This window comes from Anabrus simplex, chromosome X (genome assembly GCF_040414725.1).
Source record: "Anabrus simplex isolate iqAnaSimp1 chromosome X, ASM4041472v1, whole genome shotgun sequence".
In the NCBI taxonomy this organism is placed as follows: domain Eukaryota; kingdom Metazoa; phylum Arthropoda; class Insecta; order Orthoptera; family Tettigoniidae; genus Anabrus; species Anabrus simplex.
Window position 1 is genome coordinate 46830955 of NC_090279.1, and position 144179 is coordinate 46975133.

Sequence of the window (144179 nt, forward strand, 5' to 3'; positions counted from 1 at the left end):
CATCCCCCTCTGTACGTCACATTAAGACCAAAAGCATAAATCAGTTAATGTCCCAATCAATGAATGAATCAATCAATGAATCAATCAAACCACAGCAATTAGAGCTGTTGGTTGTTTAAATAGAAAAAAGATTGTGGAAATATATGAAACAAATTATTTCAATCACTAAATCATCTTCCTATAAGTGAACATTTGCCAAAATTTGTCCCCTTGAATTCAAACTTATCTTCATGTTGCGACCTTTCCTAGACTTAAAGAACATGATTTAAATGTATTCATCAACTAATGTCATTCCAAGCCATCTCTCCAATGACATCTCAGAATATACTGCTTAATCAAAAACTTGTCTCCTTTCTCCAAGTCTCCCCAGCTGAAATTTTGCAACATCTCTGTAACACAACTCTTTTGTTAGAAATCACCCGCAAGAAATGGAGCTATTTCTGTGGATCATTTCCTGTTCTCTACTCAAGTAATACTGGTGATGGTCTCACACTCTCATTGTGGCTTTGCTGGAGATTTGTATGCCCTCTCCTTTACAACCCCTAAAAAACCTCATAATCATATTAAGAGATCTGTAAAATTTATTTTCAATATGTTTAAATGATTACCATAATGAAGCTATATCCTTATTATGAATAGCTAGGTACTTACAGAGATCCCCATGAAGAAATTTCACCCATCAATACAATAATAAAACCGGAGAGGACTCTTTCTATTTGTGAAACAAAGAAACTGACTTCTCACCACGTTTACAAGTACAGCATTGCCCGATGTCCATCTTACAATATTGTCAAGGTCTTTTTCAGTTACTCATAAACCTGAAACTTATTTATTACAAAGAGCCTCATCACTTATTTCAGTTCATTATTCATATTGTTTATATATATCAGAGAATAAAGATCTCATAATACTACCCTGTGAGACCCAATCCCATAATTGTTACAGGATCAAATAAAGCTTCACCTACTCTTATGCTCTGAGTTCTATTTTGTAGAAATACACCAGACGTGGCCAAATGTTAATGGTAAAAGGTATATTTCTACCTTTATATAAACTATCGACCTTTATAGCCTAATCCTTGAACTTGTTTGGAGCCATAGTTTCCACTTGGGATATCCTGGTCCACACTATTGTATTTTTTCATACAGTGGCTACAGTGAGAACCACAATGTAATTTCATTATTCACATGGTTTTGTGTCATTTTTGTTAGTGAGCATGTTCTGTTGTTTATTTTTATTATCTACATATTGTTGCTGTTTGGAAGTAAATAATGTGACCTATTGTTAAGACTGTGCATTCTGTAAATTACATGTATTATTGATACTATTCAGGAGTTCAGTTGTATTTCTTAAGAGTGGTTCTAGAGAACTGTCAAATTTTGAGGTTATGGGAAGACGAAGAGACCTTTCGCCAAGAAAGGCACTGTCAGAGAGCTACTTCTTGAGAAACGTCATTCACAACAAGAAATAGATTCTAGATTGCAAATACCACAGCACTCTGCAAGTAGAATTTTAAAATGTGAAGATAACGGGAAGACAAAATGTGGTGATGATGATGATGATGATTGTTGTTTTAACGGGCCTAACAACGAAGGTCATCGGCCCAAGACAAAATGTCAACAACGTGTTGGAAACTGTGGGCAAAAGAAGAAACCAACCCCAAGGAGGAAGCAAAACTGATTAATTTGTCAGTAAACAACCACAAGGTTACTAGTTTGGATTTACGTGAGAAATTAGAAGAGTATGGGTCATTTGTATTAGCCAGGACTCTGAGGCGAGAGCTGTTTAATGCTGGAATGAAAGCAAGATTACCTCAAGGCAAAGCGAAGTTTACTCCTGCTATGGCTGCAAAGAGTTTCCAGTGTGCCAAGAATCTCCAGAATTGGTCATCTGATGAATGGAAACAGGCAAGTCCATGACAATTACTGTAATTCCTAAATTATCATTCATTATTCCATTATAACCCAACCTAAGTGATGTAACCGTACAGCACACTAAATGTATGAAATTCTTCTTTTAAACCTTACAGCTTATTGCATTTAATGCTAGGCTTATTTGTTTTATTTATTTCAAGTTCGCTTTAGTGACGAATTGGTATTTCCTTTTAAACATAGGAATTTCATTTTGTCCGTATTGAACTGAGAAAGGATGTTAGGAAAAACTTCAACGGTCCACCTTTTCAATACAAAAATGTTATATTTATTTATAACATGTATTTGTACTTGGAACTAGTTTCGACGCTGTGTTTGCGTCATCATCAGCCAAAATGTGGGAAATAGGCAAGATGTAGGCATTTATATTACACAAGGCGTTACATTAAACAATACACATCTTATAAGGAGATAAAAACAGGGACGAATATAGAAACAAATGAATCGTTGAGAAAACAAAAGTTATACATATTAAAAATAACCTTAACCACATATCTTGCAGTGCGAAAGTGTTCTTCTTGAATGATTCCTGAATATAAAAAAAAAGGAATACACGCGCACACATTTCTGGAGAGCCAGCAGGCAGGACAAAGTAAAGTGAAACATTAAGAGTTCTTCTGAGAAGAGTTCCTCATTTTTTCTATGTTCCGACTAACTAATGAAGTCTCCCTTGAGTTCCTGATAAATGTACATAACAGGAAATTCACCTTCACTCTCAACAATAGCTCTAAAGACCAACGGTAAAATTTTTATTTTAAATATTGTGCAGAGACGTGAAAGCATGATTTTGAACATGATATAACTCCTTCATATAACCCAGTTTTTTAATACAAGGTGTTGCATTAAATAATACACATCTTACGAGGAGATGAAAAAGGGACGAATGTAGAAACACATGCATCGTTGAGAAGGCAAGTTATACATATTAAAAATAAGCTTAACCACATAACTTGCAGTGCGAAAATATTTGCCTTGAATGATTCCTGAATACAAAACGCGCGCGCACACACTTCTAAAGAGGGAAAAGTAAGGTGAAACCTTAAGAGTTCTTCTGAGAAGAGATCATGATTCTTTCTATGATCTGACTAACTAATGAAGTCTCCCTTGAGTTCCTGATAAACATACATAACAGGAAATTAAACAATACATATCTTACAAGGAGATGAAAACAGGGAAAGTTATACATATTAAAAATAACCTTAACCACACATCTTGTAGTGCGAAAATATTCGTCTTGAATGATTCATGAATACAAAACACACGCGCATACATTTCTGAAGAGCCAGCAGGCAGGAAAAAGTAATGTGAAACCTTAAGAGTTCTTCTGAGAAGAGTTCATCATTTTTTTATGTTCCGACTAACTAATGAAGTCTCCCTTGAGTTCTTGATAAACATGCACAACAGGATATCCTCCTTCACTTTCAACAATAGCTATAAAGACCACGGTAAATTTCATTTTTAAATATTGTGCAGAGACGTGAAAGCATGATCTTGAATATAATATAACTCCTTCATTTAACCCAATTTTTTACACAAGGTGTTACATGAAACAATACACATCTTACGAGGAGATAAAAGCAGGGACGAATGTAGAACCAAATGCATCGTTGAGAAAGCCAAAATTATACATATTAAAAATAAGTTTAACCACACAACTTGCAGTGCGAAAATATTTGCCTTGCATGATTCCTGAATACAAGACGCACGCGCACATATTTCTAAAGAGCCAGCAGGTAGGAAAAAGTAAGGTGAAAACTTTAAGAGTTATTCTGAGAAGAGTTCATCATTCTTTCTATGTTCCGACTAATTAATGAAGTCTCCCTTGAGTTCCTGATAAACATACACAACAGGAAATTCTCCTTAACTCTCAACAATAGCTATAAAAGACCAACGGTAAATTGTATTTTAAATACTGTGCAGAGATGTGGAAGCATGATCTTGAACATGATATAACTTCTTCATTTAACCACCTTTGAAAGTTTCTCTCTATATTACGTAGCTTCATTAACACACCATTCTGTAGATGCACAATATAATCTTGTAATCTTCACAGGTCCGGTATTCAGCTCGACAAGAATATAAAATAGGTATTAAGGAATCTTTGTTGAGAGTGTGGAGGTTGACTGTGCCAGTATTTGTGGTCTATTGTTGCAGCGTTTCGTGTAGGGTGGGGGCAGGTTTCTATGATGTTTATTGCGGGACATGAGGCGGTAAAGCTATGGCGCGAGATGAACAGGAAGAGAGCGTGTTGGATAGTTTAGGTCTGGGCAGCGGCCGTTGTTGGATTAGGAGGGGAGAGGGGCGGAGCTGTAGGGGAGGAGGAGTGGAATGGGGGGAAGGATGGAGTGTGATGTGGTGAAAGTGTGTGGCGTGACAAAGTATTATGCATAATCTGAAAGACAGATCTGTTTTTCGGGATATTCATGTTTTTGAAAAAATCAATGAGAAAATCGAATAGGATCGTTGGTTTCTCTGAGATATCATTTAAGATTAGGTTGGGATTGAAATATTGGTCTAAATGAATATAGAGGTTTTCAGTGACGTCTAGGAAAGAACCTTTGTTTAGAATATCTAATACCTCAAGATCTTGATTTATTTCGGTAAAGTTGTGCTTAAATTCTTTTATATGTAGGCCGACCGCGGAAAAACGGTTGTGTTTTATGGCATTGACATGTTCTGCATATCTGATTTTAAAGCTGCGTCCTGTTTGCCCTAGGTAAGAACTTTTGCAGTCTTGGCAAGAAAACCTATATACACCTGATTTAGAAAAAGGACTACTTTTATTTATTGATGAAGAGTTGTGTAGGATCTCTGTGCTTCTGTTGTTAGTACGAAGGGCTATTTTAACGTTGTGTTTTTAAAAAATGTTAGTGACGTTGTAAATTTCTTTATTGAAGGTAAATGTGGAAAACGTGGCAGTGCTAGTATTGTCTTTTATTAGGGTGGTTTTTGGGCGGTGTCTGAATTTATTGATTATTCTTTCAATAAAGGATTCATTATATCCATTGAATTTTGCTATAGAGCGAATGAAGTTCAATTCTTTATTTAAGTTTTTTCTTGACATCGGAATTTTGAATGTTCGGTCTACTAAGCTATTATATGTAGCCGCTTTGTGTGTTTGGGGGTGTAGTGAGTCATTTCTTATAGTAGTGGCTGTTTGAGTGGGCTTTCTATAGATGCTATATGTGAACGAAGAGGGGTGCCTGTTGATTGTTAGGTCTAGGAAGTTGATGGAGTTGTTTGTCTCTGATTCTAAGGTAAATTTAATGTCATGATCAATATTATTAAGGTTTTTGAGGGTGGATGGCGCGTCTATGGAGCGTTCATCTAGGATTATAAATGTGTCTTCTACGTACATAGCCCAGAATTGGATATTAGCAAATTTGATGTTATTGTCAATGGCGGTGTGTTCTAGGAAATCAAGGTAGATCTCTGCTAAAATTCCTGAGGCTGGTGAACCCATAGCCAAACCATCTTGTTTGTAAATGATCTTATCGAATGTGAAGTAGTTATTGTTAATTAGTAATCTTAATATGGTCATAAAGTCTTGAACTTCTAGTTTACTTAGTTGATTGTTAGCAAGTAAGTTCTTTTCGATGATCGGGAATAATGAGTTGGTGTTTATACTGGGATACATATTGACTATATGAAAGGAGTGCATTGAATGATATGGTTGAAGCTTGAAACTGTTTAGTATGTTCACTAATTCTACAGTGTTCCTGATGGATTTATTTGATGAGAATTTATAATGTTTATTAAGAAATTGTTGGATAAATTGAGATAATTTATATAAGGGGCTTGGTCTGTAGTTTATTATGGGTCGAATAGGGACACCGGTTTTGTGGATTTTGGGTAGTGCTTTAGCTGTTGGTAGGCCTGGGTTCATAGTAATTAACTTTTGTTTTTCTTGTTCAGTGAGGAGAAAAGATGTGCTCTTTAGAATTTGTTTCAATTGCCTTTGAATTGATTGTGTTGGGTCCTTCTTGACTATTGAAAAAGAGTCATTATCTAAGAAAGTTTTGGTTTTTTGAATGTAATCTGTTTTATACATAATGACTGTTGTGTTGCCTTTGTAATGATGAGGTGGTTGTCTTTGACTTTCTTTTTAAGATTGAGAATTTGTTTTCTTTCAGTAAGGGAGTCTTTGTTGATTTTGGTGATAGGGGTCGCAGTGTGATTTTTTGAGAAAAAACTTTTGTTTAATTGTTTTTTTACATCCATTCTGAGTTCGTCTTGTAGTTCATATGGCATTTTGCTGATAGCAACTTCTGATTCAACTACGAGTTTAGAGGCTGTAAGGGCCGAGTTGAAACAGGGCCAGTTGTGCTTTGGACCTTTCGAAAGAATTCTTATATCGTCCTCATCTAAGTTGGTGGTGGAAAGATTAATTACTGGTGGGTGGAATTGTTGTAGAGTGTCATTAGCGAGGTTAGGTTTGCTGTTAGGTTTTGAGGGGAGTTGCTGTGTTTTTTCTTATTTTTAAGTGCTACAAGTTTTTTCTCTAGTGTTATCTGTTTTTTGGACAAAATATTGAACAATTTGATTTGGACTTCGTCTTGAAAAAGATTCCACTGAGCATTTGAGAGTAAGGTGGCTGCCTCTAAGTGAGTTTCATATAAGCGATGATTTAAAAACGACTTTTTCTTATAGAGAAATTTTAGTTCATTTTCTAACCAAAGTTTGTTTGTCCTAACCTGAACATCTTGTTGATGGGGAGGAACAAAACGTTGTTTCGTGACGCTTTTTAGAAAATTAGGGATTAAATTCTGTGTAATGCACTGTTTGATAAATGCTATATCCTTGCCTATTTTCCCAATTTTGATTTTTAAGCCCAAGTAATGATAGGCTAACGACTTTGCCTGGTTGGCTGCTTCATTTAAACATAGGAATTTCATTTTGTCCGTATTGAACTGAGAAAGGATGTTAGGAAAAACTTAAACGGTCCACCTTTTCAATATAAAAATGTTATATTTATTTATAACATGTATTTGCACTTGGAACTAGTTTCGACGCTGGGTTTGCGTCATCATCAGCCAAAATGTGGGAAATAGGCAAGATGTAGGCATTTATATTACACAAGGCGTTACATTAAACAATACACATCTTATAAGGAGATAAAAACAGGGACGAATATAGAAACAAATGAATCGTTGAGAAAACAAAAGTTATACATATTAAAAATAACCTTAACCACATATCTTGCAGTGCGAAAGTGTTCTTCTTGAATGATTCCTGAATATAAAAAAAGGAACACACGCGCACACATTTCTGGAGAGCCAGCAGGCAGGACAAAGTAAAGTGAAACATTAAGAGTTCTTCTGAGAAGAGTTCCTCATTTTTTCTATGTTCCGACTAACTAATGAAGTCTCCCTTGAGTTCCTGATAAATGTACATAACAGGAAATTCACCTTCACTCTCAACAATAGCTCTAAAGACCAACGGTAAAATTTTTATTTTAAATATTGTGCAGAGACCCAGTTTTTTTAATACAAGGTGTTGCATTAAATAATACACATCTTACGAGGAGATGAAAACAGGGACGAATGTAGAAACACATGCATCGTTGAGAAGGCAAGTTATACATATTAAAAATAAGCTTAACCACATAACTTGCAGTGCGATAATATTTGCCTTGAAAGATTCCTGAATACATCACACTCCATCCTTCCCCCCATTCCACTCCTCCTCCCCTACCGCTCCGCCCCTCTCCCCTCCTAATCCAACAACGGCCGCTGCCCAGACCTAAACTATCCAACACTCTCTGTTTCTGTTCATCTCGCGCCATAGCTTTACCGCAATAAACATCATAGAAACCTGCCCCCACCCTACACGAAACGCTGCAACAATAGACCACAAATACTGGCACAGTCAACCTCCACACTCTCAACAAAGATTCCTTAATACCTATTTTATATTCTTTTCGAGCTGAATACCGGACCTGTGAAGATTACAAGATTATATTGTGCATCTACAGAATGGTGTGTTAATGAAGCTACGTAATATAGAGAGAAACTTTCAAAGGTGGTTAAATGAAGAAGTTATATCATGTTCAAGATCATGCTTCCACATCTCTGCACAGTATTTAAAATACAATTTACCGTTGGTCTTTTATAGCTATTGTTGAGAGTTAAGGAGAATTTCCTGTTGTGTATGTTTATCAGGAACTCAAGGGAGACTTCATTAATTAGTCGGAACATAGAAAGAATGATGAACTCTTCTCAGAAGAACTCTTAAAGTTTTCACCTTACTTTTTCCTACCTGCTGGCTCTTTAGAAATATGTGCGCGTGCGTCTTGTATTCAGGAATCATTCAAGGCAAATATTTTCGCACTGCAAGTTGTATGGTTAAACTTATTTTTAATATGTATAATTTTGGCTTTCTCAACGATGCATTTGGTTCTACATTCGTCCCTGCTTTTATCTCCTCGTAAGATGTGTATTGTTTCATGTAACACCTTGTGTAAAAAATTGGGTTAAATGAAGGAGTTATATTATATTCAAGATCATGCTTTCACGTCTCTGCACAATATTTAAAAATGAAATTTACCGTGGTCTTTATAGCTATTGTTGAAAGTGACGGAGGATTTCCTGTTGTGCATGTTTATCAAGAACTCAAGGGAGACTTCATTAGTTAGTCGGAACATATAAAAATGATGAACTCTTCTCAGAAGAACTCTTAAGGTTTCACATTACTTTTTCCTGCCTGCTGGCTCTTCAGAAATGTATGCGCGTGTGTTTTGTATTCATGAATCATTCAAGACGAATATTTTCGCACTACAAGATGTGAGGTTAAGGTTATTTTTAATATGTATAACTTTCCCTGTTTTCATCTCCTTGTAAGATATGTATTGTTTAATTTCCTGTTATGTATGTTTATCAGGAACACAAGGGAGACTTCATTAGTTAGTCAGATCATAGAAAGAATCATGATCTCTTCTCAGAAGAACTCTTAAGGTTTCACCTTACTTTTCCCTCTTTAGAAGTGTGTGCGCACGCGTTTTGTATTCAGGAATAATTCAAGGCAAATATTTTCGCACTGCAAGTTATGTGGTTAAGCTTATTTTTAATATGTATAACTTGCCTTCTCAACGATGCATGTGTTTCTACATTCGTCCCTGTTTTCATCTCCTCGTAAGATGTGTATTATTTAATGCAACACCTTGTATTAAAAAACTGGGTTATATGAAGGAGTTATATCATGTTCAAAATCATGCTTTCACGTCTCTGCACAATATTTAAAATAAAAATTTTACCGTTGGTCTTTAGAGCTATTGTTGAGAGTGAAGGTGAATTTCCTGTTATGTATATTTATCGGGAACTCAAGGGAGACTTCATTAGTTAGTCGGAACATAGAAAAAATGAGGAACTCTTCTCAGAAGAACTCTTAATGTTTCACTTTACTTTGTCCTGCCTGCTGGCTCTCCAGAAATGTGTGCGCGTGTGTTCCTTTTTTATATTCAGGAATCATTCAAGAAGAACACTTTCGCACTGCAAGATATGTGGTTAAGGTTATTTTTAATATGTATAACTTTTGTTTTCTCAACGATTCATTTGTTTCTATATTCGTCCCTGTTTTTATCTCCTTATAAGATGTGTATTGTTTAATGTAACGCCTTGTGTAATATAAATGCCTACATCTTGCCTATTTCCCACATTTTGGCTGATGATGACGCAAACACAGCGTCGAAACTAGTTCCAAGTGCAAATACATGTTATAAATAAATATAACATTTTTGTATTGAAAAGGTGGACCGTTTAAGTTTTTCCTAACATCCTTGGTATTTCCTGTCAAAGAAGAGGCAAGTCAATATGTCAGAAGATAAGGAGAAGCATTCCATGCAGATTGAGTGAGGCATCCATCTTCAGTGATGGTCTGGAGTATGTTTTCTTGGTATGGCCGTGGACAATTATATATTGTAGAAGGAACTATCAGACGTGAACAGTATAGTATTGAGAACCTGTTTGGTAGCTCAGGTGCAAGAGTAGTTTGGCCAAAGTGAATTTATTTTTATGCCACAATGCCTAGAAACAGTCACGACATGAACCCCATAGAATATCCTTAGCCGATAGCACAGAAAAGTCCAAAGAAAAATAACGACAAAAATTGGCTTGATTAAGAAGCTCGGTCAGATGTGGTGTCATGATGACGATTTAAAGAGCCAGTGCAAAATACTGTTTGAGGGTATGCCCAGTCTAATCAAGTCACTCATGAAAACTAAGGGGGTGCATACCAAGTACTAATGTCATGAACTTAAAAATTGGTAACATCTCATGTGTTCAATTCTCAAATTTTTAATGTTTAATAATTTGGCCATATCTTTATAGTCACCCATTTAGCCATTGTTTTATCTATCCCAAACGCACTAATTTTTTGTCAGTAGTTTCCCGAGATCTACCCTAAGAAAATCCTTAGATATGTCAATCGTGATACATTTGACTTCCTGAATCTAATATATCTGCTATATCCTGCTGGAATCCACAAGATGAGCTTCAGTGGAATAATATTTCCTAAACCTGAACTACCTTCAATAGAGCCAGTTGGTAATTTCTTAAATATGTATAAGAAAATCAGAAAGAATGCATTCCAAGAGCTTGCATGCAACACAAGTCAAGACGACTATTGTGTAATTACTAGCTTTAAGCTTAGCACATTTCCTCTATACACAGAGTGTTACTACACTAAGTATTCATTCATCTGGTATAGCTGTTTCATACATACTCTAATCAATATCTCAAAGAACTCACTTTCATATATGCCCAGAAATTTTTTACCCATCTCAGCAGCATTTCTAGTTTAAAATTTTTGTATATTAGCTTCAATGTTCCTTATAGTGGATATTGTAAAGTAATTTCAAAGGATTAGGTGAAATTGTCAACTGCGTCAGGTACTGCATAAGGACATGATCATACCATTGGTGACATATCCTATGCATCACGAGTGATGGCTGCAATGCCCATTGACTAATGAAGTATACACATTCCCATGTTGTGTAATTGCTACTTCATACCTTTCTTAATCTGTCAACATTCATCACCGTACACAGCAACAAGCCGTAGTAACACGGCTGAAAGTAATTCCAGTATCAAGGAAGACAATGTACACTGCCGGCTGGTGCTCTCAGTGCTTTTCAATTAGCATTCTGGCAGTGAAAATTGCATGAGTTGTTCCAACACCCTTAATGAAGATGCATTGGATAGCAATAATGCCGGCGATTTCACCCAGTCAATAATGAAGGCTAATCTAAAAGATCTTCTCATGTACAATTGGGTGCAATTTGGATGGTAATTTGCACATTCTGCTGAATCGTCATTTTGCTCAAAAATAGGCACAAGGATGTTTACAGTCCAATGACTGGGAACAGAGCCAGAGTCAACTCTGGCACTGAATAAGCTTGTCAGCCAGTTGATAATGAGTTCTTTAAACTGCCTCATCTTCCAGAAGTTTGCTGGATGGTCATCCAGTCCTGGCGCTTTTTGGTCCTTCATACTCCTAATGGCACTCTCCACTTCCTTTGATGTGATGCATAGGATGGGACTTACCATCAGGAATAGGGTGATGTGGTAATTCAATGCAGGAAATATCTACAAATGTTGTTGCCAATGATTGAGGATTTATTGTTTGTCCTCTAATCACTGGTCATCTTTGTCTCTAATGCAGACAGTGTGCTCAATACTTGTGACAATTTTCGTCAGATGGAAAACAGTTCTCTTCTTCTTCCCTTGAGCTCTGTGGTGTACAGAATTTATCAGGACTACACCGACAAAAATTCAAGGATGCTCTCCGTATTATGTTAAGAATAATGGTTCAATCAGACTGGCGGGAAAAATTATATTTTTTGAGAAAATGAGGTTAAATTGTTACTTCCTGGTGCGCGATTGAAATTGAAGAGCTGCTGCCGCCTTTCAGGGAAGACAGGGTTAGGGAGGTGTTGTGGAGTGTATAAGCAGACAGAGATAATGCTTCCTCATACAACTTCGAAAGGATTATCTCTAACAGGCAATATCCACAGTCCATTTATCTAATAGCTGTAACTGCACACACAGTTAAAGAACACACTGTATTTAAGACACACATGTTAGTCAAGGAAAGCATCAGATTGTTTCTCCTCTCGTCTGTTTGTCGCAGTAATATTCTATATTAATTAACGTGCTCGAAGATTGTGTATTCCTTCCCTCATAATATTGTAAACTCAATGAAATACTGAATGAAGGAATCAAAACTCCGAGTGATTTGATTACAGTGTACGTTCAATATGGCCCCCTCCTACTTTGGTGTATACTTCACTATGGCGTAGTAGTGAGTGACTTTAGACAATGTCCAAGATGTGTAGATTGTGGCGAACGGTTTGGAAAGCGGCCTGTATTCTTGTTACAAGATGTCTTCTCTTTCTATAGGGTTCACATAGTAGTCAATTCGTGTAGAACAAACTGTACAGTGCCCACCGGAGTGTGGAAGCGACTATGCGAAAAGAACGAGAAACTTGTGCATTCGCATCGAGAATTACCTATTTCTCCAAATTTCACTTCCCCTGCCTTCTCTTTACTGACGCACAGCGGCTGACTCTCTGACATAGCAAATAGAGCAAGTTCATCAATCTGAACTGCATGACCGGAAGTAACAAGGTCACTTTAATGTCCTCAAAAGGAAACATTTCCCCGAGAATCTGACTGCACCATCATTCTCAACATTCCACGAAGAGCATCCCTGATTTCTCTGTCAGTATAGTTCTGATACACCTTGTACACAGGTCATTACAGTGAGTGCGTCTCGATTGAGCAACAGATTTCTTAGCCACAGGTTCCTCAAAGACAATTCTTTCCCTGTATTCTGGAGTCTTTTGTGAAAGCCAATTTATATACAGTATGCCTTCATCTTATCCTACAACTCTTCGTGGACTGCAATCATCCATAGGAACGTTAGATATTCAATACAATAGGAACTAGGTTATATCGTACCCAAGTTTACTGTGACGGTTGCAGTGAAAGATCTGTAGAATGTGTCTACATGTTGTCAAATGCATTAAGATCAACAAGAGGAAAATTTATGTTGTTGCTAGGGTCTCCTTCTAGTCTTTAAGCTTCCACCACTTGATATTCTCGGGGGCATAGAGGTCCTTAAATCCGCTATGCCTACCTTATGCAGAGGTGGGATACAGTCAGATGATATGACATTCACATTCTTTCTTCGTCGTAGATCACGGTGCTGAACAACGATCAGGTCAATTTGCTTGCTGCAGTCACCCCACAAGAGAAACCTCAAATATGAGTTCCATCATCATATCAGATAACAAAGGTATTACCAACATGGCAGCTATAAAAATTCTTAGTGACCATGATGCGCATTAAGGTCATCACAGAGAAGTGGAAACTCATCTTCAGGATACGCTGCAACATTACCTCGCAGCTCCTGCCAATGCTCTTCATTATCCAGGTCATCACAGCCAGATTGTGACATAGAAAACACGAGTTCGAGAGGATGCACTGTCGAGTGTAATTTACATAAGGCTGTCGGAATAGCGCTGAACCTCAGCAACTCAATCTTGCACGCTTGCGCACACAATGAAATCAACACCATTCCTGCTGGATGTAACCTACCAGATAAGTTCACAGACATCTTTGATGTCATGAGATTTCTGGCCTTGCCAAAGCGAGCAACTTAAAATCTAATTACATAGCTACACTTCAATTCTAAACCGGACTTACATTATCCAAATTGCAACAGGTTAACAGGAACAATAGAATGAAAAGATTAAGTAATAATAAAGCAAGAATGATATTTACTAATAAAATAACTATTCTACAATAATTCTAAGCCACATTTAGATGTATCCTAACTACAATAGTTTAACTGAAGCAACAAATATTCCTAAAGTATGAATCTATGGAACTTATGAGAATGTAAATATTAATTGACTATGTGCATAAAATTTAGTTTCCCTGATTTATCAAAGAGACAAAAAGGCGAAAAGTTTGAATGTAATTATCAGTCAAAGAACAGTGGCCAGATATAATCATAAATTTAAGCCTTATTAATGAAAGTTAATTGAACATAACCTACGGCATATTGTTTATTTGATGGTTTCTACCTTTCTCTTTCACACCGACACAGATAGGTCATATGGCGATGGTGAGCTAAAAATGGCTAGGAATGAGAAGGAAGCAATTGTGGCCTTAATTAAGGTACATTCGCACCATTTGTTTGCTGTGAAAATGTGAAACATGCACTTCAGGGCTGTCGACAGTGGGTTCGAGCCCAGCATCTTATAAATGCAGGCCTAGAGCTACATGGCCAGTTATTCAGTACAACAAAGAAGCAATTGCTTGAATTCCTTCTCGTCCAATAATTATTGTGAGAGTATGTTAATATGTAATTTCAAACAATACGTTAAAAAGTAAGTTTTTATTTTAGAAATTCAGCTTTCACAGTTCCCCAGATTTACATGCACATTTGGACATAAGTTTTCATATACATGTCCAAAATTTTATGATACAAGAGTAAAGTAGAATCCCAAAATTCTATGCAGAGCATGCTTTCTTCCCTTTGAAGTCAAGATGGGCTGCCTACGTATGCTCTTCGGATCTAGGTGGCCCTTACTTCTTCGCAGCTTCTCTGTATGCCCTTCACCAAGAATCCCTTTAAGAGACTTATCAAGCTTATCGGCATTGTAATTACGACAGACAATGCTTCCAAATTTATGCTTATATTCCTGCAACACATTCCGAAGTAACCCCACGATAGAACCTTACACAGAAGAACAGCCAAAGACATGATTCTTGAGGTGATCAAGCTAATGCAAGTTGAACCTAACAGCACTTCAGTTAGAGTAAAACAATTCACTTCAACTAACGTTTCTTGACAATGTGAACATTTGGTAGCACACGATACAACTAGCAAAGTCTCTCACTGAGGGACAAAGAAAAAGAGACAACAATCAAGAAAAAGGTTTATCACAATAGTTCTATGAACTTTGACAGTCCTACATCAACACAGATCTATTCATATTAAGAAACAAAGTACACATTTATGTGAAGATAAACCAACGTCCAGAATTATCGCATGGAATATTTGGAAGAGAAGTGTACGAAGATACTAGTAAATTGCAGGGTATATGCTCTAAACGGGAATCATAGATCAAAGGTATTTGGGCATAGAGAAATACTCACGGGTCAATTTATCTCCAAAAGTGAGGAGACAGGGTTGGATCAAACACATTTCAATGACACATGGGTGAAATATCAATTAAGAAATAGTAAATGTAATGATTATCATTATTTTACTGTAAAACCAATTATAGTATTAACATTAACAGCTAAAAGATACCTGGGCATCTCAGAGAAGTTAACTGTTAACAATATAGAATGACAATGCATAAGCACTGTACAAGTCTATAGATAGTTTCACCTTAAAGTTCTCACAACACTTTATACTGAAAATGCAGTTTTCACACCACAGACAGGATTTCTACAAACCAATTTTACTAATTCAACAAAGCATTAATATATCAAAATAATACATTTTTAAGACTTCTGTATAATTTATACAGCAGTATATACTGTGGAAAGAAATCTTTCATCTACAACACACTGTACCCGAAAATGGCATAATTGGAGTTAAAACTGAGACTGCCGCAAAAGCTTAATTTAATTCGGTCAGTGGGTCATTTATAACAGCTCTGGTGAAGGCCAGGATCTGATTACCTTGGAGAAATTCGCCTTTAAGCTCATAGCTGCATGGTTGTGTGGCGACCCATCCCTATTTTCTTATTGGTCAGGAGGTTAGCATGCGACAGATATGAAACAGTTAAAATTTTCAAGGCCAACACCAACCGGCAAGTTTTCAGAATTCTTCACAAGACCAGTTTTGAACCATGATACTTTAAGATGACGTGAAGAAATGTATGATTGGTTTCCAACTAATCACACCTTCTAGACAGAGGGCTGATAAAGGCAGTGTGTAATCGACGCTCAACTTATTCAGATTTTGCTCTACTGCTTTCATACTACTCTACTTTAGAGCACAACTTCACTTCGCTTTCCCACTACAATTCTACAAGATATTCTATGCCAAACGCCGTTTATTAGCCGTGATATCTTACAAAGGGAACACATTATTTCGTCTTCTGCACGACATAACCACTACAATATTAATTCCAGAACACGTGTGGTGTGCAAATTATCTGAATCCACAAGTTACGTGTCAACTGACATTTAAATAGGCATCGTTGGAACACATATTAATGTGCCATTTTAGTTTCAGTATGTGTCAGTATGTGTGTATGCGTTTGAATGTATGTGTGAGGAAGCCCACTGTTACAAGAAGCCTGCAAGACAAGGAACAAGGGGAATCATCATGCTGCTTGTAAGAGGAATCTCTACTTTGATCATGGTGCACCTTGCAAAGGATATTCCTTCCAGAATGTGCCACTAAAAGGGGAGATCCCACCATACCCTAAAGGGTGCCAAAGGGACCAATCGTGAGACGTTGCCAGCCAGGACTTAATCAACTTCCATCATAAAAGGTTGAGAACCTTTTTTAAATATTAATTTCCTTTTCAGAAGGACTTCATTCTTGAAATAACATTTTCTATTATTTTGTGTTGTTACAGATTCTTATCACTTCTCATCTACTTATTGGTGTTGGTGAACTTTGTGAATGATTGAAATACACTCATGTCCATAAAATCCAGAGCACCTAGAAAGACTAGGAATAGGAAGTTCATATTCACAGGATATGTGCATTAGTATGTTCTGAAGAAAGATTTAGCATTTGAAACATGTCGATCCTCAGGTTCAAGGTCCAATATCAATATCCCTGCGCACAACCACGGACTAGTAAATTGTGCTTGCGGCTCTCGTTGTCGCTATAAACCAAAGGTAATGGATCAGTGTGACTTGAGCAGAGGTGCATGATGCCTCGCAGACGTATGCAAGAAAAGTATTGTCAAATTAGTCACTTTGAATGAAGGCGAATTATGGGCATGGGAGAACGTGATACATCTATCAGGGAAATTGCAGCTCGTGTGTGAAGACGTGTGTCAGCAGTGCAGCGGATGTGTACAGAACATTCATAGAAGGTCGTAGATAACTACAAGGTGGGTCCGTTCACACCAACCAGACCAATCCCGAGAAGATCGACACCTCATCCGGATGGCATTGCAGCACAGATTGGCATCCTCCTCGGCTATGGTGCAACAGTGGTACAGTGTAACACATCGTACACTATCAGGAGTGAAAATCCATCCCTGTTGATTACGATCTGGGTTACCGACGCGTAATCCAGTTCTCCACCTACCTTTGAATAATGTGAATAAACATGCTAGACTGTAATGATGTATGGAACGTCACTGGGAACAGGAATGGCAGCAGACAGTTTTTTCGGATGAATCCAGGTTCTGTTCGTTTATAAATGATGGCCGCATTATCGTTCACCGCAGACAGGGGGGAGGCATCACACTGACTGCACTCACACAAGACATACAGAGCCAACTCAAGGCTTTATGGTGTGGGGTGCTATAGGGTACAAACATGAATCACAGCTGGTGCATGTCCAGGTCTCTGTTAAAAGTTTGACCTATGTGAACGATATCCTGCGACCCGTAGCCATACCCTTTCTGCACGACACCCCAGATGGCATATTTCAACATGACAATGCGCGACCACATGTTGCTGCACGAACACGTGCCTTCTTGTTGTCACAGGATGTCAGGCTGTTGCTCTGGCCCACCTGATCATCGGACTTGTCGCTAATCGAAAATGTGTGGAATATGGTGAAAGGGCGGGTGCGGCGCTGCCAACCACCAAAGATGAACTGTGGGACCAGGTGATGACTATACCCCAGGATGCCATTTGCGCCTTGTATGCGTTGATGCCCTCACACGTGGAACAAGTTATCAGTGCCCCTTGAGGACAAAGTGCCTACTAAGCAACAGGGCACATGCCATACCTGGGTGACTGAAATGCTAATAATTTCTGCAGAAGATACTAATGAACATGTCATGTGAATATGAATTTCCTATTTCTAGTCTTTAAAGGTGTTCTGTTTTATGAACATGAGTGCACTTCTATCAATTGAAATGTGTTGATAATATAAGTCTTCAATTATTTGAATGCCACTAACAGTGTAGTGCACTAACAATCAAGTGTTAAAAATTACAGACCAATTTGTTTAACTTAGAACCTAAAAGACTAACTGGGATGGATACGATGCATTCCTTTTTGAATTTTTTATATAATGACACCACATCTTGCATCATTTTATCAATGAAGTATCAACTGTCACCCAAATGTTATTCATGTACATTAGGAACTAAACTTATGATATAAAAGTAAGTTATGTTAAAAGTAATGAACGTGGATTTAATGACCGAGTGTTAATAATAGGCTTTAATGCCACAGGATGCTCTATTTAAGAAGGCAGATAGTGTTCAATGGAAATAGTCTAGCCTTGTTAAGTGATAGAATGGGATGATAGCTCATATTTATGAACACTGAGGAAGTAGCAACGAATATTGCATTATGGAGAGTATATTACTGAGCACATGAGGCGATCAGCTTAGTTTAAGGTAATAATCACCCTCATGTTTAAATTTGTTCCCACATGCCGCTGTCTAATATATGGTCACTTAATTACATGTTGCCAGTGCCAATAGATCCCGATTATATTAGAGATCTATGAAAGAAGGCTAAGAGTAACTTTAAAGCTTCCAATGAAAAAGTCAGAGAGGAATATGATCGTGGACAGAGGCCTACCAATTTAAAAGTTGGAGAACAGGTTATGGTAAAAAAAATTGTACTTGTGGCTAGCTTGCTCCCAGACTTCGTGGGCCATGTATTGTTTTGGATTTCTTAACCCGCTGTCACCTTATTGGTCAGCAACCCAGCCAATGAGAGGATATTTAGGGTTCACCTTTCTCAGGTGAAACCAGTAAAAAATTCCTTATTTTAGTACATAGGCCACTAAATCTTGGCAGAAAGCAAAGGTTATATTCCTTACAGTAATGATCTTAAATCATAAAATTAATTAGGTAACTTATTTTGAAATATGGAGGCCTTCTGCCCCGATCATAAGAAATTCATATCATGTATTGTAATTAGATTTATACAACCTTCCCCTCCGATAGGCGTTTCTGTTTGTCCATGGCCTAGTGGCCATAACCTAGCCCCAGTCTCCAAACCCCGGTAAACAGACACACACTCATCCGCTACGCCGCCCGCCTCATAAAAACCTGCAAAATAATAAAGACGCTCAATCTCCAACAAACAATCTCTGTCATCGAACAAAGTACTGCTTCAGTGCCCTCTAAGCCAATGGCAGCCATATTGCAACATCTGGCGAGCGATGCCGGTGTAGGGTAAGGGACCACTCCACTCTGGTCCAGTCTCCTTCTGAACAGTACGCCGAAGCTCCATCCTTTCCGGCAAGGAATGAGGTGCGATAACTCAACAACCTACCCATCTTGGAGCAGCATTACTATATCTTGTCTGTGGTGGGCACCGCCAAGGCTAACCCTCTCAAGGTAGTGGGAGAGGCATGTCTGAGGTTACATAGGGGGTCCCGGGGGACACCACCCGGGTATAGGCAGTGTCAGTCGCTATTGACATCAAACTTGAACTAGGCATCACGAACTTTGAAAACTTCAGGAAGACTTCAAGACTCGTTTTCAAATTTTTTTTCTAAATTGAACATTCAGCAAGAAGTTTTCCATCCGTGAAATTCCAACATAATTTTTTTTTGCAAATTTCTACAGTGTCACCCAGGGAAGGAATATTGGGGGAGGGCGTCTGTACCGGGAGGTACACTTCAACCCTATGCATTTAAATGAAGTGCCTTGAAGAATGCTATCTATCACATTAAAAATTGAAACAACTAGTGCAGGAAGTTGGCATGTTGGTCAACAGATCTTACTACTAAAGTGTTAGAGTAATGTGTTATTTTTAGATTTCCTAAACTGACTGGATTTCACTTGGTTTTTTTTTGTGTATCACAGTTGGCAAAAGCTATTTCAAGAAGTTTGGACTTCTCCCCATAGATGTCTCTATTAAAAAACTGATGTTATGAACTCTGGTGTAAAGGGGAACAACAAGAAATTTAAAGAAATGTTGTGTTTATAGGTTTTCTGAACTGAACGGATCTCCTTTGTTTTTGATACTTCCAGGTTTTCAACACTTCTTACTCATCCCGCCAGCTTTGGACTCTGGCCAATAAAAATGTTGTGTATTTATTTTTCTACCAATCATAGGCTTCTTTTAACTTTTCGATTGTCCAATAAAAATGAGGGGGTGTGTCTGGTCTTAGCCCAGAGTCATCTCGAACCTTCCTCTCGGGAATAAAAGCTGACGATTTTTGGAGTTAACTTGTCTTACTGATCGTCATGCTATTGAGTGTGTGTGCTAAGAGAGGGGAAGGGGGCCTCATCCATTGGCAGGCAGAACATCAGATAAGGTAACGGCCACCAATTTTCTATCCCAGTAGTTATCTCCGCAAGCTGACTCGAGGGGAAGGTTCCAATCTACAACTATGTAACAGTCCATTTCCTAAAATGTAAACTTCTCTTTCTTCCCATGTAAAAGTTCAAGTAAATCAAGTGTACCTAACTGAAATTTGGGAATAGAGAGTGTGATACCCTCTCGAGTTCCCTATCAACTTGTTTTGAGGTGACTATGTTTTTGTAACCATATTCTATCTGTAGCCTTGTAACTTAAATGTCCTCCATCTAGTCACCTCAGTAGTGTGGGACAAGCCTCTGCATCGTCGGGCCACTAGCCCAAGTAGGGTTTTAATCTTTGATTTCAGGGAGCGCATGTTTCTGCCTCCATAATTTTGATTTTTGGGCCAGTAATTGAAAATATTATTTTTCACAAAGGCCCGGCAGAAAGGGTACTCGATACCCCTGTGTAAACTTAAAAATCAATTGATAAGGTCTTGTTAATTGTAGGTTGTGCCTAGAGAGGCAATGGTTTGCTGAAGTCCAATAATACTAGAATTGTCCGTTTTTGCTCATCAATAACCTGTCTTATATCGTCGGTCACGCTTAGTAAGGTAGTACACGTACTATGATTTCGTCAAAAACCTGACTGGTGTGGGTCTAGTATGTCATGGTCATTGAGATAGTTCGCAATTTGATTATACACAATGTGTTTGAGTCCCCTGGCTATTATAGACAGTATATTAATAGGTTTGTAGTCACTGTTTAGTCTAGAATATTTTGTTTTTGGGAAGAGCTGTACCAGGGCCATTTTCCAGACATTTGGAAATACAATGTTTTGAAAGGAGAGTTGTATATGAATGTCAATACTGGAATAATAGCATCGATAATTTTCTTTAGCTTTATAATGTATATATTTTCCACCCCTATGGATTTGGTTTTAATTCGCAAGACAGCCACTTTCACTTGCCTACGGGTGGCGTGTTGTAAATTGCCCGCAAAAGATTTTCTTTTGCTTCTTCGTTTAACTGAACATGAGATACGAAGCGATTATTCAATTCATCAAGAGAAATCTCCAAATCGTCTACCTTGTCCAGTTTATTTAGTCCAAATTTTTGGATTGACTTCCATAAGGTAATAGGTCTTATGTCAGGTTTTATAAGGTCATGGGCATACCGTAGTCGAGCGTTTCTTACTGTCAGAGTCATTTTATTATGTATTCGTTCGCAATAGATAAAGGTTTCCTCTGTCGGGTAAAGTTTGTATTTCCTATGAGCTGCATCCTGCTTAGCCATCATTGCTCTAATATCATCATTTAGCTACGGGGAGAGTCTTCTACAGATGCGTGATGTTCGTAGAGGGGCGTGTTTGTCAAAAAATTGTAGTATCATGTTATTGAAAGTGGTGACCATGTCGCCAATGATGGTTTCATGAGTTGACTTCTGCCACGGGATCGAAAATGGGTCTCCCAATAATTTTTCATTGTCAATACGGCTATAGTCTCTGTAAGTTACGTACTTAGGTTTATGTATGGGACATTGCAGTGCATAACACATAAAGATAATGTCATGGGCTGACAGTCCAGGAGGAGATGTCTGGCCGTAATGTAATACTCTGTCAGGGTTGTTCGTTACTATTAGGTCCAGTAGTGTGTGTGAAGTTTTAGTGTGGTGAGTGGGAGAAAGCGGGAGGATCCATCAGTTATTCCAACACAGAAAGGAGCCACACTCATACACGTCTCAAGTGTTCTAAGTTGAATGCAGATACCTCAGAACAATTCATGTGAAATACACAAAAGGTGCCTGTAGCCCCAACATACCAATTCCATAAAACTAGCATAGACTATTCTGGCCCAATTCTAATAAAACATCGTGTGAAATCGAACAAGACCAGAATGCCTAGCTACCAAGACTGTCTACATGGACATGATACCTGATCTCACCACAACATTTCTCTAAGCACTTTATCGACTTATTTCTCATAGAGGTCAACCCCTGAACATTTACAGCAATAACTGCACAAACTTCTTCAGAGCAGCTACAAAAATCAAGGCCTTATGGCAAAACAACCCCCAGAAAACCAACTTTTCATACAACTGCAGGCATGGGAATGACGTGACATTTCATCCCTTCTACAGCACCACACTTTGGTGGAATCTGGGAAGCAGCTATCAAGAGTCTGATATAATACCTCAGATGAGTGACGGATTCTTATCGCTTCACCAACAAAGAATGAACCATTCTTACAACACATCCTCTCACGAAAGCTAAATGATAACCCTTTTGACACTTCTTAAGTAACTACATCCCATTTCCTTATAGGAGAGCCTATTACTACACACTCGGATTATGATTATACTTCCTCTCTCATTACAACCTTGTCCACAAGGCTATATTTTCAGTAGCTAACTCAGAACTCGTGGAAGAGGTGGTGACACGAATATCTCAATAAATGGGCAATGAAATACCCCATAGCAACATAGTCATACTGAAAGAAGATGGCATGTATACTATGAAGTGGACGATGACAGTGATCAAATACGTATCCTGGTAATGACAAATTCATTCATGTAACGAATGTTTAGGTGAGTAACAGTGAACTTACAAGACCTATTCACAAACACTATCCCTTACGAAGTATGGAAGAGAAAGGCAAGATAACTCTTGAATGGCTTATTTCTTCCATTGAATGTATAAGTAATATTATATGTCACAATGGACAAGTAACACCACAAACCATATTAGGAAGTATAAGAATATTTTTTTACTTGCCACGAGACGGCTACAATGTGTGTTGTATATAAGCGAATACTGACAGTAAACAAGCATATTACCTGCAACTTGCATTACAAATTACTGTATTATCTAGAAATCAATAAGTAATATAATCAATAAGATAACAAAGGTGAATCATTTGGAAACAATTAATAAAATATCCTGTAACAGTAACAAGAAGACAAATGTAATAGCTACTTTGTGTTCGAAACTATTTACAAATTCAAAAGTAAAAGTAGGAATGATACCAGCTCCCAAGTGATATAAAGTACAGGTCTTTGGAATAATCCTAACAGCTGCACAAATCAAAATGCAAAATTGTGGAACAACTTGAAGGAAAAGTAAAAATTAGGTAAGTCAACAGTCAACCTCATAATAAAATATAGTTACGGTAGGACAATCAATCATGTACACTGAAATGAAGGATCAAACCCTGGTATCTGTCGAGCAATTTTCTAACCATTTCCATTACCTGACGATGGATTATGAAATTATGTACATTACCTCTAGAGAGTTTTCCTGCGATGACCCTGGCTCCGTTAACTCTAATTTAACTTCTTCTTTCACAGCTATCACTTCTGATACATGTTCAAAATTTTCCTGTGGAAAATAAGATATATTAGGTATGTTCATGACACACATATACAAATACAGTCACAAACAAATGAGCACGTTAATTTATTCATTTCTAGTATTACAGTTACTTTCAGAATTTCACTAATGTTTAAGGAAGATTTCTACCAGTAGAGGATTGTTATAACCAAAGGCTGTACTGAGAATGGTGTTACTATTCTTGCTCACTCCTTATGTCAGAGAAAGAATGAGACTGAGAACAAAACACAAAATGCGAAACATTTTCTAGCCATATCAGAAGATATACTGCCAGGGATGGAATTGGGGCCATCTCACACAGAATTTGGAAGGAAGCAGCCATAGGCATGAGCACTAAATTGTATGAACTGTTTTCATATGTACAATCATATCAATCAAATCTTAAAAGATGTTTGAACCAATTAGAAGTGTTACAACTGTTTAAAATAATTATTTTGTTCTCAGCATAGAGTTTGTTTACAGACAGATTAAAATAACTTAAAATAATGGAATCAAATTCTCTACTCTGGTTTTGCTCAGATCACAGGGGCTACATAAAGCATTAAGACAGTTCTGTTTCAGACAGCATATTTCAATGCTTCCAAGTGTAAAATAAAAAACACAAACATGAAAGAAGCAGGCTTATCACAGTCATATAGCAGCAAAAGATGTGATGTAGCCCAAAGTCAAAGCAACTAGCAATGAAATATTTTACTGCTGCAAGCATGTTATGTAGCATTCTGTGAAGAACTGTGGGGATGAGGACACTGTCAGTGGAGAGTCAGCAGTGTTGGAGTGTACATCTGCAGTTTCAGAAGATCTTTTAAGATTTATTACGATACATTTAAATTTCTCACTTGGATTCATAAAACATTGTCAGCACTAAAAGGGGGGGGAGGGGGGGGGACTGTGATCAAAAGCTTATGTTCTTATATAAGTTAACTTACTAATAAAAGTAAATTAAAGTAACAAGTTATAGAATATACCAACTTAAACCATTCAATACAGAACAGTAGCTGAACTACGAAATGGATGAAAAGGATGCACAAAAAGGACAGAGAAATTATGACAAAGAGGAAAGAAAAAAAACTATTTAAGGTGCCCTAAGTCCTAAAGGTGTCAGAGCCCACTAAGAAGGGGCATATTAAAGAAATTATTCTCAGTAATCATGCATTCTAGCGCCCTTGGACATGGTTCTCTATATAACATACAATCTGACCTGAATTTGAGGAATAAAATGAGCTTATCACTATTCTGCCTTTCTAAATGAATTCAATCTGAGCAAAATACTTATTTGAGAGAACATAATTTCAGTTTTTGAGCTATTTTATCCCTTGTATGCCATAGGCAAATCTGCTCTCTCCTTAACACACATATCTTTTAGCACATTGTGGATGTGAGGGAAACACAGAATAATCACACTTGTGTTGACATTTTGTTTAGAAGACTGGTGTATCCAGTCTAAAAAACACTAACAATAGGTTTGTGATTTAACTTCTTCTCTACTAATTATGGTAGGAGTAACAATATTTAACATGTGGTGCTAATGGTGGTGCAGTAGTGTTGGAGGATATTAGTTTAAAAAAAGTACAATGGGCCAACAGTCCTCTATTATAATCAGAGGGGAAACTAGAAGAGGTGCAACCCCTAAACGAAAGTCATTTTGATACTGAAAATAAAAATCCTACCACAAGCGTAAGTTCCTAAGAGTTGGCAGCTTCGTGTAGCGCTTTGTGGTGTATTCCCAGACAAAGAAACAAAACAGATTTGCACTACGCATAGATGATCATTCAGCAATTGGTGACTCCTAGTGTTAATATTGAGGAAGCACACAGAAAATTAAGCCCCTGCCAAACTTATTCAGCTATTAAGGGTTAATTTCTGACCTGTATGAAGTTATCTGGAATGAGATTTACAAGTGATGCAGTCATTGTTCCTTCAAGCCAGGCTGGTTCCTCTTTGATCTTTACTTCCAGGTCCATTTCAAACTGCAACTGAGTAGTTAGAAGTTACTGGGATCGTTGATTTCTTCCAATGACCTTACACTGAAACATAACCCAGAAAAATATATTACCTTATTGATGTCATTGCTACTTATGTTGTTTGTCAACAGACTAAGCAACAATCTTGTAATTTTACATGACACCTCAAGTTTTCTATGACTGATACTTTGATCAAAGCTAAAGATTTCCAGTTTTACATGACTTCTAAAACAGTGATCACTTCCATAGTAAATATAAGTTAACATGTGTGTCAATATCAACATCATAGTCAAAGGACTCCTAGTTTTACATGACACCTTATATCTTATTAATAGCTACATAACATACAGTTTTATATGGAACTGAAACCGCAACAAGATGACCTTTCCTGTTAAAAATTCAATGTACATCGCTTGTGATTGAAATGCACAAAACTTCTTGAAAATTCAGTGACAATGCCATCTGCATATCACTCTGATCACCTGGGTCCATATCTTGGATTCTTTCTACCATTTTTATACTTTACTATTAGCTTCAAAGCTAACTGAACAAGTTCACAGTTCTTTGAGATTTTCTCTATCAAAATTTTCCTACCCAGGATCAAATACTCACAAACCATTCTCCTCTCATCAAGCTGATTCACTATCTCTTCATTTGAGGCACATTCTATCAATCTGATCTTCAAGGACTTCTGATAACACAGCCTTTAAAAGGCTTCAACTCTGTTTTTCTCGGCACCAGTTTTTGTCTATGATTCACTTCCACACAGTGTCTTACTCCATACTCAGTGTAAACATAATTTTTTAAATTTTCAATCTGTTGAACGTAAAGAATATGATGGAGAACAGATAGGAATTTAGGCTGGATTCAGTGATGATATTTATTGATATTGAGAAGGCATATGTTCGTGTTCCATGGTAAGTGGTCTCGCCTGCATTGATAAAGAAGAAGGCAGGGAGAGGTGAAGAACCAATTAAAAAGCCACGAACGAAAAGTGAGTAAGTAGTATGAATACTACGATAGAACTAACAAAATGGTTCAGAGTAGAAGTAGGACTTCAAAGAGGATGTGTTTTATCTTCTCCAATCTTCATTACAGTCATATACAAAAGTATACAACAAGAAATGGGAACCAAGGAGGCAAAGGCCTTACTCTTTGCAGATGACACAGTAATATGTGGAGAAGACGAAATGGAAGCACAAGAACAGGATACTGTATGGAATCAGGAGATAGAGAAATATGGAATGAAAATAAGTGTGGAAAAGTGTTGATAGTAGTGGTGACGAGGGGTAATAGAAAAGGAAGTGGGAATATTGAAGTAAATGGAAGACCATTAGAAGTTGTGGAAAGCTTCAAGTATTTGGAGAGAATAATTGCAGAAGTTGGGAAAATAAATTAAGAACTTGGAAAGAGAATTGAACAAGCCAATGAGTTATACTAATGTGCGAGATGTAAAGTCGGTAAATGGGACATCCCAATGGAATGCTAGGAAATTTTGCATCCAATATACTACACACCAATTTTGACATATGCATCACGCACATCGAAAACAACAAGAAAACATGATGAAAGCAGAATGCAAGAGGCCAATAAAAAAATTTCTTACAAAAAAAATTAATAGGGAGGGCATGAAGGGATCAAGTATGAAACATAGAAATCACGGAGATAATTGGATTCCCCACACTGAAAGGCTAGATAGAGATCTGTAAGCTGAAGTGGTATGGACACATGATGAGAATGGAAGAGAATAGAGTTACAAAGTAAGTATTTACAGTGAAAATCATAGGAGAAAGACACACTGGGGATTGCCCAGAAAGGGGTGAATGGATACAGTAAAGAGAGTACAGAGAAGGGTGGAGTAAAAGTAGAAAAAAATATTTGAGGACGGAAGGGTGGAGAGAGAAAAACTGAAGAAGTTTTTGATTCACATTTCAATGGAAATGGAAATGGAAATGGAAAATGAAGAAATGTTGAAATGAAGACTAAAATTTATACAATACTGCTATCAGCTCATTTCATCGAACAATGCCACCGACCTTTACTTAAGTGTCGTTTCTTTATTTTTCTGTGCATGTCATGTCGAATGACACAACCAAGTGGTATTTACCAGAGCGCCACTTGAAGGGAGTTCCATAACAAACAATTGGTTGAAATGTTAAGCAGTTTTTATTGTTTTGCAGGTGGTACAAATATTGTCTATTTTGAATACCTCGAGTAGTGCCTCAGAGAATTCATTTCACACAATAGCAGTGTTTGTAAGTCACTTTGTGATATTTTACTGTAAATGTAAACATACTGCACTAACAATGAATATTACAATTTCTCGTACAGGTAATACAAGCTTCGTTCCTGTGGCTAATTGTGTTGATTCTTATACATTGCCAGGGAACAGATTTCTATATAAACACATATCTACTCAGGAAACTATGCTCAATTGTATTTTGTGTGTTTCAATGTAGGGGACAATACTGAAGTATGCCATGTTTAATTGTTCTGGCCATCACAGGTTATTCTATTAATATGTTATTGGTTTAACTTTCAAGCATGCACCTTTTACAGTTACCACAGCCAGAATTTATTCCTGAAGATTGTTCTTCCATTTCTGCTAGCAGTTTAATGTTGCACTAACAACTCCAAGGGAAAGGGATAAGGTTAGGTACACAGGAGCACTATTTAAGGTTAATAAATGATAAAATGGGGAAACCACGGAAACGTTTCTCAGGGCTGCAGATCCTAGGATTCGACCCCATGCAAACTCACTGCCACTCACTCCTGAAAATCTTTTACACGCCAATATATCAGAGAGACAGCCCACTGTTACCTAAATCATCACAAATAAATAACGGAAATAGCTGCTGTGGGGCATTGATGTGATACAGAAGAATCTCCATAACAACACTGATAGAAAAAGGTACAGATATCCTAAATGGAAACCTCTCAAGAATTTGAACCCTACTACCATATGTTGCATCACACAGTGAAAACAACAACTCAACATTCACAGCGTCACTATAAAATTGCACACAGAGGTAAATAATAGAGCAGAACAATAATTAAAATTACACACATGTTGCAATTTCTTTCTGAAACTACCATCCGATTTTCTTCATCTGCGTTGCTCTTCAGAAAAAAATCCTCATTCCACTAAAGTCAGATATACGATATATTGCTACTACATACAACTTGCAGGCACTTGCAACGCAATGGCTGGGAGTTTTCTATAAAGCAAGCTAGTTATATGAGTATTCATTTTAATGCTTAATTAAAAAGAAATTTTAAGGTAATTAATAACATTAAATATTAAAAATATGTAGAATGCTGAATCTGGGAAAGATTAGTATGAACTTCTAATATTCTCTGTTGAGATCTATACATTTAGCAAAAGTAAATTATTGAACTTTACCGACAATATGTTAGAGGTTGTGGACGCAGTGTAAAAAGATCACAACTCCACAATGAAGAAAATCCGTAACTCACTTAACGGAATAAGCTGTGGAATTGGGTAATACTTGCCTTATATAACAACATATCAGCTACTTCGACACAAAACCAGACATTTGAAGTTTAATCACTTAAAATTACCTCTTGAAGAACAAATTTGATTTGTAACAGTCAGTAGAACAGGCTGAATTTAGGAAAGGCTGTATTACTATAGTAGTGACAACTACACAGCATGCGACATTTCTTCTTCTACTTGAAATGTGAATGGGCTTGTTATATCACCCAGTTCCAATACTTGTAATAAATCACACTGTAACACTCATGTATACCAAAATACACAATTGTGGGGAGAGTTGTAGTTGAACTTATCCCTAATGTCTACAATTGTAGAATGCGACTCTTACTGAAAAGAGCACTGGCAGCCCTGGGTGCAATGTCCCGCTATGTCTGGCTCAAAGAGGATGTTTAAGAGAGAAGGAACCTCTCCGGGTGAAAGAAAGAATACGAAACCAGTTCCGTAAGTCTTAACGTATGTGGACAGCCATGGAAGGAGGGATCAACTCACTGAACTTTACGATCGAATTTTTCGTACACTAACGGAAAAAAAAATCGTTAGGTTTCTTATACATATATACATGCATTATCATTACAGTTCGTAATGCCTTTCAGCGTTCAGCCTGCAAGCCTCTGTGAGTTTACCAAAACGGCACGTCGGACAATCCTCTATTTGCAACTAGTGCCGTGGCCTCATTTAGCTCTATACCTCTTATCTTTAAATCGTTAGAAACTGAATCAAACCATTGCCATCTTGGTCTCCCTCTACTTCCCTTACCCTCCATAATAGAGACTAATATTCTCCTAGGCAACCTATCCTCCTCCATTCGTTGCACATGTCCCCACCACCGAAGACGGTTTGCGCGTACAGCTTCATCCATCGAGTTCATTCATAACTTAGCTATCATCAGCTTGTTCCGAGTACACTCCTGCCATTGTTCCCACCTGTTAAAAGCAATAATTCTCGCTACTTTCATGTCCGTTACTTCTAACTTATGAATTATATATCCTGAGTCCACCCAGCTTTCGTTCCCGCAAAGCATAGATGGTCTGGAAACACACCGATGTAAATACAGTTTCGTCCTGGAGCTTACTTCCTCCTTACAGAACATTGTTGATCGCAACTGCCAGCTCACTGCATTGGCTTTACTACACCTTGATTCAATATCACTTACTATATTACCATCCTGGGGGAACGCACAACAAAAGTACCGTAACATGCGGCTACTTGGGACACTTTTTTGATTTAAACACTTGCCATTTTCATAAGAATGTTATTTGTGTTAAAGTAACTTTTTGAAAATGCGGGTTTACAGTTATACTTCCTAAACGTGAGATAGTATCATTTCTACAGTTATACAGAAATGGAGAAATTTGAATTTAATGGGTGTCCCAAGTTACACCCCAAGTTGGGGTTTCTTGGGACACTGATTTAAAACACATGATATTCTCAAGTTAGCCTATTGTAGGATGAGTAACTAGGGACACTTCAAATATATAAATAGATCATATAAGTGAAAAATTAATAGCATCATTTATTTATAATGATATATTTGACCATAATTGAACATATTTGACACTATACACAGACCCTACCATAAACTTAGTTTTTAATTTCAAAGGGGAATGTAAATTTGCCCCTCCTCACATTGACTGGCTGCACACTAGTTAAAATGACATTTACATCAATTTCCATAATATCATCAACAATTGGAAAAATATACACATTTCCGAAAGATTTTGAACTTTTCCTTAGAAATTTCACTGTCACTTTATCGTTATCAACATCTAATTGTGTGATCTGTCCGTAATATTGTTTCATCACATCTTTCTTTGTGTTCTCGTTAAACATCAAGTTCACAAGCACAAATTCACCGACAGAAAGTTTATTTATGTTCACTCCTAAGTTTTCTGGTACCGGTACGGATGTTCCCTCATCATAGTCACTTAGGTCAAGATCAGAGGCTGAGTTGTGGACAGAATAAGAGTCTGTATCATCACTAGAGGTCTCATCAAATTTCCTTTTACGCCTATTTCTTTTTCTTTGTTGCAGCATTGGTGCATCACCTTCTGGTATTTCTGGAGCATTAGGGCTCACTGAAAGATATTCTAACAGTATTCCTCTTCCTGGTGGAACATGTAACATTTTCCTTTTCAACTTCTTCAAAGGCTCCGTTTCTCTTTTCCTGGATTCCTCCAAATAAGTTTAAAACGTAAGGGCCCATTCACTGCTAGAATTATCAGCAGATGTAGATGTTGATGGTCCCTGATCAATAGATCGTGTCCTTTTGTGGGGAAGCCTTTTCAGCACTTGTTCTCTGTCAACAGGGGCAATTCCTGATGCTTTAAATCCACTTTGGATGTCTTTGCATATTGCGTCAGTTCCCATTTCTTCTATCGTTTGCCTCAGGAGACGTGTAAATTGGTCTTTGGGAACAGTTCCTCTGTTCTTGTTTTTCCACTGTGTTAGCACTTGACGCCATTTGACTTTTAATGGTCGGAAAAAAGCGACATCCAAAGGTTGAGTGAGTCCAGTGCTGTTGGGGGGCAGAAGAACAAACTTAATGTTGTTGCTCTTACACTCGTTTATAATCCAAGGTGATATGTGACTTGCCAGGTTATCACCAATCATCACTTTGACATCATTTTTGTCAAATCTTCGAAAATATGGCAAGGCAATTGTTCTGAACCAATCTTCAAATATTTCGATAGTAAACCATCCACTTTTTGATCGATTGTACACTGTTCCCATAATACCTCCCTCTGTCCATGTGTTGTATAGGTGCTCAGCCTTATACGTAATATAGGGAGGCAGTAAAGTGCCATCAGCGGCAGCAGTAAACATGACGGAGGTACTTGATTTGGTTGAATCAATAATTCTCTCAGGATGACGGCTACCTCTTCTAACAACAATTCTGTGTTTTCCAGGGTCATCTGTCATGTTAGTTTCATCATAGTTGATTATTTGTTTGGGCGGTACACCATCTAACGTCACACTCAATTCATCAAAGTACTGATTAATAATGATATCATCTACACTGGCTCGACTCCTCTTTATATTTTGGCACATTTTGTTTGAGAGTTCCTTCTTGTATCTTCCTAGGAAAGAACGCACAAAATCCACACCAGGTAAATTGTCTTTAAACCTTTTCTCACTTTCACCCAACCTATCAAGGTATGATTTGACAATAAGTCGAATATCATACACTGTTAGTGGAAATCCCCAGTCACCGGCCAAGATCAAACATTGCACCAGCTCTTCTTGGTCTTCCACTGAAAGTACGTATGGCCTCCCAACTTTTCCCATACTTTTCCCATTAAGTTTCCTATTCAAGGTGGACTTCGATACCCCAAATTCTTCAGCTGTTTTACGGAGAGATGACCCTTTCTTCACAGCGTCAACTGCTTTTTCTAGCTGGTTTACAGAATAGTCCTTATATGTACGTGCGCCACACACTCGTTTATAATCACGTACCATATTTGAAGCTGAAAGAAGAAGAAACAAAATTAAACATTCTGATACTTACATAACGTGAAGTTTAAATAATGTGAAACTTAGATAATGCGCAGTTTAGATAGTATGCTAGCTGTCCCAAGTTACCCCAACTTCTACACTGTCGGAAAATTTTGTTCTCTACTAAATTACAGTTGGCAATATGATCTTTTCACTGTTACAGGCTATTTAGAACAGTATGAGGTTATGCATGAAGGCGCGAAAACTTATTCAGCCTTAATAGATTCTTGTGTGGAGACAAAGTTATTTCATACATATATTTTTAGATAAATATGTAAAAAAATTAAAACGTGTATTGCAAACTTACCTTCAAGTCAAAGAAGATATGAATTTTCTCACAGTAACAGTCACTTATTGCACACACATCCGTATACTTACAAGAAGGCGAACTAAAACAGTGTTGCCAATAAGGAGAACTAAAACATGAGATGCTGTAATGTCCCAAGTTACCCCTTAAAATTAAAATTATCTACCTGTTCCATGTTTGTATCACCAATCTGACATTCAACTCTGTTGACTTTCATACCTACCGACATCAATTTAGTCTTGGAGAGGCTAATTGTCATTCCATACTCATTAAACATTAAACCTATTTTCAAGTTCCAAGATACTAGACTGCAGGCTTTCGGCACAATCTGCCATTAAGACGAAGTCGTCAGCAGGGGCCAGACTGCTTACTAAATTTCCAACCGCCTGAATGACTCCTTGCCAATGTATACCTATCCTTCAGCAGATAATCCACTTAAACTACGAAGAGCAAATGTGAAAGATTACAGCCTTGTCTAACCCCTGAACCAAGAATTCGTTCTACCATCAATTCTCACTGGAGCTCAATTGTCATCATGAATGCGTTTGATTGATTTTAATAGTCTACCCTTAATTCCATCCCCCTTCCCCTCTTCACAGTATGGTGAACATCCTATCCCTCGGTACCCTGTCATATGCTTTCTCTAGATCTACGAAACTAAAACACAGCTCTCTATTCACATCGTAACATTTTACATTTACCTGGTGCGTACTGAAAATTGGATCTTGACAGCCCCTCCGTGCTCTGTAACAACACTGGTTTTCATGCAACTTCCTCTCAACTACTGATTGCACCCTCCCTTCCGACATGCCGGTGAATACTTTGCTTTATGTAGTAAACACACAGGGAACGGATGTATATGCACTAATAATTATTGAAATATGTATATTGTACCAGGAAAGCCTAGGTCCTGGTCCATATTAATTGAAAGAAACGTTATTCCAGCATAAAAAGATCCGACCGACGTACGAACATCTATGTAAAGAATGTTCCAGTATGTGCCAGACCCTACGAGAGCACTAGGCGGAGTCAAGTGACGTCACCTATCGCTTGAAGCTCACCTCCCCTAGAGATATTTCTCGAAATAATTTTTCTTTTACCAGCTTTTTAACGCCTTAACCAATTTCAACGGGACAAACGCTGAATTATAGCGGACGTCATAAAAGTTAATCCCTGTGAATTTCGAATTAATTCATCCCATGGTTGTTGAGTTATAATAATTTAAAGTTTCAACGAAATTACGTAATCACGGTCACATGGCCGAGAGAGATGCTACCCCTCCCAGCGCTGGTATCTATATATGCCAAGGCCAGCCAGCCAGCAAGCCAGTACAAGGACGAGTAGACAGCTGTGTGAGTGAGACAGAGGAGAGACCGGCCCGCGTACAGTATGTTCGCGCAGTCACGGTGAAAGTACTTTCCGTCGTATTTCCGGAACGCGAAGTTATATCGCCGACAGAATTATAAAAGACGTCGCACTATATTTAGTATATCGCGTCGCGACTACAGTCTAATCCTAAAGACATTTAAGAATATAATACGAGTGAACTTATTGAAGTGCAAACATTAACTATTTAACGTTTACAGAATATGTCATTACGTGTAGACTTATGATATTGAACTTCTACAGAAACTAATGTGTAGAATCACCAGAACTCATTTCTTTTCGAGTATCGAACTGTATTCCTTTATTCATGCCACGTCAGTATACGACTTACAGTAATTTGAGCGAAAATTAAGAACTTTTCTGAGGTAATATAACATTATAATAACAAGATAAGCAGAAAATAATTCTTAGTGACTTAATGACTGTGTTCAAAGACTGTGATTATCGACTTGCCTTTTCAAGTGTGAACTGTGCATTTATGAACGTTTCAGTAACGACTGTAAATAGTATTTCATACAGGAAGGACTGTGATTCTTTATTTAACTTCAATTACGCCATAAATAGTGTTCAACAGTCAATGACAGTGTCAGTGATAACTGCTCGCACTAAGTGAATTTTCCGTGTGCGAAAAATCACCCTAACGAGCTGCAATTCTACATGATCCAGTTCCAGCCGTCATCACCTCATCGGGAACGTCAATATGGTGTGTCAAGGGAACATCGTCGATCCTGATTCTCCACGGAACATTCCAGATGTCCATCCTTCGACATTTTGTAGCAACATTTCTTGCCATAAGTGAGTAGTAACAAACTGACAAAAAAAATTGTTTTCATTAATTTGTGAACAGTGGAAACTTCAGTGCCGCGTGTGAACAAATATTTCAGAGTTCTCATAATTTCTCAGAAGTGATTAATTTAATTTCAAATTTCAGTTTCATATCTCGTAGAAAGACTTTAGGCTTTTCAAGTGTGCTATATATCAAGGTTGACGAACTGAGAACTGAAAACTGTTAACCAAAATTTAATTTCTCATATCAACTTACAATTATAAGTGTGTGCTTAGGTTTAGAAAGACTTTAGGTGGAAATTCAATACCTCATATTCTCGCATATGAAAGACTTTGAAATCAGTAATATTTATGCCATTTTCATGAACAGAATTCAGGAAGATTACTTTCAAACTTTTAATTTCAATGCCAGATTTGAATCAATAATCATATCGCAGGGTGAAGAATTAATAAATTGTTTTAAAACAATTTTTTTAACCATCTATTATTCGCTCTGCGAGACTATCCTACTCTGTATCGGCTCCAAAACCAAGTTCCACTCCCTGAGGTCCTACTCATGCCCTTTGCCCACAACTTTTCCTGGTACAATATATATATATGGTTGTTAGTTTTATTGAAATATGGAATTATATATGGACACAAAATTACACATATAAAACTAATTTCTATTTAATATCAAATTTCAAAGAAGCTAAACAAAGTAGATCTACATGCAACATTATGTTACACTTCTCATTTTAATACAATCTCTTATTCTCTGTTACCAAAACAATGGATTACAAAATGTTCTTTTAAGTGCTGGAAAGTGTATCTTCTCCTATTATCTCTAAGGACAGATTTATATTGACTGAAACTACATTCAACATCGGAAGAGGTAACGGGGGCATAATTCAACTTCACGATATATGCTGGGGTCAAATCCAATGTTAATCTTACACTTAAATCTCTACACAGCATTGCAGCAGTCTTTGTCATTTCTTCATATCCAGGATTCATTGAAAGTACAGTGGCCACCTTCATGTTTGCTACATCTGTAACTTTACCTGCACCACAATTTAGTTGTTCCACAGATTTATACACAATTTCACAACTTTCAGAAAGAGAGAGATGCAAGTTTGGTGCCTTTTGCAGTGTTTTTGTGATGCATGAAAAATTATGCTGAATGTAACGTAAGTCATTTATCACAAATGTGTCGCAGACAACTGTTTTCGTGGCTTCAATTATTGAGGCTGCATCTTCAGAGTCCATGGCAAGCAGAACATTTTTAATACAGTCTATATATTCAACAAAATATTCAACCGCTTGCAGCCACGTAACCCACCTAGTTAGAATCGGCTTTGGCGGCAATGGAATCTCTAGGTATATTTCATTCAAAAGATGAACTCTTCTGTGGGCTTTGAGAAAAACTTTTCTCACTGAGGAAATCAATAAATCCACTTTGGGGTGCCTTTTACCACTTCTGCCACATGATGCAAGGCATGTGCTACACATGTTAAATGAGTCATCTTAGGATATACGGTACCGTACAACACATAGGCCACTCAGCCACTGCCCATGGTTCACGAACTAGGACGTGACTACAGTAACCCACACCATGAACCATCGATGATAGATTTACTTCATTTTTTAATTTTAGTTTTAATGTTATTATTATATTTGTAATTTCTAAAATTTAGAGTATTCTGTTTCAGGTTTCCTTGATTTTGTTTTTGTGGCAAATTATTTTGTCTAGAAAATAGCTCATCCTTTCAAGTTAACAGTTAAATTAATTGATAATGGTATGTATTGACATGTCGCACCATAGATATGTACACAATTTCAACTGTTACTGTGAATGTCTCTAATCAACCTAGGAAATGCAGACACTGGACTCAACACTAATATCGTGACCGTTTGGACATTTTCCTTTTCACTCCAAGTTGCTGGGGGCTAGGACTGGACTTAGCTATGTATTTTTACAAGCTACACCTTCGCCTACTGACCCAAGGCTTATTACAGGTGACATACCCCCACAGTATTCTTTCCTAGATGGTATTATGTGTACTAAATTTTGCTGAAATAGATCCTGTGATTTAGAAAGTGATGTGAAGCAACTCCCTCCTCACACACACATAAAAAAAAACCTTTCACCTGTTATTAATATTAAAACTTCAATTTCCAATAACAGAGGTCACACTATGTGCTGTCGTGTACAACACAGCAGTTATTATTGTAATTTGTTGCAAGATATTCGGACTTCGTGAGCATTAAGTTCTGAAAATAGCCTTGAATATCACCTTTTATTTTCCCTCTTCCAATAATATCGCAATAATATAAATAGACTACCAGCGACAAAGGGGTGAAAAGCGAATAGGCTGCTACAGATAATGTAACTGCTTTGGTCCGAAATTGAGCTCAAACCATATGTAACTGACTGGTGTGACAATGAGAAACAGAATCATCTCCAGGGCTCACAATAGCTATCTCCGAATGCTGCAATTTAACATGAATTTCTTCATCGTATTACTGGACCTGGACTCATTCTTCCATTGGTGCCAACAGCGAGGCTTGAACCTACCATTTGCTGAATGCAACAGAGGTAAACTAATGACAGAATTATTACTCATGGGAATAATGAGCAACATTAATGCAAAAGTTGGACATGGAAAATACAAAGATCTACTAGGTACTTCCGAATGTCAAGGTGACCTCTTCATAAGAATTTTGTGTTGCCTATCAACTCGTAGTAACAATTATATTCTTCATGTTGCATTATCTTGAAATGCATATGTGCAGAGAGTTGTAGATCGCCGGTTGAGAGAATTCTTGACATTCAACGACAATCAGCGGGGATTCACTGCCTCACCCGGGACGATAACTAATACTTCATTGCTACGGTCGGTTCTGACGAAGGCAAATAACGAGAAATCTGATGCAACTACAGTTTTCATCGACAACCAAAAGTCCTTTGATAACATAGGCCATGACCACCTGAGAAGAGCGCTAGAAAATTCTGCCGCTCCATCTAAACTTGTCGAGCCCTTCAAGAGGGCAATACAACCCAAAGTGTAGCCAACTACTCGAGAACTAAGAGCACAAAACTGAGGAGAGGTGTCTGTCACCTATGCTTTGTAATATTGCAACGGACCATATTCTGAACGAATTCTCAGGGGAACCAATAACTAGGGAATGTGACTTTCCACTTGTAGAAAGTCTGAAGCCTCTCACAGTACTAGGATTTGCCGATGACATTGTTATTGTCGGTAAAGACAAAGCTTCTGCACAAGATCTGACTGAAACAGCAAGGAGAAGATTCGGAGATATAGGCCTGAACATCAATGTGTCTAAATCAGTGTCTATCAGCATATCTAAAGGTCAGCTTACTGATGGCCTAATGTCTGTCTTCGGTTGAGATATAAAAGCGATACCGCACGGTGAGTCCTTCAGGTATCTTGGAGTGAACTTTCAGAACGGAATTATCTTTGACTCACACAGAACGACGCAGGACCTACGTCTCAAATCGGAGTCACTCTCATCTTCTCCTCTCCTTCAGGCAGACCAAACGTTCACCGTCATAAATTCTTCCATGTGCCCAACATTGATTTATCCACTTCAGGCAGTTGCGCTGAAATGTATTCCTCTGAAATTTGTGGAAGACAGTGACGAAGTGATAAAATGCACGCTGAAAGAAATCCTCCAACTTCCTGCCGACACACCTGACAGTATTACATACACACACCGGAAGTTCAAAGGTCTAGGACTTTTCCGATCACAGTGGGAAGCTGTTCTGGAACAGATTAGCACACTTGTTATCCTAAAAATAAATTGCAACCCTTATATTTTTCGAAGTAGGCATCTCTCTGAGGAGAGTAACAAATGCCTACAAAACCTGCACATTTTAACCTGCGTCAGCTTTTTAAATTCTAAAAATAGTATTTTGGATTCCAAGAAAATAAGACAATTGCTGAGAGGTCAGGAATTCCAAAAATTATGTCAGCTTCCTGAAAAGGGTGACTTATTTGACTTATTTCCTTTTACTCTTTTGCAGAGCATAGGGCTTCGACAAAGCAGCGCCAGCGTATCCTATTTTGAGCCAGGGTCTTGAGTTCTCCAAAGGTCTTTCCTTCTTGTTTTGCTTCCTCCATCACACTGAGTCTCCATGACTTCCTGGGTCTACCTCTCTTCTGTTGTCCTTGGGGGTTCCAAAACAGAGCCTTTCTCTCCACTGCATCCTGCTGCTTCCGCAGTGTGTGGCCGATCCATTTCCACTTCCTCCGCTTTATTTGTATGCCAATGGGCTCTTCTCCTGTTTGTTTCCAAAGATCTTCGTTTGAAATTACTTTCGGCCAGAAAATACGTTTAATTCTCCTTAAGCACATGTTTATGAATACCTGTAATTTATGCATAATATCTGAGGTAACTTTCCAGGTTTCACAACCATATAACGGTACTGTTTTTACATTTGTTCTGAAAATGCGAAGTTTGGTTTTCGTTCATATTTCTCTTGCCCTCCATATCGGATAGAGTTGTATGAATGCCGCATTTGCTTTGTGGATTCACATTTTTACATCAGCAGCTGCTTCTCCATCCTGCGTAACCACACTGCCAAGATATGTAAACTCTTCGACTTCTTTAATGTCTTCATCACTGACTCTAAATTTCTGTTTGCTCTTCACGTTGATATTCATTGCTTCTGTTTTCTGGGCATTTATCCTGAGACCCACTGCTCCCGCCTCTCTCTCCAGATCCTGTATTTTTCCCTCCATATCAGTATGTTTTTGAGTCAGTAGGCATAAGTCATCGGCATACTCCAAAGCCTCCAATCTGTCACCCAATACCCATCGGATGCCTCTTTGCCTTCCCTCCGTAACTTTCCTCATGACGTCATCCAGAACAAGCAGAAAGATATCTGGAAATAGGACACACCCCTGTCGCACACCAGAATTTATGGAGAAAGGCTCCGAAAGCTTCCCTTCATGGATTACTTTACATGTGAAGTCGTTGTAAGTCTCTTTAAAGATGTTGCTGATTTTAGTTGGTACGCCGTACTTCTGTAGCGTTCTCCACATGGTGTTCCTTTTCATTGAATCAAAAGCCTTCTTGAAGTCCACAAACAGAAGATATAGGCCAGAATTGTATTCATTAAACTCTTCAATAATAATTCGTAGAGTGTTTATTTGGTCTATGCATGAGCGGTTATTCCTGAAACCTGCTTGTTCATTGCGCAGTTGGTTTTCTATCCTTGCTTTTATCGTGTTCAGGATCACCCGTGTGATCACTTTACTGGGAATTGAGCGCAAGGTGATACCTCTCCAGTTGTGACAGTTGGTCACGTCACCTTTCTTCGGTAATTTCACAAGGAGTCCTTCTCTCCATTCCTTTGGCATTCTTTCCTTATTCCAAATTTTTGTGAACAGTGGATGCAACAGATCGGCTTTCATATCGGGGTGCACAGAAGCTCAGTTGCTACATTATCCACTCCTGGGGCCTTCCCACTCTTTATTTGGCTGATCGCTTCTTTTATCTTATTTCTTGAGGGTTGTTCAATGTTGATACCATCCGTTTCACAATCTTCATTCTCCTCTACCATTTGTCTATCTTCCTCTACATTTTCTCTGTTCAACACCTCCATGAAGTGTTCTCGCCATCTATTCAACTTCGCTTCATCACTAGTGAGCATATCTCCTTGTTTGTTCTTGATGGGTCTACTTTGTTTAAATTTCCTCTTGGCAAGTTTCCTTGTGATGTCATACAAGCCTTTCATATTTCTATCTCTTGCTGCAGTCTCCGCTAATTCAGCAAGGTCTGATACCCATTTTTCCAGGTCTGCTTTCCCACTCTTCTTAACTTCCGGCATGGTATGCCGCTTGGAGTTCAACCTTCTGGGTTCGTGTCCTGCAATTATTCAACTTTAGTTTCAGCTCCCTACGTTGTTCAATACATTCCCAAATATTTGATGTCTTCAAATCTTTCTTCCTGGTGTTCTTGAAGCCAAGTACCTCCTCTGCTGTGTCTGTCAAAGTGGTTTTAACTTTCTTCCAGTCTTCATCAACATCATCTTCATCTAACTGTAGTGTTGTAAACCTGTTACTGAAGACAAACTTGAACTGTTCCTTACTTCTATCATCCTCTAGCTTTCCAACATCAAACCTTTTTGTTTGTTGCTCAAATCACCTCTTTGCAGTTGCAATCTTAATACGGATGCTGGCAGTCACTATATGGTGGTCGCTGCCTATATCTGCACCTCTTCGATTTCTGACATCCAAAATAGACCTTCTCCAGCTTCTGATAATTACCAGGTGATCAATCTGGTTTTAAGTTCGCTGGTCTAGTGAAATCCACGTCACTTTATGGCATTCTTTATGAGGGAATAGGGTTCCACCGATAACAGGTTAATTGCTCGCGCAAAAGTCTACCAAAAGTTCTCCATTCTCATTCCTAGTGCCAAGTCCATGTCGCCCCATTACTTGTTGAAGAACCAGATTTTCAGAACCCACTTTGGGATTGAAGTCTCCCATAACAATCACAGTATCCCTTTTGTTTATTGCCTTAATAGTACTCTGTAGTTCTGAATAAAACTTAGCCTTATCATCTGCTTCCGCTTTTTCTGTAGGTGCGTAGCATTGGAGACAATCGAAACACATCTGATCTTCCCCTTGAATCTTGCAGTGATAATCCTTGATGATATGGGCTTCCAATCCATCAGACTGTTCTTTGATCTCTTGTTTATAAGAAATCCTACTCCTTCCTGATGTGGGTCGTCTCCATATGGCTTACCAGAGTAGAGGAATGTTTGTCCCTTCAAAGTTCTTAACTCTCCAAATGTATTCCACCTTACTTCACTAACTCCTAAGATATCCAGTCTGTACATCTCAGTCTCAGACACGAACCCGGGGTAATCCCCTCTGTGCCGTATGGCTTGTGTCGAGTTTCGCTTAATTAGAAGTGTTGACAGCTATGACACAGCTCTGGCCTCTGATCGTTCGCTCAGTTAGCCGGCAACTACAGAACTTTTAAGGTGTGTATTGTAGGTATGTGAATTATTTTGTGCTGTGCAATATTCAAATGCCAAAACCAAAGTAGTTAACTACAAGGCGTTTAAAACAGTTCATGTCAGAGTTCGGTGAAAACATATTCTCGACTGATGGAACTGCGTCTTTCTGTAAAGTGTGCAAGATTAAAGTCACTGGAGATAAAAGGTTTACCGTGCAACAACATTTTGGCGCAAAAAACATTTCTGAGGTCTTGAAAATGTGAACAAAAGGAAAATGTCCCAATTACTGGTAAAAGTAACTGCTTCGACATCAAGTCATCTTCCTTTCAGAAATAATTATGTACGTGTTTGTTAGTGGAAATATTCCTCTATAAAATCTGTGCAATCCTAAATTAAGTGATTTCCTTGATTGCCACACTGGTCATACTATTCCAAACGAATCAACCTTGTGTAAAAACTACCTATCAAAATGTTACAAAGACACATTAAACCGAATACATGAATGTGTGAAGGGGAGAAAAATTGCGTATCATTTGACGGCACTACAGATGCAGAGGGACGTTATGTATGTAATGTAGTGATAGGCACCCTAGAAACTAATAGCCCCGGGCAAACTTTTCTCCTGACCTCAGAGGTTTTGAAACCAGTTAACCACAGTCAGATATGCAAACTGTTTGATAAATCCACATGTTTTATGTGAATAAATAATGTTATTTGCTTTTTCGTCCCACTAACTACTTTTACGGTTCTCTGAGATGCCGAGGTGCCGGAATTCCGCAGGAGTTATTTAACGTACCAGTAAATCTACTAACATGAGGCTGACATATTTGAGCACCTTCAAATCCCACCGGACTGAGCCAGGATCGAACCTGCCAAGTTGAGGTCAGAAGACCAGCGCCTCAACCATCTGAGCCACTCAGCCTAGCAGAATACAACATGAGAACGTGCTACTCTTCCTAACATATGCATTGCCTTACAATGTAAAGGAAGCAAAATCTATCAAATGACTTTACAGTAAGGTTGTGCATGTTACTTGTCTGGCTCATGCATTTCATCGAATTGTGGACGAGGTCAGATTAAAATTTCCAGAAGAAGATAGACTCGTTTCCACAGTAAAGTTTTTTTGTCAAAGCATCATCCCGAACTAAGCACCTATTTCAAAGACAATGCCATGATGTAGCTTAGCCCCCAGCATCAGTTTTAACATGCTGGGGGTACCTGATTGAGTGTTTTCATTGTACTTCTGCGGCAGTTTTCAGATAGTAAGAGAAGCAGCGGCTTTGATAAGTCAGGTGGTAAGGCAATTGGGAGTGCACAGGACCTGTTTTCTGATTCCAAATAGAAGGTAAATTGGCTTGCATAAATTCAATTGTTTCATTTTTTCCAGAAACTGCAACTTGCCTAGAAGAAAGTAGCATGGTATTGACAAGTTAATAAATTTAGTCAGGAATGCTGAAGATTGTATTGAAAATGTTCAAGGTGAAATTGGAGATACAATGAAACAGAAAATAAAATATGAATTGGATAAAAATACAGGGCATAAGACAGTGTGTTTAATAGCCAGTATTCTGTCAGGTGAAGAATTCAGAATTGACCTATCTGAAGAGGATTTTACCACCAGTGAAGTAATGTTTTCAAATATGCTTCTGTTACATCAGTGGAAGTAGAGAGAAGTTTCCCAGTATCAGCCAACAAGCGCCGTTCCTTCACTTTGATCACTTGAAGATGACTATGGTGGTGTATTACAATCCTAACTAAGGTACGTTTAGTTTAGGTATTATATTTTTCACATTATTATAGGCTAGTAGAAATGAAAATGACCTAGTGATAAATGTTAATTTATTGATTCATAACTTAGTACTAAAACACTGTTTCTACTCAAAATCTTTGTTTTACAATACACATATTCTAAAAACATATTCATTATTTGTCTAAGACGAGTATTATGACATTGATCATTTTTTAGGTATTTTTTAAAACTTGAGGTCAGTTTAAGAGCATTTTAGGGGCATTTTATAGGTCATTTTTCAATAATTTTTAGGTCATCAACATCCGGGCCCTAAGGATGAGTAATAGCATTAGTTTTGAATGTTGTTAAGGTACCTTCTGATTGGATGAAAACAGTAACTGTACCTATCTATAAGCGGGGCAAGAGGAAGGATTGCAACAACTGTATTTCATTGATCTGCATACCAGGCTAACCCGACTCCTTCGCTGAAAGGTCAACGTTGACGCCTTCAGATCAGAGGGTCCCACGTTCGATTCCCGGCCAGGTCAGGGATTTTAATCGAGTCTGATTACTTATTCTGGCTCGGAGACTGGGTGTCTGTGCTTGTCCCAACACTCTCCTCTTCATATACAGACAACACACCACACTACCAACCAGCACAGAATCACACAATAGTGATTAAATCCCTCCATATAGGGTTGGCGTTAGGAAGGGCATCCGATCGTAAAAGAGGGCAAATCCCCATGTGCAACACAGTTCGCACCCTACAGGTGTGGGAAATGTGATACAAGAAGAAGTACGGTATACCAGGCTAAATGTTCACTAGCATTTTGGAAAGGAGGGTACGATCAATGGATGAAATGCAGTGTGTTTTCAGACCACGAAGGGGCTGTTAGAAAGGGCGAATGAGGTAAAAGATGTTCGCCATACTGAGGGATTATGGGATTAAGGGTGGATTATTAAAAGCAATAAAAATTATATTTATGATGACATTTGGGTTACAGTGAGAACCGACAGCAGGGTGAATTCTTCGCTCAAGGTACTTACAGGGGTTAGAAAAGGCTGTGAGTTTTCACCTTTGTTGGTCGTAGTTTACATGGATCTTCTACAGAAAGCTATGAAGTGGCAAGTAGGGATTCAGTTAGGTGGAAATGTGCTATGGCATATGCTGATGACTTGGTCTTATGGCAGTCTGTGCTGAAAGCCTGCAATCGAATATCTTGGAATTAGAACATAGGTTCAGCAAGTATGATATGAAGATTATCATTTTCAAGACTAAAGTGATGTTAGTAGGGAAGAAACCTGAGAGAATTGAATGCCAGATTGGAAATACAAAACTGGAAGAGGTAGTTCATTTGAAGTATTTAGGTTGTGCAGTATGGTGAGATTGAATGAAGGTGCAGCAAAACTAAGATTAAGTTATGAGTAGGTTCCCACCTTCCATTACTTATCAATTTCTGTATAATAGTTAATAAAATAATTAAAATAATTAATAAAACTATTGGAAGGTGGGAACCTACTCATAACTTAACCTTAGTTGTGTTGAGCCAATACGGGATACATATGAGATTTATAAGGTGCAGAAAAGCTACTGCAGTGAGTTTGCAGTTGCGATCAACAGTATTCTGTAAGAAAGAAGAAACTATCTTTAAATTGTTCTGTTTTTAGGCCAACTTTGCTGTACAGGAGTGAAAACTTGGTGGACTCAGGATATCTTATTCATAAGTTAGAAGTAACAGACATGAAACTAGTGAGAATGATTGCTGGTACAAACAGGTAGGAACAATGATAGAAGGTACTCAGAATGATGAGATAAAAGTTAAGTTAGGAACGGATTTGATTGATGAAGTTGAACACATAAACTGGCTTCGGTGGTGGGGTTATGTGAGGCGAATGGGGGGGGGATAGATTACCTAGGAGACTAATGGACTCGATCGTGGAGGGTAGGAGAGGTAGAGGGAGACCAACATGATGATGGTTAGACTAATTATCTAATAATTTAAATGTACATGATATGGAAGTAAAGAAGGCCACCGAATTTGTTACAAATAGAGGACTGTAGAGGCATTTAGTAAATTCACAGAGGCTTGAAGACTGAACACTGAACTGTATAACATTATATAATGGAGATACTTATGATGATGAAGGTATATATATTCATCAAATAACTACCATAAATGCCTCAGATCAATATGGTTATCTATAATCCAAGTCTCTCCTGCATTTGTCTGAATAACTGTGATATTAACAAGATTATGCTTTTCTTGTTTTGTGAGAGAGATATGGCCCTTAGTTGATACCAAATAGAATATCATTTTTGTTTCTTTAGGTCTGGTTCTGTATATGTGAATGATACTGTTAAACCTTTCATTTTTATAATGTAGGTATTTTATTAATTTAAAAGGGGTATAATACAGGGACTTTCTTATGGCTTGTTCCGTGTGTCAGGGGAACGCACGGAAGGCGATAGCGCGCCCGAGTGACTCATTTGCCGAGAGATACATTGCTTCATGACCGGCTAAGATGATCCAATGCAGTACGGTAGCGATAACCGTTGCTTCACAGCAATAGTTCAGTTTAACATCTGCGGTATTGGTAGCCTGTTCAATGAGTTCGCTTTAAAATAGCGTAGTTTCTGTAGGAATACTAATTGTGTGTTTAACGAGTGATGTATACAGTAGAACAGCGTGTATTCATTGTGTTGTGCTTTGCGAAGCATTCTTCTTATACAGAATGCCGCTTTCGATTCATTCGCAAATTTCCTGGCTTGCTCCCTCCTCATAGTAATACGGTACGTAAATTAGTAAAGAAGTTCCGCACCACCGGGTCCATTCTAAACAAGAAATTGCGCAGGAGACGAACCGTTTTAACAGAGGAAAATCTTGACGAAATAGGAGCTCTCTTGGAAAGAACTCCAGCAAAATCCCTGTCGCGTCTCGCCGTACAAGCTAATGTGCCATTATCTTCTGCCCACAAAGCAACAAAACCGTACAAACCCACCCCTGCCCAATATTTAAGAGGACCAGAGAGTTTCGCTAGGGTTCGGTATTGTAACTGGTTGCTTCAGTCAGTTCACGATGGGCACGTTGACCCAGAACTTTTATTTTATAGTGATGAAGCATGGCTACATTTAAGTGGCAATGTAAATAGTCAAAACATTCGCTACTGGTGTGCAGAAAATCCCCACCAGCTGCATGTCCGTCCTCTTCATGATGTGAAAATAGAAGTTTGGTGCGCAATAAGTCCTCGCAGAATTATAGGGCCTATATTTTTTTTCCGCGAAACAATAAATGCTGATCGATATATAGACCTCATTCTCAGACCACTCTTTCAAGAGCTAACGCAAGATGAAAGGAGTAATGGTTACTTTATGCAAGATAATGCCTTTGCTGGCAGGACCTAGTGTTTACAGTGGACTATGTCTTCTGGTATGGGCTAGAGCAATTTTGTTACTTTCATTCATCTGTCTCTGTCTTATCCTTGGCTTTGACAATATGAAAGTGACTGAGGTATGAGCGATGCTAGTAATGCCATTCCGTGTGCAGCCAGCCCCTGCTATGAATGCTGTGAAAACGTTGCTCATAGGGTCGGTTGGTGCATGCATTTCAGTGGGCTTGGCAGACTGATATGCAATAGCAACTTCTGGCTCGGTGAGGAAAGCAACGGGAAACTACCTCACTCCACATTTCCCTAGTACGCCTCTTCAGTGATGCCTAGGCCATCTATGACAGCTGATGGCAGAGCTGTTGAGGATCCAACCAGCCTTAGGGCTGAAGACTGAACATACATACAATGCGACGGCACACGCTGCTAATCGGTCTATGGAGGTAATGCGGGAAGTTTTCGAAGATCGTGTGGTTAATTATCCCCCTAGATCTCATGATTTAAATCCCTATGATTATTACCTGTGGGGGATGCTGAAGGGAAAAGTATATGTGAACAACTCTCACACACCGGGAGAGTTGGTCGTGCGCTTAGGGGCGCGCAGCTGTGAGCTTGCATCCGGGAGATAGTGGGTTCAAACCCCACTGTCAGCAGCCCTGAAGATGGTTTTCCGTGGTTTCCCATTTTTGCAGCAGGCAAATGCTGGAGCTGTACCTTATTCAATGCCACGTCCGTTTCCTTCCCACTCCTAGGCCTTTCCTATCCCATCGTCGCCATAAGACCTATCTTCGTCGGTACGACCTAAAACAAATAGGAAAAACTCTCACACAAGAGAAGAACTACAAGAGAACTTACACAAGTTATTTCGAACATCACACTGGCTGAGATTCGCCGAGTGTCTGCAAACCTATTTACGAGGTATCAGGCGTGTTTGACAGCTGAGGGCCAACATTTTCAACATCCAATTTTCAACAAGTTTTAGACTAATAGTTTCACTAGAAATGGATTTATATAAGTGTGAATTGCCGTGAGTAGTGGGGAGGAAAAGCGTGCATTATACCGGCTAGCGACCGAGTGTCATTGCGCCAGCCGTGCTCTGAGTGGTGCTGCGGAACCAGGTCTTTCGTTGTTACCAGCTGCCTTGTTTGATTGAATTCATTTCCCATTTTATTCAATAATGGTATGTTGTGTGGCCTCCGGAGAGGCCTAGTGCAGGTCTTTGATTTGACGTTACTAGGCGACCAGCGCTTCGTGATGAGTATGAAATGATGATGAAGATGGCCCCGTGCCTGGGGAATGGTTAAAATTCCCGACTGTGCCGGTAATCGAACCCGGGACCCCTGTGACCAAAGGCCAGTACGCTAACCATTTAGCCATGGAGTCGGAGAGGTCTGAAATAAGATGTACTTAGTCCTGTAAAACAAAGAATGTGTTTGGATATGAGGATGGTTCCCTATACCGTACATATACCAAGACTGCTTCCTACCCAAAACTAGCTCTCGGTAATTGCAAAGAATAAAACAGTTCAAGCATCATATTATCTTATTTGGCTTCACAGGTACTAAGAGTAATTTTAAATAAGTAGATAGTGACAATGTTGAACGTTAAGAATTGCTGCCAGTGTGATTCAAAGAAAATTACTGCTTTTATACACTGACTGACAGAGCAAATGCAACACCAAGGAGGAGTGGTTCGATAGGGATGAAAGTTGGGGAAAAAACAGAGACGGCACGGACGAATAATTCATGTTTATTTCAAACCGTTATGCAGGTTACACAATGCGCACGGCATCGACTCAGTAGGATGTAGGACCACCGCGAGCGGCGATGCACGCAGAAACACGTCGAGGTACAGAGTCAATAAGAGTGCGGATGGTGTCCTGAGGGATGGTTCTCCATTCTCTGTCAACCATTTGCCACAGTTGGTCGTCCGTACGAGGCTGGGGCAGAGTTTGCAAACGGCGTCCAATGAGATCCCACACGTGTTCGATTGGTGAGAGATCCGGAGAGTACGCTGGCCACGGAAGCATCTGCACACCTCGTAGAGCCTGTTGGGAGATGCGAGCAGTGTGTGGGCGGGCATTACCCTGCTGAATAGCTGCCTCCGTGGATCAGCGGTAGAGTGTCGGCCTCCGGATCCCAAGATAGCGGGTTCAAACCCGGCAGAGGTAGTCGGATTTTTAAGGGCGGAAAAAAGTCCATTCGACACTCCATGTCGTACAATGTCGGCATGTAAAAGATCTCTGGTGACACATTTGGTGTTTACCCGACAAAATTCATTAAATCTCAGCCATAGACGCCCAAGAGAGTTTCGGTTTACTCGGTCTGCCATCTAGTGGGGGCCTAGAGTAATACGGAACGTCGAAATTGACGAGCAGACAGCCAGATGGCGTCAAATTGAAATGTCTGCACACGGTAGCTGAGGCCATACGATTATTATTATTATTATTATTATTATTATTATTATTATTATTATTATTATTATTATTATCCTGCTGAAACAGAGCATTGGGCAGCCCCTGAAGGTACGGGAGTGCCACCGGCCGCAGCACATGCTGCACGTAGCGGTGGGCATTTAACGTGCCTTGAATACGCACTAGAGGTGACGTGGAATCATACGCAATAGCGTCCCAAACCATGATGCCGCGTTGTCTAGCGGTAGGGCGCTCCACAGTTACGGCCGGATTTGACCTTTCTCCACGCCGACGCCACACGCGTCTGCGGTGACTATCACTGACAGAACAGAAGCGTGACTCATCGGAGAACACGACGTTCCGCCATTCCCTCATCCAAGTCGCTCTAGCCCGGCACCGTGCCAGGCGTGCACGTCTATGCTGTGGAGTCAATGGTAGTCTTCTGAGCGGACGCCGGGAGTGCAGGCCTCCTTCAACCAATCGACGGGAAATTGTTCTGGTCGATATTGGAACAGCCAGGGTGTCTTGCACATGCTGAAGAATGGCGGTTGACGTGGCGTGCGGGGCTGCCACCGCTTGGCGGGGGATGCGCCGATCCTCGCGTGCTGACATCACTCGGGCTGCGCCTGGACCCCTCGCACGTGCCACATGTCCCTGCGCCAACCATCTTCGCCACAGGCGCTGCACCGTGGACACATCCCTATGGTTATCGGCTGCGATTTGACGAAGCGACCAACCTGCCCTTCTCAGCCCGATCACCATGCCCCTCGTAAAGTCGTCTGTCTGCTGGAAATGCCTCCGTTGACGGCGGCCTGGCATTCTTAGCTATACACGTGTCCTGTGGCACACGACAACACGTTCTACAATGACTGTCGGCTGAGAAATAACGGTACAAAGTGGGCCATTCGCCAACGCCGTGTCCCATTTATAGTTCGCTACGTGCGCAGCACAGCGGCGCATTTCACATCATAAGCATACCTCAGTGACGTCAGTCTACCCTGCAATTGGCATAAAGTTCTGACCACTCCTTCTTGGTGTTGCATTTGCTCTGTCAGTCAGTTTGTAATCGTATGTGTAATGTTATATGCGCCCGCAAATTTTTTCATACCTCTAATACATGCCTTTTATTCTACAGTTGTTCATTGAGAATGACATAAATGAAATATTACATGGACTGTCTGAGGATGAAGGGGATTCGGAAGCCGAGGCTAATGATGGTGCAGCAGAAGAGCTGGAAGTGCCCGATATATCTGCTACGTCCAGTGCCACAACACCTGCCCCTTCCTTTGAACTTTCAGATGAAGAGAGAAATTTTGATTCCGCAAATCTCGAGCAACTTCCTGTGGAAGATGCCGTATGTGTGGGTGAATCAGTGGCCGGGAATCTATAGCATTCTGATGATGAAGCTTGTTTAAAGGGGCCTAATATCTAGGTCATCGGCCCCCAATGGTACGAAATGAGACGAAATAATATGACAAATTAAAAGCCCCAAAACAGCCACTGATCACAATTCAAAACGTGAGGACGATGAATGAATGGACGGATATTAATTTTGGTGACCGATTCGATCAACCGAAGGAAAGTTATCAAGGCACAGGTTGTTTTACTTCCTATCTGATTTAGCCAACACTCTGGAAACTAAATCACAAGCAAGCTCATCAACTTGGTTTTCGCATTCGCATAGCTCGACAGTTGATTGATGGGTACTCATCCCGTAAACGTAGAGGGCCTCAGCAGATCCAAAGAAGTAAATGAGGAATAGTAGGAGTTCCAGATGAAGTTCGATTGCAGTATGTAGGGAAACCTATGCCACAGGAAATCAGCTCAAAACGACGATGCCGACACTGCAGCACAAGTTGCTTGAAAAGCGCAAGAAGGTCATCTGCTCTTCTTGTCAAGTTCCATTGTATGGTACCCCATGTTTCGGACAGTGAGTGTATTTTATTTATGCTCCTACATTATTGCTTTCCCATACTATGCAAATATGTTTGTAGAATGTGGAATACTGGGCGTTCCAGATGAAGTTCGATTGCATTTTCATGCTTTTATTTTGCAAGTCAGGCGAAAGATGCCATACAAGTAACACGCGTGAGTTTAAGCTCGTGGAATTTAATTGTTTTGGCAGGTGTAAACAATTGCGACAGTGCCGTAATTTGCCACAGTGCATCTATTTGTATCGTGGAATAAAGTACTATCAACAATTATTTTGTTCTTTGTTCGAGTGCCGTGCAATTAGTGTAATAGTGAAATGGCGCCAGGAACGAAGAAGAATCAACAGCAGGCCGAGTGCAGGAGTGCCAACCCAACAGAAGACACCGTGAGGAAAATAATAGAAGAGGCACTTCAATGAAAGGTATTCGTGGAATTAATTGTGAGTACCATAGTGGACAAAATTACGGAGTGTGTGTTAGAGAGACTAGGGGAATCTGTGCAGTTCAATATAAATGCATGTGAGGACCTAAAGCATCAGATTGCCAAGAGAGACAAAGAACTCGCAGAACTAAAAGCGGAAGTGAAATAAAATTATGTTAATTTGGAACAATATCAGCGTAGAAATAACCTCCGCATATTTGGCATTCCGGAGGATTCAAATGAGGACACGGACAATTTAGTATTAAATGTTGCACGTGACATTGGCGCCGGCATAAAATTGACTGATATTGACAGGAGCCACAGAGTCGGGCTTAAGATTGGTAATAAACCCCGGCCTATTATCGTGAAGATGACAAGTTATCGCACCAGGAAGGAGGTATTCGCAAATAAAAGGCATTTGAAAGGATCTCGTATCACGATACGGGAGGACCTTACATCAGCCAGACTGACGGTTCTGAAGGCGGCTATCTTCAAGTTCGGCGTCAGAAATGTCTGGACCAGTGATGAAGTTATCCTGTTTAAGACCCCTGACGGCAGCATGCACCGCGCTACGCAGATGAGTGATATTCCATAAGCTTACTCATATCTAACCTGTGTTCACTTACAAACCCATAAGTTAGTAACCCTTTGTATTGAGTTTTGTGTCCTCTTCTAGGACACATCTCCCTCCCGCTATCTCTTCTCTCTCTCTCTCTCTCTCTCTCTCTCTCTCTCTCTCTCTCTCTCTCTCTCTCTCTCTCTCTCTCACTCTCACCCTTCCCTTCACTGTTATTTCATCCCACTCTGTTTGGCTGAACGGCTGTCGTGTACCTGCGTGACCTTCACTAGCTCGTTAATATGGTACCCTACTGGACACTGACATTGTCCCAACCCTCTGTACAAACTCCGTAGTTACAGTAACTTCCTTCTTAGTAATAACTAACAGCTGACTATCACCTTTTCCTGTAAATAGTCAGAATAGGTTTAGAAGATGATTATGTAACATACCAACCTCTTTCAGAGACGAGAAGGGGCATCAAAGATTGCACGAGTAGATTGCAGAAGCATGCGGAAGGGAATAGTATATTATAAATTTTTCATAATAATATTAGAAGGATAAGGAAAAATAAGAACATTTTAGACGTTGTTTTGAAAGCTTATGATCATAGGTTTGATGTCATAATTTTTACAGAAAGTTGGTCACTGAGTAATGTAAATATACGTAACCATGCCTTGTATAAATCTTATTACAATGAGGGTTCAGTTAACAAATGTGATGGTGTTGTATTAATGGTAAAAAATGGTTTGGAGACGAAATGGAAATTATTGAGTATGATGACTTTAACTTTCTCAGAGTAGTAATTAACTATGACAACAAGAAAGTAGCTATTACAGGAGTATATCGGTCACATGAATATCACAAACAGCGGCTTCTCAGTGCGTTAGATCATTATATCCAATATAGATGCCATGTTGAAAGCGAACTGATAATAGGGGACACAAATATAGAACTTTTAAATGAACACGACTGTGACGAATATCTCAACATGTTACAAGAAAGTATCTGGTACAAGTAAATCCTGTATTGATCATGCTTCGATTAAAAGTAGGTTGAGAAATGACGACATTCTATCATCTCTCAAAGTAAAATTTCAGATCATTATCCTATAATAGTAAGTCTCAACATTCAAAATGCCTCGATCCCTAATAATATACCAAATTTTCGACGTAACTGTTTTAAATTAGATAATTCTGAGCTTAAAAATCATTTAAGTAAAATAAATTGGGGAGACATTTTAAACAGCAGTGATTTAGATATCAAACTTGATAAATTCGTGAATACGATTAAAAGCTGCATGAGCCTGTCCACTGTTGAATTGAAATCAAAGGAAGTTAAAAGAACAGAATGGATTTCTTACGGTTTGGTGAAATCTATTCACACAAGAGACCGACTTTATCAACAATATTAAAAAAATAAGGATAACTTGGAAATTAAAGAACAGTACAGGAAATATAGGAACAAACTAAATGATCTAATTTTGAAAACGAAAACTGAGTACTATAGGAATCTGATCAATCGCAATTCAAATAACCGGGGTAAGGTCTGGGGCATAGTCAATGAAATAACACAAAGGTCAGTTAGAAAAGAAGAGATTAAGGAAATCAGATATAAAGGAGAAATCTGTAAAGATGACATAAATGTTTCTAATAAATTTAACAATTATTTCGTTAACGAAACCACTGAGAAAGAAAAGCATCACAGACTGATTTCCGACTCCACGTTAAATATCGCTCGCAACCCTCATACTTGCTTCCTTGCACCGGTAACATAATAGTTTCTGAAGAGATGTTTCAGTGAAGTACATGAAAACAAAGTTGTAGGAATAGACAATATTTCGGCTCAAATTATTAAAGAAAATATAGAGTCATTAAAGGAACCGTTGCTGAATAATATCAATGATTCCTTCACCTTAGGTTACTTTCCAAAGCTGCTTAAAACAACAATAGTAAAACCTCTTCACAAGTCTGGAAATATTTATGACATTAGAAATTACAGACCTATTTCGATAACTACAACAATATCAAAAATATTCGAGAAATGCTTAAGGAACAATATTTACCAATTTTTAGAAAAACACCAAATACTTTCGTCCAGACAGTTTGGATTCATTAAAAATCTCGGAACGACTGATGCTATAAACGCCTTAACCAAAAGAATATATGAAAATCTTAATTCTTCTCTGCTCTCCACAGGGATATTTCTCGACCTTGAAAAGGCATTCGATAGTGTCTCACACCGCTTGCTCCTCCAGAAATTGGAAACATACGGCTTTAGTGGCAATGTGCTGGATTTTCTTGAGAGTTACTTGACAGATCGAGTACAGTATGTCAAAATTAATCAACATTGAAGATGAAGAGAGAAGCGGAGGGGTACAGGCAGGAGCGATTGAAGAAAGCCATATTTATATATGGTGTTGAGGAAGGTGTGAGAGAGGGCAAGATTGACCTGATATCCATGGTGGTAGAAGTTATACGGGATACAATGAAGATAAACTTCAGTAATGTAGACATAGACGATGTAGAGAGAGTTGGAAAAACTAAAGGATGGGGGCCAATTAGGGTTAAAGTTTTCTCAACCCTAATGGCAGAAATTGTGTTAGGTAACAGTAATAATTTACAGGGACGGAAAGTAGGGGTGAAAAGAGACATGGGAAAGGAAGGAAGTGAAAATATGAAGATCTTGAGCAGACACCTATGGAGAGCGAGAAATCAGGGGCTAAAGGCCCGAATAAGAGGTCAGAGGTTGGTGGTGACAAACGGACGATGGGTTAGGGAGCATTCAGTAGCGAAGCTAAAGAAGATGGACGAGTGCGTTATTTCCGAGTAAGGAGAGTTGGCAAGGCAAGATGGAAGGAAGAAAGAAGTAACAAAGTGGAGGGGAGACGTGGAAGGAGAAGAGATCATCTCAGAAGAGAACGGACAGTGTAGTGTGGTTTCAGAAGATCAAAATAGTGAAGGGGTGAGTGAGGGTGAGCAGCAAAAATCGGTGAGAGCAGAGTACAGTTGTGTAGTGAGCAAGAAAGGACACGAGAAGACTGATCAACAGGAAGGTAAAACAATTATGAGTAAAGGAAGAAGTAGGAGTTTAAAAGACCTCTGGGGAAAAGTACGTAAAGGGATGGAGGATACGGAGGACATGGAACGGAATAGGTTAGTTAAAACAGGAGGAATGGAGACAAGGGATGATAGGTCGATAACTACATGGAACAAGAATAGAGGGGGAGACTTAGAAGGTAGGGAGGGAAAGTTATAACTATATTGAAAAATACTGAGGGACTAACGAACAAATTAGGAAATAAGAAAGTTCGGGAAGTAATAGAAAGTTTCGATGTTGTGGCACTTGGAGACGTGGCTGGAAACAGGGAGGGAGATCTCATGGAAGGGGTTTGTGATAAAATATAAATATAGAAGAAAAGAGAGGAATAAGGGACGCGCTCCAGGAGGGATAATAGTTTTAATTAGGGAAGAAATTAATGAAATGGTAGAGGATATAGAGACAGATATGAAAGAAACTATATGGTTGAGATTGAATATGGGAGGGGTTGAGGGAAGGAGGAAGAAAATAAATCTAGCGTTCGTTTATTGCCATCCTAGTAGTTCAGCATATGCAAATAAGTATTTTTTGAAGAATTATTGGTGGATATTAGCAGGATAAGAGGAAAGTTTGCAGGAGAAGAGGATATGTTGTTATTCGGAGATTGGAACACGAGAATAGGGGAACAGAGCCCAGCATATAGTAGGGAGGATGGAATGTGTATGTTGAAAAGTAGAAGGAGTGAAGATAAAATTATAAACAGTTATGGGGAGAAGCTCCTAGAGATGTGCGCTGTAGGGAATTTGTATATTCTGAATGGATGGATGGAGGGTAACAGTACGGGGAAATTGACATATGTTACTGAGAAAGGAGGTAGTGTGATAGATATGGTTTTAAGCTCGGAAGGAGTGATGGAGGATATTGTAAGAATGGAAATAGGAGACTGGATTTAATCACACCACTTCCCAGTGTGGGTTATGATGAAGAGGGGAGAAGAGAAGTGTTTAAGGAAGGAAGCTGAGACGAAGGATAAACAAGGGAGTGGATATATTAAGTATAAATGGTCAGAGAAAGTTGGCCGGGATTAGAATAGGCTAGTAAAAGAGGAAGTACAACTTCTGAAATATGTGTGGGAAGGCGCGTTAGAGGAGAATAATATTGATAAAGCCTTAGAATTGCTGCTACATCCAATAAATATGATAGCGTAGAAGGTAGAATGTAGAAATAAGAAAGAGGGTGAAGTATGGCTTAATAGAGAGTGTGAAGGAGGACGGAGGAGGGTGCTGAGGGCGTTAGGAGAGTACAGAAAGAAAGGTGGGGGTGCAGAAAGGGAGATTTTCTGCAAATTGAGTAAGGAGTATAAAAAGAAAATTTGTGAGGTAAAAAAGGCGTGGTCGGAGAAAAAAATTGAAGCCATAAATAAGGACTGTAAGACTAACAACATTGAGAAAGTGTGGGAAAAGATTAATAGAATAATTAAGGGTGGAAGGAATATAGAGAGAACGAGCATTGAGGAAGTTCAATGGGTGAGGTACTTTGGTGAATTACTAGGGGAAAAGGGGGAAGAAAGATGGAGGGGGACGGGGTGAGAAGTAATCTGGAGGAATAGGAGAGTGGCAATTTATGAACTGGACAAGGAAATTACAAGGAAAGAAATTTTGACAGTGATTTGCAGAGTTAGGGGAAAGTCGGCTGGGGATGTAATGGGTTAAATAATAAGTTTTTGAAAGAAATTAGCAAAAATGAGACAATGATAGAGGGTATAGTTAAACTATTCAATAACATCTACGAGGGAGGAAAGTACCCGAAGGAATGGGGAAAAGGAATTGTATGTCCAATATATAAGGGTAAGGGTTGTAGGAACAGTCTGAACAATTATAGAGGAATATCTCTGTTAGACTCCTTTAGTAAAATATACACTGGGGTGTTGGCGAACAGGTTAAGCGAGTGGGCTGAAGAAAATGAAATATTGACAGATTTCCAAGGGGGATTTAGAAAAAAGAAAAGGACCGTGGATAATATAATCATAGTAAAGACTGTTTTAGAAAAGTATAAGAGCCTGGCTAGAAGTACGGTTTATGTGGCAGCAATAGATTTTGAAAAAGCGTTTGATAAGATGAATAGAGAGGCTCTATTAGAGAAATTAGGCAGGCTGGGGATTTCGGAAAAGATGTTGAGGGCAGTGGAGGTAATATATAGGTTTGTCAGGTTTTGTGTAAAATTGGGGGACGGGAGACTGAGTAGACCCTTAAAGTCCGAGGTGGGTTTAAAGCAAGTATGCAAGTTATCGCCAATATTGTTTATTTTATTTATTAACGATATTGTGGAGGGGCACGGGGCAAACAATTGGGCAGTGCCGGTAATTAATGGCCTGGAGGTACCGGGACTGATATTTGCTGATGATGTGATATTGATGACTCTAACTTCAGGAGGGATGCAGAGAGCGTTAAATGCAGTGTCGCTGTTTGCGAGGAAATGGGGCTTGAGAATTAATGGCAATAAATCTAAAATAGTAGTAGCCCAGGTAAACAAAGGAAGAAAGATGGAAGGGAAATGGGTACTTCAAGGACAAAGGTTGGAACAAGTAAGGAAGTTGTAATATTTAGGAGTTATTATTAACAGTAAAGGAACATGGCACGATCAGATTAGAAGGGTGAAAAACAGAAGATTAGCAGCTCTAGCCTCAGTTAGAAACTTGCTAGCTAAATACCCGGATATTAGTTATAAAGCCTTGAGGCGAGTGTTAAGATCGGTTATTTTCGCGAGGGTTTTGTATGGCGCAGAAGTTTGGGGGTTGTATGAGGAAAGAGGGGAATTAAGAAGTATTATTAGTAGTTTTGGTAAGATAGTAATGGGTATGCCAAGGTGCACGGCAAATGCAGGGGAGGAATTAATGTGTGGGTAGGATTTGGAATCGGAGGGTGTGAAAAGAATAATTAGATACTGGATGAATTTTAAAAGACTGGAAGGTGGGAGGGTTTGACAGGCAGCGTATGAACAGCAACGTAAGAGCATGTATAAGGGCGGATAGCTAGAAAAATTAAGGGATATTTGGAGATGATAGGATTAGGGAATCTGTGGGGGGGGGGGAGGTTTGGACGAAGACATAAGTTAGGAGGATGAGGATGCTTGAGAGGAGGATTAGAGACATTCATAGGCAGAAATTATTGGGGAAAAGTAGACTGAGAAACTCGCTGAGTGTTTTTATTAAAATAGAGGAGGTAGCAGGGATAAATATTAGATACGTTGAGAGGTCAAAAAGGTATGGGATGATGTGGTGGTTTATGGGATTACATAGGAATAAAGGATGGCTACATGGGAGGGACAAGACAGTGTGTACACTTTGCGGGGCAGTGAATGACGATTTTCACTTATTAAGTGACTGTGAAGAATTGAGTAGGATAAGAAATAGATTACTGAGTGCCGAACATCGGAAACTACTGGGAAGAGGGGATGAACAATCTATTTTAAGATGGATTATTAAACAGTGGGAAAGCGGGGGCGAGTTGAACAAGTATTTATGTGCGGTAAAAAGTCTTGTGAGAACAGAATGAAAGAGAGAGAGCTAGAGGGAGGACGAGGGGGTATATGTTTGGAATATTGATATATGTCTGTGGGAAGAGTGTTTAATAATAGAATGTTAGGGAATGGATGGAGATAGTTTGATAAAATTTAATGGAAAGGGGAGTATTGGTGTTGAGTACATAGTTAAGTGGGTGGAGTTGGGTAAGTGATATGAGATTTCATAAAGGTAGGGATTTTTTGTTTGTGTTATGGCTGGATGGAATGTAATTGCTGACTGTCGCTGTTCTGGTATTGATCGGGAGTAGGTCAGGAGCAATGAATGTGACGTAAGTTGCTGAGCGCATAAGGACACGTAATGAGTTTTCGGGAACCATGAGTCGGTGACTGCTAAAGCTAATTGTTTTGACTTTTGTTATTGTTTATTCCTATTATTGTTATTATGATTATTATTCTATTTTTATTTAAATATCATTATTGTTATTAATAATAATATTATTTCTTTTTATTATTATTATTATTATTATGATTATTATTATTATTATTACATTAATACTATATATATTAATATTATTTTCAATAGACTTATTGCTTTGTGAACATGTATTGGGGCTGGAAGCCTGTTTGTTCATAAATAAATACAGAATACAGAATTAATCAACATCTAAGCACACCGATGAAGATAATAAAGGGTGTCCCACAAGGCACAGTATTAGGTCCACTATTGTTTATTATATTTATTAATGATCTGGAGAAAACAATAGAAAATGCCGAACATACGCACATCGTATCATATGCAGATGTTACAGTCATTTATGTAGAGGGTGATAGCTGGAATCTCGTAAGACAGAGAGCAACTCGAACACTGCTTAAAGTTAAAGCATGGTTGGATAATAATGAATTATTTTTAAACATTAGAAATAAATAAATAATATGAATATTTCAGTAATAGATACACGGAACGATTTTAAGGAATTAACTGTACACAACATCAACTGTAAATTTATTTTTAACTGCTACAAAATTTATAAAGTAAGTAATGTTAAGTATTTTGGATTATTAATTGATTCGAACATGAAATGGAAAAGTCATATCACCAATTTAAGAAAGAAAATCAGAATAACTGTATGTATATTTCACAATTTAAAATACATATCCAGTATGGAATTGTTTAGAGAGGTTTATTACGCATTAGTTTAGTCTATTCTTAGCTACGGAATATTAGCATACAAAAATGTAATCAATAAAATACAGGTTGTTCACAACCTTATATTACGAATAATGTACCAGAAAGGAAGATTATGCCCAAGTAGTCAATTATGTGCTGAAGCAGATATATTTAATGTAAAACAGCTCTATGCCCTTGAAATATACAAAAATTATTAAGGAAAACAAAAATATAATTGAGAACATTAAATATGAATATTCAACACGCAGTAAGATGTACCACCATTGTAACTTATACAAACCCAAACTTAGCATAACAAAGCGCAATTTCTTATACTTCATTCCAAAATTCTTTAATGTCCTGTCCGGTTCTTTACAAACTACTTCATTAAGTCAGAAAATAAGTCTGAAGTGTCTTAAATCCTTTGTGAGGGATAATAAAACTGTTATTGAAGAAATGTAAATGAGAATATCACGTCACCAAATTCAATTTCTATTCGATGCTCCGCCATGAGCTGTTGATCATATCCATCATTTACTCATACCTCGTACTTCAGGCATCATTTAAAATATATTTCTCTCCATGTAATTAATATTCTAAATTACCACACACAAGGTTTCACCTTACGTGGTATTTTACTGATATCTACTCGACTCTGTTGAGGTTGGTGAGATTTTGTTATAATAATAATAATAAAAATAATAATAATAATAATAATAATAATAATAATAATAATCATAATAATAATTTATTTAATGTGTGCAACAGATAGTCATAAGTACAATTTATTTTAAGTATTAATATGTTAATAATAATCCTACTCTTTCTGTAATATATGTGGTTTAGTTACAAGATTAATTTTTTCAAGTAACAATGTTATTAGAAGAGTTATGTATATAAGAAACAGAGTTCTGTAAATATGTAAACAACATAATGAGTGAATAAATACTACTACTACTACTACTACACAGTTCTGTCGCAGAGATCTTACTGTTTCAGTGTCGCCGTATTGCAACTGAAGTGGGGTACGGGCCCTCTCCACTCCCGTGAAGGCTCCTTGTGAACGGCGCGCCAGAGTCCATCTCCCGGCAAAGGCTGAAGTGCGATGACACTGCCGCCAACTCATCTGGGGACTGCACATATACTCCTAACATCACCACGACTACCCCTCTCATAGTAGCGGGAGAGGTGTATCTGAGGGTGCTTGAGGGGTCCGGGCGACCTCAACTGGGTATCGGCAGCGGCGGCAGGTCTAGCCTCAAAACTGTCAACATGTTGTTAATATTCTACAACAACAAGGACACTCTAAAACTGAAGTTAAACAAGTTTCAAACTATCTACTTAAAAACAAAAAGACTTAGAAATTTTCTTCAAATGGAAATAATTTTTTCAAAATTATCCTGAGTCACCCAAAGGAAGAACTCTTGGGGGGGTGTGTAGAGGTCTGTACCGGGAGGTACACCTCAACGGCGAGTATTCAAAACTAGCGCCTAAATGAACTCCTCTATTGGAAAACAGTGAAACTGAAACTACACCAACTTAGAACTTTACTCGGAAGATGTCACTAGTAAAATAAGAATTTTGTTATTGTGCAGTTTCCTTACCTGTGTGAATTTCTACTTGTTTGGTTTGCCATTCATCAAGAAGTTTGGACATTCTCCCATAGATGACACTACCCATAAAACTACGATCATGCACACTGGTGTGAAGTGAAAGAACTTTTGATTAAAAGAAGTTATGTATTCATAAGTTTTTTCATGATTGATGGTCATTTAGTTTTGGGTTGGCAATATTTACCTTTTCTTTCCGCCAGTTTTTAGTCCAACCAATCACTAATTTCTGTAATTAATTTTCTACCAATCACAATGTTCTTCTTCGATTTTGAGTGTAACTTTTAAATTGACCAATAAATTGAGAGGGTGTGGCAGGGTTCATTCGTGAAAGATCTCGAACCTTCCCTGAGGGTTTATAAACTGTGGCTTTGCACGTCTCTTGGCCAATTGATTGTCATCTTACTAAGAGTGTGCGTCAAAGCAGGAGGCGGGAGGCCTCTTTCATCAGGCAGCAGTACATCTACCAGGTAATGGCCACATAACATCCTTCTTTCTTGCTAGCTCCGCAGTTCAACCCGAGGGAAAGTTCCGAATCATTAACAATGTAACCTTCTTTTCTGAAATGTAACTTTCTGCCAGCTAATGTAAAAACTTCATAAAATCTTCGACTGTAAATCGGGGATAGAGAGTGATGTACCCTCTCGAGCTCCCCTTCAGCCTGGTTTGAGGTGACTACGTTTTGTAACTGTTTTTCTTCCTTTACGTAAGACATTAATTTATCCTTATACGAGTCACCTCAGTAGTTTGGGAGTAGCCCCCGTTTCATCGGCCTAGTGCCCTTTAGGTTTTAAGAGTTCATATCTAGGAGTGCAAGTACATGCCTCCATTCATTTTGTGTTTCGGGCCATTTACTTAACCTGTTCTTATCCGCAAAGGCCCAATATGTTGGGTACAAGATAACCCTGTTTCAAATTTGTAAGTTGTATCTTGATGGCGAGTGATTGTAATTTTCGGATATTGCCTTGAATAGGCTAGAAGAAACTGAGAGCCTGTTAGCTCTTGTTCAATTTTGTGATTGTAACGAGTGCCTCTGGAAGGCTAGACATTGTATTTTGGGAGCAAGTGCTCCATGAATTTGGAGGATTTCTGCCCTTGAGTTAAATTGTGCTCTTTGTAAATTTGAGCTCATAGCTCAGGAAATGTAAAGCTAGGGGCTTAAAGCCCAAGGTGTCAAGGTTCTGAATCTTGGATTTTTTCACAATCTTGTTTTATGTTTGCTACTTGTACCTGTAAAAATTGTTAAATTTTGAGTTCTGAAAATATAACCTTCAGTTTAAGTTCTAAATTCAATTCTTGACAGTGTAGTTAGACCCATTCAACCCAGCACCTTCTTCAACCTCTTTCTGCTCCACGGGTATCCCCGTATCAATAATAATAATAATAATAATAATAATAATAATAATAATAATAATAATAATAATAATAATAAAAAACAGAACCCTCCCCTGTTGCTGTGGTTGTTGTCATTTAAACGCGGCAGTCGTATCTCAAAAACCTTGCCGAGAATCTCGGAAATGACATCGTCGGGCACATGGGTGATTTGTTTTTGTGAACAAAGTGAATTTAAACCGCAACACGAGTACAACGGTCTAACTGAAACATATGAAAATGCTGTCAAGATTTACACACGTACAGAAAGCTTAAGAAAGTATTCACGTCTGTCGTAACAAATTATATCATTATTACAGCCCTAGGTCTTCCCGTTTTATGCGACTGAAGACTGTCATCACGGGCCCTTCCGTTTAACGTGTAATATTCGCTATTAAATTCCACTAATGCCTCTTCCAGTCAATGTTCCATAAACAGGAAATCAAGTCTCCAACTTCTCGTGGTCGACAACCTTACAAACAATGGCACTTGGTCGCCCTCGTACCGAAAACTTATTTCACAGACAAAGACGCCGTTGGTTTAGGATACAAATGTTGTTTTGAGCCGCACTATAAAACTCATTAACAAGGCCACAAAACTGTAAATTTGGGAAAGAATGTCGGCATTGAATAATTTTCTATCTCCTCTTCAGCTCGCTGGAGGCCCAGACAGTTATCGAATATCGAACCAAACATAAAGTTAAACTAATTGTTACCTTATTATTGAATTTCTGGTCACAAAATACAAGAGATTTGTTAAAATCTGGTCTTTATCCATAGTTTTTTGTTACAGGCTCGCACAGATAGTATTTTTGCGCGATAAATCTCAGCTCGGTTATCGGAATATGACGTCGAAGGTTGGAGAGGTCATCCAGTCGGCAAGCGAGCTGGCTGGATTCAGCATGCGGGACTTTCTGAACACTCAAGTCAATGAAATAAATAGCAAGCCAGAGCTAAAGATATCACTGTCAGAACTCGTAAGGATGTCGCTTCTCTTGGTGAGTGTTTGTTTATTTCTCTGTAGCTGATAACAAGGGGTCAAGGGTGAGTTGTTGTCAGGCTTGGAGTGGACATTCACAATAATAATAATAATAATAATAATAATAATAATAATAATAATAATAATAATAATAATAATAATAATAATAATAATAATAATAATAATAATAATAATAGACCGCCTCGTAGCCATGATCGTTAGGGCGTTGAAGTCTAAACGCTCTGACAACGTGGTTACCCGGTTCGAGTCCCGTTAGTGGAAAAAAAGTTCAGAATCAGAATATTGGCCGGCAGGGTAGGAGAATTGCTGGTATCCTATTTCTAAGCACTGGATAAGCCTTGATTAAATTCCAAACGTATCCGCAGTGCTCATACGGAGTGAGAGCATATGACGCTGTTGCTGGTGATTCAACCGTTGGATGGAGACGTTAAGCCATGAGCAGTCCCCTTGCTGCTATTCGACAGGAGTAGGCGTAGGCTATGTGCCAGCGCTGGGTCTCACCCTCTCCTCTCTTACCATCATATTTCATCTCATTAACTTTTCTGATAAGAAAGGATATTCGGTCATAACAAAACCGCCACGACAGATTCATCTCACTTCATACACGACCCCGTAGAGAAAACGGTACATGGGTTGGACAAGTAATAATAATAATAATAATAATAATAATAATAATAATAATAATAATAATAATAATGGCGAATATCCTCCGAGCAGGCCTGGTGCAGGTCTTATAGGTGACTTGAATGTCTCGGGGATGCGGCTCCTACTTAAGAAGACATCACAAACACACGGCCCCCGATTAACCAATTTAGGTTAAAATCTCGACACGGCAGCTAATCTGACCCGGTACCTATTGTACAAAACCATTTCGCCATGGAGCTGGGCAATTAAAGGACGAAATATCTCTATAGAGCAGTGGAATTTTCACAGAATTTGAGTGGGATATTTTGTGATTGATGAATGTTCAAACAAGGGAACGTGATGTAACACAAGGGTAAGCTGTCAGTGGTGGAGACAAGTCGAAGGAGAGCAAGTTAAGTGCGGTCTCTCCACACGAGCAATAGAGGAGAGCAAAGAGAGACTTTCAGGAGCTCATTCGCAGCAGGCACCAAGCTATACAGTTAAGTGCGGTCTCTCCACACGAGCAATAGAGGAGAGCAAAGAGAGGCTTTCAGGAGCTCATTTGCAGCAGGCACCAAGCTATACAGTTAAGTGCGGTCTCTCCACACGAGCTATAGAGGAGAGCAAAGAGAGACTTTCAGGAGCTCATTTGCAGCAGGCACCAAGCTATACAGTTAAGTGCGGTCTCTCCACACGAGCAATAGAGGAGAGCAAAGAGAGACTTTCAGGAGCTCATTTGCAGCAGGCACCAAGCTATACAGTTAAGTGCGGCCTCTCCACACGAGCAATAGAGGAGAGCAAAGAGAGACTTTCAGGAGCTCATTTGGAGCAGGCAGCAAGCTATACAGTTAAGTGCGGTCAGTAGGCACCAAGCTATTCAGTTAAGTGCGGTCTCTCCACACGAGCAATAGAGGAGAGCAAAGAGAGACTTTCAGGAGCTCATTTGCAGCAGGCACCAAGCTATACAGTTAAGTGCGGCCTCTCCACACGAGCAATAGAGGAGAGCAAAGAGAGACTTTCAGGAGCTCATTTGGAGCAGGCACCAAGCTATACAGTTAAGTGCGGTCAGTAGGCACCAAGCTATTCAGTTAAGTGCGGTCTCTCCACACGAGCAATAGAGGAGAGCAAAGAGAGACTTTCAGGAGCTCATTTGCAGCAGGCACTAAGCTATACAGTTAAGTACGGTCTCTCCACACGAGCAATAGAGGAGAGCAAAGAGAGACTTTCAGGAGCTCATTTGCAGCAGGCACCAAGCTATACAGTTAAGTGCGGTCTCTCCACACGAGCAATAGAGAAGAGCAAAGAGAGGCTTACAGGAGCTCATTTGCTGCAGGCACCAAGCTATACAGTTAAGTGCGGTCTCTCCACACGAGCTATAGAGAGGCTATCAGCAGCTCATTTGCAGCAGGCACCAAGCTATACAGTTAAGTGCGGTCTCTCCACACGAGCTATAGAGAGGCTTTCAGGAGATCATTTGCAGCAGGCACCAAGCTATACAGTTAAGTGCGGTCTCTCCACATGAGCTATAGAGGGACAATCCTTATTAATAGTACATTACTCAATGCATGTAGTAATGATCAGTTCCACGTTTATCCTCCCGTCTCTTTGGACGCTCTGTCTGCCGGAATTATTAGTACCACACTGGATAGTATCCGTCATTGGACTTTGGATCTTAGTTTTGCTGTTGGCTGAACTACAGTCGAAGATTCCCCAGCTAACACGTGCGGGATCTCGCAGGACTCCTCTTTTCTTGATCTTCCCTAATGATACGACCAGGGTAGTGGAGCTGCACATTTCTATTCATCCTGGTCAATAGAGTAGACCCGCATTTCAAATGCTTCTAATCTTCTGACGATGGCTTTCCTCACACCACCTTCGACAAGATCTGCTGCATGTCGTCAGTTTATTTCTACAGTATTCCTTCCTCAAAGAATGTGCGTGTAAAGTGTGCTAAGAGGCCACAGAATCAGGACTATGATGGCGCTTAGGTCATGCAGGCATAGCACTTAAAACACTATCCCTGACAATGTCCATGTATAGAGTTATGTGTGTGTAATATGAGTGTCCGTGAGTTGACGTATTACAGCTCAGCTGTTTGTTCCCTTACTCCCAAGTCTTCCCAGCTCGAAGTTTCCAATATTTTCATTACACTACTCTTTGTCGGAAGCCACCCAGAGCAAATCGCGCTGCTCTCCTGTGGATCTTTTCATGTTGTTCTTGAGTCAAGTAATCCTGGTGAGTCTCTCACACGCTGAACGGGTCTTACGAACAACTCATATGCCTCTGGTTTACATCCTTACTGCGACCGCTAAATACACCCATAACTATGTGAAGAGATGTGTAAAGCGCAGCTAGGTACTTGATCTATTTTCGTAGCATCGACACAGTAATTAACATACAAGAAAACACCGCCGTTCAGTAAAACTGCCTTGCGGGATCCGCTCTTAATCATAATATGACCAGATAATGCTCCACCTGCTCTATTGCACTGGTTTTACTTTCTTGAAATGTAGGCAACAATTCTAGTCCAACAGCCCTCTCTTACTTGTACAGCCCTGTTATTACGCCTGCGAAGGTAATAGCGATGCAGTCCATCCGGCCTCCTGAATATAAAATATCTGCCGTATCTTGCTTGAACCCTGCTAGTTGATCCTCACGGAAAGAAATTTTCCTAAACACAAATTTTCTTCTATCAGAACAGTTTTAAACTTTGAAGATGTGTCCAATATAACTATAAAGAATATTTTCTTCAGCTTCCGCGCACCACATGTCAAGCTGGGGATACTATAGAGACTCTGAATTAATTTGGTATAGCTCCTTCATGCAAGCAGCCAAGTAACTGGGGAAGTGCTCCGAGATAAATAGGTAATTATGTCCAACATGGGCACATTTAGAGAAGATGTATGGTAGTATAATACAGGAGAAGTTGTAGTTATTACTGGCATTTATGTTCACTGTATCGATATTGTGGCCTCGTAAAGTTGTATATGCTGTCACCTGTGTGAAATACCTTGAACCGTCAGATATTCAAGTAGTTTGCCTTTCTGAGACAAGAGTCCCTATCATCGATTTTGTTCTGCTCGTTGTTGTTGAAAGCACATTAACAACCCGAATGGAAGTTGGTATTTGGAACTTGGGTAAGCTATCGCCAGTCAGTTTTTCTTTCAATCATTCAGAAGTTATCAAATCTGTCAACAATTTCATCAGCCTATCAAATTATGTGATATCAAATAGATTATCTAATCGAAATGTATAAAAATGTATCCTTCCAGAAACAGCGGCTGTTACTCTATTTAAAGAGTGAATTTTTGAGCTAAGGTTTCTTGTAGTGATTGACTTATGTGTGGCGAGGCAGTAGCCTGAACATGAGCTAATTAACAAGGTATGGCAGAGCATAAATATGTGAATCTCGGGAGGATTTCGATGTTTATAGCAAGCATGCGACTATTAGGGTGTCCGCATTTCTGTAAAATACATGTAGGGCTTATTCTCTGGTGTTCGGTTTCCTTAATATAGAGAGGGTAACCAGGTAATACTAACCCCATGGGTAAAATACCCCTTCTGCGTTAAGGGTCTGTGATGTCAGACAATTGTGAATAATGTATTACACTGCCCCGAAAACCAGCGTATTGCAAAATCATTGTGAACTAGAATCGAGGGTTCGAGCCCAGTCTAATGTAAAACTAGAAGCTACGGCTCCTTTCGATTCTGTGTATCGTTTGCAAAACAATTTATGGATTGGATACCAGGGTTCGATCCCTGACCTATGACATGTGCTCGTGTAGCTATGGCTTCTTTACGCGAAGTATGAGTTTTCCATTTGTAAAGACTAACTTAATAATACCCCGAAACTTACTGGTCATCAGACTCTGACAGACGTGAGTCCTCTCCCCCAGATATGTTGTTAAATATCAGAACATTCGAGCTCCTTATTGTAAATTTCTCGAGCGTTGAAATTCCATTTCTTGGTTCCCGTTCAAATAGTTAGAAAGGAAAGAAAATCCAATTCCGAATATATTGTATTGGTAAATATCATCTCTGCACCTTACGTTCTCTGCCACGTGCAAGTAATTGCAATCTGTGTTCAGTGAGAAATTACCACAGGACGAGTTCTCCGCACAATAGTTACTTGGACTAGATGGGGCTGTAGTCTTACTCCGTTATAGAAATGTAGGCCACGACAGGGAGGAAATATAGCAAGGGACGTGGAATGGTCAGATAATTTAACAATTACCTACAACAAAGTTCATGAAGCTCTCATGATGATAATTAACAAGTAGCTAGGATCAAGTTCATGAATCCTGTCAGAACACATAAAACTGCACCGGGAAACAGACGATTACATTACACAGGTAAATATTGCGCGCTGATTTGTTAACTGACTATCAAAGTTTTCAAACTGGGCTGAAGATCTAAAGTTATGTGTTTGTTTGACTGAGGATGGATAGATGAAACCGAAATCAGTGTTCTGCCTTGAAGTACCAAATTTTCTGTCACGACCTCCTTTAGAATGTCATTTTAGTAATAGTTAACTGTTGAACTCTGTACCTCTTCCAGGTTCTCTTGCCCTTGATGCTAGCAGTTACACTGGCGAGCGCAGATCACTGTGCATCGTCTGTGGGCTCTAAGTTGGACGTGTCCGTGCATGGCCGCAAGAACGCCAGTGGACATTGGATGATAACGGTACCGTATATTCTCAACTGCATAGTTGTGCTTCTGTGTTCGATGAATAATATTTTATGTTATAAATACATGTTTCTTAGGGCTTTTTAATCAAAATGTTTGCATGCGCCATTCGAATTTAATCCAGCTTTCAAGTCACAGTAATACAGTTCGTGGAATTAATCTAACAGGTACTTGATATCAAAGTGCATCAAACCACTGCCTTCGCGATATACAGTCCGTTCTGTAGCTCCGATGACGTCACGCAAAGAGGTGAACTGTTTTCTCCGTCCGACCAGTGCAATGCAAGGACATAATATGTATGTACTTTTTAATCATGAAATATTCACATATGTTGTATTAATATAACAGGTGAGATCATTACCAACTCTAATCTCATCACATCTCGCAAGTCAGGTCTATGTAATTTTATCTATGTAGGTTTGAAGTGTGATTTACACGGTCAAAGCTCGAGGGATTTTGTCTTCAGTTTACCCAACAAATAATTATTATGTATTAATAGGAATATGGAGACAATAAACGTACAACAACAACAACAATAATAATAATAATAATAATAATAATAATAATAATAATAATAATAATAATAATAATAATAATAACAATAATAATAATAATATAGTTTTAATAGTAGAGCAAGACGGATTCAAAAACAATGACATCGGCGTCAGCATTTTCAGAAGAGGTCAGAGGAGCCTAGTTTTAAGGCTAGCTGCCCTTCTCGACATGCCCACCCTCCCTATCGAAGTATCGCTAACCTCACAGCTGTTATCTCGACGGAACTTAGCTACGTGTTCGGAATTTTCAAAATGGCAACGAACCCTAACCTCACTGCTATCACCTTGACGGGTCTTAGCCATGTGAATAAGTTCCCGACTCCACTTTTGCCAAGACCTCTCCTCACAGTGCATAGTTTTAAAGCTAAATCCTAATTTTGTTTTTCACCCCGTTTTTGCTACAGATATACTTACGTTATTGTTATAATATCAATCTGGTGAGCATGGAGTAGAGAGAGCATGATGAATAACGACGGGTCGGGTAAGGAGAAATGTAAAAAATCTAGAGAATATATTTTTTATAATTTTACATCGTGATTATAGAAATTGAAAATGTAATTTTAAAATGAATGATGATGTAATGATCTTTTTAGATAATTTTCCCCTTTTTACACATAATTATTGTATTTACAACCATGAAAGATTCATGAATACTATATACATAAAAATATCAAGGCATAACAACACCTACACGTCTTTGTACCCCTATGGTACATTCATAAGGGAATCACTATTCCACTGACATTTATCTTCATATGGAATTAATGAACATTTGTTCTGTTCAGTAGCAAAAACATTATGTATGTGTGATGGTATTCTCATCTGTCCACAAGAAACTGCATTTGTAGATGCTAGTATCTTACGATAGTGTGGAAATTGTAAATGGCTGCCTGGGATTGAACGTACACCTTTCGCCTTTATTTGGAGATTGAGAATTTTCTGTCACATATGCATACATTTTTGGTGCCAAACCAATAAACTCTGTCATAACATTAATACCACATTCACCTTTCATAAGACAAAAAGTTAAAAATAAAACAATGTAGCATTTTTATTTTTTTGTATTCGTCATCATCATCATCATCATCATCAACGTCATCATTATTTGTATATTTTTTATTTCTGAAAATGTTCTTACATATTCATTACTTTATCGGAAAAACCATAATGCCACATATTCAATATATGAAAGAAATTAGAAATTAAAATATATTTAGGAAACACTATTAGTGTTTTTTTATATTGCAATCATATGTAGAAATGATAAAAAACAAAATTTCAACTATTAAATAATATAGATAAATGATGATGAGTGTGTCAGTAGGCCGGAATTTGGACACGGGGGCTAGATAATGGCCACCAGGACATGGCAAACAGGCACATATTTAATAGAGGGGAAGGTTTACAAGATAATTCCGTCATGGTCGTGGCAGAAGGCCTCCATATTACAATATAAAGTTACCTATTTTAAAATTCCAAACTGTTTTGAAAGAAAAATAACCTTCTCTTACTGACAAGATTTAGTTGCCTGTGTGGAGTTTATACTGGTTGCACTTGAGAAAGGTCAACCCTAAATATCCTCTCAGTGGCTGGGTTGCTGACCAATAGGGAGACAGGGGTTAGGAAATCAAAAGTAATACATGGCCCATGAAATCTGGGGGCAAGCTTGCCCGCAGCTACAATTTATTTTTACCATAACCTTATCTCCGACTTTTAAATTGGTGGGCCTCCCTCCACGTTCATACCTTCCCATAACCTTTTCGCGAGAAGCTTTAAGGTTACTTTTGGCCTTTATCCTTAGATCTCTAATAATATCGGGATCTATTTCCTTAAGTGACCAAAGATTAGAGAGAGGTGTGGGCAGGAACAAACTTGAGACAGGCAGGGGTAAAATGAAATGGCGTATGGCTTTTAGTGCTAGGAGTGTCCGAGGACTTGATCGCCTCGCCAGGTGCAGGTCTTTTGATGTGACACCTCTGGGCGACCTCCGTGTCGTGATGAGGATTAAATGATGATGAAGACGACACATAAACCCAGCCCCTGTGCCAGAGAAATTAACCAATTATGGTTAAATTTTCCGACCCTACCGGGAATCGCACCCGGGTCCCTTGTGACCAAAGGACAGCACGCCAACCATTTAGCCGTGGAGCCGGACGAGGCAGGGGTGAACTTGTGTGACTCATGAACAGCTGAATTTAAAGCAAAAGGTAACCAATCCAACGAAGTATCCCACCTGGAATGATCTTCATGGTGAAAAGCAATCAATGCCGATCGAAGATTACGATTAACCCGCTCAGCCAGAGATGGTTCAGGGTAATAAGAAGAAATTGTGAAATAGACAGGTCAAAACAGACTTTTCGGAAGAGGTTGGATGTGAAAGCCTTAGCATTATCGGAAACTATATATTGGCAAGGACCAAAAGAAGCAAAGATAGTATTAAGTCACGAAATAGTAGACTGAGCGGTGGCCGGAAACAACCATGAAATACTACACGCACCAGAATGAATGAGTAGTGGAGCAGTGGGGATCCCAAACACTTGGCGTCAGCACCCGAGGTCATTGACCCCGGCAAAAGGTCATTGACCCCGTGACGCCATGACAACGTGACCGTGACGTCACGACCACATGATCTAGTTTGTAAACAAAGGCATGCGGTTTTTTGACTGCTGTCAAGCTGACAACTGCCATATTTAAATAAGCACGCTTCGCTAACCTCAGTGCTGCCATATTTACGGCACTAAACTTCATAGCTACCACCTTAGGAACGTGGTGGCGGGCAATTTGAAATTCCACGTGCTCTTTTGTCAGCTTTCAGCGGCCATCTTTAAACAAGAGAGCATAGCTAATACCTTAGACACGTAGTGGCGGGCAATTTGAAATTCCATGCGCTTTTTGACAGCTGTCAGAGGCCATCCTTAAATAAAAGAGCATCTTGACTGGGCTAAATCCTCATGGGTGCTACCTCAGTCACGCGACTGCGCGAAATTTGAAATTCCACGTGCTTTTATTTGCTACCTTAGGCACGTGGGTGTGTGAAATTTGAAATTCTACGTGCTCTTGTTTGTAACCAAAGCTACGAGCAATTTGAAACAATTCGATATTTCATGTTACATGTTTAAGCGATAATTTTTTGAATGCTAGGGGCTTAAATGTAAGTTATGCATTTCTTATTTCACTTTACGCATGACCTACAGGCTTATATCGCATGCCAACAGATTCAAATAGTATATTTCCGAACCGAAATATCAAGTTACATTTTAATCCGATAATTTGTTCGACAGCCAGGGGCTTAAATGTAAGCAATGTATTTCTTATGGCTCCAGGCGTTCTGTTTGTTTTCGCTCCTCCATGAGATACAAGCTTGTAACCTATACCAACACAGTGAAGTAATATGTTTCCGAACCGATATTTAATGTTACATGTTTTTACGATAATTTGTTCAGGCGTCCGGTTTGATGTCACTCATGCATAAGCTGCAAGCTTATAGCCTATGCTAACAGATTGAAATTATATGTTTCAGAACCGATATTTCAAATACATTTTTATGCGATAATTTTTTCCACTGCTAGGGGCTTAAATGTAAGCAATGTATTTCTTATAGCGCTACCCGAACTGTTTATTTCACTTTCCGCATGAGCTACATGCTTATAACTCATGCCAACACATTCAGATAGTATATTTTGGAACCCAAATTTCAAGTTACATGTTTATCAGATAATTTGTTCGACTGCTAGGAAATTAAATGTAACTAATTTATTTCTTATGGCACTAGACATTCTTATCAGAGCCCACGTATAGCTGGGCCTATGTATAATCGTCATCTTGCGGAATCGCCCATAGCCGTCATCTTTATCCACAAGAGGCCATGTACAGCCGCCTGCTTGTGCAATCGCCCATAGCCGTCATCTTTCTCCAAAGAAGTCCGTGTATAGCCGCCATCTTGTGCAATCACCCATAGCCGACATCATTCTCCAAAGAAGCCAGTGTATAGCCGCCATCTTGTTCAATCACCCATAGCCGTCATCTTTCTCCAAAGAAGTCCGTGTATAGCCGCCATCTTGTGCAATCGCCCATAGCCGTTATCTTTCTCCAAAGAAGTCCGTGTATAGCCGCCATCTTGTGCAATCACCCATAGCCGTAATCCTTCTCCAAAGAAGCCAGTGTATAGCCGCCATCTTGTGCAATCGACCATGACCGCCATCTTTCTCCATAAGAGCCTGTGTATAGCCGCCATCTTGTGCAATCACCCATAGCCGTCATCTTTCCCCAAAGAAGTCCGTGTATAGCCGCCATCTTGTGCAATCACCAATAGCCGTCATCTTTCTCCAAAGAAGTCCGTGTATACCCGCCATCTTGTGCAATCACCCATAGCCGTCATCTTTCTCCAAAGAAGCCAGTGTATAGCCGCCATCTTGTGCAATCGACCATGACCGCCATCTTTCTCCATAAGAGCCTGTGTAGAGCCGCCATCTTGTGCAATCGCCCATAGCCGTTATCTTTCTCCAAAGAAGTCCGTGTATAGCCGTCATCTTGTGCAATCACCCATAGCCGTCATATTTCTCCAAAGAAGTCCGTGTATAGCCGCCATCTTGTGCAATCACCCATAGCCGTCATCTTTCTCCAAAGAAGTCCGTGTATAGCCGTCATCTTGTGCAATCACCCATAGCCGTCATCTTTCTCCAAAGAATTCCGTGTATAGCCGCCATCTTGTGCAATCACCCATAGCCGTCATCTTTCTCCAAAGAAGCCCGTGTATAGCCGCCATTTTGTGCAATCACCCATAGCCGTCATATTTCTCCAAAGAAGTCCGTGTATAGCCGCCATCTTGTGCAATCACCCATAGCCGTCATCTTTCTCCAAAGAAGCCAGTGTATAGACGCCATCTTGTGCAATCGACCATGACCGCCATCTTTCTCCATAAGAGCCTGTGTAGAGCCGCCATCTTGTGCAATCGCCCATAGCCGTTATCTTTCTCCAAAGAAGTCCGTGTATAGCCGTCATCTTGTGCAATCACCCATAGCCGTCATATTTCTCCAAAGAAGTCCGTGTATAGCCGCCATCTTGTGCAATCACCCATAGCCGTCATCTTTCTCCAAAGAAGTCCGTGTATAGCCGTCATCTTGTGCTATCACCCATAGCCGTCATCTTTCTCCAAAGAAGTCCGTGTATAGCCGCCATCTTGTGCAATCACCCATAGCCGTCATCTTTCTCCAAAGAAGCCTGTGTATAGCCGCCATTTTGTGCAATCACCCATAGCCGTCATATTTCTCCAAAGAAGTCCGTGTATAGCCGCCATCTTGTGCAATCACCCATAGCCGTCATCTTTCTCCAAAGAAGTCCGTGTATAGCCGTCATCTTGTCCAATCACCCATAGCCGTCATCTTTCTCCAAAGAAGTCCGTGTATAGCCGCCATCTTGTGCAATCACCCATAGCCGTCATCTTTCTCCAAAGAAGCCCGTGTATAGCCGCCATTTTGTGCAATCACCCATAGCCGTCATATTTCTCCAAAGAAGTCCGTGTATAGCCGCCATCTTGTGCAATCACCCATAGCCGTCATCTTTCTCCAAAGAAGCCAGTGTATAGCCGCCATCTTGTGCAATCGACCATGACCGCCATCTTTCTCCATAAGAGCCTGTGTAGAGCCGCCATCTTGTGCAATCGCCCATAGCCGTTATCTTTCTCCAAAGAAGTCCGTGTATAGCCGTCATCTTGTGCAATCACCCATAGCCGTCATATTTCTCCAAAGAAGTCCGTGTATAGCCGCCATCTTGTGCAATCACCCATAGCCGTCATCTTTCTCCAAAGAAGTCCGTGTATAGCCGTCATCTTGTGCTATCACCCATAGCCGTCATCTTTCTCCAAAGAAGTCCGTGTATAGCCGCCATCTTGTGCAATCACCCATAGCCGTCATCTTTCTCCAAAGAAGCCTGTGTATAGCCGCCATTTTGTGCAATCACCCATAGCCGTCATATTTCTCCAAAGAAGTCCGTGTATAGCCGCCATCTTGTGCAATCACCCATAGCCGTCATCTTTCTCCAAAGAAGTCCGTGTATAGCCGTCATCTTGTCCAATCACCCATAGCCGTCATCTTTCTCCAAAGAAGTCCGTGTATAGCCGCCATCTTGTGCAATCACCCATAGCCGTCATCTTTCTCCAAAGAAGCCCGTGTATAGCCGCCATTTTGTGCAATCACCCATAGCCGTCATATTTCTCCAAAGAAGTCCGTGTATAGCCGCCATCTTGTGCAATCGCCCATAGCCGTTATCTTTCTCCAAAGAAGTCCGTGTATAGCCGCCATCTTGTGCAATCGCTCATAGCCGTCATCTTTCTCCAAAGAAGTCCGTGTATAGCCGCCATCTTGTGCAATCACCCATAGCCGTCATCTTTCTCCAAAGAAGCCCGTGTATAGCCGCCATTTTGTGCAATCACCCATAGCCGTAATCCTTCTCCAAAGAAGCCAGTGTATAGCCGCCATCTTGTGCAATCGACCATGACCGCCATCTTTCTCCATAAGAGCCTGTGTATAGCCGCCATCTTGTGCAATCACCCATAGCCGTCATCTTTCTCCAAAGAAGTCCGTGTATAGCCGCCATCTTGTGCAATCACCAATAGCCGTCATCTTTCTCCAAAGAAGTCCGTGTATAGCCGCCATCTTGTGCAATCACCCATAGCCGTCATCTTTCTCCAAAGAAGCCAGTGTATAGCTGCCATCTTGTGCAATCGACCATGACCGCCATCTTTCTCCATAAGAGCCTGTGTATAGCCGCCATTTTGCGCAATCGCCCATAGGCCTTAAGAGTCTGTGTACAGCCGCCATCTTGCGCAGTAGGTCCCTCAGCTAGCTTTCTCTAAAAGAGCTTGTGTATAGCCGCCATCTTCCACAAGCGCCCCTAAGACGTCTATATAGAGCCGCCATCTTGCGCAAGCGTCCCTAAGCCTTCTCTTAAGAGCAGCCGCCATCTAGCGCAAACGCCCATAGGCCGTCTCATAAGAGGCTATGTATAACCGCCATCCTGCGCAAGCGCCTGTAAGCCGTCTCAAAAGAGCAGCCGCCATCTTGCGCAAGCGCTTCTAGGCCGTCACATAAGTGCAGCCACCATCTTGGGCAAGCGCCACTACGTCGTCTCATAAGAGCTGCCGCCATCCTGCGCAAGCGCTCCTATGGCGTCCCACAAGAAGCTGTCTTGCGCAGTAGGTCCCTCAGCTAGCTTACTCTAAAAGAGCTTGTGTATAGCCGCCATCTGATGCAAATGGCTTAAAACTAAGGATAGTCCCTTATCAAATTGGCGGTTGTGAGCGTAGGCTCGCTCTCTTAGGCGTCGGGAAGGGCAACTAGGCTTTAGAGTAAGGTTAGGCCCTTCAAGATAGCGAATGTAGGGTTAGAGTCGCTCTCTTATGCAAAATCCGCAAATCGACATTGCTCACCTACTATAACTAATGACCTTGCATTGGAACCTGCATTGCTACACTACTAGACCTGGGTTGCTGACTCAGCAAGAAAGTGCTGACTCATTTCCGGGAGTTGAACTGTCTTTGCTCCTCTACTGTCTTATTATCTACGTAAATTCTGATGTGATAAGTTTGAAGAAGAAACATCCAATATACAGTACTTAAATTAATGTAAAGTTATGCCTTTCAACAGTCACAGTTATCCACAGAATCCTCCCAATCCTTATGAATTACAATCGCAAATACAACTTGTAACATTCACTTAGCTCGCCTCAATTGATCAGCTGATGGGTTTGGCGCGCTTTCTACAGTACGTCCCGTGTATTACGAAGGCACTGATCAAACCCAAACCTGCTTTACATGTGCTAACCACTAACGACTTTAGGAACGCACAAGGAATAGCAGTGAGGTATCTCATAGCAGAAGCAATTACTTACATTTCTAGTGTTATCGCTGGGACTTAGGCAAGCAATTTAAATTATATCTGCCTTCTTCCTATTCGGCTTGCCCCAAGACAAGCAGTCTGCTTGTTCGCGACATGGTCACCGGATGCGCTAGGACTTGGTAGTTAGCAGAATATATACTTCGCATACTCTACTCTAAGGAGGCTGTGGATTTGACCATTCATTTCAGCCAAGCAATCTCTGAATGGAAATCAACCAAATTGTGCTTCTTTGGGTTCGCCGACTGTTTGCGAAGTTTGTTCGTGTGTTTTACGTATGTGATTGTGTTGTCCTCCGTGGTTGAGGTTTTATGCAATGTTTCCACTAAATTCTTAAGTTTAGATGTCAACAAGACGACAGCCATCTTGTTGTAGTTTCTTGTTTGTCGTTGATTGTAAAATTTCTCCTTGAAATGTATACTGTGTTTTAGGTGTCCTTTAAACCAACTAAGGAACGGTAGCCATGTTTAGTTAGTATTCAAGCATCGTATATTTCCAGTATGATTTTCAATGTTTAAGTTATTGTTCTTTGTTATTGTGTGTGTCAGAAGATAATGAACAATTGTCTGTCGTCTATGTAGGAAGTCAGGTGACGCTAGATCCAGTGTATAACTTTTCTGTGAGATACGTCATTCGAGGATTCACGGATTTTGTGGTGGCATCTCTGATGTGGAAGTTCAGGATCTTACTAGCACTGCTGACTCGTGGAAGTGCCCATCGTGCGAATTACTAAGAAATTCGCAATCTTCTTCCGTAGTTGGCGCTTAGTTAATAAACCTGTCCCCTCTGCGATAAATTTGTTAAAAGTTACCAGAGGTCTTCGTATTCATTGGTCCCCAAATCATCCCAAAAAGCCTATTAAAGGAGATGGTACGATAACGACATCACGGGATTCTTTTTATGAGAAACTGACTTCTTGTAAGAAAAATATACATATGTTGCGCCGTATTCCCAAAGGTGCTGAGTACTTTGTTTAATTCACATAATACAGCGTTGCATTTCAGAGAATACTGAGGACTGCTGGAGCTTTTCGCTTATATTGATCTTTGGGTCCCTGGTAAATTCCCAAATATAAAGCCATCTCTTGTAACCAGTATTAAGCATAACTTATAGGAATTTCAATTATCATCTCATAAAGTGATACTACTAAACAAAAATACATATTGTGGAATATTTTATTGATCGTGTCTACTCTAGTGCATTTTTGTAAGGTGTGGGCTGTGGGTTAGAATTCACCCACGGTAACCTCTGTCTGTCGTAAAAGGCGACTAAAAGGGGACTGAGTGGCCGCCGATATAAGTGGCCCCTTCAGTGTCGTCAACAGCCTCCTCTGCGGATGGATGAACGAATTGAGGTCACGGCACTCCCTTGTCCTTGGGGTGAGAAATTCCCCTAAAGGCGGATGAAACTATACATATTGGTCAACGGCATATAATGGATAAGGCAACGGGAAACCACTCCATTAAGGATCCTAAGGATATCCCAAGTAGAATCCAAACCATGGGAGCTGACATTAATGAGGAAACGTTAATTACTGATGATGGATTTCGGAACCCAATATCTGGTAGGAGACGTAAGAGGGCTTCTCAGGTCATTAGCAAGCGAAATCCCCCTAAAACCGCCACGAAGGTGGGAACATGGAACGTACGAACGCTATTGAAAGCTGGAAAATTGGATAAATTGAAAGAAGAGATGAAGAACAACGAGGTAGATATATTAGGTATACGTCAGGCAAGATGGGAAGGAAATGGAGACTTCTACTGTGATGAGATTACAGTAATTTAAGTGGCGGAGAGAAAAGAGGAAAAGCATGGAGTGGCAGTTATAATAAGAGGAAAATGGTCAAATAATATTAATGATGGTGAAAATTAATAATGCACCTGAGGACTTGGTAATAGTTCACACATATTTCCCAACATCGGCTCATGATTTGGAGGAAGTGGAGACTATGTATGAGGATACTGAAGAACCATTAAAACTAAGAAAAAGATAATGTCGCTATAATGGGCAATTTTAATGAAATAGTGAAATCCCGTACAGGCAACAAGGCAGTAGGAAATTTTGGTCTGGGGGAAAGAAATGCAAGAGGTGAAACTTCGGTAGATTCCTGCAGTCAAAATGATATGGTAATTACAAACACATTATTTGAAGTTCCTCTTAGAAGAAGGTACACGTGGGAGTCGCCGGATGAAAGACGATTTCAGTTAAAGGATTAAAGTCAGATTAGAGAAAAATGCGGAGGAGAAAGAGAAATGGACCAAAAGCATTGCTGAAAAGATCGAAGAAAGTAAGAAAAAGGGAAAACAGGATCAATTTTATAAGAACGTCAGTGCCCAACACTACAAAAATAGAACCAAATATGCAGTAGTAAAAATGGAATATTACTGGTAGACAATGTGCTCGCTGGAAACAATACATGGAAGAACTGTACGATGATAAGGACTTCAGGAATGAAAACAATCTAATTGAAGATATCAATGAGTGTGGAAGAGGAATGCAATGTCCTCCAACCATGAGACATGAATTTTAACATGCCATTCGGGGCTTGAATGTAGGAAAACAATCGGTGTTGATGATATCCCAGCAGAATTAGGGGAACATTTAGGTATCAACATAAAGACCAATGATTCAGAGTAATAAATGAATGCTAGGAAAGATGAATCGTGGCAGAAGATTTCACACAACGCAGAACCATTACCATACAGAAAATAGGAAGGACAGGTGGCCGCACCAATTAGAGAACACTTTCTATATTAACACATGGCTCAATGATACACATTAACATTGTCAAGAACAAAACAGGAGATAAGTATGTTGGAGAAGACTAATTTGGATTTAGAGAAGGCAGAGGAACAAGAGAATCAATTCTGGCCTTAGGCATGTTAGTGGAGAGAAGGATGGAAATGAATAGAACAACTTATCTTACCTTCATTGACTTAGAAAATGCTTTAGACAATGTGAACTGGGAACTACTGTTTAGAACCATGAGGAAAATAGGACTGGACTGAAAGGATAGAAGAATGTTTTATCAACTGTGTCTGAACCAAAGCTAAAAAATAATCATCAAACAGGTAGAAGAAAAGGCCAGTATTAGAAAAGGAGTTAGACAAGATTGTCCCCAATCAACGTATTTATTTAATACTAGCTGATGTACCTGTGCTTCGCAACTAAATTCTACACTGTATACATCATTCTAGGTTAAGTAGTGTACACGTTGTAAGCAAGATTGTATTAAATTGCACAGCTCTTAACGTTACCATAGAAACGCGACGGGGAGGTCACCAAACGTCTTCTCATACGAAGACTGGGTTAGGGAATTTTCATTGTAATGTTAGGCCCGCTTACCTACCGTCAGTCACTGTCAGGTTGGGGGTTTTCATTGTAATGGCAGACACTCACTCTCCACCTGCTTTTTATATGCTCAGAAATATTGCCTTTATGGTTTATCCCAACTGAAATTAACATACATCATTACAATAGTTTCGGTAGGAATGGCGCAATTTAAAGCAATGCTATTATATGAAAGACTCGATACATTTTTTCACTTTTAACGAACAGTACTACGCTACTAATCTAACAGTCCAAAGTTCCAGAGCTGGAATGGCCAAGCCGCAGACAACCGTTTTCCGTGAACTCTCTTCGTTTTTCGGCGGGGGGGGGGGGGGATCGAATAGTGGACATGCCCAGGGCGAAAATTATTCCCTTTTACTAATCTGTTTCCTAGGATTATTCTATGAGTCGGGAAATCTCAATTCACTACACTGGCCGCGGAAAAATCTGTATGACTTGGATGAAAATTTCTCCTCCAAGCCAGAGGAGGAAGCCTTTTCACTGCTAATTTGGAATAAAATGAATGTAGAATCTAATAAATGTGAAAAGGGAGAAGATTTTCTTAAGGAACGGCTCTTTTCAGGGTTGAAGTTTGAGTTATTTAGTGAATTGTGGTGCTATAATTTGGAATAGGCCTAATTATCATTTTAAGTCCAGGTCATACTGCTGCTACTACTACTACTACTACTAATAATAATAAGTAAGCCTCTGCCTTAGGCCTAAGTGTGCAACTGCTCAATCAAAACAGCGCGTCATAGTAGAAATCGAACAGGTGGAATACTATGATGAACCAGTGTGTTACGTATCAGCAGTACCAGGAAATGTATGAACCAGAGGAATGGAATGCTAAAGGAAAAAGATTTCTAACTCCCCAGCTATTTTCCGCCAATATTCAGTCAGTCTTTTATACGCTGTACACAGTAGTAATCCCATCTATCGGATATGAGTGGCAGCATAAGAGACAAAGCAAACAATAGTCAATGTAATGATATTGCTGATCAATGTTATGCGCTTTCGACATTTTAGGCCTTCACATTTAGTTTTCTTCCGACTCTGAAATACCACTCTTATCACAGTCGGTACGGTAAAACTGAATGAAACATAAAATGATCGGAAATTGTATTCTCTATAACATTTATTACGTAGTACTTTTCGATAGGACCAATAACATAGGTATTTAAAAATTAAATTTTGGGCACCTCCCCGTAGAGACAAAGCAAACAATAGTCAATGTAATGATATTGCTGATCAATGTTATGCGCTTTCGACATTTTAGGCCTTCACATTTAGTTTTCTTGCGACTCTGAAATACCACTCTTATCACAGTCGGTACGGTAAAACTGAATGAAACATAAAATGATCGGAAATTGTATTCTCTATAACATTTATTACGTAGTACTTTTCGATAGGACCAATAACATAGGTATTTAAAAATTAAATTTTGGGCACCTCCCCGTAAAACACATTTTCATCCAGCTTAGCCTGTAGTTTTTATTCCCAACTCTATATACCGATTTTCATTAAATTTGGTTAACCCAATTTCTCGTGGCTCGGCGTTGATATGGACTCAGTAACAACAATACAAATTCATGAATATTTCTGTTATCACAGCTGGTACACTAAAAATGGTCGGAAATGTAACTCTATAAAACTTTAGTTATGTAGTATTTATCGATAGGACCAATAATAATATAAATATTTGAGAATTAAATTTTAGCCAACCCCTAAACTATCATTTCACTCAGCGTGAATAAAATTATTTATAGCCTAGATTTTAGTGGCTCATCCACGGACTTTACATACCGATTTTCATTAAATTCTGTTCAGCCGTTTTCTCGTGATGAGTGTACACACATACATACATATATACATACATGCATTCCTATCTTCACGAACGTCAACAATGTGTGAAAGCTAATATGTAATATTTCCCTCGTGGCGTCACGTGAATAGAGGAGTCCCTCAAAGCTCTGTACTCGGACCTTTTCTTATCGCACTTTTTGTGAATGGCGTATCATCGAATTTAAGACATTGCAAATACTGCAGTACGCTGACGACCTTCAACTCTACACAGACTCTACAGCACAAGACCTTCAGGAAAGTATAGACTTAATAAACATTGACTTACTGACTGTTAGTGAATGGTCTGCTGCCAACGGCCTTCAAGGGAGCCCTATAAAGTCACAAGCAATCCTTCTTGGCCATCAAAATCAAATTGCGAGTATTAATAAACGTCCATTGCCGAGAGTAATCCTTCAGAATGTTGCAATTCCTTTTGTACCACAAGTGAAAAACCTCAGCGTTATCAAGGAAGAACGCATGATTTGATCTGGACATATCTTACATATCTGCCAAGAGGTTTTATCTGATCTTCATTCTTTATATAAATATAAATATATATTTCCACTAAAACTGCCTGGGTCCATAAAAAGTAGTCCAGCCAAGTCTTATCTATTGGTACACAACCTGGAGCCGTACCGATATCAAGTAGTCCATCCAGACGTTATCTACTGCTACACTGCCTGGAGCCTGAAGAAGTAGTCCAGCCTGGTCATATCTACTGCTACACTGGGTGGAGCCGTAAGAAGTAGTCCAGCCTGATCATATCCACTGCTACACTGTCTGGAGCCGTAAGAAGTAGCCGAGCCAGGTCATATCTATTGCTACAAAGCCTGGAACATTAAGAAGTAGGCCAGCCAGGTCATATCTACTGCTACAAAGCGTGGAGCATTAAGAAGTAGTCCAGGCAGGTCATATCTACTGCTACAAAGCCTGGAGCCATGTGAAGTAATCCAACCAGGTCATATCTACTGCTACACTGGCTGGAGCCGTCAGAAGTAGTCCAGCCTGATCATATCTACTGCTACACTGCCTGGAGCCGTCAGAAGTAGTCCAGCCTGATCATATCTACTGCTAAACTGCCTGGAATCATAACAAGTACTCCCTCCCTGTTATCTGTGATTGGCTGTTGATTTCCTCCAATCCAAACTTCTAACATTGTTTTTACCTATGGTAAGCAGATGTCGAAGGCTTGGAGCACGTCGTCAATCTTCTTGGTGAGCTTAAATTTTTCACAGCTATGCAGAGCAACCGAACACAAAATGCTATTTAATATTTAAAAGTTAATTCTCGACATAGTTACGAGTTACCCAGCAAAATTGGTTATTGAAGCTGGACATGAGACATCAGAAGCGTCGTTTAATAAACAAATGGCTTGTTGTACATGTTGTCCAATTTCACAGCAGGAGAATGATGTCCAAAAAACCGAAAATCCGGTTTTTATAAAATCAGATTTAAACACACGAACAATATCCTGAATAAAATGGAACTGCGATTTTCAGTCATATCTAAGAACAAGGAACAAACAGCATATCTGAGAGTACAATGTTGGTTATCCGTAAGTTGCGGCTCCAATTTCCACTCTATGCTACGGCGATGTGATGTGATAGTTGTGCTTCGGCCTCCGTTGTGACGTGCAAGAAAATTATCACGAGTATGATGAGGCAGGATTGTTTCAAATGCGTGCTCCATATTCACCTTGGAATTACAGTGGATTGTCAACTAAATGTAGGCTATAATTTTCCATGTCTAAGGTTTGCGATCTTCGTTGCAGGTTGACACGCGACGACTGACATCGACGGAGGAGCAATGGGAATTAGCCGTGAATGTCCACCAAGAAAGAAGATCATGTGATAGCAGTGAAGTTGAGCAGCTTGTTTCGGTGACTACTGTACACCCTCCAGTACACGGTAATGAAACTCTCATACACACTCGGTATCCCTTAACTCAAAGCAGTAGGACCCCAGTGTTTGTGGGCGGTTATCAGCTAGGGAGCGTGCTCGTGTCAGTCTCCTACCTGTTCGATATAGGAGACTGGACAACGCGTTCTGATATTCCGGAGAGGACTGGAATTAATTACAGGGAGCGAATAATAATAGAAACTGTAGTGGTCAGAATAATGGAAGCAACAATCCACCAGCGAGCGGGCAGGTGTGTAGTCTGCCTCTCCTACAGTTTAATGTGTACATCGAAAAGACAATGTTGGATATAGAAAAGTAGTCATTGTTCTGGAGGAAATGAAAGAAATCTTAAACATGAGCAGTGGAATGTAGAACATAAAGCAGGTGATATTGGACTAGGAATTGTACTGATTAAGGTGGTAGAGGAATTTCGGAAACTAGGAAGTAGCATAACCAATGACAGGAGAAACTAGCAGGACATATATCGAAGGATAGGATTTGCTAAGGGAAGCCTTCTTGCAAACGAAACCTTCTTGACTCAGGTGTAGAATATATTGGAAGTGGAAAGTGTTTGTAGTAGGTTTTATTTTTAAACATTTTTAAGTAGTACTTACTGTATGATCTGGTGTGTTGTGATAGAATATTTTATTTCTATTCCATGTAACTACCTAACCTGTACAGTGTAATTATTTTTCAATATGTAACCGGCACTTCAGCGGCTACACCGAACACAGTTAAAGGGAGGAAATTAAGTGCAGTTACAGGGTACCTAAAACACTACACACACAATAAAACATATGATGAACTACGCGGAACTGCGCCGATAACAACACTGGGGAAACTTGTTGATAATAAACCAGGAAACTGGGAAACCTTACCGAGGGCCATGGAGGTGCGAAAGTTGCAGTTTTCCGAAAAGCCAACAGTGATCTCTTGTTTTCAAAATATTATTTACGAAATCGGCAATACACATTAACTTTCGAAACAAATTCGCCAGTACACCAAATCTAGACGCACGATATAAAAGTTCTTTGACAAATATAGTTTTAGATGTTCCTTGCCTGAAGTTCAAAGAGTTAAGCAAATACATCTCAGTACAAAACAAATTCCACAAATACAATATCAATATCATCTATTAATCCATAACTTGGCTAAGAACTAGGCTTTGAACGCTGTCTTGCAAGGAAGCGAGAACAATGGGCAGAAGGAACGAGTGTACATCCTTTGGTGGACAGAGTAGAACAGTCAAAGCATTTGTAAAAGGATCAAAAAGCATTTTGAAGTGTAGTGTGATTATCCATGTGGACATTCATGTGGTATTTATTGAATAGGTGGATCAAAGATCACCTTTATTATTTTTGAAATTTATAGGTAAACTGTGAACTCCAGGCTGATGAAAGGACCTTTGGTGTAGTGACAGTTTGTTTTGTTTGTTGTTGGAAAGTCAACTTAAAGAAAATCATGGTTGTTTGTGAAGTGACTGTCAGGTATCGTTAGTGAGAACGTTTCCAGAAGTGATCGCCTTTTCCCCGAGTAATATTATGTTAAGGTCGAGCGTGGCTGGGGTGAGGAAGATATTGGAAGTGGAAAGTGTTTGTAGTGGGTTTTATTTGTAAACCTTTCTGGTGTGTTATTTGTATTCCATGTAACTACCTAACCTGTACAGTGTAAGCATACTGTATTTGTAACTAGTAGATTACATTTCTATATTTACTGGAACAGTCCAGAAAGTCTGTGACACACATTTTTGAACAGGGTTTGTTGGCCTTTGTTAGTTACGCATTCGAGAAATGTGATCTTACTATTCTGGAAATTGAAGGATCGCGATCGTTTGTGTTCGAGAAAATGGTTCAAAGATCGCGACCGCTGAAAGAGTTGTGATTGGTCAATCCGGGCAAGCTCCTGTGTTCTGATTGGCTACTGCAAGGCCAGAGTTCCCTTTAAAAGGTCCTAGCCAGCATTTCGTGAGACGTCTTAAGTCTCTGAGCCGTCTTGGTCTTGACCTGCCGAGCCTGCCGAAGTTTTCGACGTCGTGAACGTCTCGTCGGAACCAGCCTGGCCAGTTTTGGGGTAAGCCCTGTTGCTTTCTGTCCAGTTTTAAGGTCCATTTAGTTTTCCTTGGTGTATCACAGGAGTTTGCCCTAATCGCCACTCTGTTGATCAGATGTGAAAAGCAAGTTTTAACATCACTCTAAAATGTAATAGTATTTCGTGCTTCCTCTTACCTTCAATATTGTATTTGTGGAATTTCTTTTGTACTGAGATGTATTTGCTTAACTCTTTGAACTTCAGGCAAGGAACATCTAAAACTATATTTGTCAAAGAACTTGTATATCGTGCGTCTAGATTTGGTGTACTGGCGAATTTGTTTCAGAAGTTATTGTGTATTGCCGATTTTGTAAATAATATTTTGAAAACAAGAGATCACTGTTGGCTTTTCGGAAAACTGCAACCTTGGCACCTCCATGGCCCTCGGTAAGGTTTCCCACTTTCCTGGTTTATTATCATCAAGTTTCCCCAGTGTCGTTATCGGTGGATGTTTTATTGTGTGTGTAGTGTTTTAGGTACCCCGTAACTGCTGAAGTACTGGTTACACTTCTACTCACCATTCAGGCGTCGTTAGTGGAAGTGTTTGTCTGAACCGAGAAACATGGTAAGCAAAGAAGGAGAGTAGAGACCTTTGAAATGTGGTGTTAGAGAAGAATGCTTAAGGTAAGTAATTGGAACTCGTGTCCTTGTCTCGAGGTTGTGCAGTTCTTTCCAGCAGCACTCCTAATGGAGGTGAACATGTTCAACTAGATACCTGCAGTCCTGCCAACATTAAGTTTCTCAAAGCAGTGGGAAAAAAGCATGGGCACACTTGAATTGCAAGTAATTGCGTTAACTATTACACTACGGAGCTCAAGGTTACATTGGACGATCATAGCAAAAACGAAGAGCAGGTGACAGGAGGGCGATGTGGGATAAGTACGAAAAACAGTTTAGGCTTTTGACGGAGAACAAGAACAATGTACAGGGAGCAGTGGGAGGGGAAGTTCCGAAAGACAGGTACGCTAAATCTTTCAGGGGTAGGTAACTGAGGGAAAAGGGATCAAGTAAAGGGGAGTTTTCACTAGGGTATCCGTGAGGCACCGCTGGTAAAACGCAGAGGGAAAGAGGGGGAAATGAAAGTGTTACAGGAAGTAGGGAGATCAGAGAAAAGGGAAACGTAGAGTAGAGGGCGTGGAAGAGGATCACGAGAGGGAGAAAATGGAGGAAGAAGTAGGATAGGCGATCATGAAACAAGATTAGCGAGACTGGTAGAGGAGGGGATCTAATGAGGTGGAAGGGGTCGATACTCTGGTCATTGAGGAATCTATAGTTAGGCTCGGGAGAAATGCGTGGAGGAAAGGGAACCAAGGTGGAGGAAGTCAGATATTGACGAATGAGGAGGGTAAGGATTGTGTGGTAGTTTCAATGTTGGTACGAACAACGTACGACAAGCAGGAATAACTACCGACATAGAGTGGGATCTTGTTATGAAGCTGACGGTAGATAGGCTTATTATTAGTGGGATACATTTGTAGGAGGGATGTTGAGTGAAGGGGTACTTTAAATGAAACTAAGGTGTAGGTATGTGTGAGGCTGAGAGTGAGGGGTGTGTGTGTGTGTGTGTGTGTGTGTGTGTGTGTGTGTAAGTAGGGGTTTGTTTATAAGAGATATAGGGAGGACGTGAGTGTACATGGACATGACAGTTGTAAGGAGAAGCACGCAGTAGATATTTATTTAGCACATGTTATATAAGGAGTTGGATCGTGTCTAAGAAGTGACGTAATGATGCGGGAATTTATTCCGGAACTGGAGTGTTTATTGTACAGATAGGATGTAATGGATATCAGGGGGAGTTATTTGTTATTTGTTATCTATTAAAATGTTAAAGTTGAAAAACCTGTTCAAGAAGTGATATTTTCGGAGTGAATGAAATGGTGTATGGCTTTTAGTGCCGGGAGTGTCCGAGGACATGTTCGGATCGCCAGGTGCAGGTCTTTTGATTTGACTTCCGTAGGCGACCTGCGCGTCGTGATGAGGATGAAATGATGATAAAGACGACACAGACACCCAGTCCCCGCGCCGGCGAAATTAACCAGTGATGGTTAAAATTCCCGACCCGGCACCCCTGTGACGAGCACGCTAACAATTTTCGGGGTGTACGGAGAGCTTGATGCAGACGAGGAAATATTTGATTAGATTATCAGCGATGTGGGTAACGACAGAGAGAATAATGTGATTGTAGCGAAAAGTTTGTATGTAGATTGATTGTAATTGACAGAGAGAGGTGGACCTCCATTGGTCTCTTGGTCTAGCGAGTCCTGCAGTTTCCTGTCCATTGTGGCTCTTGCCTTTCTTTTGGCGACAGTTTCGATCTTATATTTTCCCCTTTGTGGTTAGAGATGAGCGAGGAAGGAACAAACTGGCCCTTCGTCCCTGAACTTCTCTACCAGAAGTTTGAAATGAGCAGATACCTTATTCTCATCTCCTGTAAGACCACTCTACCGGAATTAAACGTGTTGAGTAAGATTTATCATTTCCTTTCACTTTAAGCTGTCCCTGACTTTCAAACAACGAGGAAGGTTTTAATATGGTACTCGGGCTGTATCAAAAATTTTAAATTACTTTGAACGATGAAAATCTAAGAATGTTCCCCGTTTTTTGCATTGTGAGTATCCGTTAGCAACACTAAGTTGTGGGAGAGCCTTACATCTCACTGCTTGGTGAATGCTGGGATGGTACCTTTTTTTGTCAGACTTCCCTCTCCAAATGACAGTTCATACGGTGTTCGTCTCACTACTGCAGGACAGGAGGAGCTGTTAGCTGTGTTCCAAACAGAGTCGTTCACACGTGACCATGAAGACTTCCAATACACGCCACCACCAGCGAACCATATCCTATAGTTACAGATATTTCCTCAGCTCAGAACTCGGAAATTTACGTTCCCATTTTATTTTAGGTCAGACCGAATATAAAGTTTTCGATGTTATAATTATAACTTATTTAGTGAAACGATTTGGATCTTGCTGTAAAACCAAGGTTACTCTCGATAAAACTGACAGCTGGAATGAACGCCCTGAGTGAAGGGGAACTAAGATACAATATGCCCGTTGCTGTATAGCCCAGCTTTGAAAATACAGCAATATGTAGTGATATAAACTGAAATTACATTCATTTGTCATCAAAATAAACCTTATAGGTTTTACGCTTGTCATTCTGTGTAGAAGGATCTAAGTTAAAATGTAACCTTCTTTCACCTTCAAGAATGATAAAACAAACCAAATACACCTGTCTGGAGCAGCATTATCATAAAGAGTAATGTTCCACACGGTAACAACAAACCTTTACACCACGAGAGAAGCACATACTTTTACCAAAACTTGGTACAGACCTATTTTTATACATAACTGTATTTTGAAGAAGATATTGCTGTGACCGTGAAATAATTCTGTCCCAATTTTATTTACACAGATTCTGATAGATTTTCAGGATTATTGTTTACCAGAAATGAATTATTTCCTGCAATTTTTTGTTCCAGGTAACTCCATGACTCAAATTATGGAGCCAGTCACAACTTCCACTACTACAGCAGCTATAGATACTACATCCGAACCTATTACTACTACATCAACTACAAGTACTACTACTACTACACCAACTACAAGTGCTACTACTACTACTATTAAACCAGAGTCATGCCCTCATTCAGGTGAGTTAAGCAGATTATACGCCAATGGTGTAAGAGAGACCAATGCACATGCGTCTCTTGGAGATTTGCATCAAACAGAATATTCATTTATGGCTCTCATATTCGAACAGAAACCACTCATTCTCTGAAAAGATAATCTAATTCGTACAGATGAATACATTTCCTTCGAAGGGAATTAAAAGCGAAGAGAAGTGTAATCGCAGACAAATCTAAAAAACAAATCTCTTCGACAATTTCCCACGCACGATTTATCGAGTGATCAAAAATAACTAGGAAATAAACGTAGAGAGTGTCAATTCGCCATTCATTGACATCATATGTAAGTAAATATTATTTATGCTCACCGGGCTAGAACTTACACTCCACGACCTACGAACTTTCCACATCACAAGCGTCCCACAGGTAAAGTGCTCACCTTGTAGTTACTGTTTAGGGGCTTGATTGGTGCAGCAGAACGAGTGCACGAGTAAAGAGAATGTGATAAACTTGTTGTAGGAAGAGAAACAAGAGTGTCCAAAGTGAAGGCGAGACCCGGTGAGTGTTCCATTGCTGAGCGACGTATCGTAGCCCCACACGCGAACCGGTGATACTATCACGTGGAAACAACTGTAGGCTTGTCGTGGGTTCGACATCCCTCAAGGTAATTCCGTGGCTCCTGAGTTTTGCACGAGACAAATATCTGGGTGTGTACATTTAGTACCTTTTACACGTTTATGGCACTTTCCTACGGTGACGTTATCTGAGTTTGTGTCATGTTGTATGGGAGGAATGCAAACAAGAAACTAGTCCATTGGAACCACCAGGGATCCATACTTCCTTAATTCTAGTTTCCAAGTTAAATGCAATACGTCCACAACCTAGCAAACAGCCCCCATGATGTGCTGAACTCTGGATGTAGGCTCGTCTACCTCCTCAGCTTCTAGATGATGTAAGGGAGCTGCTAACTCCACGTATTTATTTACTAGCACTCGAACAGCAGATTGAAATGGAATACTCCACAAGAATATACGGCTCAGTTTACATAATGGTGCTGAATGTGACAGAATGGTTATGGTAAGTAATGGGAACTCGTGTCCTTGCAGTTCTTTCCAGCAGCACTCCCAATGGAGGTGAGCATATTTAACTAGATATCGGCAGTTCTCAAAGCATGGGCACACTTGAACCGCTACACTACGGAACTTAACCCGGACAGAATGTGAACTACGGTACAGTAAAACACTGTGACCCAAAAATCACGAAACGCGTTGTTAATGGTGTCTCCCTTTTGCTGCGCTATTAAAAAAGTAAAATGACTGCTTTGTTCCTTCTGTAACGTCTCCGCGATGTGATATGGACACAGCATCTCACAGGACTGCAACTAACAATCAACTTCGCTTTTATCCGTTCTAAGATGAATTTGTATGTGAACAAATCGATCGAAACTTGTAATTCCTACAAGTTCTCTTTCATCACATTTTCATTGAACATAACTTTAACGCAGATAACTGTTTATATCTCCCGAAATGTGAAGACATGCACCCTATCACAGAGCCCTGAATGGTTACACACCAGTGACGTATGTCCCACCATCTTCCAAACTGAAGGACACAAACAAAAAGATGATCAATATTACGTATGAAAAGAATAATTATCAAGACATTTTTCTGAAATAATAAATCAAGTCACACGTGAATCTTGTGAAGTTTTTATACATAAAACTGGCTGAAATTTGAATTATAGGTCATCTCTCTGTCAGTTATTCCATTCTTCCCTCGCGGTTCCTTGGGCACGTGGAGAATATGTGGAAGCTCTTCATAGACCTTGAGGCAGACAGTGGTCAAGCAGAAGTTCTCCATTTATCTCTTGCGCTCGGTAACTCTTATTACTTTACTTGGTACAACTGCGGATGCCTTTCCGATGAGTGGCACAATATGTGCGGGTTCAGGACGTTCTAGGACGACATGACCTGGCCTTTGTTTTCTTTCACAGTATTATTATAATTCGGTCTGAGAACGACGGTTCTTCCCAAGTGTGGATGCCGTTGATCAGTGCTGATAGTCTCAGTTCTACTGACTGTCATATGTGCTCCTGTTTTATGTAAGTGCTCGTTTATTCTACACTAATGTATAACATGGGCCAACACAAAACAGCTGCATTTTGTGACTAATCAAGGAGTAATGAGGTAGAAATACTCATAATTGCAGTGTTGCCAACAGTTGAGATTTACCTTTTAAAATATTGCAAAATAATGTCTCGTGTAATTTAACCAAAAGTTGTACAATTGATGAAGTTAGTAATATGTCGTTCACTTTTTAAGAAATCCAATGTGGACCACATTCTAGTGGTTCTATTGCTCGCAACTATTGGAAATACTGTACATAGTAGAAACTTTGCAGTTGGAAGAAAGCCCCCTCTAATGAATGATTAATGTAGATCTAGGTGGCTCCAGAGTCATTAATAGTGAGCAAATGGAGGTGGCAACAAAACAGGGGAAATGCAACTAAATTCAAGAGGAAGTTATTAATACATAGTGCGTCTTGCGTTATGCCTTACTGCGCTTGAAGACAGTGCCGCATGTTTCGTACACATAACCGATCATCTTCAGGTAGCCATTTAGAGCAGTGGGAGAAGGCTGTCCGAGGAAAGGACACAAATCCGACTCATAATTTGTTTTCATGTGTGATATCAATTTTTAGCATTACTTCTTGATAAAAATAAAGTAATTTACGGAGATCGATGAAATTTCTCCCGAGGACAGTTAGGAAACGTAACTCTCCAGAGAAGGGGCAATCCACGCGCACTGATGTTACTACAAAAATCCCGAATCTGAACATAAGACAACAAGAATAGGAAATAATTATATTCTATACAATGTTAAAGAAATATTAACTGAAAGTTAAGAATGGAATGCATTGCCCTGGATTCTCTTCTTTTAAAACAAGATCACCCAGTGGTTTTCGGCACCGCTTAATCATCACGACTTACCGCCACTTTGCTACTGCTTATGAGTGGAAGAAGGAGCATGGACGTTGATATTACACGAGCTAAAGCTTATGTTTAACTCTGAATCATTACAAGTGAAGGTTTTCTTATTAGGAAGCATTTACCTCAGAAAAAATGAAGATCAGTTGGCATATCATGGTCTGGCTTCATGTTTGTTCCCTGTGTGTACAGCTGGATCCAGCCCAAGGCAATGCATGCTATACTGAACGTCACCCCTGGTGATATAATTGCAAACATTCTAATTCATGTCATCATACAATTAGAGCAGGCGTGTGTAGGGATCATTGGTTTCAAGTCACATGGTAGCCAGTAGAATAAAACGTTACGGAAATCGTTAGGAATATCCGGCAACATAAAGAATCTAATATGTCCAATTTCCAGTCGAAGTTACTCAGCAGAAAACTGGGCATTTTCAGACGCGCCACACATATTTAAGTATCCATGACCAAGTACAGTAAATACGACGGTGATCTTGTTTATTATTCATTTTTCACATCTCCAAGACAGCTAAATCATCTCGAAAATACTGCGAACGATCCAGCTCCTGAAATAAGCTGCACAAATCAGTTTATCACGTAGATAGAAGCACTGGTCCACCTGCTGGGCAAGATGCTTAAGGCGTCCCCTTGGTCGAAACAATTTTCACCATCACAATGTTGGCCAGCCGGGTGGGAGAGGTGCTGGTAGATTGCGTACAAAAGCCTGGATTCATTACAAACCTCTCCACAGTGCTCATTTAGAGTGAGGGCATATGACGGACGGCGAAGTTGAGCCATGAGTAAATCGCTTGCTGCTTTATGACCGAAGTAGGTTGCATGTCGGCACCGCGTTTCACCCTCTCCTTTCCGCTATCGTACTTCACGTTCTTCACTTCATCTCATTACATCCTCTTCTGTACGCTACGGTGTCTCCTGATCATGTCATACATCAAAGAGTAAGACAAATAATGAAGGATCGTTATTTTCACTCGTAGGATGGTCTAAAATATAAACGTGTGAACTAATTGTTAAATGTGATCTTCTATCTGCCCACAGGTTACCAACTGTTTGAAGGTTTCAACTGTTATAAGATGTACCGTGAAGGAAAGAGCTGGAGTGACGCCAGGGAGCAGTGCAAGAGAGACGGAGGCGATCTCATGGTATTGGAAAGTGAACGGGAGAGAAGCGAGGTGTTCCCTACAATGTTCGAGAGTGTGATCTGGTACCCCTGGATGGGAGTTTACAAGCCCGAAGGTGAAGATCGTTGGGTGTCTGTGAAAGGTGAGTTCTCCCTACCTCTCTTCTGCTCATGAATTACCGAATGTCGGACGGAAGACATTTGTCATATTAAACAACAGAAGCCGACATTTAGCTGTAGTTAGCGATGTCACTGGCTGACGACCACACCGTATTGCCTATAATCAGGGGAGGAATGAATGTATTACCCATAGAATCTCAGGCGGTAGAGCGCTGGCCTTCTGAGACCACATTGGCAGGTGGCATTCGATTCTCGCCCAGTCCGGTGATACGACAGTCTCGTGTCGGTAAATTTACTGGCACATAAAATAAATCCTGGTGGACAAAATTCCGGCACGTTGGCGTCTCCCAAACCATACGAATGTAGTTACTGAAACATAAAGTGAATAATATTAGTTATGTCTAAATGAAGGGAAAGGCCCGTAAAGTGAGGGTATGAGGACATTCGTCTGTCGGATGGGGACGTTAATCCTTGAGCAGACCTCTTGGTGTTCTTTGACAGGAGTAGGCTATGTGCCGCACCAAGACGTGCAGGTTTATCACGGACGCCAACTAGAGATTAGGACACACTGGGGTCATGGTAGGGACATCATCATTATAGAATGTTGTGCCCTCGTTTAGTTCCACACCTCTTGTCTTTAAATCATTAGAAACTGAGTTATGATCTCCTCTACTGCTCTTACCCTCGATGGCTGACTCCATTATTCTCGCAGGTAACCCATCATCCTCCATTCATCTCACGCAACCCCAACACCGGAATACCCCTTCATCCATGGAAATTATGTCTAACTTAGCATTTGTCTTCTCATTCTGGGTACCTTCCTGTCATTGCTCCCACCCGGTGTTTCGAGACATCATTCTCATTATTTCAACGTATATTACAACTAACGTATGGACGAGATATCCAGAATCCTCCGAGCTTGCACTCCCACACAGCGAAGTTTTCCTGAAAACAGGCCGTTTCATCCCAGAGTTCACTGCATTACCTTTGATGCACCTTGCTTCCCGGGAGAACTTCCAGTTTTGTATCTCCGACCTGACATTCAGTTCTCGGAACTTTCTTCCCCACTGACATGACGTTACTCTTGGTAATAAAAAAAAGCAAAGTCATCTGTGTATAGGCCATGAAGGCCCTGGGAGTGGTGGAAGGTAAAGGCTTCCACTATTCGTAACCTCGGCACTTGATGGGGTAGAGTGGTTAGCTCTACGCCCGGCCGCCTTTGCCCCCAAGAATTAACCTGGTACTCATTTTTGGTGTAGGATGAGTGAACCTCAGGGCCATATGCAACTCCAGAAGTGGAAATATCATTTCCTAAATTTTACGACTTTCTGACGGGGATTCGAACCCACGTCCTTCCGGGCGAACCGATTGCACCTTCACCGCCTCGGCCAGGGAGCCCCTTTATGCTTGGTAATGCCAATATTAATGTCGTACTCACTGCACCTATTTTAAGTTCCAAGAAATTAGACTGCAGGCTTTCAGCTCTGTCTGCCATTAACACCAAAATGCTTACAACATTTCAGCATCCCTGGCGCTTTATACCTTCCAGTAGATGATCCTTGTGAACTATGAACAACAACATTGAAGATTGCAGCCATATCCCACCCCTGTAAGTACCTTGAATCAAGAACTCGTTCTACCATCACCTTTCAATGTTTCATTGCTCCCAATAATCTAGGCTTAACCCCATATTCTCCCAGTGTGGCTGACATCCTTCCCTGAAGTACTCAGTCATATGCCTTCTCTAGATCTACGAAACATAAACACAAATTTCTATTCATATCATAGCACTTTTTACTTATCTGACGAATACTGAAGAGTTGACCATGAAAACCCCTCTGAGGTCTGAAACCACACTGGTCTCATCCAACATAGTAAAAATTATTTATTGGTTTCTCCCTCCAAAAATACTAGTGAATACCTTGCTCGAAAGAATCACCATCATCAGTGTCGTTGAAATACCTTGATAGTTCTAGCAGTCCTTCCCTACCTATTACTGCTTTCGTCAAATCAGGAGGTTCTTTACTAACTTTCCAGGCTCTCCTTATTACTCTGTGAGCTCGGTTGTTCACGACATCAAGATGAATATTTTCTCTTACATTCCTTCCACCTGTACCGTGCTATGAGTTCAGCAGATTAACTCAGAACATTATTTATTTCCGTTTTCCCTCCGTACCCCACACACTGCCCATCCCTTTTCAACACTTGTTAAAAGCATTTGATTTCCTCCTATCCCTTCCTCATTATCACCGCTTACCGAAATATCATTATTTCCTAACTCGCTCATTTCTACTTTACTTGTTATTTTTCCCCATTACTGTGGGTCGATAGATTAATATCGAATACCTTTTCCTTCACCTCTTTGCTTCCAAAGAATCCTGCACTGTCAAAACAAATTGGAAATCCTTCATTCCCGGAGGCTTGCTTAAAATAATCTCAGCTCGGTAAATTATGTGAAACAGACTGCTAATCTACTTACACATAGTCCAAGTGAGAGTCTCTCCTCTGACAGGTTAGCGACATACGGTTGATTGTATAGTCCCCGCCTCTTGAGCACAAGGAGGGCCATGACTCAGAATATGTCCGAGGTGCCCAATACTACTCCCGACTCAAGGAGGGCCATGACTCAGAATATGTCCGAGGTGCCCAATACTACTCCTGACTCAAGGAGGGCCATGACTCAGAATATGTCCGAAGTGCCCAAAACTAGTCTCGACTCAAGGAGGTCCATGACTCAGAATATGTCCAAGGTGCCCAATACTACACCCGACTAAAGGAGGGCCATGACTCAGAATATGTGCGAGGTGCCCAATACTACTCCCGACTCAAGGAGGGTCATGACTCAGAATAAGTCCGAGGTGCCCAATACTACACCCGACTAAAGGAGGGCCATGACTCAGAATATGTCCGAGGTGCCCTATACTACTCCCGACTCAAGGAGGGCCATGACTCAGAATATGTCCGAGGTGCCCAATACTACTCCCGACTCAAGGAGGGCCATGAGTCCGAGGTGCCCTATACTACTCCCGACTCAAGGAGGGCCATGACTCAGAATATGTCCAAGGTGCCCAATACTACTCCCGACTCAAGGAGGGCCATGACTCAGAATATGTCCGAGGTGCCCAATACTACTCCCGACTCAAGGAGGGCCATGAGTCCGAGGTGCCCAATACTACTCCCGACTCAAGGAGGGCCATGACTCAGAATATGTCCGTGGTGCCCAATACTACTCCCGACTCAAGGAGGGCCATGACTCAGAATATGTCCGAGGTGCCCAATACTACTCCCGACTCAAGGAGGGTCATGACTCAGAATAAGTCCGAGGTGCCCAATACTACTCCCGACTCAAGGAGGGCCATGACTCAGAATATGTGCGAGGTGCCCAATACTACTCCCGACTCAAGGAGGGCCATGAGTCCGAGGTGCTCAATACTACTCCCGACTCAAGGAGGGCCATGAATCAGAATATGTCAGAGGTGCTCAATACTACTCCCGACTCAAGGAGGGCCATGACTCAGAATATGTCCGAGGTGCCCAATACTACTCCCGACTCAAGGAGGGCCATGAGTCCGAGGTGCCCAATACTACTCCCGACTCAAGGAGGGCCATGACTCAGAATATGTCCGAGGTGCCCAATACTACTCCCGACTCAAGGAGGGCCATGACTCAGAATATGTCAGAGGTGCTCAATACTACTCCCGACTCAAGGAGGGACATGACTCAGAATATGTCCAAGGTGCTCAATACCACTCCCGACTCAAGGAGGGACATGACTCAGAATATGTCCAAGGTGCTCAATACTACTCCCGAGCCAAGGAGGGCCATCACTCAGAATATGTCCGAGGTGCTCAATACTACTCCCGACTCAAGGAGGGCCATGACTCAAGGAGGGCCATCACTCAGAATATGTCCGAGGTGCCCAATACTACTCCCGACTCAAGGAGGGCCATGACTCAGAATATGTCCGAGGTGCCCAATACTACTCCCGACTCAAGGAGGGCCATCACTCAGAATATGTCCGAGGTGCTCAATACTACTCCCGACTCAAGGAGGGACATGACTCAGAATATCTCCGAGGTGCCCAATACTACTCCCGACTCAAGGAGGGCCATCACTCAGAATATGTCCGGGGTGCTCAATACTACTCCCGACTCACGGAGGGCCATGACTCAGAATATGTCCGAGGTGCTCAATACTACTCCCGACTCAAGGAGGGCCATGACTCAGAATATGTCCGATGTGCTCAATACTACTCCCGACTCAAGGAGGGCCATGAGTCCGAGGTGCCCAATACTACTCCCGACTCTCAGTACCACTTACTCGTCCCCTCAGTCGTTGCCCATAGTTCAAGTACTAGGACGTGACTGCAGTCACTCACACGACAACAGTAACCTGGGCTCATGTTGGACACGAAACAGGTTCAACAACGAAGCAGCCGTCAAAAACGCCTTCGAAAAGTTTCTCACCATGAGACGGTCGATCACCTGGGAAACGGGTGCGAATGCTCCTGCATCGCGTAGGGGAAGTGAATTGCATTTAATGATGCACATCGTAATTAATAAGAAATCCTCGTCATGGAGTTCTCATTGTGAGAATTGTTACTACCAACTAGCAGGTACAGGGTGTTTCTTGATCACCAACACACTCATGGCGAGAAGAGGACCCACATGAGCGACGATAAGTATTACAGGTAAGGCTCGCAGACAAACAGCCCGAGTGAATAAGAATGTGTCGCTTCCTGTTTAAATGTACCGCCTGTCGTAATATTTCATTATTCTCTTTATAACCTTTCTTTTCACACACACTACCAATCATCAGCAGCTGTCAGCTACTCCGATCTCTATTTATAGCTGACGTCGTGTTTTACCGATTTCTTACTAAACATTTCCTTATTTTCTGCGAATCACGTGAAGTAATTCGTGAGGCAGGGCCCAGAATCATGCTTACAATATCCATATTTCAATTTGCACTACTAAAATGTACTTGTCGCTACTCGTTCAGATGGTCTCGAACACAATATTTTTATATATAACAAACGGTTTTGAACGATGACGACCGTACGTAAATGCTGTCTCTGTTTCAGGATATATCGCCGTGAATTAGCTAGAAGGATACGCGTACCACCGTTATCACCTTCATTGATATTACTGAGCAGAGCCAGAGCGGGAATGTCTTTACTTTGACACGTGAAAACGTTGGAGGAGCCCTCACGGACTTTAAGAGTTCTAACAGGCAGCAAGCTACAACTTTTTAGATTGCCAGATTACCAGGTCTCATTTACATCAGAGCCAGAACTTCATATTCCTCCAAGTTATTGATTTATCTCAGTCTCAAGTGCAGAAACGCAGTACCGTGTTTTCTCGCAGACTTTCTCATTTCTGATCAGTAGAATGTGTGGCCTTGTTCTTACCGTTTGCACTCATAGACGATGATCAGTTCCGTTGGTGATAAAACAGCACTTGTCTGGTCATCGCATCCTCCTGAGACACACAGCCGGATGGCCTTCCTGATGTTGGGAGAGGTGTTCTCTATTGTGTGAGCTGAGAACATTCTTGTTAGGACAAAACGGAAATCAGATTTTGAGAAGTACCGAATGCATCTCACAGTGGACACGGACCAAGTGCTCGTAAACCTCCGTTGAAAAACTACTTCATGTGTTTTGTACTTGAGTTTTTCAAATTATTGATGTAAATAATGTAATCACATCTTCAGACCATCGCAATCAGACCTTGTAAATATATGGATCTTATTGTTCAGCAAATGTCTACAAAGCGGAAAATCTCCGAGAACTGGAGGAAATCATGAATAAGGACATTATATAAAGGAAACGACAAGGCGACAACTGAATTTCATACTGAGGGATTGCACTAGATTATAATATCAGAAAGACTAACGAACTTCACTGACCATAAAATATAAGAGTATCAATTCAGATTAAGAAGGAAACCATCACCTTCACAGGCTATAAAATGTCTACAAGAAGACATCTGGGCGGCTTAAGACACCCCAAAGGCAAATACTGTACAGTCTTCACATTCGACATGTTGGACAGGAAGAGTATGGACCCCATGACAGAAGACAAGGCAATTGTAAAACTCATAGGAAACTCCTGTCACAAAGCAATGTAGCGATAAACGACGGGATAGGTATATCAAAAGATATCCTTCAAACAAATGAAGTAATTCAAGGTGACCCAGTTAGTCCCTCCAGCTTAACATTGCTACATCTGACGCAGAAAATCCATTGAAAATATGAAAACGGTGTAGCTCTATATGTATCCTCATGACATGGTCCTAGGTTCGCAGACCGATAATGACCTTAAAGAAGCCTTAAACAAACTGAACATTTGAGCTGAAAACAACAAATTCGTCATAAACCAGGAAAAAAGTATACATATGGTTTTTCGAAGAGGGGCAGGTTACCGACCGAAGACAAGATGTTACTAGGAACAAATACTTAGGACTAACTCTAGAGACAACAGGAACGTCATACAGGATCCACATCAGGGAAAGAGCGATAAGAGCTATGACTCTGTTCAGCGCTAAAATAGTACCAATTATCACGTACGACTTGGAACTGATCTGGGAATTTCTAGAGACAATAGAAAAAGTAAAAGCCCGCTTCCTAAAATGAGCCCTCGGAATTGCCAAAAAGCGCCCTCAAGGCTTGCGTATGAACCTACAAGAGAAACCTCCTTCAATGATGACTTGAGATGTCACTTAATGCTGCCATCAACCAGCCAAGAAAATAATTATTGACCCTCCGACGAGACAAGCGCACGAATATAGAAGAGAATTTCTACTCTACAGATGCCATGATTGATAGAGGATGGACAAAAGGAAACCACGACGTGCGTTCTGCACTGACAAGCCTGGCGATACGTGGATACCACCACAGAATATGCAAGAATACGAAATACCATGAACCCAACAAGGACTCTTCGTGTAGTTTGTGTGACAAATAATACTTCTCCTGTTGCAAGAATCGCAAGAGAACACTACTATATTATACCAGAGAATAAACACCCACACTTCCCTATGTGCATTTGTATGCTCTTATTAATTAATTAATTAAAAGTGCCCACATGTCTCGTCGTGAAAGTATAATAGATACGTAGTGTTCCTAACTTCGTCGTAATCGCCAAAAACTCAATGGTGTCTCTCTGTACTCGAACGTGAACAGTAATTTACAAATTGAGATGCTAACACTTCAGAGACATATGAAAGTTGTGTGGCAATGTCATCCATATCCCTGGTAACGATTACGGAATCTTCTGAACCTCAGACCAAGTAGTGACATCGTCGATAGTAAGATGACCAAAGCCAACTTCGCTGTTCTAATAGTCTCTCTGTGATGTGATCCCGGAAATGTTTCCTTCTGAACAGATGACGTCTAGCCGTGAACCGCGGTGTCTTCACTTGACCTCAGGCTAACTAATCGATACATATGTACTTGCTCTCTTCACCTTCCGAAGCAGTTTCTACTTTCTGGTGCGCTTGAATTTTCATATTTTTTGTGATATTTGAAGCCATCTCCTTCCCGTTTCTTCTCAGTTATAATAAAAGAAAATGCTCGAATTTGTTGTGAATCTCACTGTGCTCCCTTTTCAGCTTCCTTATTGCAGCTACTACAACCTCCGTTGCTCTTTGAGTCTGCGACTTGCACGTTTAGCATCACTGTATTCCCAACAAGTACAGTCTGACACTATCACTCCACTGGGGGTGATATTTTCACTGTGCCTTTGTGTATTTTGTTCATCGCAATTATGATTCTCATCGCTTCACTTCGGCTGACTTTTGGGTGGTTCACTGGTTTGTATTGAGCCCTGACAGCAATCCCTGTGACCATTTTTGTAAATTTTAATTCTGTATCTCAGTGTTGGGTTAGGCCGCGGCGAAGCAATGCAGTCGGAGATCCATGAAGGCTCCACTCAAGGGACGTGCAAGTCCGACGAGTTGGGTCACAGGTTAATTAAGTGGACTGTTATCATCGTGGCTTTTAACGTAGAATGTAATCATCATTTCTGCCTAAATTACGTGAATATCCCGCAATAGAATATTAAGAGATCGAGAATATTGGCATATTCGTTAAGATACATTGACCATCATTTAATCATATCTTAAATTAAATAACTAATCTAATGTTAATACGCTACTTTAAATGAGAACTCCGTAAAATGTTTTATTTATGGAAGGATTTTTCGTTTAATGATTTTTAAATAACTTCAGAAGTATCAATTACATTAAGAGCAAATTAATGGCAACTCAAACGGATATAGGAAGGAAAATATTATGTTAAATAGAAAATAAACACCTAACTTCAAGCTCTTGTTACAAATAAGTTATAACATCGTCAATCGAAAAACAAAAAAAAAGAGACAAAGTGTCCCCCTGCTGAAGGCTTACAGTGAAAGATCAGTTATCAACCTTGCATTTTTCTAAAATAAATCACTGGGAATTATTGAATCATCCACTTCAGAATGTTATTTTCTACCCAAATATCTCACAATATTCCGTAATTTCTCTTTTAAAAATCACCGCATTATATGTCGGTATCTGTCTATCTAGCAACTTGAAAAATACCGTTATTCTAACTTCATAAAATCACCATAAATGCAATAGAAATGTTTGAAAGACACAGGATCGTAACATAATATGACATCCATCAAAATCATGCATTTAAAAGACAGACTCGATCCTCCCGTACATTCAACGGTGACTGCGCCTAGATAAAAGACATCAAAAGACATTGCAACGTCTACAATACCCTTGTCTAACTACGTTGATTCTGCGCCTCCGGATACCACTGCGACGTTTGACCTGGAATACTACATTAGCACTAGGCGTCAACTCAAATGATCTACAAAATCCAACTAGCAAAGAAATGATTTACTTACCATAGAAGATCATATTTCCTTTACGACATGACCTCAATATCTTTACGTTACCGATTATCTTGCGAAGATCCTAAACATCCCTTTAATATCGTGCGCTCTGGTCGAACTTGTATTTTAATAGGATACATGTGACGACCAACTACTAGTGTTCGTGAGTGCAACATCCTATAACATTATTCTAAAATACGGCCTCGTACCTAAATAAATTATTCATCACGACAACAACAAAATTCACGCATGACCAATATAATTCCTACCGTCAATACCATCATCAGGACCTTCACATAACATCATCATCAAATTCGCAATCCTAATGACGCATCTATAATCATCACATCTCTCTATCCACGTAAATACTTTCAAAGATCCTACCGTAACTAACACCTTATTACATCGCACAACTCGTCATGCACAGCGAATTCACAATACTAAAGAACAATCTATTCAGGCAATTACGTAAAATTACTAAATACGTTGCCGCATTAACTCCATATCACCACAATAGTATCACACTTCTATTATCAAAACACTGTATTTTCCACACAAGCACATAACATTCTGAAGACCACAGAATCGCACGTCGCAAAATACCAAGCTCCTCCGAGGTATTCTGAGCTACAAGTTAAATTAACGTTCAATACCATAACACCATTACGATACCAATAACATCCATGTCGAAAAATCTTTCCGTAAAACTTTGCTAACAAACATTAAAGAAATCTTTCACAACCACCGCATATTATCACAACGTAGTCTGGCTCACCACACTAGACGTAACGATCATAAGTATTACAACGCAATGTCCAACAAATAACGGTCGCTTTCAAGTTAAAATTGTTCATGTCAAATCGACAACAAAATAAATACTACTCTACAACTACAATAAGCAATTACGTGGCGGAATATATAAGATATTCAAGTACTCATCCTGGGTTGTTGCTCCACGACGGTGTCACCTTCCGAGTTCAGCTCTCATTCAATAACATTATCAAGTATTGTCCATCACATTTCTGGTCAGATCCTTTGAGGTCCCTCTATTTTAGTTGTTCATGTTGATACGTGCACTCATTTCATCAGAATAATTAATTGCTGACGGTTCCATATTACCTGAATCTCAGAGATATCAATTAGAACAAGGTTATACACCTTAATACAATTTTTACAGTTCAAATGATACACTTGCCTTTTTCATTCAATAACAAGATATCTTGTTTTACAATATTATGTTTATAATATGCCAATATCTCTTTAATATTTCCTTTCAATACAATCTTTTCCCTATGAATTCTTGCTTCCGATCTTTCTGAGATGCAGATTGAGAGTGTCAACTTCTTCAGAGACAAAACAGATTCTATCACAACATAATAATTGCAGACGGTTTGCTTTTCAGAATTCTTCTCAGCTTCTAGCTCCCATATGTTCCTGACAATTGGAAACATTTGACACATAATGCAAGACGATCTCGTACAAATCAGCTGTACTAGCAAAGGAACTTATTTAATAATTGCCGCCTCGTATTTAGGTTAGTAATCGACAGTTTCTTTTCTTCATCTCGATCGTTGGATCGTGCGAGACTAGATGTATAAGGTATGGCCCTCTCATATGAATTTATTATTTACATATTTCATGGCCCTCAGTAACATTCTGTCATAGATATTCTGCCGTTCATGCATTTCGGAAAGTTTACTTGAGGAATACGTATTATTCATTTAATCCTGCCCTATGTTTCCCGATGTTTAACTTTCTACTAATATTTCCGAGATACCACGGGGTTTAGAGCTTGTTGTCAATCCGCTAATATCTTCAATTCAGCGATGCCGTTCACGTAATTAGACAAATCAACTGCCTTCTAATTCATCTGGAGGTGTGATAACCGGACATAAGATTTCATTGACATTATTTCTCGACATAAACTTCCAATGTGTTCACCAATCTCATCCTGACATACATTGGAAGGTTATATTCCTCCTCTACTCAAAAATGAAATTTCGTATGAAAGGAGAAATTTCATGTTCATGCCAGATCTAATCATAATTCTCTTCTTCAATGAAATCTTCTTTTATCAGGTCTGAAGTGAATGAAAATGACTCTGGTCTTGAGATACTGTTATACCATATCCTGCCTTCCAATCTTGTCTGGACTTCATCATTCGTCATCTGATCCGTCGGTCAACGAATAAACATCCCAAGCATCTCCGTTTCTTTCGTCTTCCACGATGATATTAACTTCCTCCTCATCAGCGATCGGGAAACTGTACTGTTTAAGACTTGAAGCATTGAAAATAGCAATGTTGTTGGACTCCAAACTCTGTATTTTATATGCATTATTGCCCAACGCTTCAATAACCTTGAACGGCCCGATGTACAAATGTGCAAACTTGGAATAGAATTTTTCCGTAGGACAAGACACGACTGGTTTTCTTACAAGAACATAGGTTCCAACCTCCAAAGTTTCTCGAAATTTCTTATGCCTTAACTTCTTGAGACGTTTTTCGGCTTGCCTTTTCATACACGCCTGAGCTTGCTTTATGTTCTCTTCGACGCTAGGACTTTCTTCGACTGGTCTAGCAATGATCTCGTTCCAGGGACGTCTTGGTTGCTCGTTCATGTGAAGAATGCTTGGAATATTGCCGATAGACTCGTGCCATGTAAAATTTATACAATCGGCTATTGTCGGTAAACAAGAAGTCCATGTCCATTGACGTTCATGGCAGAAAATTCTACAATATTTCGCAATTTCTTTCATGACCCTCTCAGCTGCATTGGATTCAGGGTGTCTTATTGAACTAAACCGGTGTTGAATGTTCATTTTCCTTAAAGCTTCTGCAAATTCGTTTGACGTAAACTGTGTTCCATGGTCCGTTATTATGCATTTTGGTTTACCCATCTTTGGTATCGTTACTCTTTCTAAACTTCTAATTATGGACTTAGAGTTGGCCTTCCTAATGGGCTGAAGTGACACATATTTTGACATTACGTCAAGGACTACCAATACAAAACGGTTTCCACGTTTACCTACGGGTAAACTCCCATACAAGTCCATGGCATATACTTCCCTAGGTCGGTCTGGTATTACGGCTATCGGTGGTTGATACAATAATACGGAGTTGTATTTCACCCTCTGGCATATATCACAGGTTTTTACTATTCTCCCTATGGTTCTCCGGAACCCAGTCCATGTGAAAGTCTCTCCTATTGTAGCCGCTAATTTATCTAGTCCACCATGACCAATCATTCTATGGATGTACCATATGAGTTTACATCTTAATTTGCGTGGCACCACCACTCTTAATTTCTTCCGATCTTTATCTATGTATTTATACAAGATGTTATTCGTCAGCACATAATCATCTATTTGATCTTCGGATCCATCATTAGCTGACCTTCTTAGACAATACTCAATAATCTTTTTCAGAGATGAATCCTCAAGTTGCAACTCCGGCAATCGTTTTAGGCTTTCCAAACATTCTTCATCCTCTTGAGTTACTTCGATCACATTGACCTCCAGAGGCTCTTCTGTTGGATTTCGGCTTAGACTGTCTGCCAACACATTACTTTTACCCGGGCAGAACTCAATTCTTAAATTAAATTGCTGCGCATAAAGTGCCCATCGTGATACTCTCTCGCTGGATAATGTGGTTTTTAACACAAACGTTAGCGCCTTATGGTCCGTCCTAATGACTACTGGATACTCATACACGATTTTCCTCCACTGCTGTAATGCGTAAACAATGGCCAACATCTCAAGCTCAGTGGTCGTATACTTAAGCTCATGGTTTCTCAATTTTCTACTAACGAAGGCCAAATAGTTTATATTATTCTTCTCATTACTTTCCTGATACAGTACAGCTCCAACTCCAACTGCTGAGGCATCAGATTGAATGATAAACTCACGATCAAAGTCCGGATATCCGAGCTTTATGCTGTTAGCTAGTAATTCCTTCGCGTTAACAAAAGCTCGATCATGACTCTCATTCCATCGCCAACGATTATTGGTCTTCAGTATATCTTGCAGGGGAGCTAATATCTCTGTATACCTTGGACAGTGGCTAGCGAAAAATCTCGTCATTCCCAAGAATTGTCGGATATGCTTAATCCTTCTGGGCTTCGGAAAGTTACATATGGCCTGTATCTTAACCGGGTTTGGTCTTATTCCAGTTCCATCAATTACATGTCCAACAAACAAGATTTCAGATTGGCAGAACTTTGACTTGGATCGATTGATTTTGAATCCAGCCTCATCTAAATTTCTTAGCAGCTGTTCCAACTTGACTACATGCTCCTCGAAAGTTGCTGTCGCCAGTACGATGTCATCAACATAAATGGTTATAAATTCTTTTACTTCCGGTTTCAAGTTCCTGTCTAAAGCTCGTACGAGCGCAGCCGCAGAATTAGAAATGCCGAATGGGAGTCTTTCAAAGATATACGTTTGATTATCAAACATGAAACCAGTAAATAGTTTGGATTTACTCTCCAAAACTATGTGGAAGTATGAGGAAGTCAAATCTAATATCGTGAAAAATCTCTTGTTCCGAAATCCTCTTATTATCTCCTTTATTACTGGGGCTTTATCATACTCAGGAATTAATTTGGAGTTGACCTGTCTCGCATCAATGCACACGCGAATCGATCCATTGCTTTTTCTTACCACTACCAGAGGGCTAACGAATGGTGTATGTGCTTTAGATATTATACCATTATCAATCATTTCTTGTATTACCTTCCTAGCCTCGGGCATGAATTTATCTGGTATTGGATACGGTTTGATCTTAAACGGCCTCCAATCTTTCACTAATAACTTGTACTTAAAGTTCTTTATTGCTCCAGGCTGGCTCTTAAAAGCATTGCTATACCTTTTCAGCAGGTTCTCAATTATCCCTTGCTGTTCAGGATTTCCTCCTATTCCACTGTCGATTGTCTGTCTACACACAGCATCTTCTGTGTCGTATCTTTCCATCATCTTCTCGGCAACATGTGCAGCTTCATTTATTGAAATGTTCATGGTTTTCTGTAGCTCACTCGTTTCCTTGTTTTCTATTCTAGCTGTAATGTCCTGTCCTCTTTCACCGTCACATCTGATCCTTATTTCTTCTTTCTTTAAATCAATTACTATGTTGTTTTCCCTAATAAAATCGGATCCAATAATTAAGTTATATTGGATTTTATCCATGACTACAAATGGATGTTCCATTAAATTTCCTCCAATCTCTATTGGCAAATAAGTTTGTATCTTGCATTTCGTAACCTTATCTGGGATTATGCCCTTGATTTTCATGTTGGCAACCGGAATTACAGGCAAGTGTGTTTTGTTTTGTAACTCTGAGAATAATAACTTGGAGATGATACTTATACTTGCTCCAGTATCCAATAATGACAATACTCGAATACCCAATATTGTGACGTAAATAACGGGTAGTCCTCTCTTTAATTTCGTTCCTTCTGGTTGACCGTCTTCGTGCAGCAATTCCTCGGGTTCAAATTCCCACGATTCGATTCCTGCTATGACCCATTCGTGTTGCCTATAATTTGGATTTAACTTACTAATTCTATTATTTGTTACTGATTCCAAAACGAAGTTTTTTTTCACCCCGTCATTGCCTTGATTATTCTTGTCAAATGGCGTGGCTGCGGGATTTAACGTTTTATCAGCGCTTTCCTTTCTTTGCTCTTGCTGATATAACAGACTAGTCGCGCCCACGCAATCAGCGTTCATATCTTGATTCAATATCGCTCGTTCCCATTGTTTGCATTCCTGCTGCTTTCTTGATTCGCCAAGGTACCTTTCTCTTTCCTTGTTTATCTCCTCGTCCTGTCGAATATCTGATTGTCTTGAATTTTCTCGATACTTATTTCTGCGGTACGGCCATTTATCTCTGTTCCGACTCCACCCTGTATTTCTGTAATACCTAGGATATCTCCGCTCTTCGTTCCGAAACGGTGCCCACTTCTGGCGCGTCTTGTCATTCTTCTCATCCCTATGTTCCACTCTTCTGTAGCCTTCATTCGTCCTAGGTCTATCTCCTTGACCGTGACTATTGTATCCCTGGTTTCTTTCTACACCTTCATCTCCTGCTGGTGTTACAACATTTACCGTCGGATCGACGTGTCTTACTATGCGGCTATTAGTATGTGTTGTCGTGCTGTCAATTTGCCGAAGTATCGACTCCGCTTGCACGGCTGATTGAATGTTTGCCGCCGTCAATAATCTCTGTATATCCGCAGGGAACTGCTTGACTATTGCTCGTACCATTTCTGTCTCTGTAGGTGGAGAATCAAGCTCCTTCAGTCGATGAAATTGCATCGTGAAGTATTCGGCAAACCTACTCGGTCCTGTTAAAGAATATTTCTTTGAGTATAGATCGAGTCTGATTCCTTGCTGAACGTCGATCCCCCAGAATTTGTCCAAGAAAGCTTGTTTAAAGCCTGCATAATCTTCAAAAACGTAGCGAAAAGCCTTAAACCAAATGAGTGGTGCACCCTCTAGGTGTTTCTCCACTCTTTAACTGACGCTCCGTAGTTACCTTTGCTTCCCTAAAATATTCCTCTATCTCTCTTAGGAAACCACGAGGAGTCATACTGGATCCTATATTTCCGTTAAATTTCTTAGGCCTATCTTCATAAGTGCGTATAATGTTAACAATCTGGGTTCCACTTCCTGTATGAATTGTCCCGTTGTCATCAATATCAACGCAAAGCTGAGGTATCTCAAATTGACTGTTTACTTCAGTCTTCCTTCCATCCTCAATTATCGTCTGTCGGTCGTTCAACGATGATACCAAATTCCTATTTGTTTCGTTTTCAATCCTCAGGTTCTGTACGTCCTTTTGAATAGCATTTAAGCCGTCTTTTAATCCTTTTATTTGCTGATTCATCAAAGCTTTATTCTCTTCAGATTCTTCCGTTATCAAATTGAATCTGTCATTGATCTGTTCTCTTGCTTGGGTTATCTCTTTCCGTATATTCTCATTGGTGATGTTGACTTCATCCGTTACCTTCTTGAGTTTTCCATCCCAATTATTATCAGACTCTTTTATCTTTTCCTGCATCACATCTACTTCTTCTTTGAGCTCTTTAAGGTCATGGTCGACTTGAACTCGCAACTCTTGGATGCTTGACTTAAAATCATCCTTCAATTCCTCGAATTTTTCTTGAAAATTCCTCTTATTCTCATTCATCGCCGCATTCACTTCTTCTTTTAAATTTAATACTTCTCCTTGTACTTCAGCGACTTTCGATCCTAATGATACAATCTCTTCTTGCATCACCTTCATATTTTCTTGCACCATGTCGGTGATTCTGTCAAAAGTTCCTTGCATTTTCTCGTGGGATTCGTGAATTTCTGCTCTAGTAGTATCCTGTGATTCCTGGATTTTCTTCTCGGTATTTTCTTGCGATTCTCGTACTTCCTGAATCCTCTTCTCGGTACTTTCTTGTGACTCACGTACTTCTTGAATCCTTTTCTCAGTACTTTCCTGTGCCTCCTGAATTTTCTTTTCTGTATTTTCTTGTGCTTCTTGAATTCTCTTTTCTGTACTTTCTTGCGATTCTCGTACCTCTTGAATTCTCTTTTCTGTACTCTCTTGCGATTCCTGCATTTTATTCATTTTTCCAGCGAGCTCCTCCAATAACAGTTTTACTTGAGCAAGAGACGCCATCGTAATTTCCTATATCGTTCCTTATCAAGAATATATCACCCTCAATCTCTCTATAGTCCTTATCCAGTGTTTCCACAACACCTATACCTGCCTAGCACCTCACGAATTAAATTCAATAAATGAACGTATGGGTCTCTCCGGATCTGACCCGAAATATGACGGACATCCAATAATAAGTGACACGGAACAACCTATCGCTCTATCAAAGTTAAATGACTCATTATCCCGATTAACAAGAGCTGAAACTCTACGGAAAATCCTTCCATAATGTCATAAAATAAAACTAAGTAAAATCGTAGTATTAATTAACGGTCAAATCCTTCCAGTATTATTCATAAAATATACGATTAAATAATATTTCAAACATCCTTCACCAACGACGTTGTAGATTCAATGTTCTCTGATTACCAATGTCATCACGAGTTTTCCTTTCTTTAATGATATAATCTCTATTCTGTTCTCTTCGTCACGAATTCCACTGACAGGCATTAAACGATGATGTATACAGCTCAAGTCCACTGCCAAGCGATAAGTAATTCGACTCTAGTCGTTCGGTAATAAAATAATTCAACTCTGGCCTCACAGTTGGGTGTCAAGTAAAATTAATAACCTATATGAGCCCTGACAGCAATCCCTGTGACCATTTTTGTAAATTTTAATTCTGTATCTCAGTGTTGGGTTAGGCCGCGGCGAAGCAATGCAGTCGGAGATCCATGAAGGCTCCACTCAAGGGACGTGCAAGTCCGACGAGTTGGGTTACAGGTTAATTAAGTGGACTGTTATCATCGTGGCTTTTAACGTAGAATGTAATCATCATTTCTGCCTAAATTACGTGAATATCCCGCAATAGAATATTAAGAGATCGAGAATATTGGCATATTCGTTAAGATACATTGACCATCATTTAATCATATCTTAAATTAAATAACTAATCTAATGTTCCTACGCTACTTTAAATGAGAACTCCGTAAAATGTTTTATTTATGGAAGGATTTTTCGTTTAATGATTTTTAAATAACGTCAGAAGTATCAATTACATTAAGAGCAAATTAATGGCAACTCAAACGGATATAGGAAGGAAAATATTATGTTAAATAGAAAATAAACACCTAACTTCAAGCTCTTGTTACAAATAAGTTATAACATCGTCAATCGAAAAACAAAAAAAAAGAGACAAAGTGTCCCCCTGCTGAAGGCTTACAGTGAAAGATCAGTTATCAACCTTGCATTTTTCTAAAATAAATCACTGGGAATTATTGAATCATCCACTTCAGAATGTTATTTTCTACCCAAATATCTCACAATATTCCGTAATTTCTCTTTTAAAAATCACCGCATTATATGTCGGTATCTGTCTATCTAGCAACTTGAAAAATACCGTTATTCTAACTTCATAAAATCACCATAAATGCAATAGAAATGTTTGAAAGACACAGGATCGTAACATAATATGACATCCATCAAAATCATGCATTTAAAAGACAGACTCGATCCTCCCGTACATTCATCGGTGACTGCGCCTAGATAAAAGACATCAAAAGACATTGCAACGTCTACAATACCCTTGTCTAACTACGTTGATTCTGCGCCTCCGGATACCACTGCGACGTTTGACCTGGAATACTACATTAGCACTAGGCGTCAACTCAAATGATCTACAAAATCCAACTAGCAAAGAAATGATTTACTTACCATAGAAGATCATATTTCCTTTACGACATGACCTCAATATCTTTACGTTACCGATTATCTTGCGAAGATCCTAAACATCCCTTTAATATCGTGCGCTCTGGTCAAACTTGTATTTTAATAGGATACATGTGACGACCAACTACTAGTGTTCGTGAGTGCAACATCCTATAACATTATTCTAAAATACGGCCTCGTACCTAAATAAATTATTCATCACGACAACAACAAAATTCACGCATGACCAATATAATTCCTACCGTCAATACCATCATCAGGACCTTCACATAACATCATCATCAAATTCGCAATCCTAATGACGCATCTATAATCATCACATCTCTCTATCCACGTAAATACTTTCAAAGATCCTACCGTAACTAACACCTTATTACATCGCACAACTCGTCATGCACAGCGAATTCACAATACTAAAGAACAATCTATTCAGGCAATTACGTAAAATTACTAAATACGTTGCCGCATTAACTCCATATCACCACAATAGTATCACACTTCTATTATCAAAACACTGTATTTTCCACACAAGCACATAACATTCTGAAGACCACAGAATCGCACGTCGCAAAATACCAAGCTCCTCCGAGGTATTCTGAGCTACAAGTTAAATTAACGTTCAATACCATAACACCATTACGATACCAATAACATCCATGTCGAAAAATCTTTCCGTAAAACTTTGCTAACAAACATTAAAGAAATCTTTCACAACCACCGCATATTATCACAACGTAGACTGGCTCACCACACTAGACGTAACGATCATATGTATTACAACGCAATATCCAACAAATAACGGTCGCTTTCAAGTTAAAATTGTTCATGTCAAATCGACAACAAAATAAATACTACTCTACAACTACAATAAGCAATTACGTGGCGGAATATATAAGATATTCAAGTACTCATCCTGGGTTGTTGCTCCACGACGGTGTCACCTTCCGAGTTCAGCTCTCATTCAATAACATTATCAAGTATTGTCCATCACATTTCTGGTCAGATCCTTTGAGGTCCCTCTATTTTAGTTGTTCATGTTGATACGTGCACTCATTTCATCAGAATAATTAATTGCTGACGGTTCCATATTACCTGAAACTCAGAGATATCAATTAGAACAAGGTTATACACCTTAATACAATTTTTACAGTTCAAATGATACACTTGCCTTTTTCATTCAATAACAAGATATCTTGTTTTACAATATTATGTTTATAATATGCCAATATCTCTTTAATATTTCCTTTCAATACAATCTTTTCCCTATGAATTCTTGCTTCCGACCTTTCTGAGATGCAGATTGAGAGTGTCAACTTCTTCAGAGACAAAACAGATTCTATCACAACATAATAATTGCAGACGGTTTGCTTTTCAGAATTCTTCTCAGCTTCTAGCTCCCATATGTTCCTGACAATTGGAAACATTTGACACATAATGCAAGACGATCTCGTACAAATCAGCTGTACTAGCAAAGGAACTTCTTTAATAATTGCCGCCTCGTATTTAGGTTAGTAATCGACAGTTTCTTTTCTTCATCTCGATCGTTGGATCGTGCGAGACTAGATGTATAAGGTATGGCCCTCTCATATGAATTTATTATTTACATATTTCATGGCCCTCAGTAACATTCTGTCATAGATATTCTGCCGTTCATGCATTTCGGAAAGTTTACTTGAGGAATACGTATTATTCATTTAATCCTGCCCTATGTTTCCCGATGTTTAACTTTCTACTAATATTTCCGAGATACCACGGGGTTTAGAGCTTGTTGTCAATCCGCTAATATCTTCAATTCAGCGATGCCGTTCACGTAATTAGACAAATCAACTGCCTTCTAATTCATCTGGAGGTGTGATAACCGGACATAAGATTTCATTGACATTATTTCTCGACATAAACTTCCAATGTGTTCACCAATCTCATCCTGACATACATTGGAAGGTTATAGTATTGACTTTAGATATGTCTGTGTCTGTTATAAAATGTGCACTACGGGTGACAGATCGGGATGGGCATACTTTAGTCAGTGGGCGTGCTCAATGAAAGTAGAAAAATTACAGATGGGAAGGAACCTCCTAGAAAACCATCGCATGAAGGAGTCTTGTTTATCTCTGATGTTACTCAGTGGAACACAGCATGGCACGTTACGATATCCAGGTGCTACCAGCACGCCGAGTGCTAGAGATCGGTGGCTGTGAGGATACCTTGGCCATATCTTTCATGTATTAAATCACTATTTTGTTTGTCATTCAGGGCGATATTGAAATAATGAGAATGTTTCCACAGTTCTAGACAGACGCTCATTTCTACGAAGTGATTGCCTCGTGTGATGATGTACACAGCTACAACGGCTCTTCTGTTGCCTTACACAAAGTTACTGAGGAAACGGGAATCATTGGCACCAGTTACACATTACAAGATCTCGAACTGTTAAGTGTTAAATACTATCTCTCAGTGAATGGATCATTTGCACTATGCAAACCAAGTTATCTCCATAGTATGTATTAAAGACTATTAACATACATACATTATCATTATGGACTGTTATGCCTTTCAGTGTTCAGTACTTCCAGGGGTAACGACTATCTGTCTTTTGTTTCATAAATACATTAACATGTGTGGTTCTTATTTCCAATTACTTGTCGTACAGCACTAGTCGTTTATAATGTTGTGAGTTTCTGACAGCACGGCGCGATTCTTACTAAGTGGACATTTTAGGTCAACAGATGTATAAAAAGGCAGTGCCACAACTTCTTCAGACTACAGTGCTCCAGGCATAGTGGATTTGATCTTGGTTTGAGGAGCATCAGCATGTACTTCAACTTCTTCTCTGGCCTATTCAATCACTCGAACCACTGTGGTACGTTATAGCGACAAGACTTCATCGTCTCTGAGGCAGCTCGGTCAATATTTCATGTCGGCATTTGTTACTTATTACTATTTTCAGTTATTGGGTGGTGGTATGGTGGTATTTGTATTTTATGAGGAACTAAAATTGGGCAGCCATCCACTAATGGACCAAAAGAATGAAAAGGTCTGACACTTCGAGAGATGAAGGTATCGGCTAAAGAAAGGGAAGGGGGAGATGAAAGTCTCCTCAGGTATCGAAAATGTAATATCGCCGTGGTCGGACAATAACGAGAGTTAACCAAAGATAGATGAAAGTGAGGAGCCTGACAAAATTATTTGGAAGTAATGTCAGGACTCAGCTAACTTCCCCACGGTCACTAAGTCACGCTCCAATAGAAGAGCCCCTGGGACGCACTTTGTTATCCTCTTGCGTTTGGTAGGGAATACCATGGATGTATTCTATGGTCCCTAACCATGGGGTCGTACTTATCGGGAAAATAAAACAACAATGTTGTCGCAACCTCAAAACACACGGATAAGGAAGAAGGGCGTAACTCAAAAAACACTCTTTTGAGATAAATGAGTCTAAAGAATTACAACATCAAACACTTTTCTCAGAAATACAGAATTTTGGAATAATATACTTAACTACATTCTTGATAATTTCATAATATGTACATCAAAACTATTTATAAATTTTGTGGTTTGTTGTCAATTTTGTATTTTGGAGTTACGCCCTTATTCCATTTTCAAGAAACATTTTCGTTGAAAATTAATGTTATATACAAGTTTTACAGGTTAGAACATTTGACAGGTCACAACATATTATTAGGGGACTCACTATATCGAGAATTTCCTACCCCCACAGATTCAGCTCCCCGGAAAATATTTTCAAACCATGCACGTGCATCTGCGCATAGAAAGCTTACTAAAACTTTATAACATATTTTAATTTTCCAGGTTCAGTACCTACATGAGGGACTGGAAAGCTACCCAAAGTATCTACAGACCTCATATCCTTCAATAACTGAAACTTATCATGAAACGTAATATTATAAGTCTGTCTTCCTCATACGGTTTCTTCAGGAGAGTTACATAATATTACATACTTTGGAAGAGAAAACTTAAGTCCTTTTGTTTGTGGTGTTGCAAATGACATTGGGCTGAGAACGGCAGAACATTCGTATAGTAAGGATTTAGTATCCGAATCATCTGAGGTTTCACTTGGTATATATTCACTGTCATCTGCTGAAATATCAGATGTTTCTCCTCCTGACATTACTCCTGCGTCAGCCGTTTCGCTTCTGATGAGTGATGATTGCTGGCTCGCCGTAAGTCAGCATTGGAGTGTATTTTAAGTCGGGCACGAGCAATATTTGGAAGAACGGCGGAACTCAATATAGCACATCACACGCCATCTATTGACACTACCGAGAAGCCATTTAGGTAGAATCTAGAACAGCCTCCAAGGAACGTATATATGCAATTTACCGAATAACGCCACAACCTGACTTAAGCCCTTCTTCCATCCATGTCTTCAATTACGAAACTTGAAAATGTTTAAAATATAGCGAAAGCGATGACTGTGTCTTATAAGGGACAGACTATTTATTAATAGAATTGTAAGAATAAGTACATCAAATCAGAATAGAAATACCGCGGTGCGTAATGATAGGGAATACAATTCAATACAGAAGAGCGGAACAGAATGTGGATATGCACGTAATAGAGTCCAGGTGCAGGAAGAAGTTGACTGGCAGCACACGGCGTATCGACATGAAGTACCAGCTTCGTAACATCATAGTTATCGGATTGAAAACTGGAGCACGAGATAACATCCAAGACTTCTTTATAAATTTCCACAAAGTGCTTCAGCTGCCTGTGAAAAGCGTAGATAAAATTGACATCGCTCCAATTCGTGGATCTGTGAACATATTCCGATCTCATTTACACGGACCTGGTTGACTTCATGATAGCAATATGTAATACCAGTCTAACGAACCGCTCACGTGGTAAGTTGTTGCCATCAATAGAAATTATTTTTAGAATAAGATTACTGGTGGCTTAACAGTGCAGTCAAGTAGAACATCAGTGAATATTGTTTTAATAGGAATACCACTGGGAGACCATTCTCTATTAACACCAATCAGAAGATAGAGAATCCCCACGACGGTCGTGATTATGAAAGACTCCCAAGGCCGTCGGTGTCGGACTAGAACAAGTGTTGACCCAGAGAGGTCGCACAAGAAAGATAAGAGAGAGGAGCCTGACAAGAATTTAGTGGGGAAAATGCCAGGCTCAGCTAGAGGAACCGTGGTCGTCAAACCACGGTCTCAAGTGAGATCAGTGGTTGACCTTTTAGTGTCCTCTTACGACAAACAGGGGATAACGTGGATGCTCTTCTGACTCCCAAATCCACTGGGGGTCCTGAAGGCTGAGGTTCGAATCCCGCTCTATACTGGGTTGATATTTTCATCCAGAAATGCGCGTGTTGTCAGGAAGTCCATCTGGCCGTAAATCTGAGGCGAAAACCAAAATGAGCCTGGGGTGTTCCAGTGACCTCGGAAAAAGATGGGATAATCTGAAGAAAGATAAAAGTGTTGTGGATCGAGTGTACGACACTTATGTCCTGTGTTTCAGGTGAGCCTGCTCTCAGCAGTTGGTGGAAGCCTGGTAAACCGGATAACATAGCTGGTAGCAAGTGCGCCGCTGCTTACGGCACAGGTCTGCTGGTGAACATCGGTTGTGAGCGACTCCGGCCCTTCATCTGCGAGATCCCGCTGTGAACATGTACAGTGTTGATATATAATAAATATACTTGTAAATAAGTCGTGACGTTCTTTGTCCCGTTTCAACACTAACTACAGGGAAACTTTACAGAACAGCGAGGTCATCAGTCGTGTATGTTCAACGTTCCCTTAAAACAACAAGGTCATCAGACATCTAATATTCTACCTTTCCTTAAAACATCAAGGTCATCGGACATGTAATGTTCTACATTCCCTCAAAAGTAACAAGGTCACCAGACATATAATGTTCTATCTTCCTTTAAAAACAACAAGGTCATCAGACATGTAATGTTTTACCTTCCCTCAAAACAACAAGGTCATCGGACATGTAATGTTCTACATTCCCTCAAAAATAACAAGGTCACCAGACATATAATGTTCTGTCTTCCTTTAAAAACAACAAGGTCAAAAGACATGTAATGTTCTACCTTCGCTTAAAAACAACAAGGTCACCAGACATGTCATGTTCTATATTCCGTTAGAAACAACAATGTCATGAGACATGTAATGTTCTACCTTCCTTTAAAAACAATAAGGTCAGCAGACATGTAATTTTCTATCTTCCCTCAGAAACAACAAGGTCATCAGATATGTGATATTCTATATTCTCTTAGAAACAACAAGGTCATGACACACATAATGTTCTTCCTTCCTTTAAAACAACAAGGTCACTAGACACGTAATTTTCAACCTTCCCTTAAAAACGACAAAGTTATGAGACATGTAATGTTCTACCTTCCCTTAAAAACAACAAGGTCATCAGAAATGTAATGCTCTACCAACCTTTAAAAACAACATGGTCACCAGACACATGATGTTCTACCTTCCCTGAAAATCAGCAAGGTCATCAGACACGTAAAGTACAGCTTTCCCTTAAAAAGAACAAAGTTATGAGACATGTAATAGGTTACCTTCTTTTATAAAAAACAAGGCCATCTGGCATATGTAGTGGGCATTGAGGTTTCACGCCATTGTTGATAGAAGTGTGCAACTGTGGTTTTCTCTACTGTCTCTCGACTCGTTCGACACTTTACTCAGGGCCCGTCATCATTCTGGAGCTCAAATGTAGAGCTGACAGTCTACGTACAGCGATGGAAGGACTGCGAACAGAGCGGCATTCAGTAAAGATCTCCATGATTTTGAACGTAATACACGAACCGGAAAACGCTTGAGGGACATGAAGTCCCCGCAATCCCCTCTGTTTTATGGTGAAAATACCACCAGGTACCGTTCTGAGACATTCCCAGGTAAAAATAAAACACTGCGACTAAGTGCTACTGCCGAGGAGCAGCCTCCTGAATTGTGATCCACGTCAGCCCGTCACGCAGGTAGTTAGTGAAGACACCTCGTTCATCCAAGGCCAGCTAAAGTCTTCCATTATCCATCCCTACAGGCAGCTTTCAGAGGCCATTTGTTGGGCATAATCTTTACCTGGCTTGGCAATTGGAATCCCAGTGCCCTTACGCCATATGCTGTTGATCAGTCACTCAAATGGTTATGGATTTTGTACGGTCCAGGAGCCGCTTTGCTGCACTCCTCAAGTCCATCTCCATGAAGGGCGCCTGAGATGGTGTGCCACAACCTCGCGCTTTATGGCCAAAACTGAACATACCTGCCGAAAGTGACGGGAGATGGAGATGAGTAGGTGAATTGTGTACTCCGACGATACGCGGGAGTTCTGCCCACACTTGCGATGATGGAGTATGTGCCGTCACGGAAGACACATACTATACCTGCCATCTCGAATCCATAAATGGGCTTTAGGCCGTAGCTGTTTAATTGCTATATGTTTGGTCATCTGACTAATTGCGAGAGATGCCGGAGGAGGAAACACTTGTTTGCTCTGCCGCAGTCGCAATTCCCAGCGTGGTTTTCAACAGACCTGCAATCACTTGGCGTTTGGAAAATTACGGCCAGTTTTCCCATGAGGTAGGCAGTGTTTGACACTTCGGACTGTGTTTGTTACCGCCATCCATTTGCTATGGTGATGTTATCTGAGTTTGCGTTACATTGAAGAGCTAGGGGAGGAACGCAACTGCAAAGTACTCGAGTGTAACTACGGGGGGTCCAAGAAGACTTACGTACTTCAGGTTTCAAGACAAAGTAGCACAACCTAAATTCAGCAAATTGCCTAATCATTTGCTTGCATCACTGAAATCTGCAGGACTCCCAAAGTGAGGGCTGGTGCTGTTCAATGATGAAAGAGATGAAATAATTCTAGTTTTCTACTTAAAACAAAGTTAGAACTGTTGGTCTTGTCGTTCCGTTTTTCTGCCACTTATTGACTCAGTTGGTTCCATGGAGCCTTGGGGAACCTGAGGAAGCCTTTCCTTGACCTTCAGGTAGACAGTGGTCAGGCGGGAGAATTATGTTTCCTCTTTGGATTGATGTGGTTAGGCTTGAGTAAACAGGTGCTGAAATGCACAGTTCCGCTGACTGAAGTCTCGGAATGTTCTCGTTAGAGAAATTTTGTACCGTCTTTTTGACATTGAACGTTGCTGGGTTTAGGAAGGTTCTCTATCAGTAAGCTAACAGACTTCCACTCTGCAGCTTTCCTACAGCCTCTTGAGCTTCTGCGGGGCAATGTTCGTCTGACACTAAAAGAACACTCTTCAATTTTTATTGGCATAGCAATAGTCAAATGGCAGAATTAACGGCCTGGTTGGGTCACACCCCCTGTGGGTGGAGGCGATTGATAACAACCAAGTTAATCCTACCTTTCGTCAGAGACGTCTAAAAGGAGCCCTAAAGGTTCTTGATTTGGTATCGTTGGTTGAAGACCACTGCACACTCCGGGATACTCACCAAAATGGTGACAGGAGTAAAGAAATCAAGGATAATCCAAGATCCGTGAAATCTGGGGACAAGCTTGCCCGCGGGAACAAAATGTTTAACCATAACCTGATCTCCAGTTATTTTAATTGGTGGGTCTTTGTCCACGATCATACTTCATATTTACCCTCTGATGAGAGGCCTTAAGATTGTTTCTAGCTTTTCTCCATAAATCCCGGGTACTCTGGATCTATTGTCTCTGGCAAAAGTTCTTTGATCGACTACAAATTTTGACAAAGGAGTATTTCGGACAAACTTCAACATAAGTGAAAGTGGAGAAAACTTGTCGGACTCATGAACGACCGAGTTAAATGCTAATAATCACCAGTGTAAGAAAGTGTCCCAACCAGAGTGATCTTCATGGATGAAAGCAATACGGGTAGATCGAGGATTATGATTAACCCGCTCAGCTGTGGCTTTGGCTGTGGCTGTGGCTGTGGGTGGTACGCAGAAGTCGTGACATGTGAGAGAGAGGTATCGAAACAGAACTTAGGAAATAAATTAGAGGGGAACGTCTCAGCGTTATGAGAAACAATATATTGACAGGGTCCAAAAGATGACGAAACAGCATTGAGTAATAGAGGACTGAGCAGTGACAAGCCTACTCGGAAAAAGCCATGAGAACCGTGTGAAACCATTCACACACACACGAATTAATTTATTCCCATTCCTTTTTGATTAAGGGAAGATTCCGACGTAATAAATGTACACTCGCGCCATACGGCGAGATGCTTGGTGTGAGGACAATAGTCCTAAATAGGAAGACAACGTGGGCTTGCTAAACAAACAAGACTTTCATGCTTTGACCAGTTCCCAAATCTCGCCATCCATACTCTTCCAGATAAACGTCCCTCTTATCTTCTATCTTGTTTTATAGATGCCAAGATGTCCCCCTAATGTGGTCTCTATGTAGTACTTCAAAATCATAGGTAATAGCACTGTTGGAACGAAAATTTTCATATCCTGATCGTGTCTCGAAGGGCAACACAGAACTCCATTCCTCAAAACGCAAGGGACGACATATTTCTCAGGTGAAAGGGTTCCCTCACCCTTTGTTGCCTGAATAGTGAAAAATACTATGTATACTTGATTTTTTCACGTTATTCTAATGGAATATGTTCAAATTATAAATGCTAATACTTTCAAATCATAATTTTAATTTTTAGTATGTTTGGGGGGACTGGTACTTTTAAGTACCGTCAGGCATATAGGAGGCTTCATATTCGGGTAGATAAGAATGTTCACATTTTGAAATTATATCACGTTTATTGTCTCAAAATATTAGAACATGTTTTTCACACCCAAAACTATTACAAAAATGTAAAAGCAAAATTTAAAGCAAATATGTGTAATAAGAGTGAAGTTTCCTAATATTATTGTTCATATGTAGAACATCTTTCATACATCCTATACAACTGAGACATTATGATACTCTGCAAAGCTGTTCTTTTTTTCATTGCAGCAAAGAAAAACACTACATGTAGTACACTTTGAATGCGGCCTTGACTGCATCTTCTTTCTCGAACACACCTCACACCGACCATGGTTTTTTTGAAAAAACAACAAAATGATTTCCACGATTACTTAGTCTTACATCACTGGGCACAGAATATTCTGTTTTCCTCCTTTTTGGTAGACAAGTTTGCTCTGGTGACTTTGGTAACCTCATATCACGTGAAAGTTTTCCTGGAAGAGGAATTTCTTTCTGATTCGTCAGTCCTACGCCACATTACGCCGGAATGCCATTAGAGGGACTTTTTCATTCATATTACAGTATATGATGTAGGCATTGACAAATACTATCTCAATCATCCCCCAAAATAATCTTTGCCACCATTTTTTGGATCGACGGTCTAAACCATATAGGCTGTCTGTCAGCATGGTGCATTGTAGTTTTGCACAACAACCGGGCAATCAACAGTAATATTACTCCATCCTTCTGTTCCATGGAAATTAGATGCTAAGCACACACGTTTACTATCTTTCCATAGAAAAACACTGATGTCCATCGAGGAAATTCTATGGTCAGAACATCGCTTTTCATTTCTTTTTCAGGCATAAAATTCTGTGGGATTCCCTTTCTAGTCATTCTAATGGTACCACATGCTAGAGTGTTTTCCTCTTTCAACCTTTCAAGAAGTGGGAGAGAAGTAAAATAGTTATCAAAGTACAATTTTCTATGTTGTCCCCAGAATTGCTTTGATAGGCTACGTCCGATTCTCGTGGGAAGTTTCCAATATTTCCGTCCTCAGCTTCATAAGTTATCGCATCCACTTCATTATAAAAAATGGCATCAAATAAAGTAAAACTATTGGTCGTAACTGCACTAGGATCATCTTCTTCTTCCTCCTCCTCCTCTATATCAGTATTTTCCGAATCATCTTCGGGCAAGTCCTCTATTATTATCTTACAGATATCGTCATCAGTCAACCTGGCTGCTTTGTCACACATATTGCAAACCTGTAATGTAATAGATACTAGTACTTTTATTTGAGATGCAGTATGTCTTAATATTTGGAGAAATATTCTTAAATTATTGAGAAAACTTCATAAATGCCGAATATTTTGCATCAGTAAAGCATTACTTTCGGTTTTGGATATGACTAACAGGAGACCCTCCATATGGCCTGACGGTACTTCTAAGTACCTCGCCATTTATTAGCTATATATCCGCACCAGTTGCAAATTTCATCGAATTCAGTATTTTATTGCATTACAGAAGCATACTTACATGTACTAAGATTACTTGCAGGTCGAGTGTAACAATAGGAGCTAAGAAATAATCAATCAAAATGTCACTAGTTTACAGTGGTAACACTGACTACACTCCTAACAATAAAACGATCTCCCGCGTTTATCATCAATACCAACCTCAAAAATGAAATATCTCTATTTCAAGAATTAGGTACTTGAAAGTACCATGAGGAAAATACAAGGGTAGGATTTACTGAATAATTACAACGCCATGAAATATGAGATGATACTTTAAAGTACCGTCAGGCAACAAAGGGATAATAGGAGCATGCACCGGATCTTCACGTTGATATTTGGCTATATCGTGAAATAACAAAGCGGCATCAATCAAAATGGCACTTATGCTAGTTGGTTTGAAAATAGAAGGTGAAGGTCTTTCCTCCGGTTCAACATAATTAGAATCGCCGGAAAACATTCGCCTTAAGGCACCTGCGACTACATTCTCGCACCCCCGAATGTGTCGCACGTCAAACTGAAAAGCTGAAATCCTAGTTGCCCATCGGGCGATGCACTCGGTACGACGGGGCCTATGCATAACACAGTTCAGAGCCTGTTTTTTGGTCTCCAAATCAAATTTAAAACGCTCAAGGTAAAGATGGAATTTTTCTGAGGCAAACAGTACGGCCAGTCTTAAACTCGTATAGGGCTTATACAGTACTTGGCCTATTGAAGTGACAAGTTTCTAGACGCATAGGCAATTCGCCACCTTCCGAGTTCATATTCCTAAAAAAGAACCGCCGCGACCTGAGATGAAGAGGCGTCTGTCTGTAAAATTGAATTCTTGGGGAAATATGGCACTGCCAAGACCGATGCGTTATACAGAGCTATTTTCAGATCCTTAAACGCAGCTTGCTGCGAAGCCTCCAGTTCAAACCTAACACCTTTCCTGAGGAGAAGGTTTAGGGCTGCCGTCCAACTAGCGAAAGTTGGGAATTCACCTTACTGATGAATCTGCCAACCCCTTTAGCATCTTTGGAAGGCTTGAAGTTACGGATTGCGTGAGTTCTGGAGTGATCGACCGAAACTCCATCAGGTGACACAGTATACCCCAAGAAGGACATAGATGGTTTTGCAAAACGTACCTTTGACAACTTGACCGTCAATCCAGCTTTACGATGGTGTTTGAGAGCTTTCTCTAGATGGGCGAAGTGTTCTTCAAAGGTCTCGGTGGATTTAATATCATACCAAGTATCACCATCCAGATAATGGTACAGGTATCCAAATTTAATATAGGAGAAGACACTAACTAGCAGCCTAGCAAGGACCGTCACGTCCGTAGAGAGCCAGAAAGGCACCTAATTGTATTCATGCAAGTTCCATTCAGTAGCGAAAAAAGTCAGATATTTCGATTCTTTCGCCAGAGGTATCTGGTAACACTCCAGTGGGCGCGCGGTTTGCCGTATCGCGAGTGGGCGCGCGGAGGACAGGTGTCCTTTACTTTGTTTTGCCATTTTACCCTATGAAATGTATATTTAGTGATCATAATTTTTTGTTTTGGATTGGTAAGGAATATATTAAACACATTTTTAATAAACAAGAGTGTATTCTACAAAATATTAAGTAGGAAATATACAATCATGGTAAATCAAACAAAAACGTGTATAAGTTTGATATGTTATGTTATGAATGCTACAAAAATGTGTACATGTTTATGTTTGTTATAAATGACAAACTATAAACATTAGATGTTGTTATTACTTTCTAGTTTGAAAATACTAATTGGTTTCGTAGTATAAAAAATTAACGTACATACCTAATTTTCCATATTAGCGAAGCATAAAAAACACAAACGGAATGCTGGCACTTTATAAACTTTAGCTTATTCAATGCACCTTGCACAAACATTTCTCATATGATCAGCACACACCCACCCATGACACTTCACACACTTTTTCCTTGATGTTTTGTTCCTGGCTCTGCCGCAGAGGAAGCATCTTCCGTTCTCAGCCACTCCTCGGGATGCAGGTTGAGGTGGAACTTCTTCCCTGTCTAGTTTCAGCAGGATCCTTCCTCTTATCTTTATTTCTTGTGGCATCGTCTCCAAACTGATACGATGTTCAATTTGTGGTCTAATCAGGGCGAAGGCCATTTGTTTCAAAAATCATAGCTGCTTACAAAGCCGAGTTTTTTATTTGTTTTATAGATTACAAGAGCATTTACGCCTCCTACATTCAGAATATGAAAGAAGATTGTTAGTGGCCATCTTCTTGAGTTTCTTGCAGTGTTATATTGACGGCACATTTTGTCTAGAATGTCCACGCCATACTAATTGGTTTCATTGTAGGAAGTAAAGACCACGGGTTTTCGCTCATCACCTGTACCGTGTCTGGATCGATTGCCATGTTTTCATGCATAGTTGATATTGCCAACACAGCCTTATTCTTCTTCGGTACGTAAGATACCAATGTACAGCTTTTTTGAAAGCCAAACGAACTGCTTTTGACTTCTCTTGACTTATCAGGTTGAAAGTTAGGGGGAACTTCTGCTTTGTTCTTTCTCAGTGTAGGGTAAACCGTATAATAATTGGCCACCTTACAGTTATTAGCCCATACTGATTTAAAGTTCAATTACAAGGCAGTTGTAGCTTTTAAAGTCTGATTTTTGTCACCAGATGGCAGACCTATCCTTTATACTCCATGAGCATGGAACTTTTTCCCTCCATTATCTGCGAGAGTTCAAAATGGTGGCACTCAACTGTCACAGTGTTTAATATTGTGAGATTTCTTGTGAATTTCTTTAGCGTCAGGACTTATTTGAAATGTCTCTGATAATTTTTTTGATACTGTCCTACACTCCAGGCAAGGTTACTGAGGTGAGTTAAGTTTATAACCAATGAGTTAATGTGATAATTTATAAGAATCATTGCAGTGTGTACCATTCACGTGGGTGGCCAATAACTGTAACTGAAAAAATTGCATTACATAGTGCAGAACTGAAAGGAGAAAAGGAATCCAAGGAACACGACAGATGCACAATTAAAAGGAAATTATTTGGGAAAGGTGGAAATGAAGTATCGTGTTGCATCTGCCATGGCAAAGTCAAAAATGGGAGGGAAATACGTTGTGACGATTGCCGCAGTTCATTTCACGAAAAATGTGTACCTAACAACCACAAAAATCGTATTCCCCTGGCTGAGGACGAGGATGGGTTCCTTTGCCATTTCTGCTACAATGTGAAATCAGCCAGTGAAATTGAAGATTTCACTGACAATAGTGTGCATGATGATGATGATCATGATGAAGTTGGTGAACTATATAACCTAGTAAAACGTAGAATTTACGACTGTGTTCCAAGAAAAGTATGATACACTGTTATACAGGAGTTTCTAGATTGTTCAATAAACCCAAGATACAACGTCACCAGTAGACGTATGGAGTGGCCAATTACTGTACCACATGTGGACAATTACTGTCAGAAGTGACCAATAACTATACAATTTTACAAACTTATAAATAATTTAATGTATAAATTTGTAACATTATTTTATCACAAGAGTCTTAGTCCTTCTTGTATTAGAAATAAATAACTATGCCAAAAATCTGTTTAAAAATTATTTACTGCCATTCATGAATTTTATTGAATAACAAACTTCAAGTTATCCTTAAGTGGCCAATAACTGTATGGTTTACCCTAGCAATCATTGTTACTTTTTCTTCTTCCCGTAGCTATATTGCCAAAGGCACAGATGCGAACCAATTGTCACATGTAATATTCCTATTGGTTCTTGAAATAGGCTGCACCGGTCTCAGAACTAAGTCTGACGTGCTGTTGCTTCTTCTGAAAGGGCCGTTTGGTTGCTTCCCTACATAAACTTCAAGGTTTGTAGCAAGGTTGTTGTGGAAACCACAGCAAAGATCATTATTCCTTAATTTGCAGATTTACGAGGCATATACACCCGGAAGGGACAGTTTCCTCTAAATGCAACTAGCTGCTCATCAATGGTAAGATAGTCGGCTGGTTTGTATGCATTCTTGCAATTGAGCAAGAACATCTCAAAGATATCTCGAAAAGCAGCTAGTTTGTCAACAGATTGTCTTTGATCTCTGTTGTGTACGTTATCAAATCTCAGACAACGTAAAAGAAATCGAAACCTCATGGTTACATAAACAGCCTCTACTACCGTGCCGTGTGAATTATCCCACATTTCAAATACGCTTCTTCTTCCAGCCTTCAAAACCCCAGCAAGATATAATATACCAATCAATGCACGAATTTCTCGGCAATCAGTGGGCCTAGCATCCCTTTCTCTGACAAACTGAGGCTGAATTTTAGTTATGTAATTGTTAGTACAGTCACCATTTCGTCATCAATAATACACTGTAACACAGCTTCTGGAGTGACAGAATTTTTCGCAGACCCTTGAGGCCCTGGGTGATGAAAAACTGGTATAATGTTATGTCTGGGTGTACGAGAAGTCTGGGCAACTTGAGGTTCTAAGTACCACCTTGATGTGCGATCTTTTCCCAAATAAAACTCTGGGTTGACGAATGCGACAGGAAGGACCGGGCCAGGAGGAGGAACTGCTTCCTCTACTACTTCCATTTCCTCAGAGTCGTCAGGAACATCAGCCGGGTTATCCTCTGCATTGATTTCATCTTCTCTACTCTCCAAGTGGTCTTCTTCTCGTTCATCTTCATCCTCTGTACCTAGAACACTCTCGTTATCCTCAGCCTCATCTGTTCAAGTTCACTTTTGTTAACCGTTATGACGTTCAAAAATATGAAATAAAAAATACCACAGCAATATCCGGAAAAAACTGTAACGCCAGTAGGCGTGCGGAGGACAAATGTCCTCCACTACTGTACAGCGCAAATAAACACGAGGTCACGGCGACAATTTGCGAGCATAAAAGCTGACAATGCACTGACGGGCGGAGGGTGAGTGGAAAGAAAGGTGTATGGCCGCCAAGGTCACGAGTGTTGCCAACCCTTATAGTCACGCAAAACAAATTCACTGGACGACACCTGTACTCCGCGCGCCCACTGGAGTGTTAGATCTAAGATGGTGAAGAACACAGCCTTACGAAACAAAGAGAAACATGAATGCAAGTCAAGAAGGGGCACGGATTATAGAACTATCTTAAGATTTAACGCCCTCTAATCAATTACTGGTCTGAAGCCGCCTTGAGGTTTCGGAACCAGAAACATGGGTGAGGAATAAGCTTACTTGGAGGGTGGAAGAACATCCTCATCATTTGGTCTATGATTTCTTTGAGGGCCTTCATTTTAGGTTCAGATAGACTGTATGGAGGAAGTCTTACAGGGACGGAATCCGGAAACTCGATCTTGTATTCAGTTAAGTCAGCAACAGCAAGATTTTCCGAAAAAGGTCGTAAATTGACTGGCATAATTTACGAATCGAATTAGCCCGATCCTCAGGCAGATGGCAAAGGTCTAATGGCATCTCATTCTGGGTAAGCGAAATCACAGAAATTGATACAGAATTACATTTTAAAAGAGGTACATGGAAATTACTCCTAAATTTGAAAATGCAGGCTTTACTTTGATGATCGAGCACGATACCGGAATCTGATATAAAATCTACCCTTAATATCACAGGGAATGGCATTGTTTAGCAACAAATAACTTAAACTACCATGCCAATTAAGAAATATGAATTTTCCCCTGAATAAATCCTAAAATTTCTAGTAGAGAAGAGTTAGCCGAAACACATCTCTCAGAGAAAGAAACATATTCAACAAAACTTTAATTTTGAATACCATTCTTCTAAAATTATGGAGTTAACACTTCCGGAATCTGAGAGGGCTGTAACATGTTCAATGTTTATTTTAATTTTAAGGAATGGAACAAAATGTGACGTACCAGAAGCAATCTTGAGGCACTCTTTGAGACCTTCAAAGATGGTCTTACCTTGTCTTCCCTCCTTAGAACATATGGTTCCAGACTTAAACTAGGCTGAGCTTTGAGATGCAAATGGTGTCGAGCAGCTTGCATGCTTGTCATTTTCTATTGCTCTGGTTAGCAGAGGTAAAACCTGAAGTAGGACAATAAGGTGTACTATTTGATTAGTTACAGTTATTAGTCAGGTGTGTGAATGGCCCGCATTTGATACATCCTTCAGAATAAGACGCTCCATTTTCAGGTCCGTTAGTTTTCAATAGAGGACACTTATTTCGTAGAGGGTCGACCGACCCACACGCGTAACATTTACGGGGAGAGAAGTTTCTGAGAGGTGGTGGCTGTGAGATATTAGAAGAGGGTGATGGATCTCGAGCGACTCGCAGAGTATCTGCATATTCCACTCGTTCCGCTGACACTGACATGGCCTCAAGTTCCCTGAACGTTCGCGGACGGGAATCGAAACACAAGTATGATCCATAAGATGGTGGCATCCCTTCGAAGATAGTTTGTATAATTTGGCCTTCAGAACAGTGAAATGCAAAGACGCTAGTAAAATTTAATAACCTGTATGAAGTCCGCTAGGTTTTCATCTAGCCTCTGAACTCGGAAATAGTATTTATGTATTAGGGACGACACGGCTCTTTCAGGTAAGAAGTCTGCAAACAAGTGGGCATGGAAGGTTTCAATGGAACTCTTTTCCGAAATCGCCCTTAACAATATTATCTGATAGAACCCCAACGGTGTAAGGGTAAATGATCTGTGAGATTTGTGAATGTGAGAGGGCAAACACCAAGGCTCGATCCTGAAATTCCACTACAAATCTTAAGAATGCTATTACGTCATTGTTTGAGTTAACTGAAAATCTAGAAAATCCTTTGAATAAATGCCTAAAGGATGGGGTAAGCTGCTAACACCCGTAGATATAATCGGAGGGTAGCCTGGTTTTGAGGAGGGTCAAAGCTGCATTACTAATGAAAAATGGCGGATGATTTTGTGGATTGCCAACGAATTTGTTCGGTTGGGGCAGAAGGTTGGTTTTGCTCTACTGATTCCACGCTGTCTGAGGATTCGTTCGGATCCTCCTCCATATTGACATTTAATGGGGCAGCAAAGTCACTCCTTCCACCCGCAGACCCAGACAACAATTGACTAACTTTATTAGACAGCTCTGATATACGTTGAGCTAAGTAGTTTGGTATACTCGAGTGTTCATCACTGATTTTAAGAAACATTAGATGCCCTACTCTATTATAGAAATTAAGGAGTCTAGTCTGAAAACGTTTAAGCTGGTTACGAGAGGGCTCACCTCCTTCAAATAAACTCAAAACAGAATCGAGGTCTGTAATTTTAGTGGTGATCGTGGATAAAGTGTCACCAACTTCATTCTTTTCGTACAGAAATACTAATAGTAAATCCAAAAAATCTTTGCCTCTGTCACAACCGTGCCACTAGACTGAAACTTTCTGTTATGTAGTTCTTTCTTGCGAAAAAACCAACGATCCATAACCTCTCTAGGACGAGCCATGTTGAAACAATTTTGCCAAAATTAGGAAAAATTGGAAAACCGAAACATTTTTAGTGATCAGTTTCAAATTTTAAGTAATTCCGTCAGAAGGTGCTTTGTCCAGGCCCATCAAACTACGCTCTGCTACCACGTGTTCCGGAAATATCGTGGATCACAGAGGTGTAAGAAGGTGCTGGACTGAATGGGCGGACAAGGAATTGACCAGAGCATAATTGAATGCACTAAATTTTGAATTTTATTCCTTCTTTTCTCTCTCATTTAAAATATGGTAAGTAGAAGATCTGAATAAACAATAACAATATAATAACGAGCTCGTTAGCTCCATGAACAACGACTTAAAATCCATAATCAGGTACAAAAGTAGAGAGAATTGTCAGCATGATGATGAACGGGGGATGAGTATTATAGCTCTGAAACAGGTACACTGTTTTATAAGAGCAGGTTTGCTTCACTAAATTCCGTAGCCTAGCAATGTGAACTCCATAATTGAATACAGTTCAACTTCTCAGAGGCATAAATTTCTTACAACCAACAAGGTTATACAATGGAAATCTTAAAATGAGGTATTTACAGTCACTTCTGCTCAACAGTTTTTCATTTTCCTTTCCGGAAACATAGTAAATGTCCATTATTTAAAAAGAAGAGATTTGATAATTATCGGCCAAAAATGCAGGGGTCAAATAACTTGCATATCTTCTAGAAAACTCTTAAAACCCTAAGTGGGCTTATGATCCGAAGATATAGAGGCTAAGCCTATTCTACTCCAGGGCGATCATATGATACCTCTAAATACAAAAATGGTGTTAATAATTTTAGAGTATAAGAAATTTTAGTCAGCCCATTCCGAATTGAATGGTAGTCAACAGAGGGTAATCACTCTCGCCCATTACGTTACATATTTCCCAGTAGGGAATTAAACAGATTCCTTAGACTGGCCGAACACCGGGTTTAGAAATGTACATGAAATAAAATAGCTTTCAAACCTTCCCCTCAATCTATCTGCCAGAGCTCTCACATGTTAATAAAATTCTGTCATTACCTTGAGTTGCTGGGCCTTCCGAACACCGATCTGTGACCCCTGCCACTTTAGTAAACGCGGCACACAATAAGCTGGAGCCATGACAACGACAATACGGCCTTTAAGCGCCCGGCGTTTATAGTATATCGAGGAGAAGTTTCCAATACTCTTTACAGATAGGCTGGATGCTTGTACACACCCCCAATTTTAATTTTTTAGAGAAATATTCACAAAATTTCTAATAGGTTGATAGATACAGGCAATTGAGGGGGCAGAATTGGTGACAACCTTGACACAAGAACAAAACAATCATCAAAACTAAAGTTATCCACCTCTGAAAATTAACTTTCCATTAAGAGTTAATCGTCCTTAATCCCCACACAGGGGGCACTTGGGCTGATGGTAGAGATATCTAACAGCTTAAAATCCAAGTGTTTTGCATAACATAATTTCAAGTTAATTTACATAGATGGTCTTATATTAGGCACGCAGTTTAACTGGACGGAGAAGGTGCAACCCCAGTACAATTATTATTGTTATTGTGTGTGCGATTACCTCAGTGGGTTAGCTGGTGGCTTCCCACGTGGAAAAGCTGAGGATCGAATCCCCGTCGATATAGGGTTGGGATTTTCATCTCAAAATCACGCGCCATAGAGCCCTGAACCCCCCGCCTTAGCTGCTCCAGCGGCCTTAGATACAGACAAGTTAAGGTGAAGAAATTACATATCGTCGGTAATGTTCAAGTCTGAATCATTTACTCAATAGGATAGTTTATTCTTCTTCTTCTCTTTCCCTTCTTCTACCCCTTCTTGTTTCCTGGCCATCTTTGTGCCCGTAACGGACACTTCCGCGTTCACACTTCCGATCCTCAGAAAGCAGGTAGGTAGGCAAAACGGACGGAAAGACAAGTCGGCAAATAGCTTAAGGTCAAGGACAACGATGGCTAAGAGTTATCCTTAGGGATTGGGCCCAGGAGATGTTGGTTTGAGTCACTGCAGGAAGATCAGCAAAAGCAAGATGGTGATCAGGGAAGTGTTAAAAAGGTTGGGCAGGGCAGGAAGAATGGGAAACGTAAAATAGTGGATAGGAGGAAGGAGAGGGAGGAAGAAGTGACCGGGAGAGGAGGGAATGTAAATATTGTGAAGTTGAGGCTCTGGTCAGGCACGTGGAGGAAAGGGAACAAGAGTGGAGTCTTAAGGCAGATGTTGAGGAAAATAGAATGGCGGGGGGGGGGGGGATAAGAAGACGGTGGTAGTTTTCGGTGTAAGGCAAGCAGGATATTTCTGGGATCTGGTTGCTGCAGAGCGAAAGAATTTTGAGGAAGCGGAGATAGTTATAATTGGGATATTTTTAGGAGTTATAATGAATGGAGTACGATTGGGGATATAAATGAGACTGTGGAGAGCGTTCGCAGGGAATGCGAAGTGAAATTTGGAGATCCTAATGGGTGGGTAGGGGACGGGGATTTGCGCTGAGATGGCCTTCACTTGAACCGGAATGGTAGACCTACGGATAAATTAGTGGAGTTTGTTCAGGAGAGTTATAATGATGTGCATTTAGTGAAGCACGGTGGACAAGGTAGCGGTGATCAGAGGCAGATCTATAATTCCATGAAGGGGAGCGGAACATATTTTTGAATATATACGACAACAGAATAATGAGTTTACATTGTTCAGTAAAGCGAGAATGGAGACTAACATTTACAATTTTGATGAATATTAAAATATTTAGATTCATAATTGTTATAAGACTATCAACATTCCACTAACGATTTACTGTTAAATATTTTCATAGATAAATAATGAAGGAAAACGCTTCCAGCAATTACCGAGTCGTTATTATATTATATAAATGGATTGCTGTAAACAAGGAGGGTATACTAAGCATGCAAAGTTATGCAAGCCACCACTAGCGACTACGTATTTCCATGTATGGATCATGTGTGCATTTTATTCTGAATTAATTACAATAATAATAATAATAATAATAATAATAATAATAATAATAATAATAATAATAATAATTCCAGGTTGTTCCGTGATCCGGAGAGGGAAGTAAACGTGAGGGCTAAATAGTTAGAAAAATCATGAACCAAATATTACGTTTCGAAAAGTATGTCTACCATTTTTTCTTTGCTGATGAAAAATATGTCGAGAAAGCAACAAGAAGAGCAGTGATAGAGATTTAACAAGAGATAACAAACGGACAAGTTTAGAAGCTTAAGTAATTCGCATCCAAGGAGAAATGAATCCCATTTCACACAAGACTTTCATTCGACTTTCATTCTTTGGCATAAATATTGAAACAATAGCCTTTAAGAAAGTACCCCATCAGATGGAATATAGAAACTTACTTTGTTCAAAAAGGAAGATGCAGAGGTTCCTAGAACAAAGTTACCAAGAGGGGAATCGAACACTCAGATTCAAAGTCATATATCAGATGGGTACCGTACCCTGAACCACAATTCACAACTAATATTTTACAATGTCGTAATGGGCCTCGATTCACATTAGGTTAATGACTTCACGTCAGAACACTTCTAGTTACATTTAGCAGAATTCTGCTCTTAAATGCTGGGGAGCCAGAAAATCAGGAGCCACACGGCCAAGAAGAGCCGAGAACCAAAATGAAATGGAGGCACTTCTAGTACAAGGCCCGGTCACACTAAGCAAAGAAAAATACGGGTCCGGAAAGAAGGGAAGAACATTTAGAATTTGAAAACTCAGTCACCAGACAATGAAGTGGATAAGAGAAACGAGGTTATGCGCTCATGCGTCCCTTTTAGGAGTTTTACATTAAGTCCGTAGAAAACTGACATTTTATGTTCAACACGTAGGGGATAAACCATACATTTAAATTTGAGAAAACGCAGATCTATCTAACGTTTGCATGCTGAAGAGGAACGCTAGAACTCCCTTTTGCCATAAGTAGATAAAGTTCACGTAACGTAGTTAGGTGATTGTTCTGCTTTACCTTACGCCAGTTTTACGCGTTCGGCTCCCGAGGAGATCTCCTCAATTAACGTAGCAATCTGAAAGTTCCAGATGAAGATTGACACTTTGAGGTTTAAACTCACAGCTATATAAAGGGGCTAGAAAATGACGTAATTAAACAGTCTGGTTGGTGGAACATGACATCATAAGGCAGATAGCAGATTGGTTGATAAACTCAACAACATCTTAGGGTGATCGTGTTCATTACCGTTCAATCCACTAGGTGGCACTTAGAAACAAGAGTGGTGAGATCTTGTGAAGATACACTAAACTTTGTTAATAAGGCAGGGTTCAAACAGACTTCGTTAGATTAAACTTCTGACAGCTGATGAGCGGCAATAATAATAATAATAATTTCGTGTGGCTATTTCTAGCCGAGTGCAGCCCTTGTAAGGCAGACCCTCCGATGAGGGTGGGCGGCATCTGCCATGTGTAGGGAACTGCGTGTTATTGTCGTGGATGACAGTGTTATGTGTCGTGTGTGAGTTGCAGGGATGTTGGGGACAGCACAAACACCCAGCCCCCGGGTCATTGGTATTAATCAATGAAGATTAAAATCCCCGACCCGGCCGGGAATCGAACCCGGGACCCTCTGAACCGAAGGCCAGTACGCTGACCGTTCAGCCAACGAGTCGGACAAACTCGTGTCCTCATCCCGAGGTGGTGCAGCTCTTTTCAGGCACACCCCCATTGGAGGTGAGCTGCATGTGCCATTTCAACCACATACCAGCCCTCCTGCCATTCTTAAATTTCTGGCAGTACCGGGAATCGAACCCGGGCCCCGAGGACGGCAGCTAATGACACTAACCGTTACGCTACGGAGGCGGACACAATAATAATATTAACACATTGGTCTTCATGTATGACACATGACCAACTTTATTAATTATTCTGCTCATCACTGACTAGCCGCTTAGCGATAATTGAAAAGTTATTTACTAGTGAACATAACCATTTGAGATGGTTGAAGTGTTAGCTATTTCAACTAGAATGCTAAGAGGGCTTGTCCGTATTCCTTTATCTGCACACCTTTCTCTTTTTCAACAGTAATCATGCCTGCGCCACTTGAAGTAGCCTTAACTTCAGAATTCTGACATGTTTTATCTTCTGCTTCATGTTTTGTATTCTTAAAATACTATTAAATACTATTAAATTGAAACACTAGAAAAATTTACTTTTGCTGATGATCGCAAAGAAATTAGTAAACTTTATGTTAATATTTCAAATATTACTTGCGAGATAAACATGCAAGCTCCTCGTAACTTGTTGTGTAGCACTGTACCCGTGCGGTCGCTGAGGTAATCATGCAGCCTGTTGTTGCCTATTGTTATCAACAGCCAGGGCAGGTCCAGGAGTTAAAATTCAAGGCATGTATGCTCATCCCTAGCGAACTTTAGTGTCAGTTGTATTTAAGGCAGAATTAATTAGCATAGCGTATACAAGACAAAGTGTTTCACATCAGTAGTAGGGTGTTGTATGTTCTAAAACAATGGGTGTTGAGTCAGCATGTACCCACAAGGTCACTGAGACCTACTAGTATGGGTAGGGGTAATGACCCGAGGTCATTGACCTCTAGTTGAGTAGTAAGATTGTGGTGGTTCGCGAATTTTGCGTACGAGCCTAACCTAACAGTCGCCATCTTGGAGAAGCCTAACCTCGCAACGACATTTTGGTGTGTGAGTCCAGTTTTACGGTCAGATGCCCTTTCCCCCTTACAGATGCCATTTTGCTCACAGGGCCCATTTTTACAGACAGATGCCCTTCCCTCCTCCTCGTGAGCAAGCCCAACCCCACAGTCGCCATTTTGGAGGGTCAGGGCCCAGTTTTACAGTCAGATGCCCTTCCCTCCTTCTAGAGAGCAAGCCTGACCTCACAGTCGTAATTATGTGGGACGGGGCCCAGTTTTACGGCCAGATGACCTTCCCTTCTCATCGGACCTAGTTTTAGGGCGAGATACGTTTCCTACCTCAGGATTTGCGTATGTGAGCAAGCCTAACCTTACAGTCGCCATGTTGGAGCGACAGGGCCCAGTTTTAGGGTCTGGTGCTCTTCCCCCCTCACAGAAGCGACTTCTGAGGGGTCTATCCGGCCTCCTCATCTGTCCTAGTTTTGCAGCTAGATGCCCTACCCTCCTCACAGACGCCATTTTTACAGCGCCTAGTAAAACGTTCAGGCGCCCTTCCCTCCTCCTCATCTGGCCTAGTTTTACGGCTAGATGTCCTTCCCCCTCACAGACGGCACATTGGAGGGCCTAAACTCACTACGCGTTCTGATCTATCTCAGTTATACGGTTAGATGCACTTCTTTCCTCCCCTGACGTCAAGCAGCGTTGTCACCAAGCGAATGCTGGGTTGTATCACACATTCTCATCCTTTTGTCATTTTCGATGTTACACAAAAAGTTGATGAAAGTCATCATTTTCTTTAGAAAGAATTACTGGTCATGCTAATGATGCATTTAGCTTAAGTGCAGAAAGTTTAGATTGCAAAGGAGATACTTTAGATTAAACACATCATAGCATGATATTAAAAATAAATTTTGATCTAAAATATTCATTGACAGTTTTATAATACCACTTGTTGTACGTAATGAAAAAGATGTATTAATAGTTTGCCAATTAGAAGCCATGGCAAAAGATCGTTGTTATTTCATAAAAACTTTAATATATGTATTATTTTAATTAATTCATAATCGAATCATGCTACGTGTGTGATGTAGTTTAAATGTTATATTAAACAATTACATATAGTTAAAACTAACAATACATGTATTGTTTTCTGTACCACATCCTTGAAATTGTTCGTTGGTTTATATTTTCATTATTTGAAGCGAAAAGTGCTTTAATCTATTTGGTAAAATCACTTTGAAATCCTGACATGTATATAAAATTCCCTCTGCAATTCTTGTAGACATTCTTTGACGTGAAATAACACCAAATGCTTGTTCAACAGGAAGATCGGAAAGTCTGCGAGTTGGTTTTCTTGCGAAACGACCAAAATTTTTAATTGCCTCCATTCTATAAAAACATTTACTATTTGTTCCGTGTGGTACACCCGCCCCGTTCATTCAAATGAAGCGCCTTGAAGAATACCATCTTCAATATAAACTTGCAACATCTTGCGCAAAACGTTCGGACTTTTCTCTACGGATGCCTCTACCGAGAAATGTTATGCCCTTATATTATACATTCAGAGCACAACCAGTGCGTATGAGTGTTATGAAAGGTGTTGCTCATAGGGTCAGTCGTACCGCAATAGTACTTTCTGACCCAGTGAGGAAAGCAAAGGCAAACTACCTCACTCCTCATCTTGCCTAGTACGTCTCATTTTGGTGCTGCCATTGGTTTTTGGGGTTTCCTTATAACCACATTATCTTTGGTGGTGCTATTTGAGGATCCAACCAGCCTTTGGGGTGATTACTTAACTGACGGACATGCCATCTAGAGTGAAGAGGAACGATTAAGACCACAAAGTAATTTGTTATTTTAAGGTTTCCTGAACTGAGTTGATATGCCATTATTTGTGTCTCACAGTTGTCAAGACACTGATCTCTTTCCACCAACTTCAAAATTGACCAATAGGAAATTTTGTATGTGTATTTTTTTTGCTAGTTGCTTTACGTCGCACCGACACTGTATGTGTATTGTTCCTCCAATAATGTTCATCTTCTACTTATTTCATTCTCCTATAAAAATTGGGGGTGTATTGGGCCATAGCCCAGATCACTCTAAAACTTTCCCCTCGAATACAAAACCTGGTAAATGTTCGAGCCACCTTGTCTTATTGATCGTCCAGTTTACTGAGTGTGTGCTAATAGAGGAGGCGGGGGTCTCGCCTTTCATCGAGCTTTACTGCAGATTAAGTTAATGGCAGATATTTAATTTCTATGTGATAGCCTCTGAGAGCTAGCTCGAGGGGAAGGTTTCCTATCTTTAATAATGTAACCTCAAGTTTCCAATCTTCTAAAATGTAAATTTCTACTGTCGATTTCAAACAAACCTAGAAGCACTTAGCTAAAATTCGGGAATAGAGAGTGTGACACCATCTCGAGTTCCCTATCAACTTGACTTCCAGGTGATTGATTTTGTACCATTTTTCAGCCTGTAACTTAAATTTTCTCCATCTAGTCACCTCAGTAGTATAGCATTAGCGTACGTAATGTCGGGCAGTGAGCCCAGCTAGGGTTTTAAACTTCTACGTGTAAGTTTCAGGGAGTGCAAGAGTCCGTCTCCGTATCATTTTGATATTTGGGACAGTAACTTTAACCTGCGTTTTTCCACAAAGGCTCGGTAGAATGAGTAATCGATACTCCTGTAAAATTCAATCATTTATGTTAAGTGGTTACTGTTGACTGTAAATTATTTTTTACTTGTAAAATATAGGTTATGCCTCGAGAGGCCTGGAAAGTGTAAATTTTAGTGAGCAAAAATGCTCTGATTGTAAATGTGGAAGGTTGCCTTGATGAGGTAATAAGAGTATGAGGTTCGGAGAATTCATAGAGCATAGATGCTCTTTCTTGTAGAGGTGTTAGTATACTCCGTAAAGGAAATTGGGAGACCCGTCTCCTTGACTCTTGAGCGATAGTGCGCAAGTAACATTTTCTAAAATTGGGAGCTTTAAGCTCAGATAATTAATTGAAAAATTTTGTTCATTTCCTGGTTTCTCCTATTTTGTATTTAAACTACTGTACCTGAAATCTTGTCCTGTCGCTGAGCGACGTGTTTTGTTAAATTATGTTATTTGGAAAGAAAACAGTACAAAATAAATATTAACTCCAATTTTAAAGCTTTTGATTACTCTTTTGATTGCAGTAGATAGACCAGTTCATGCCCGCACCTTCTTTCACCTGTGTCCACCACGGAACCACGGTAGCAAGTGGTAGCAGAGCATGGTTGAATGGGTATAGACAAAGCCCCTTTTGACGGCTACTAATAGAAATCAACATCGAACTCTAAGAAGGTTATTGATTGATGGAAATTTTCTAAATTCTTTAGATTTTCTAACAACATGTCTTGTCCTCGTGAAGTCCTTGCACACGGGTATTTGCGCCAGGAGGAATTGATTTATGAGCCTCTAATTAGGAAGGTCCAATCTGGAGGCACGGTTGTAGCAGATATTGCCAAACTTAAGGAACCTTAGGACTTCCTATTTGTATCCCGATATTTGGGAAGAAAGACATTGATGAGTCTCTATCCACTATCACGGATAATACCAAGTAGTTAGCTTCTGATGTTATTTATTTATTTATTTATTTATTCACAAAGCACAAGATACAGCTACACTGAGCAAATTTCACTTGCACTGCCAACAGACTATTTAACCAACGTAAACTTTCATAATAAAATATAACAAACATAACAAAATATAACAAGATCAGGTACACAGCCTACTAATAACAACTGTCCAAATCGAAAACCATAAGAATGTCCATATTCATAGCCAAGTCGTCGTGGGTCAAGATGGCGGTATAATCCCTTCACATCAACTTATCTTTAAGAGGCTATTTACACACCTCTCGAATACACTTTTATTCGATGCTATATCGAGTTCTTGTCTCCTGTTAATATTGTTAAAGAGTGTCGGGAGGCGGATTAGGAAAGATCGTTGAAGTATTGAGTGCTGAGTGTGGGGAATGTGGAGAAGGTCTTTGGTTCGGGTGGAGCGGGAAGGAACGCGGAGAGAGAAGAGTGAGACAAGATGTTCCGAGCGGTAATGCCCATTTAAGATCCCGTGGAGGAAACTCAGGTCAGCTACCTGTCGCCTGATGTGCAGCGGTGACATATTAATTGCCATTAATACCTGCTGCGTAGACAGATTTCTGAGCTTGGGGTTTCTGTTCCTTACAATTGCAGCAAAGAAGGACACTGCTCTGTCTAACTGCTTAGTATTGGAGGGGGAGGCTGTTGAAGCGATCCATCTGCTAATCAACTTAAAAGATTTCAAGCTAGACTGTTTCACTTCGATTATAGGGCTAGGGACCTATTGTATCTAAAATTGAAGGACGATCATGCTAAGGAAGCAAGTAATCTACTGGAACACCTGTCTTATATGTCGAATAGAGTTAGTCAATTGTTATCGGGGGCCACTAGTCCTGAAGTTGACACTGTCCCAACAGTAAACTTAGCTGAAGAAGAGGACTCTATTAAGGCTACTGAGAGTAGGAAATCTGTGGCTACTCATCAAACATCTGCCCCATCGGAAACAGCGTCGGCTCATCAGGGAAAACTTCCACAGTTATTTATGACTAATGCAGTGTTTGGACCTCCTCAACATCCAATGCCGTCACCTATTATGTCGCCCGGCTTCAGCAGCTTTAACCACCCCTTAGCCATGATGCTTAAAGGTACATACAAGTTCTCCATTAACTCATCTAATGAAGTCATTTCGTTTTAAATATTTTTAGTCGAATTTAAAGACCATGCTTTAGTGTTTTCTCTTTCTCAATCCAAAATTCTTCAGATAATTTACCCCTATTATGTAGATGTCCTCTCGGACAATATAGTAAAGCAATAGCTGATATATCTTCAATAGAAGACTTCCATACCCATAATTTGGCAAACTTCATTCCGGCTAGAGCTATGTCATCTTTAATCCAGAAGTACTATTTTAGAGTACATAGGTTGGACGAGAAACTTGCTGACTTTATTCAAGGAATAAAGTTGTAAACGAGGGGACTTGCCCTTCATTTTCCTGAAGACCAAATTGTGCAGACGATTGTAGAATGAATCCCTCCACCCTATAGGTCATACCAATGCTTTGCATCTCGGCCCCAAACTTTCTCGGAACTCGAGGCAATGGCAGCGTCAGGTCAGCCGAAGGCGCGAGGTATGCTGACGCCTTACGAGTCACCAGGGAGCCCCCTCCACCATCTAATAGTCCTCGGCCTCCACCTCGACGAACTTTTCCCACACGCTAGTGTTATGCATGTGCATCTACTGAAAACTTTAGGAGCAAATGGCCCGTGGTAAAATCGAGCGGAACTAGGAACGGAGCTGGCCCGTTTCAAGGCTGCTTCAAGTGCGGGTCGTTTTCCCATATCTGGCTAAGAATTGCACTTCGAGTAACAGCACACCATCTTGTTCAACTTCCGGTGCTGCCTCCATGAATACAAGTGATAGGAAGTGACTAGTGTTACAATGTTCTCGTTCCAGAGGCTCGGCCCTTGTTAAATTAGGCAACGAATTTTTCAACGATAAAACTCCATCCAATTTATAATTTGAAGGCCATAGGGAATGCCTTCAAATTCCTTCCGAGACGCCAGGATTTGTACCATATCTCAAAATTGAAGTAAATAACGAACCAGTCATGGTCTATTAGATTCAGGAAGCGTGAGTTCCATTATTTCCGAAGAGTGGCATTCTAAATTAAAAGGTTGTTGTAAATTCCCGTACTATAGTTTCTCTTCTATTAAATGTGTTTCGGCAAACTCGCCATCATTGGAAATTTTAGGCTTCTTTTTGCTAAAGTTCGCATTTCAAAATTCACCTGTAAGGCTAAGTTATTTGTAGCTAAATAATTGTCTTGCCCTGTAATATTTGGGGCCGATTTTATGTCCCACTCAGGTCTTGTGCTCGACATTTAGAGCAAGTCGTGAACATTCAAGTTTGCTAGTAACATTAATATTACGTTGTTGAAATGTAATTCTGTGTCATTTGCATCTATTTTGTCTACCCAGAGTGAGATGTCGTTAGATATTAGGCATCTACCTGAGGACCACACTGAAAGTTTTAGAAGGTTGTGTCAGTCTTTTCCTGAAGTATTTTCAGATACCCTTGGTGTCACTTTCCTTATCGAGTACAGGATTTAACTAACTGATTCTATTCCAGTTAAGTTTCCTCCTTATAGGCTATCCCTACCTAAAATGAAGACTCTTAAGGAAATCATTGAGCAGATGTTAAGGGATGATGTCATTCGACCTTCCAAGTCGGCGTATTCATCGCTTATTTTTCTTGTACCGAAACCTCAAGGGGATTTCAGGCCTGTGATTGATTACAGGGCTTTGAACCGTAAGGTTGTGTTACAATATGTGTCCCATCCCGATCTTGATTCTTGATATTCATGGTTCCGCAAGGCTAAGTTCTTTACCATCTGGGATCTTAACCAGGCATATAATCAAATACCTCTGGAAGAAGAATCCAAAAACCTGACGGCTTTCGCCACGCATTGGAATCTGTATGAATACAACTGCGTGACCTTCGTGCTCCCCACGGGTGC

The 144179-nt window shown here is 40.0% G+C and overlaps 1 protein-coding gene across 1 annotated transcript; it reads left to right on the forward strand.

The window, feature by feature from the left end:
* The first annotated feature begins 47713 nt into the window (after positions 1 to 47713).
* On the forward strand, positions 47714 to 118984 carry LOC137503261 (hemolymph lipopolysaccharide-binding protein-like). The gene is made up of 9 exons (XM_068230803.1): positions 47714 to 47719; positions 50825 to 51053; positions 54796 to 54925; positions 64100 to 64304; positions 69488 to 69613; positions 85006 to 85141; positions 90699 to 90869; positions 94886 to 95110; positions 118835 to 118984. The coding sequence occupies exons 1-9, from the start codon at positions 47714 to 47716 to the stop codon at positions 118978 to 118980; spliced, it is 1374 nt and encodes a 457-aa protein (XP_068086904.1). The 3' UTR covers positions 118981 to 118984.
* The last annotated feature ends 25195 nt before the right edge of the window (positions 118985 to 144179 follow it).

Coding starts and splice junctions, on each gene's coding strand:
- LOC137503261 (XM_068230803.1), top strand. Junction 51,054..54,795: donor GGAAGATGCCGTATGTGTGG/GTGAATCAGTGG, acceptor TGCTCTCCACAG/GGATATTTCTCGACCTTGAA. Junction 54,926..64,099: donor TACTTGACAGATCGAGTACA/GTATGTCAAAAT, acceptor TTTTTGTTACAG/GCTCGCACAGATAGTATTTT.